General features: G+C 36.9%; 4 protein-coding genes across 6 annotated transcripts; 1 reads left to right on the plus strand and 3 right to left on the minus strand.

Moving 5' to 3' along the window:
* Nucleotides 1-1872: 1872 nt before the first annotated feature.
* gli2a (GLI family zinc finger 2a) lies at nt 1873-57006 on the minus strand. The gene is made up of 14 exons (XM_060876284.1): nt 56738-57006; nt 46301-46432; nt 24558-24660; nt 18800-18996; nt 17130-17318; nt 11487-11688; nt 11176-11374; nt 10234-10341; nt 9302-9430; nt 6966-7115; nt 6296-6460; nt 5889-6170; nt 4725-5061; nt 1873-4610 (listed from the first exon to the last, which is right to left on the minus strand). Exons 2-14 carry the CDS (start codon nt 46413-46415, stop codon nt 2446-2448), a joined length of 4341 nt encoding a protein of 1446 aa, XP_060732267.1. The 5' UTR covers nt 46416-46432; nt 56738-57006; the 3' UTR covers nt 1873-2445.
* Nucleotides 57007-110411: 53405 nt separating this feature from the next.
* On the minus strand, nt 110412-117865 carry inhbb (inhibin subunit beta B). Its single transcript, XM_060876288.1, has 2 exons — nt 116902-117865; nt 110412-112675 (listed from the first exon to the last, which is right to left on the minus strand). Exons 1-2 carry the CDS (start codon nt 117278-117280, stop codon nt 111903-111905), a joined length of 1152 nt encoding a protein of 383 aa, XP_060732271.1. The 5' UTR covers nt 117281-117865; the 3' UTR covers nt 110412-111902.
* Nucleotides 117866-118993: 1128 nt separating this feature from the next.
* si:dkey-3d4.3 (actin-fragmin kinase) lies at nt 118994-124623 on the minus strand. 3 transcript variants are annotated; one of them, XM_060876285.1, is made up of 8 exons: nt 124481-124623; nt 123059-123228; nt 122880-122962; nt 122654-122732; nt 122404-122450; nt 121867-121987; nt 120890-121070; nt 118994-119826 (listed from the first exon to the last, which is right to left on the minus strand). In XM_060876285.1, the coding sequence occupies exons 1-8, from the start codon at nt 124600-124602 to the stop codon at nt 119259-119261; spliced, it is 1371 nt and encodes a 456-aa protein (XP_060732268.1). In that variant the 5' UTR covers nt 124603-124623; the 3' UTR covers nt 118994-119258. The 3 variants fall into 3 exon arrangements, with proteins under 3 accessions (XP_060732268.1, XP_060732269.1, XP_060732270.1); XM_060876286.1 differs by having other exon boundaries at nt 123059-123265; nt 124481-124566; XM_060876287.1 differs by lacking the exon at nt 124481-124623 and having other exon boundaries at nt 123063-123263.
* Nucleotides 124624-128104: 3481 nt separating this feature from the next.
* On the plus strand, nt 128105-142405 carry ralba (v-ral simian leukemia viral oncogene homolog Ba (ras related)). Its single transcript, XM_060876289.1, has 5 exons — nt 128105-128243; nt 139087-139249; nt 140349-140557; nt 140944-141121; nt 141206-142405. The coding sequence occupies exons 2-5, from the start codon at nt 139136-139138 to the stop codon at nt 141326-141328; spliced, it is 624 nt and encodes a 207-aa protein (XP_060732272.1). The 5' UTR covers nt 128105-128243; nt 139087-139135; the 3' UTR covers nt 141329-142405.
* Nucleotides 142406-144179: the final 1774 nt, after the last annotated feature.

Here is a 144179-nt window from a genome sequence, read left to right on the forward strand (position 1 = left end):
TTTTCTTGCCCTCCAGGTGTAGAATTTTCACTCTGTACGTGAGTCATGCCACTGTTAATAAGCTATTTATGCGTACTATAGAAATTACTCTATATGTATTTTTGATTTTTTTTAATGTACCCTGGGTTTTCAGAGGGTTCACAGCATTGACAATGATTTGAATACAAACATATGATATACAGCAACTTATTTATACATTCATCTAAAACACTATACAAATCATACTTCCTTATGGTATATAACATTCTTTATCTATTGTTTTGATGGAAATCTAAAGTGCATATTTAAAATGGATGTACATAAATATTGTAAGTTGTATTCTGTCGTACATAGTACTGGTTTAGCCTATATAATAAGGTTTAAGATTCCATGCCACTGACTATAAAACTGACTTCAGAGTCCATTTTATGCCCATCCTTCAATTCTGTTCTTAGTTATTAGGGCCAAACATGCTGTCCTCACCAACTTCTGTAATAATTTACTTCTATAAAAAGAAACTACAATGTACTTCAATTCTAAGTTATCAGTTTGTGTTGTTATGCCTGATTCTTTTTGAAAAGACCCTTCCATGAGATCTATACTAATCCAGCCTTTTTCTTATAGTGCTGTCATTAACATAACTTATTATATTCAGATAACCTATAGCATAAGATATAGATGCCTGAAGGTAACAACATAGCTTTTGTGTTTATCTTTAATGTCTTAGCGCATATATATATATATATATATATATATATATATATATATATATATATACACACACACACACACACACACACACACACACACACACACACACATATATATATATATATATATATATATATATATATATATATATATATATATATATATATATGTATGTTTGTGTGTGTGTGTGTGTGTGGTTTTGCTTATTTCTATACACAAAATATATTAAGTACAAAAATGAAAGGCTAAATATGAGACAATAAATCAGAATTTTGCAAAGACAAGGACATTTCTCTTACCTGTGGAGATGCCTGTATGAAATTTTTCTCATTTATAGAGCTGAGAAATCAAGGGTTACAGATTTGCTAAGGGGCCCAGGAGTGACAGCTTGGTGGCCCTGGGTTTTGAACTCTGATCAGTAGGCTAATACCTTAAACACCAAGATACCACCTTCCCAACATTACAGTTTAGCAGCGTCATGGTGTAATATCAATAAAATCAACATAACAATATCCTCGTTCGATATCCTCGTACTCCATGATAAACCACTGGATGGACTACGACTATACCAGGGGTCAACAGGCCTGCCGCCATTTTTGACATAAAGTTAATTTAAGAAATTCTTAGTTTGAACACTGGGAGTCGCTATAACGTAGATACAAATCTAAAACAGAGGTCACTGGTTAGTTTATCCTTCCTCCTTACTTTTAATCTTTTAGTAATCGGTTACTGTAATAAAGTCATGCTTAATAACAAGCCACAAAAGGGAGTCACTTCCTGTATTATTATAAAGGGTTGAATTGACATCCATGGATTACTGAGTCTCTGGTGTAATTTGTGTCAATCTCCATAACAAGACTTGATTTGACTGGATTTTTTCATTCCAACTTCACTGATCCTGGTAGAACCATTAACTGCTGAAAGCTAAAAACTATTTACTTACACAATGCTGCCAAGCATTCAAAAGGAAATGCTTAAAATCCAGCTACTGAATTAGTCACTTAGGCAGTGTTAGTGGTGGAAATCAAGTATGCCTATTATTTATTTGTTTATTTAGATTATTACAGAGTGTAGCTGCATCTATTTATTTATTTATTTATTTATTTTGTCTAACATGACATTTTTAGATACCCTTGCCCAATATTGTCATTCAAAAAAAAAAAAGTTACTTTGTGATGCTAGTGAGTAATTAACAAAATTTAATGTACATAACATACATTAACTATTTAAAAAAAGTAAAAAAGAAATAAAACACAAATATGTAACACTGTAACTCAATACAAGATTACATACAATTGGATAGGACATTAATACTTGTTGAATGTGTTTCTTTTTGTGTGAAGGCACTTAGTGAACCCCTAAGTGCACTGTTAAGGAAGGGGAATATTGATATATCCAAAGCTGGCTTGAGACCACATTACCCTGGACAGCTTATAAATGATTCATTATAAGTGAAACATATGGCTTTGTGACTTTGATATATGCCATGTTAAGATCTTTGCATTTCATTCCAATTGTACTGCAGGCTTTTTGTTATGCCGACCTAAACTTCTTTAAATTTCACTGTAATATATCAGTGCTTTTATCTCATTAAAAATATATGTACATATTTTGTTCGGCATTGGACTTAAGTGTCTGCTGTGTCACATATATCTATAGTGTCATTCATACAATGTATACAAAAGGCAGAAATATCACTTAACACAGTCTGTTAAATGTCTTTCTCAGTGTTCAAGAGCTGTAACGCATTAATCCTCAAGCCATCAGGTTTAGGAATTTACTTTCTTCTGCAAGGGCAGTTAACATAGAGCTCATATCACCGATGGCCATGTTGCTGATACCTGCTGGCACAGAGGCCAGTGTGACGGAGTTGCGTGGAGTAGTGAGTCGTGAGGAATTCTGTGAAAGACTCTGCAAGAGTCCAGGGCTCAGTGTGCCAGACATCAGGCTGGAATGATCTCCATCATCCAACATGGTATCAAAGTCTATCTGAGTATGTTCAGTAGATTGAGTAGAGTCCACTGTGCTGGTAACTTGGTTGATTCCAGGAGATGTCATCGAAGCCACTGAAGTATAATCAGCTTGACTGGCAGAAGGAGACATTGGGGAGTTATAGTCTCCATTTCTGTCTAACATTTTGACCTCACACGAATAGTACACAGTGCTATCTCCACTGGATATATGAGTACTTCCAGAAGGTCTCTTTGGGCTGGCCTCAGAGGAGTTGAAATCAGAGGTCGTACTGGACATAGAATAACCAGCACGATGGGGCAAACCTGAACCTGTGTGAAGCCTGTTTGAAAGTTTTGGTTCAGGTAGAGGCCTAGGCTGAAAAACTCTGCTGACATTTTGATTAGTTGTTTGGGGCAATGGCATATAATTCCGCTGGTTTTCCTGGCGTGAGTAGCCAGACTTGTAATTCTGCATTTCTTGATTTTGCAGAGCCATGCTATTGTGTACTGGACCCTGGTAGGTGTTACCTAATGAGAGATTGCGGTTAATTTCCTGTTTATAACCAGGGCGTGGCTTGGTTTGCTCATTAAGGTTCTGACAGGGGTTGATGTATGACTGCCTATAGTGCTGAATGGGATTTGTCCTCTGAGTGTTCCTCTGTGAGTAACCCTGCTGTGGAACAGCCAAATTCTGGTTGAGTGGTGCAGACTGCTGATTTGACCCAAAGCCTTGGTAAGGGCCAGTGTTCTGCTTTTGCTGGACCACTGCCAAGTTGCCCCTGAGAACCTGCTGCTTTGGAAATCTTGCTGCATTGTCCACTGTACCTGAGCTGACTTCATTCCACTGTACAGGCATGTGATTCTTATTTACACTATCAGAGGCTGGAAAAGACTGTTGGGAACCTGGGCTGATTTGGCAGGAGGGCATTATTTGATCTATGTGATTCATGTTACCATCAACCAAGGCCATGCGTCGTTGCCCACAGAGTTGCTGGTATTGTTGGGAGGTAAGATTGCTTTTGAAAACCTGTGGCTGACCACCATTGTAGGCCATACCAGTATCCTGAGATGAGGCAGCATGCTGGGACCTGAGGTATTGCACTACATCATCTGGAAGCACCATATCCTCTTCTGTTTGGTCAGCTTCATCCATAGCCATGTTTTCCATGACAACATTTTCTGAGATGCTTGGGGGCCTTGGGTTAAAGGCATGACGATGCAGGCTGCCATCAGAAAATGTGTTGTTTTGCAGGTTAACGCCATAAAGATCACCCTGAGGCACACGAGAAGGGTTCATGCTGCTCATGCTGTTGTAGCGCTGAACACGTGGCAAAGAGAGAGGATCCACAGCTGTCCGATGAACAGGGTCACTAGCTCTTCTAGGCATATTACTTGGGATTTCATGAGGCATCATACCAGGAACTCCGTAACTCATATCGCTGCAGCGCCTTGAGGTAGCTACAGTCCGGGCTTGGAATAAATGAGCTGTATTATCCTGAGAGTCATTGTACAAGGCCATCCTAGTTCTAAGACTCATGCGATCCATATTGGGCAGGGGTGTAGGCGGCGCACCCCCAGTGGCTGCTGCATATTTTGCTTTTAAGCGATAATGCTGGGCTGGGGTGAGGCTGAGAAGGCTTGGCAAAGTACCTCCACCACACTGGCTGGCTTCACTAGATCGGCGTGAGAGGTCAGTAGAGATAGGATCGTAAGAGTCTGCTGAGCTGATGTTGTGGTTGCGTCCCCCAAATTGTGAGGCTTCACTGGAGCGCCTGCTGGAGTAGCAAGGTGAGATGCCTGAGGATCTGCGGCTAAGTGTGTAGGCTGAGCTCACAGTGCTTGTGGTGCTATCTCTACGTTCCTTCATCTGATTCAGTACTGTCATTTCACACAAGGGTAAATCTCCAATGTGTTGCAATGGTGTGCCAACACTTTGAGAGCCTGTACTTGAACTTTCCAGCAGAGAACCTGAAAGGGGGGAAAGCAGAGTAATGAGAGCTTCTCTTAAGCCTTCACAGTCTTCAGTCTTTTCAGTCTTTACCTGTGTCACATTTCAAATGTAATGTATTCTATCATACTCACCGAGAGATGGTATAGGAGGCAGCTTGGTGTTTCGGACTTGAGGAGTTGAATTTGTCCAGGAGCAGGAGTCTCTCATCGTCTTTAATTTCTCCTTTTTTATATGATCAAGATGTAAAAGAACTCCCCTGTTCTTGCGCATCTGGAGACCTACTCCTGATGAAGTTCCTGGAGAACCCGTGGAATCTACCACAGGGGGATCATCCAGAGCGTACAGGTCCCCCAAACTGCCTCCACTATGCATGGCCATATCTACTCCACTGTCATTGTTGGTGGTGCTACCTAGCGGTGACCGGTCACTGCTACACGATGACTGACCACCAGGGCTGGTCTGATACATCTAAAATGGGTGGAATATTAATCATTTTATATCTGTTAAAAATTGTAATAATTTTAACCTGTAAATAATTACACTAACAACATTTAAAAGGGAAAAAGAAAAAAATCTCTTCTGACAAAATGGTAATATAACATGCATGAATAACTTTAAGCTTCAATGATGTAAATGAGTTCTGACCAAGTCTAAACTAGAAAGTGCTTCTTGATCACAGTGTGATGCTTTTTGTTCAGTAAACATACAGCAGTCCTAGTCTCTGAATATTAATTAGATCACTTTTATCATTGCACTACAGAGGAAACTGGCAGCGCCCTGGGCAATGATGGAACAGAAAAGAATATGGTGAGATGAGATGAATGGTTCTATGTAAGAAACAGAAATGTGGGTTGTGGAAAACAGTGTTAAAATACAGTCTGTAACATATATCTGCAGCATATAAGGTGGTATATAGAAAATACATGCAGGAACATAAAAATAACTTATGCGTAAAATGAATGAATTAAAATGAATGTTTCACATTGAAAAACACACACACACACATATATATATATATATATATATATATATATATATATATATATATATATATATATATATATATATTACACTCACCTGAGGAAAGTCTGTCCATATGATTTAAAGCATGGCAGATATTCAAGAGTCAACCAAGTAAGTGTTAATAAAGCAAAAATAATATTAAAAGGAAAATCATTAGTATGTATAATAATACTGTATCGGGTGTTAATTGAGTGTGCTGCTAAATACTCTACCATTGTTAAATATGTATTCAGATTAGTACAGTAATTTATTAGAACAAATTACTTTCTTACCATTGTGTTCTCAGTCTTAATGGACTTGACTTGTAGGCCATCCTCCACACCTTTGCTGGTACTGCTGGCTTCAGCTAACTCCTCTGATCCTCTTCCAGTATGCTTACTGGTGGCCTCATTTTCCCCACTTCCTTTAGGTGGTAAGGGTTTTGTAGGAGCATCACCACGTTGCTTCTTTGTGACATGTGCTTCAGGACCATGAACCGTCTTCACATGCTTTCGGAGCGAGCTAGGGTCTGTGTAACGCTTAGTGCAACCAGGGATCTTGCAAACATATGGTTTCTTGGGGAACATAAGATAAAAAATTTTGTATTAATTTTCAATATTTTTGATGAATAAAGCAATCAATCTTGCTTGTTTTTCTTGTCCTAGGAGGAAATATAGAGTACAAATTTCAGTAGCACTACCTCATTTGAGTGTGTGCGGTTTTGGTGCTTGGCTCGGTCTGAAGCATTAGAGAAAGCCTTGTTGCAGCCTTCATGTTCACATACATAAGGCTTCTCTCCTGTATGTGACCTCAGATGTGTTTTCAGGTTCTCTAGACGAGAATATGCTTTGGAGCATCCTTCAAACTGGAAAGAGGATAGTGAATTTGTATCAGTATCATCATCAAAACAGATCTGACTGTTTTTTCACTGTGTATATACTGCTCTGTGTAAGTAATTGATGGGCAAATCATAAAGGAACCCCTGCAACTAGGTCAAAAAATTGTCTGATTCCTAGACTCTAGGCCTTAGTAGTATCATTGTTAAACTAATCTCAAACTTAATTTCTTAAGCTTAGATTCAAACAAGATCTTTGCCCATTTAAATGTGCATGGAGATTGGAAACTAATATATAATTCAAGATTTTCAAGCAAATACATGATCAAGCAAATACAATCAAGTCATACATGTTGCACTGTATTACATTATTATTGCACTCATTGTACTGTATTGTGTTATTTTATTTGAAATAACATTATTACATTATAATAATTTTTACTTAATAATTATGACTAATTTCTAGAATTGCATGTATTGACATACTGTTGGAGTTTGCACAGAGAATCACTGAACCTGATTCTTTCTTACTTACTGTGCATTTGTGAGGTTTCTCTCCTGTATGCCGCCGCATATGGACTACCAGCATGTACTGGGCTTTAAAAGGCTTCTGCTCTCTTGAACATTCCACCCAGCGACACACAAACTCCTTCTTCTCCCCATGGATATGGTCATTATTGATGTGCTGTAAGGAGAGAAGTGTGTTAGAGATATAGTTCACTCTTAATACACTCTGTTTCACTGCAGTGACAATGGTGATTCAACTTGTAATTCATCTTATGCTTTGAAAAAAATTCCAGCTATCAAGAGGGTCACAGGACTTTCATTTCATCACATTCAAACATGTGTGATGGAAACTGTACTTATTCATGGAAAAGAGAGCTGAAATCCTTTATGGTGGCAGAACTGGTCATGAAAAGCATTCTACACACCAGAGGGCACAGAAATCCCCAGTTTCATATTACAAATAATACTGAACTCTTCCAAAAAGATTCAACCTTTTAAAAACAGTTTTCACTCAAATGAACTATACTAATATGATTAAGTTTCATGCTGGATATGTCAAACTAATGGATTGTAATTCTCTGTATTCTCTTTGAAACTATTTTTATACAATAGCTGAAAATCAGTACAATACATTCTTTCTGTTTTTTTTTAATCAGGGTAATGTGCATGTGGCTAGAAATACACATCCATTTTCAGGCTTATGCTCTTCATGCTGAACATAAACCATAATTTAGAGCTATGAAGAATGAATACTTGCAACAAATAAAACTAAACACCATGCCATATTTTTCTTTCTCAAGGTGTGTAATTTGTTTATATGGAAACCACATATTAAAGCCTTAAGGGTCAAAGGGGACAAGTAGTGTGGGAAGAGTTGAATGACTTCTTTCTCTTGTCTCTTAACACAATGTTCAAAAATAAGACTCCTTCTTGCTCCTCTTTTTTTTCTAATAATAATAATCTTTTAATTTGCATTACCAACTTTTCTTACACTATGTGAAACATTATCACAATATGCCTTCATTTCTGTAGAAATGAGTTCTTTTGAAGTTTTGATATATGCTAAAATACAAACATTTAGACTGGTTCAGACCTGTTCTATATAGGTAGCCTGAAATGGGAGGACCACCAGAGGCCACCACCATTGACCCCTGAAACCCTGCTGAGCCACCACTCTTTGTGAGGATCTACCCAGGCTCAGAGGGTTTAGTCCTGGTGAGTCTGATTGGTTGTGAGTGTTTCTGTCATGGTGTTGAGAACAAGTTGTTAATTACAGGGTGGCTTGTCTGAGGTGCCATGTCTGGGGGAGCCGCATCAGAGCTGCCGGCATGTCGACAGATTTAGTGCTGGGCCCCAAGCAAGGTCAACGTCCAGGGGGGATAACAGAGACTGAGACCCTGAGTGTGTTTCAGTGGGTGTGTTTAAGTATCTTGTGCCCCTTTTCCACCAAGGCAGTTTGACTGCTTGTTCGGAGCCAGAGCCTAATTTAGAACCAGTTCTTTCTTTTTCGACTCAAAGCACCGGCTCTGAACCAGGAAAAGTGGTTCTTAAGTAGCACCAAAACGTTGCTGGTCTAGACTAAAGAACCGCTTGCGTCAGGGGCTGGGGGTGGGGCTACTGTTAGCGCATTTGATAAAGTACCTTAAGTGCACTAATGTTTAATACACTTTTACTTTACCCCAATATAATCAATTATCAGCACACATGATAGTAGGCAGCTATATATTACATGGAGCTGCATGTACACGTTGGATTTGCTGCGTTTGGGTGTTAATGTAGGTTCACAAAGCCATGAGCATTAACAGTAAAGCAACATCCGCCATTGTTGATGTTGTGTATATGTTTGCTGCTGCTGCACTAACTGCTGGGAAAAATGACACGTATACAGTGACGTAACAATTGGCTCTGTGATGCTCTCTAGTCCATGGAAAGGCAAACTGGTTATTAGAAGGATCGCCAGTGGAACCAACTTTGAACCAGCACTAGCTCTGAACCAGCACCCGGTTCTTTTTGGTGGAAAAGGGGCATTGGTGAGACGAGAAGATTCCAGCACAACTGGTTGCACCTCTGTGTGCATTTGGATGCTCGTTAACTCCACTTGTGAGAACGACAGGAAGTGAACAATAACAGGAGCATGAATTGGCTTCTTATAAAAAACAGGCTGGCCTATTAAGCTATTTCAGTTCTAATTGTTAACTATTATTTCTTCTTGCAATAGTTTTTTTCAGTTTTCTAATTATACACACAGACCCTGCACTGAGTTGTAACTAAACATCTGCTAATATTAAATTATCATTTTGGGTAATTTTGACTCATAAAGTCATACCATTTTGACATATGCTTGAGAACAGCAGTGTTACTTACATGCACCAACTGCTCCTGTGTGTCATATTCTTTAGAGCAGCCCTCCCAATGGCAGTTGGTTTCATACACTGCCTCAGGCTCTTGCTTGCACTCATCCTTATCCAGTTCCTCTCTCAGTTCCACATGATCCTGTAAAAAAGGTCATATACATAGTCAGACTGTAGGAAAACAAAGTGCTGATGTGCTAACTGTTTTATAACATTATCTTTTTGTTCATAGTTGTACTATAAATGTTGTACTTGTGTTGATACACTAGTTGTTTAGTAAAAACTATTTTGACTCTCTACCATCTTTCTGGAGTTGTTTTGCAGGGTACTTTCCTCTCATAGTCTGGGAATGTTTAGAATGGTTCTGAGATCTAATGATTCTGGTATTAAACTTAAATGGGCCAAGCCTTCTCTAATGTGGTGAGCGGGTAGAATGCTTTACAGCCACATCCAATATTCCTGTCTGCTCACTCATTTTGTCTGATAGGGAGTCAAAACCCAAAGGGTTTATTTAGTAGCAAATGACGGAAAGTAAAGGGTAGCCATGTGTGAGGTTAAAAGTAACCCAAACAAGTTCTTAAGGGTAGATGCTGCTATGATGGCACCAAAATCTCTCCTACTATATTTGTCAGCATCAGTAAACATCATACCACCACAGCACAACAATGGGGTTAAAATGAAACACAAAAAGGAGCATAAAAAGAGTATATGAACTGTGTCAGATTAGGAATATTTAGCAGATTTGCCAGTATGAACTCTTTCTTGCACAGTTTACAGCCTAGATATAATGGATAAAATAGGTAAGCGATTGTTGTGTCACAGGTGGAATTTATCATCCACATAAATGCTGTGAGAATAAATAGATTGATAAGTAAATAAAATGCCAGACAGGTTACCCCCCTACCAAAAAAAAGACTAACCAACTTGAATGTTTGACCTTTATACCTGAGAACAAGGGGAGATAGGGCATGTCCCATCCACTTCTGTCTTCATCTTTGACCTCTTGGTTATGGGATTGACTGTACTGCTGACTGCTGGGTCTCCTCCTGCATTCTGGTAGTACAAACATTAGAGAAATGAAGAGAACGGACCATAAAAAACAAATGTAAACCGAATGTCGGTATCATGATGGCAGTGCAGTTACTGCCAATAACATAAATATTTTAGGTCTGCAGACACGCCATGTTAAACATCCCATGTTTCAAAAACAACTCAATTAGATTCTAAACCATTTAGAGCACCCTCGTAAGATTGAAGTGTATTCATGAGATTATAAATTCTCTTATAACCTACAGAGGGTGAGGCTGCAGAGTTTTATCTCCTGATGAATTTCTTAACATGACACACAGTGCTCTCAGAGCACAAAGTTCCTTCATGGGGAAAGAAGAAAAAGAGTGGGGGTTGGGGAATATCTTCCAAATCCCACCCAACCACTAGAGTAAAGTGTAGGCCAATGTTTTCCATAACTCAATAACTGACAGGGTTTTGTTGAAAAGCAAGGGAAATGTGTTTTTCATCACTGTGTGTGTGTGTGTGTGTGTGTGTGTGTGTGTGTGTGTGCATGTGTGTGTGCACGCAAGAATTTTATAGTTTTGAAAATGAAATGGAATAAAAATGGATTTAGTGGGTGTCTGGATATGAGAGTGGGTCAGAGAGTTGGAGGAAGTTTACATTCTAGGCAGTCTTAATGTTTACATGGGATTGATAGAGGAGGTGGAAGCAACACTTAGGATTTTGTCATCATAAGGAAAGATGACAGTGCATACAAGTATTTGTAGAATAACAAGAAAATGTATATAAGCAGTTTATTAAATTGCTCCATGCACATGTACATGCCTGAATAACAGAAGTTCATAGATTTCCTGGTGTGTTCAGAAGCTTACTCACTTGGCTGGTGTCTGTGCTGGGGTTGCTGCAGCTGGTGCTGTGGGCTGTGGCAGTTCCGATGGGTTGTTGCCGGTTGATGAAGGAGGGAGAGGGTTGGATTAAGGGAGGTGTGTGTCCAAATGCACTAAGCCCTCTGTGCTGGGACAACAACTGCTGGTATGCCACAGGAGCGATAGGGTGATGGAATGTAAATGATGGACTAATCAGATTGTAAAGGAAAAGAGAAACTGGAATTAAGATTTGTACATGGCAGTGATCAGACCTACATGTGAAAGATCTACAACCAAACATAACAGTAGGCCTTTCTGTACCTGATAGCCCCGACTGAGAGGTGCCCATAAGAGCTACTGGCATTGGAGCTGGACCGGGAGTTATTGATGTAGGCCACTAGAGAGTTGGGCGAGGTGCGGATCATGGTCTGCAGGTCGATGCTGGCGTCTGACATAGGGGAGATAGACAGCGCTCTCTTTCGGCTCAGCCTCGGTGTCAGTCTGGGGCTTGGAAATCGGGTCACTGGGGAGAAAAAGTGTACATGTGAACTCTTTTGAGAGCTCTCAATTCTTTTTTCTCCTTTCTTCTCTGTTTCACCCCCCTTTATCATGTGCATCGCTCTCACACTACTGCACTGAATAATTAATCAGCCCAATCAGTTGCAGTAATTACACTGATACTAATCTTCCAATAAAGCTGACTTGGCTTTATGTTTTCCATTGGTGTTAATAGCAGAATGCTATAATTAATAGCAAAACCTCCTGAGAATTTTTTCAATTTCTTATAACAATGCCATGTCTGATTCTAATGATATAAGGACCTATTACTTTTTGAATCTATTACTTTTGAATCTACTTTCTGAAACAAAGCAAAACTGATATTGCCAAGCATAGCATGTCTGTTTTGTAGCTCCAGTTCTTTGGTGCTCAACAGGTGTTGCGCATTAGCCACGGAGAAAGTGGATATTGAGTAGTAACAATGCAACAAGCTATTAAACCCTTCAGGACTAATCACCATAGGTGATGCCTATAGGAAGATAATTACTCCACATATTTTCGGTTATTAACACACAGAAAACACATCCAGTGAGATTTCAGTGAGATGGCTTTGAACACCTGGCCTCTGATGTTAATTGCTGCTCTCTATCCAGAATTTAGATACTGAGTCCTCTGGTATATTTTGCAGCATTGACATAAATTTTTATTTTCATTTCCACAGAAAAATATGTAAGGACAGTAAATAGTGTGCTACTATTAGAAAATTAAACAAAAAATATAACACACAAAAACAGAATCAATGTTGTGAGTTGTGATTTCATTTTATTTATTTATTTATTTATTTTTAAACAAAGTTTTGCTTCCAAACTGTAGATTTAGCAAAGACAACAAATGAACCACTCAGAATGCCTCCCTGTAGGTCTTTTAAATAAACATGTCAGGCATCATTTGAGTTGCATAAGGCTGGTAAGAAACAATCATGGTTGTAAAGACTGTTCAGGCCACCAGAAGAGTCATGCTAACTGGAATTTGCATCCATTTTTATTTTATAATGCATAAGAACTTTGCTTATATAACATTAGACAGACCTTTATATTGGTCTGAACTGAATGATATAGAAGTGTTTAATGCAAGTTCACCTTCAGTCACATTCTTGTCTTAGAGTCTAGCTGTACTGGAAGGTGGTTGCTCTTTGCTTTGTGTGAAGTAGGAGCTATGAGCAGATCTGTGACTTTCCTGCCTAAGGTCATAGCGGTCCACATCTTCTGTGATGTGCTGTTTTTTTATGAGTGGTGTGGCTCTAATTTAGGGGTGTGCAGGTTCCTATGAAAGTTTATTCCTAAAGCAGATGTGCAGTGCTGTGTGGCTTTTTGGTGCCTAGTGTGACTGAGGGCGCCCCATAGGCCCTGGGGGAACTGGGAGGGTTTTTTTTCTAATTGGGGAGCTGGTCAAATATATGGCTGTAAAATTACAGCCACTCTCTACACATTTAAAAAAGAGGCGGCAATTATAATAGGCATCTGCTGCACTACTTTAATTGGGATGCCTTTGTGAAGATATAGAATAAAGTGGGTGTTAATCCTCCGTCTGGTTGTAGACTTTCATTTGTGTGACTCTGGTCTCCTGCAGCTGAGCTGTGACTGGCATTGGTCAAGCACAGTGTCCTGGGGCAGTTGTTGTTTTTTTTTAAACTTTTTTTTTGGAAGTAAAAACCTTTTCATATTTGACTCTGAATTGACATTAGTATTAAAAGCTGCATGAATGTATGTGCTGAATGCTTTTCAAGTTTGAGCATTTCACCCCAGCCAGGACCTACATTGTTTGTGTATGTTCTGCATGTATGCTATGTGAACGGTTGTACCATAGTGTGTGTGTGTTCGTGTGCACACAAGTACTATGTGTAAGTATAACACCCACCTACACCCCACCCCATTTAGTGTTCAAATAAAAAAAAACGTTATCCTCCATCAGGTTCAGCTTGCAGCCGGACACCAGACGTTGGATTTGGCAGCTGCTATTGTTATGGGAGCTCAGTTCCCTGTTGGCTCCACTGCACAAATGAGTTCACCGCAAGACCCACTTCTTGCCTATCAGTCTCTTCAAGTGTTCTTCTCAAAGCATCTCAATTAGAGACCCAGTTTGAGAGTGGTTTTACTAGGGCCGGGTGAGGTATTCTGAAAAGGCATATGGGTCAGTAGATACGCTCAGCCTTTCATTCATTCATTCATTCATTCATTCATTCATTCATTCATAGGGATTGTAATCCAGCATCACTGAGTGACGTATAACACTACATGTGCACTGGATTCAGTGGCGCTACACAAATAAGAGTTGAGGAACTTGGCGGAAAAATGGAGCTCTGTTGTTTTTTGTCATTTTGTGCTTTCTCTCTGCATCTCTGCATGTTTTTTAGGCTTAGTTATAATTAACATGTTATGCACATGCTACTGGCACAAGCAACACTTGGCACTAACATGGTACTTTTGTCTCTTTTTTTGCAAGGCCTATCTGAGCAAATTTCCATGGGCCCAAATATTGCATAAGCTTATTTATTTGTGACTATGAGTGAAAATGAGTGTATCCACACAACATTATGAGTGTATACACACTACACTGAGTACTAAACATTGTCCTTATAATGCATTTATTATATTATTAAGTACAAACAAAAATTAACCCATAGCACCATGATATATATTTTGAGCTTTTTTCTCTACTGCATCTAACTCCACATAGGTATATAAATTTAAGAGGAAATTACGAAAACATGGCAAGAAATATCACAAAATATTTTTTGTTTTGTTAAGAGTTACTGCTGTTCCGCAGATGCCTTGCGCATTTTCTGGTCATGGCGTCTACCTTGATTGTTCATGGCATTTTAACACTATTTTTACTCTATTTCAGCTCAGTTTGTATGGTTCAAGACTGTTGTGATCTTATACTTAGGATAGATATGGAGTCTGTCTGTATGAAAATAAACAAACAATATTGAAAATACCAGTATTAGCATCAGCATTAGCATAGTGGTGCAGAGAAAATATTGGTTTAAACAAATAAAATCATTTTTCTTAGTTAACACTGAGCTATACTTCTATTCTACTTGCTGCTTCAGTTCACCAATTAATGTCCCATTCTAACCCAAATGTCCAGTGGAAAAGGTTGTGTGGAGAATTTACAGTGCAGATCATTTTGGCTCTAATGACAGTGTACAGAAATTTCCATGTGTGCATTTCTCATTTTTACAACAACGGTAACCATTTACAGTGAAACTCAAACCTAATCCCTCTCCTCCTGTTGGCTAATAGTCAAATACGAGTCATCTTGAAAACAGGCACAGCACTTTGAGGTCACCAAGGCTTCGCTCTTCTGGTGGGTCTGTTGAATTTATTATTGCATGAATTGATTTTTAAATATGCATATGAATTTTAACAGCTCTCCGTTCCAAGACAGATGACAAGTTGTGCAATACATATTTATCAGCTTCTCGAGCTGCTGAACAAGCTCCTTTATTTGGCTCTCTGGCCTCCATGCCATTAGCTGGCACTCAAGTTCAATGAGTGCCCTGTGTCTGTGGCCCAGCATCGAGAGCCCTGGGCCTGTGAGTGCTAAAAGGGAGACCACATCAATCCAGTTCGTGGAGAAGGCCAAAGACATGGGTGTAGAAGGAAAAAGCCCTGCACTGTGTTGGTGTTTGCGGGTGTTTTTGTGCAAACAGTTTCACTCCACAAACCGTGGCCAGACCGCTTGGTGGAGGCCCGGGCTTGTGGCTGCAGATGCAGCTGGTCTTATGACCATCTTATAATGGTTCTGTTTGATTAGTGGACCAAGAAGTAATTGCAACTTGCAATTTGAGAATGCTGGCATGCCATCTTGATGGAGAAGCATGATGTTTTGTGCAGTACAAGCATGGCGCCAACAAGGCACAATATAGAGAGAAAACCCACTTCCTCTGGGTGGCTATGCAGAGCAGAGCCAGTGAAAGCAGCTATAAATTTGCTTAACAGTCACTCTAATCCTGACTTTAACAGATTTCCCCATCATTCACTTCTCTGCACAATATTAACCATTCATAAGGCTACATTTCATTGGAACCATTCACATAGACCCTTTGGTTTGTATCAGAGCCAAAGCCCTGCTTGGTTCCCGGACAGCCCTGATTCACCTGAAAACCTAGTCTACAGCCCAGATCACTGCTGTAAGCAGTAAGCAGTAAGAGTGAACCCTGTTCTGAGGTCAGCAGGTCTGGGCCTCTTGTTAATAAATGACACGTTAAGTAATACTGTGCCAAGAAAAAATTGGCATCTTAAAAGCACAAAAGATCTCACAACTACATAACATGACTAATTGGCTCACATTACAAAACACCAGAAGGGTGCTACATGCTTGCCATAACACTGCTTTAGAAACAAAGTGCAGAGATGAAAGCTCTGCCATAGGCGGTCCTTCAGCTCACGCTAAGCCTTTGAGACACTCCATTTAAGGTTATGGTAGATGTGTAAGGATGTTACTTGTAATAACAAAGCACACCTGTTACATGGTCTGGATTAGAGGCACTAAGAGAAACACCTCATAAATTGCTGAGTATACTCGTGTTTATAGTCCATTTTGACTGTGAGTAATGTTTTATACACTTATAACAAAGCATCCTCCTTATCTTGAAATGGGAACATCATGGAGCATCCTGTAACTCAAATCTTAAGTCATCTTTCTGGACTTTTTAATCATAGCACAGAACGTGTTTTGACTGTATGAATGGCTTGTCACTGGGTAACTATGACTTTAACACACAGACATATTCATTCATTTTTTTTAACTACAGGTGCTAATTTTAACAGTTGTTAAAGTTGACTTCAACAAACACTCAAGAAACATAATGAGACTTGGAAACTTTATAGATGTAGAGTAGGCTAAAGTTAATTACATGCAGCAATGTATTATGGAGGTTAATCACAAAAGTTGGCAGCACGTCAAAAATAAGCAGATTAGAGCAGATTTCTGTTACTTCACTCTCAAATATATGATCTAATAATGTAAAAATGCAAAAATGTAAAAAACCCTTTCCCATAATTAAATCAAATTAACACATGCCTTTTAAAAAATGATGACAAAAGTTAAAGTTATTATTATTAATATCCAAAAACCATTCTTCTAATACAATTATTTTGCTTGCTAAGACAGATAATTAAAGAATATTAGGGTATCCCATGGATAGAATAATAGCTTAAGTTTAACAGAATTATTTGAATAAAGTCTGGCACATTAATACAGATTTCAATTATCGCTATGCACCAAAATATACATGTGCCTGTAGATCTCAACCAGATTTCTCGTTCAGATTAGAACTGAATCTGTCTGTTTGATAATGTGGAGTTTAACAACAGCTTAAAATCCAGTTCTGATTCCTGCTTTGACCATTATATAATTTCTATACAGTGATACATTAAGGAATCATAAGAGGATACTCACTGTCCACAGGACTGATGTAGTCTGGTAGATGCACAGCAGCAGCAGCAGCAGCTGCTGCCCCAGTCTGCATAAGCAGCTCTCCATATGGGCTGCGGTGACTAGCCATTAAATGATAGCAGTCAGCTGGGTTAGTCCCATGAGGATGAGGAAGGCCAAAAAGACCTCGTTCTTTCAGATGCTCATGTGTCACTGCAAAGAGAAAAGCAAGACTGAGCACTTGAAGGTTGAAGTGCACTCTGTGACCCAAAAACATTAGCTGTAAAAATACACATATATTATTTTTTTTACACAAGTATACACCTACAGTTGTTACCCATAACACATAAGGAATTCTGTGATTTTGATGTAATACCCATGTTAATGCTCAAACCTAGAAAACCACAATCTAAAAGTTTTTAAGGCACTCCTCATAAGATTTTACTTGCTGACTGGCTCAGATAATCATTATTGCCACCCCCACCATTTCCTCTTATTCCCGAATGAACAGTCAATATATGTCCATACTGGTTAATATGGAGGAGGGAGTTCTGGTTTATTCCTTTCTTCTTGCCTTCAAGGTCATTAGGGCCACATTTGATCTATCAGAGACAATTAGGCCACGGAATGGTAAAAAAGAACAAACATGTTTTTGTGCTGGATTCATGGTAGAACAAGGGCGTTTATTTTCTCCACAGTTGTCGTATCATGGAGCACCCTCTCTAGAGGGGACCAAAGTCAAAGAGCTGAGGATTGTGCCCGAGTCTGGCCTCCTCAAGCCCTCAGGGGAGTCTGATCAGTGGTCAGATCACAGCACTGGACTTCCCCACTGCAAATTAACAGTTTGATCTAAACCTGTTACTCATGAAAGCTGATATTTGAGGGATCATGGCTGTATAAAGCAGCTGGCTTACTGAATGTGTTTTTTTTTCACCAGTGCATGATAATCTATTTAATATTGCTTGGAACACATGAAAATGTAGTATAGCAAGATTATGATCACACTTTTTAATTGAAAGGGAAGGGGGCTTATACTCTTTAGATTGTGCTCACTCAAGCTTAATTTCCTCCATTCACATTGCTCACTTGCCATTTAATCAGTTATACAATCTTTTCTACATTGCTTATTTAACTGTAAAAGCAGAAAGCCATTACTGCCTACAGACTGTAGAAGGTGATTTATCTTTGATTCTACCTCCTTGTCCCAACCTCTTAACAGGGTTGTGAGAACAAAGCTGACATGATGGGAGGTTAAATTTGGGGGAAATTCTTTTTTTGGCTGTTTTCTTAAAAGATTTCCATTGTTTCTTACGATTCCCCTCATTCATGAGGAACAGGTCTTGAGAATGTTTTAAGTTTCAAAGAGTATTTGACAGGACTAATTCCAAAAACAGGAGAGATAAGCCTTTATGTAAACTTACATGTGGCAAAGTGCTGTGGTCTTTGCAGTTTCTTTGCCACTGTGGAGAAAAAGAACCATTAGCTCTCCCTCCTTCTTAAGTACACAGTTTCTTTTATTTTATGCACTTAATGCATGGCTTTATACTATAAACTCAGACACCATTAGTGCATCACCCCATAATCATGACAGAAAGAGGTAAAATGTGCTAACCATTCATAAACCAGAATGCTTTCCATTTTAATGTGAATAAGCTCTTTATGGTTATGTAATGCGCTTTTCAATGCACACTTACCATCAGCCGGGCTGAGGCCTCGTGCCGCTGAGATGACAGACAGTGTGGGGCTGTTGTGAACTGAGCGTAGGTACTGCTCCATGTGAGGGTTGACATATGGATGTGGTGGGCTGAATGGTGACTCACTCGTGGCATGAGTGGACAACCGGATCAGAGAGATATCAGAGATAATTGGGCTTCCAGCTAATCCAGCAGTTCTAGAAAATGTAGAGACAGTGGAAGAAGGCAGTTGAAGTTTTGGACCTCAAGCAAATCCATGCATTGACAGTGAATTTACAACTACACAGCTAGACACTTTGGTTCCCCCAAAACCAATTAGTATTATATATATTAATTTCGGTGATAAAATATTAGTCCAATATAAGTCCAAATGTGACAAAATGTTCTCTAGGATGAATCAGTGGTGTAAAATTGGTGAAGTCTTTTCTTTACTACTCACATACTCTAACTATTATGCTGAAACATTGCTATGTGCTTTCTTTTGGCCGTGGGCAGTGAGCAAGTTGAGACTTAAATGAACTTAATACATCAGTGTTCATGCTGATGTCTGGAAGGGATGTATCTCCCCTAGTTAGACATGCCTATTTAACATTTTCAGCCTGGCTAATTACTGCCCTTTGACTGAGCCCATTTGTAGAACACAATTCCAGAGTGGAACTTTGGTGATAGCTCACAGATTGAGGTGGAGATATAAATGTGTCATCTCTTGACAGGTAGCTGAGCTCTCTGCCCACCCAGGGAAAGCCAGCCAGGAAGGAGACAGTAATTGTAACACCTCTTAAAGGTAGATTTCTGCCTCCATTTGATCTCATCCTGTACAGGTCCTGAAAAAATACTTAATATATGGATCTGACAATGGCTCTTCTAATTTAATTGCAATAGTGTATTTCAGGGTGGAAGGACAAAGACAAATCAGACTGTCTGCCTGGAGGTTTGGGTGAACCAGCATGCTCCTGTAATGCAGGTCTGACAGTTCTCTGCTCAGACATCCTTACTTAAAGGCACAGATTCTTTAACTAGCTTTTTAAGCCATATTCTAAGCCATAATCTGTAATCATTACAATTGACCGGTTATAATGTGTTTAGGATTACAACTGCAAAAGCTTTTGCATCCTAAAAAGAAGGGCCAATAGAATGGAGTTTCCTCTAAGCACTGGTCATCCGTGGTTCTTGATTGGGTCTTTAACAGATTAGACAAGCACACAAACAAAGTAGGCCAGTCTGTGTTAACATTTGTTCCTCATTAACATTCACAAAGAAAGAAAATGACCATGGTAACAAATCAGAGCTTGAGTTCTTTAAATGTTTGTTTGGGATATAGACTAGGGTGATGGAGAAGGCGCTTAGGGATTTTCCTGCCAATGCGGACTTGTCAGCATTTGTGCAACAAAAAAAGGCCTTTGTTAACTGATTTTTAATTTGTGTGTGTGTGTGTATGTGTGTGTGTGTGTGTGTGTGTGTGTGTGTATTTTACTGATGTCTTGTTTTTACAGTTTATACCACAGTTCAGAAAACAGGATCTAGTCCTTAAATTATATTTGAATATATTTGAATATATTTGGTTATGTCCAGTTCAATATCTATTCTGCAATACAACTGTATTAAAAAAGCACTTAATTTTCATCCATGCTTACAGCTTAACTATCTAAAAGGAGCATCTAAGATACATTATGCTTGTACATCCTGGCTTCATTTCAGTCCCTCATTTATACCTCCTCTGTATGAAGGCCAACTTGCATGCATCTTGGGCTGAGTACAGTTTCCAGTAAATGGCTGCAGACTACCAAGCTTGTGCAGTGGCCAACATTCTGCCATCAGTCCCCTTGCAATGATAGCCATAAAGGCAGCTCTGTTCTGGTGGAGCTGAGAGAAAACAGACGCCCATACACAAAACACCCAGCACTCCTCTCCATTCAGCAATAGGGGAGAGCTCTCAACATTAATAAGCTTACATTGTGATTTTATAAACTGTAACTCTTCCCCCTTTTGACAAGGAAACACTCAAATACTCAGACTGTGCAATAAGCAGTATATTATTTACACTATATATTTGTATTAGTATTTTAATGTCTGCAAGTCAGTAATGGCTTAATTCATGCCCTAAAGGTTTTGTCTGTGTGGATGAATCGTGCTTTAGCTTGGTCTATCTGCTAATTAAAACAATTTCACCTGCACCAGCATTTATTGGCCCTTTACCTTTCCCAGTACATTCAGCAGTGTATCACTACTGACTGGAAAACAACATGTCTTCATTACTGCATTTCTGAGTAAATTATATGAATTGCCATAGCACTGCTGAAATCATTCAGTATTTATATAAGGGTCTCTATAATATCTCTATAAGGTCTGTAACCTAATTGTGAAGGTTAAATTAATTTCAAAATTCAAATGTATTTCACTGGCAGTAGAACGGCCATGTGACATGACAGTTCCTGATCTGAAACAAGCCACGAGACTTTATCTCTTACAAATGTATAATTCAGAGCTTTGAAGTTTCTTGACGTTGAAGTTACTTCACATATTTCAAATGAATTGAGATCCAGTCAAAAATGACAATACAGCAGACTAATACAGAAACAAATCTGGAAAACTACCAATTGCCTGTTTGAGTCATGGATAATAAGCCATAATTTAAAGCTTTACCCATTGGGGACTAGAAAAGGGAGGCCCTTGTGACAGGCATCATTACTGAAATCATGTTGTTCCACCCTCTTTCATACAAGATCTGACTTAACCATCTTAAAGAGACAGACAGTCACAGACAGTCTATGCCATGAGATTTCTGAAGGTTGACACATAAAGATCCTAGAAAGATTTAATCATAACACCATGGGTGGCTCCTGTCCATGTAACCCATCTGAATGTGAGTTTTGTTTTACAATCACATAACCTGTAGTTTGGGGAGGAGGTAAGGAACATTCTTCTGAAATTACAGCACTGCTTTGAGCTTTACTGCATTATGGTACACAGTTGTTCTGACTGACTTATACTATATTTATTGGCTTAAGGCCTTAGCAGTTTTGCATTACTAAATACCTAACTGCACTAAAATGAACAAAGCCTAACTGTTAAAGCTTATACACTAAATATTTTATAAACAGTCATTCAAGTAGATTTTAAACATATCCTGACTTTAGTTTGGAAGACATGGTTTTACACATTGGCAGCCTGATAAACTTTTCAGTAGTCAAAGAATCATTTGGATATTGGTATCTTGTCAGAGTAAGTTCATTTCTTGCATTACTCTTTAAGTCAGACAGATACAATGCTTCTAATGAGGTGGCCAGAGGTTTTAATGGCTTTTATTTACTCGTAAATCATTCTTCACACACCAGAAATAGTGAAATTCCACTTATATATAGTTCTCTATATTTTTACTTTCTATATGTTCTGCCACACATCATGCTTATTTTAATCTTAACCGACTGCTCATTTTACTGTATATGAAGTGATATTAAACCAATAGACCGACCTAAAAATAAACAGAATGCCTTCCAGAGTTAATGCATTAATTACTCTTATACTTGTAATGCTGTGTATAGTTACATTTCTGTGGTTTATTTGTAAGTACACAAAGGTAATTATGGAAATGATGGCCTCATTTGTGGTGTATTTACACGTATGACACACTGACCAAGGACAAAATCAAATGTGTGTCAATAATATCAGGTACAATTTCCAATAGGAGTTGAGTTGAAAAGTGCCAAAACAACATTAATAAATCAGGATAATGTGCTGAGGTTTTCTGTTCAGACCTACTGTGGTCAGTAACCTCACCACAGAAAAACTTGGGCATGATCCATACTACAGTGTCAAAAAGTAGAAACGTGGTCAATAAGAGGAAGGGAACACTTGCTAAGGAAAGGTACATATGCTCAAACAGTGCTCCCTCCTTTTAGAGTAGATAAACCATTTAAAATGCTGTAACATTATATGTAATATAAATATTTGTAATACAGTTCTGTCCAAATGTGAATCATGTTATATATTGGAAAAGTTTTATTATTCCCCATCTGGTTTCTGAATGCCAGTTTACTTTTGGAGAAAAATGACTACATGTTGAAGTTTGTTGTGCTTTTTTGTTTGTTTGTTTTTAAGAATGAAGAAGGTGTACTTTTTTCCATTGACCCAAAGCACTCTTTTTTTGTAATTTTTGTAAAAATGGCATTACATAAGAGGCTGTCTAACAATGATATTGCTAAGCTGCCAGGATTTAGTCACAGTGTGAGGACAATTCTTCATTAACAACTAAATCCTTCTGCAGAATCTCTTTGTGGCAACTGTGCCAATTGTGTATGGACGGACAGCAGTTATATTCTGCACTCAGAACCCAGACCCATGACACTTGTGTTTGTATGGATAAGCTCAACTTGTTGACCAATGTTTTGGAATTAGATGAAGCACAGGCAGAAATAAATGAATTGGGGCGACTGTAAAGGCCAAGTCTCAATAATCAAAGCAGACAGATTTCAAAGAGAGAGAGTGTCTTCTCTTTTGAACACTACACATAATCTGTGAATTACTTGTGTGAATTTTACTTGCTACATCATTATTGTAAACACAAAAATGAAGTAGGAAAGAATGTTGAAAATCAGTTAGTTGAATATTTTAATATAGCTACATAACATTTACACACACGTTAAGAAAAACTTATCATGCATAAATTTCACAGCTCCAAACTGGTCTTTGCATGTGTAGGTATATATGTAGTTCCCAGGTACAGTAAATAGTAGAAGGATTTTTACATGGCTCAGTCTAATAACATTATATTTATATGTGTTTCCTTGTCCATAGTTTCAGGTTATGTACTGAGCTGGTGTGCAGCAGACCCTCTCCCACAAATGGAAAAATTATGTCAGTTGGCGGAGATTTCCTGGATTCAGTACATGTAATGCCAGTAGCACAAAACTGTCCAGGACAATAAAATATAGCTTGAACGATCGTGTATGGGTGGAAATTAGATTTTCTCTATCACTTTTCACTCCATCTTTCATTCTCCTTTGCACGTATCTTTATATGGAAGTTTTTGATCAAATATAACATCATTCAGGAATCAGGAAGAGCTCCTGTCCTGAGGGTGTTCTAATGTTTTTGATTAACCTATCCCTAAGTTCTTCCACACTGCCCAATTACCACACTCCCTCAACCTGCTTCCTGTAGCTGCCCCATCAAATTTAAAACACTGATGCATGCCCCATCATGTCTCACAGTACAAAGAAGACATGGTGCATTAAGACTCTTCTCTATTCTGGCACATAGAAAATGGAATGAACTTCCAATAGCTGTCTGAAAAGCTGAGTCTGGCAATCTTTAAATGCTGATCAAAGCCTTACCTATTCATAAAAAAGCCTTACCTATTCAAAACTTTAATTAGCACTTTATTTAAAATAAAAATTTAGTTGTGTGTCTGCTTTTCTTACTATTTTGAGTTTTTGAGCTGATGGTATTCGCTGTCCATGACCTAGTTAACCAGTAGCAGGATGTATTTATTGATAGAGCACTTCTGTAAGTTGCTCTGGATAAGGCTGTCTGCTAAATGACATAAATGTAAATTTATCATTCTTTTTTTTTTCAGTAATTTAGCTTTGCACATTTTTTAAAGGATTTTATATTGTTATACTATACAATCCCATATGATGTAACATGAAATATTACACTGTGCATGATATTCATGTTATATATTAGATTTTAAGCTCATTTTCATTAAGGGTGCTATTAATTCTAGATTTGCCTGTATTCTAGCACTTAATAGACTTACCCATGCATGGCATGAAGAGGGTGTGGCTCATAATGGTATCTACCCTCATGATGGCGCATGTCGATTGGGATCGGTGTGTGGAAGGTCGGGAATAAAGGGGGAGCTGTGGAGTTAAGGATAGGCAAAGAGAAAGAGAGAGAGTAAAAAGGAAAACAAATTCAAGTAAGTGTTAGGCTTCCAGATGAAACATTTTTAAAGACTGGAAAAAAGGCTGTAATGCTGCTCACATTAATTTCCATGGGTATCAAGACAGTAGCATATTGGCAGTAGCACATAGTAGAAATGGAATAAATTAATAATCATAGCAAGTCTCAAACATCATCATCTTTAAAACAGAACAGTTTGAACTGGGCTTTTGGGAAAATGCAAGCCTATCTTTGAACTGAGGGATAAGGGGACACAAAATAACAGAGAAATGTTGACATGCTGGACACATTACCACACATGATCTGGAAAAGTACATGCCCCACATACATGCAATGGCTAATATAGGAAACAAAACAATTAGATGTACATATTCACATTACACAGCAATATAAGAAGCAGATAATGTGTCCTGAGGTGCTTATTTAGGGTTCCAGTAATTAATGAGTAGTTTGCTCCTTTTTAACAAGGTGTATGTTATGCAATAAAACATTTTAATAGCATGAATAGAATGTTTTTTTTCCTTCTGCTTTATTAGTGCAAGCTACAAATTGAGAATTAAGATGTAAATGTGTCATAAATGTCAGTTTTTTTCCCCATTTCTTCATTCCTTCACCATCAGTAAGCATTTTATTCTGGTCATTGTTGTGTATAGGGAGACTATCGTGGGTATAGTATGCAAAAAGTGAAAATACACACAGGATGACAACAGTCCATCATAGGGTACCATGTACAAACACCTATTAACCGTTTACAGCCACCAATGTTTTTGCAAGGTATGAGAGAACCCGGACAACTGTCCACACAGGAAATAACACAAGCTTGGGAATGAACCAGAAACCCTGTGAGGTGGCAGCACTACCTGCTGTGCCATTATGCTGCCCCTCCATTATTTTAGAAATGAGAAAGCCAGACTACACACATTCCATCCTGAAGGGAGGGAGGGCAAATTCAAGCCTGTGTTCCAGGTAAGCCGTACTCATTTCCATTTGCTGTGAATATGAGCAGCCATACTCCTCGTCCCAACATTTAACATCTATACCTTTCTCCTTCAGTGGCAATATCTCCTATGCACTAGCATACATCCATGTGCAAGAAGGGGCCATTTTGCTAGGCTGAATTCCAGTCTACAACAAAATACCTAAGGTGTCACCAATGTCAGTGAACCTGAGAGCTAAGAACATGGGGGGAAGGATTGCAATGACTATCTCATGGGGGTAGAGCAGTAAGGAAGAGGACTCTTTCAGCAGCCTATATGTGCATTTCAGAACTAGCACCCTCAATCAAGTTATACGAATGACTCTTGCATTACTTTTAGATGTCTCTTGCAAAAACTTTTGACTTTTAAAGGTTTAAAGCCCTTTAGGAGATCTGCTTTGTTTCTTAAAGGAATAAAGCCTTTTAACTCATATCTTGTGGTTTCTTGGACATGTGTTGACGTATATAATTTACATAACTTATTAATCATTAACTTTCTTAGAAATACACAATACAGCTGAACTACATAAAGAATAAGCTTCTGTACTCTTTATAAAACCTGCTCTGGATCAGTTGTACATTTTTAAGGCAACAGTAATTGAATACTACTGATATAACATGATAGGCAAAATAACAAAGTTATTGCATAGAACTTATAAAAATGTATTAAAAACCTTCCTAATACAGATGAGAAACATCCAATCTTTAGGTTCTGTTTGGATATTTTTTTTATCTCTTTACTTTTAAGTCTGTCCTTGGTGAGTTGGAAGTAAGACAGACATTCTTATGCCTAGTACAGAGACCAGGATAATGAGCCTCTCAGCAATGACTTTTGGGAGAAAGAGTATGTGCATGCATAACATCTTCATTCATGCTCTGGATCATGTGTGGCACTTAGTGTGTGAGTTAGTCATGTACAGCACATGGGAGGTGGTCTTCAGGGAAGTCCGTGTCATTAATAATAATGGAAACTGGCACTGGAGAGTGTGTATGTCTTGTTCTTGCTTTCTCTCAAAATATTGCAGCTTGTCTGACTGTTACAGAGCACTGACTGCTGGGATCCAACCAAAAAATAAATGTTTTCAGAACAAAAACCTCACCACATTACTAATTATATATTTTTTCTTCATTAAACAATGCATCCTTTATAAACTCATTTTTATTAGCCTAAGATGTCTGCAGAACAATTGAAAAACTATAGGAGCAATAATGTATTAGAATAATACATAACCTTTAATAATAATACAAATCTTTTGTTAATGTTCCTGTTAGAGTTGGATCTATGAAAAATCTCACAAACTGCATATGATCACAGTGGAAGTGCATGCTTACAATAATCTCAAGTTAGCACATATTTACTAAAGTAGTAAAGAAACACAGACATGAATGCTACAATGCATCATGCAGTTTTGATCATGGACTTAATCTGCTTAAATCTGAGAAGGTCATATTGGACTGGTGTCTGAATAATAAGCTGCAGAATAGTTATATGTGTCTGGTTATTTGAGTCTGGTTCCTCTCAAGGTTTCTTCCTTGACCATTCAAGGGAGTTTTTCCTTGCCACAGTCTCCTGAATCACCTCAGACTTGCTCATTGGGTATAAATACAAACACATTTAAATATATCTAATATTAATCTTGAATTTATATTGATGTCTGTTTAAACCAGATGCTGTCAATTTAACAGTAAATATTGCTTATGAAATAAAATTTATGAAGTTATTTTGTCAAACATGTCACCAGAGGATTAACCAGAGGTTGTTTCGCCTTAACCTCAGGATGGAAGATTACAATACCATTGCTGGGAAGTTTTGGGAAAATGCTACTTCTGAAAATTTGGGATTTTTTTCAGAAAAAAAAACTAGTTTCCTTGTGTATCTTTACACTATTATTGCTGTCATATTTTATTGTAATATATTAGAATGATCAGTTCTCCATATCAATGGCAAAAATGTGCAAAACATCCTGTCAGGGCATCGTGAGAACCAGACAGTTTTTGTAACAGGATTATGTTGGGATCTGATCTCCTTTTAAAGACAATTCCAGGTGGCAGACATTAACATAGGCTGCTCTGAAACTCAAAGCACAGGAAAAACATTCACTTTTCATGTCCAAACGAAGCTAAGAGCAGCTTTGTGGTGAGAGAAGCTCATCCTCAGAGGAAGCACTCAAGAACAATAATAATATCCTGAGAGGCCAGGCAGCGGCAGTGTAATTAAAAAAGCTTTTCTGTCTTGCTCTAGGAACAAGGAGGGAGTAAGTAAGGGGGAGTTAACTTCGACAGGAAATTCCAGCAGAATAAACTGGCAAGTAGCCTAACGATACAGCCCTATGCCAACTACTATACAGTACGTTTCCAAGCTGCCCTGAGTGCTGGGAAGCCACAGGCCAAATGTAGCCTCAGGCATTCCTAGTAGCTACTTGCTTCCCTCTTCTTTTAAAAAATATATGTTTATTTCTTCCTCAATGTCCTGTGTCTGCTAACAAAAGCCTCCAATTTGTAAAAGGTTGGAGGTGTTTTTTTCCAGTTTATGTGCACCCAGAAATTGTGTACCTTGTACAATGCCACTCTTTTTCTTGTATTGATATTTTTTTTTGCCTAAGGTATTATCTGAAGCAGCAGAAGAATCATATGGTTAAGGGGAGTGCTTCAAGGAATAAAAGGACGTATCAAGTAAATTACTGACATGGGTAAATTACCCATGGAGCCTCGTAAAAAAATTTTTGTGGATTTGTTTATAGTACACTAAGCATAAAGGCATCTGTGTTTTAGGTGCCTGATGTCTATTTAAACCAGATCCTGTCAGTTCTACAAGTAAACACTGGCCATTAAATAAAATCTCAGTTGCAGGTGTTAGGGTTAGTAGGCATGTAGAACATGCAGAACAAGGCCTCCGAGGTCACAGGCTATAGTTTTTGAGAAATTTGTAAGAAGCAACAAAATCTTTACTGCTTATGGTATATTATAAGGCACTAATGTAAATAAGGCCTGTTTCACACTGTCGGTAAGCAACACAATGCACAAAGTGATTTAGCGATTGTCAATAAGCAGTGACTAGTTTAGCTCCAGTCCTAGCTTTGTTTATGGGACCTTGTCATACATACAGTAGCCCCAGATGTGGAGGATCCTCTGCAGACCTGTAAACCTTTCCTGTTAATGTTTACAAAACTGGGCCCTGCTGGCTTTTCTCTGGCAGTCTGAATCCATGTCGAACAACTAGCCAGATTCCTACAATTGCTTACACAATTTCCAGCAAGCTGCTGGCTCCCATAATGTCATGCAGATCTGTATGAATTTTAATAGCTCTCTTAATTATTGCTAGGCAACATAAGTTATTAGTAATAAGCAGCTGCTCAACAGTGTGGCTTTCTAATAAGCCAATGTATCCTAGCAAATAACAAGGCCTTATTGTCTAGCATTTCACGTATAATCAAGTTGAACTAGCTTCTGGTTAACAATGAAATGTGTTATTTACCTGATCATTTGTTTAAAACTATTTTTTTCAACTATTTCAACTATATCTCAAAAGCCATTAATCTTTACTGTAAGAGAATTCATCAAAAAACAATTAATTGTGGAATAATGTTCAAGAGTTTTTTAACTTTATATTTACAGCTAGCATAAAATATGTCCCTGGACACAATGGATGTCCAAACATCCTTGTATCCTTGTCTTGGTTACTGCTGTCTCAGCGCTAGTGAACTATTGTACTAGGTAAAGCTTTTATAATGGGAATAATAGCAGTAGAGGAAGTGCTCTTTCAGATTTACAAAGCATACTGATTCCTCTAAAGGAATCCCAGCTGGTGTTCACACTGTGTTGAAATTCTCATGTCCCAGGACTTTGAGTAGATAAAATAATGCATGAATATTGAAAAAAGTGCTCGGTAGGCTATATTCTCTGATAAGATATGGCCAGAACATTATCCATTTACATAAAACAGCATACAACCTTATAAACTAACCTGGATCTGGCTCCAACTTCAGTGAGTTTTCAGGGAAGAGCACAAACTTAAAAAACAGCTGTATATGTACAAGGTAACTTACCCTGTGGGTGCCATACCTTTAACAATTTAAACAGACTTTCTTGATGTGGTACCTAACCTTATTTTTTCTGTACAGGGAGTGCTCTTATTTTTGCTTAAATATTTATTTCTAATATCTCCATAAGGTTTGCAGTTATGTGTTCTTAATAAAAGGCCTAGGCAACTCTTTTTTTTTCATCCAGCAACATACTAATATCGATTATGAAGGTCCCCAGGCTAGTATGGCCAGTGACAAGACGATCCCTTATTAAAATGCTTTGATGATGAGTCATCAGTGGATGTCTCTTTAGTACTTACTATATTGTTGTCTTTGTGTAATCCCAACTGCCGATTGCAGAAATTATTTGCTGAACTAATAGGATGATTTACTAAAACATTTACAGCCTAGTGTGGTGCGGCCATTCTCAGCACGACTGGACACACAGATAAGGTCAAAGGAAACTCAATGTGAATGTTACCCCTCAGCTCTTGTTTTTCCAAAGGAAGAGAAGATTATGCTCTTAATTAGTGCTTCCAAAGGGAAGGCTCAATTTACGGGATAGCAACAAAGAGAAGGGGGATGGGGAAGGAAGATGTCCAACAGTCTGGTATGGGGCCCCCTATTACAGAAGGGAAAAGGGGGTAGGAGGCTGAGAAGACCTTTCTTTCCAACAATAGGGGAACGATCCTCCTTTATGCTGATTCAGAGTACACTGGAGGAGGCTCTAATTCTCAGCATGACCCATGAGTAAGGGGTCATAGAGGTAATGCCTACATCAAACGTATTCTTCCCCTGCATAGCAGTGTTGGCCCTATTGAACAAAAAAGATAAACAGCTTCAGTCAGCAGTGTAGAGGGGGACAAGTTAAAACTAAAGGCTAAAGAGGAAAGCAAGTGGGGCAGAGTCAACAGTGGCATGAATTTAAATGCCAGAAACTGGCAAGCAAACAAGCACTGTGACTGGTTTTCTCTAGAGTGGAGTGGAATTGCAACAGTGCAAGTCCTTCAGCTGAGGGTCTTAGAACAAGAGACTGTTTTTCCACGTGCCATTCAAACAACTTGTAAAAAAGGATTCATGAGTAAAATGTGACAGATCATCCCCCACTACTTCAACCCTGGATCCCTTCATGTCTAATGGTGGAGGATGTTCATGTTTGCCAGCTGTCTACGAAACCAAGTAACAACAAAACTTTCCTCATACTTCAAACGTGATCTGTCCTAGAACACAATGGTTAAATAGCCTTTCAGTGGGCCAAATCTACAGCTTAAATGAGTGCTGAAGAGTATTTCCACTTTGAGAACCTTGAACATTATCAGGCACTCAGAAATTTTTGTTTTTTGTTTCTGCTCTAAAAAAGATAGAAAATATTGGAGTTTTTTGAACCATTCTGAACATCACTGATGTGCCAAATTCAAGCTTTAAAGAATAAAGAACCCTACTGCAGGCCAATGACCTGTGTTTTGGAAAAAAATGTTGCAAAAACTTATATCACAGGTGACATGGCACACCTAACAAAGTGGAAAGTTTCTGTAATGCTTTTACAACATAATGGAAATCTATTCTGTAGATGTTTATAGTGGCAAGTCTGAGACTGGTCTAAGTGAGAGCAAGCCAACTGCCACATGCACATAGTTTAATAAGCTACATTAATGTTAAAAACACATTAATGTGACAAAGTCAAAGTTTATAGAACCTTTTTTCTGCATGACATGAAGGTTTTTCAAACCAGCTGTGTTCAGCCATGAGAACAAAGCACAATTTCATGCATCAAGTTTACTTTTGCTGCTTTGCAGTAAGCCACAAGAACCATACACAAAAAAATTGCATTTGGCAATTGAGGCTAAGTATATAATTTTCTTTGCACTTCAGAATTGTGTTCCAAAATGTCCTACAGCATCTTTATGGTTGCTGACTTGTCACAGCAAATGGAGGCATTACAACAGACCTGCCCCCGGAATCAGGAACTGTATTCCTTGTGCTTTACCTGAGTGAAGAATCATTACTGAAAAGACTAATGTTGTTTCTGAATAAGTTGCTGAGTAAGCCCTGAGGAATATTTGACAGATCTTTTTGATTTGCAATAAATCATTACTGGAAGGTGTGGTAGACATGTCCTCTCTAGTCCCAATGTTGAAAAAATATTTTGCTATGTCATCACACTTCCGCCACTGGTCCTATTTTAAGAACCATCCTGTTTACTTTGTTTTGCCCTCTGTGTTGGTGTATGGGTACATCCTGAAAAGATTCTTTTTAGTTAGCTTTCACCTCTGACCCAGCTTCCTTTGGCCCTTTTGGTCTCTTGGATTCAGAGTGCAATGGATACAGGCACATGTAAATAGATTTTTCTCTATAATATTACAACTTGTTTTCTTTAAATTCTGATCTGGTTTCTTTACTTCTGTCAGAATGAATTTCATATGTTTAAAAGTGATCAAAATAATTATTTTGGGTAAATATATAATAACAAATTTAAAACATTATTGCCTATAACAAATTACTAGCTAATTACTATTTTCATTAATTTCACTAAATCTGAATAATTCATATATTTTCAAATTCATTCAACATTTAATATTGTCAATGCAGCTACAGAAAATGTACAGCTGTAATTTTCAATGCTTATTTATTAAAAGCTATTTAAATTCTTAATAAAACTGGAATCATTTCCCTGAGTCCATTTTTGCCCATTCCCATATGTTGCATCAACCCAAAATTTTTATTTAATATTGCATTTTAAATGATTCTAACTGGTATTCTGACACAAAATATTATTATGGTAACTACGGTGAACCCAGGTAACATTACATTCAGTAAAATTGCCAGAATTTCACGTACCACACTCCTCTGAAACCACACTCTTTTTCAGGGCCTTTCAGACAGTATGCAACTTCAGAATTTACCTGGCTGTGATGCAGGTATGAAAGTAAATAAACAGGGAACTATGAGTAACACATACCTTTTTTTCAGCTTCATACCAGTGAAGAGGTCAGAAGCTAGAGGTCTATTAAAGTCTTTACATGGCATCAGTATCAAGGTCTAAACAGCCTTAGAGTTTTCTATGCTCAGGCATTTACACATGTCAGTATCTGCTTTTTAGTCACTGAAAGCCAAAGAAAACTGAAAGCAGAAATAACAGTGTAGATAAAATGTTTAACTGTGTAAGCCACATACTATAGATGAGTTGCAAATTAAAAGAAAATACAAATTGAGGTGTCTTAGAAGGCATATTATCTATATTATTAAGATACCCATCGAACCAATTAATGAGACCTTATAAATATTTAATCTTATAGGTGATAACCATCTTTCAATTGGTTTGCATTGACTCCAACCTAAGAAGATGACTGGATACAAAGCATATACCGACTTCCCCAATAACAGAGCTATAGGCTTTACCTTTAATTTATCATCTGTACATGCTCATTTTCTTCTGTACATAGGTTTCAACCTAGAAACACACTGCAACAACATTATGTACTTAGACTGAACCTAAATAAACTATTTTTTGTTCACACACTTGTTTCATTCCTCTTGTAAATATTGTCTGACGAGCAGAGGCATGCTTCTGTCTGGCCCTTAGAGTGCACTCTGGATAGGGCAATATTTATCTAAGCACAAGCTGCTAGAGAAGACTGAAAAGGAGCACAAGAGGGTCTATGTAAACACTTCAGAGGGATCTAAAATGACCCTAAAACACTTTACTGAAAAGTACCAGATCAGCAAGTCACCTCAGATTCAACAGAATTATGCTAACTGCAGATCAGACCAAAGCAGGCAAACATCGTATTTGCTTTCTAGTAATTCACAAGTGATTGACTATAGAAGTAGGGGCTAAGGGGGAAATCTGTATTATACTTTTATGCTGTATTACACCTTTTGACCAGTAGGGTAAAACAATTGCCATCGAATTCATCTTAAATGGTGAATGGCTGCATGTTTTTTCCTTATCTGTTATGCTGCAGTCAGCAATGTCCTTGTAAGTCAATAATCATCGCTACAAATTTGATGATTCATGATATGGAGGATTTTAACAGTATGAAGTTTTTTGTATTGTACAGAACAGCATTTCGTTCTCTTACTTTTAATTTATAATACAACTATTAATAGTTGTGAACTGTGTGAAGACTGTCATCTTAATGTCATTGTGTCTAACCTCCATTTAGCTGTCAAAAAGAAGAACCTACCTTAGCGTGTCCATCTGTCAGTTTCCATTATATCTGCTCATTGCAATGACAATGAAACAAAATTAGTATTGAAAATTGGCATCAATTATGAGAGCAACTAGAGTGAAGGTGAGAAACATAAAAGCTGTGTGATGAGAATGTCTGAAACAGGTGGAGACTGAGAGCTCCTCTGGTTCAATAGTTGCAGGCTGACAGTGAGGAAGAATTCTACAATGATCTGTCTCAGTTAAGAGGAGGGTCATTAGCACAAATTATACAGACATCACTTTAGACACTTTAATTTGGTAATTAGGCCATTAATGGCAGCAACACTTATTCTAAAGCAGAATGACTGTCACAGGGAAGTATGTACCCTTAGCTTTCAGAATGGAACATATATCTCGGCCTGGCGAGCATCTACTGTAGAAGTTGAATCAGATAACGACAGTTTGTCTGCCACTTCCACATGCTCAGATAAAGTCTTTTACTGGATGTTCTGTAGTTATAAAAGGGTCACTGATAACTGATAACTCAGTAAAAGGAAATATGTGAGATTACAGAAAAGTAGATTATTTCCATACCAATCCTGTAGAGTCTGATATGTTCTGTTGATAAATGCATCCAAGACCCATCTACTTTCACAGAAAGAGGTACAAGTAATTGCCATGGCTAATGACCAACCACAGACATTTTCATGCAGTCAATACATTAACTCCTTTTTAAGTCCGGTGACCATGTCTTGCTCAGAAACGAATCTCTGAATCGTGGTGTTTTTGAAATGGCCACAAAAGTGAGTATACATAGATGTGTGGAGAGCCTGATTAGACTTTCAAGAGACAGAAAAGTGTACAGTTAAGGTTATCAGACATTCCAGATCCGGTGGCTGGAGTGTCTGAGGCTGATTTTAAAATTATAGAATTGTTAGTTCCCAGAAAAACAGCTAATATTTCTACAGCTCCTGAAAACCTTTTATTAGTGCTTGTGATATATCCAGAAAAAAATTCAAGCATTACGGCACAATTCAAGCACAATAATAAAAAATTGCCTGCAGGCCTATGTGTAAATAACTATTAGTGTTCTGAGGTTCCTCTTAATGAGATGTTTTAATGGATATCCAACAGGGTTATAAGTTTTATGTTTCTTATAATGACGTCTGAAAAATTATCTTTTATTTACTATTCAGCATTCATTTAGTTGTGTTATTAAAGTGTATGTGCTAATGTAGCAACATTAGAATTGAGATATATGCTAATAGATACTTAGCTATAATAATAATATGCTGTAGGATAGTCTATCAAATGTAAATTAGAGTTGATACACATAGAAAGATAAACAACCATCTGGTCTTTTTACCTTCCTGATAGGAACAACATAGGGTTATGCAGGGCAAGATGTAGCTGCAATCTGATAAAAAAGCAATTGTAGTTTCCTTGAAAATAATCTTAAAGCTCAGTGAAATTTAACTCAGTGGAATTTATTTATCGCCATTTCCAGGATGAAGATACACATGTGCCACAGATGTGCCCGGGTTCAGCTTATTCTCCTTGATGGTAATTGGTATCATGTGGTGCCATTTGTTGAACTACTTTGCTTCCCGAAATTGAACAAGGAGCTGCAATAATGATGGCAGCGTGTGCCTATTTTAGTTTTACTTATGTGGTGAATTTGAGTTACTGCAAAGATAAACAGTCGATGAAAATGTATGTTGCTTGTCTTGTCTGTGAACAAATGATAATAAAATCTGGGATATTTAATGTTTGTAAATAATTCTGCATTCAAATTGACAGACAATTTAGTAATCTGGCAGTTCAGATTTTGACAGAACAACTTAAAATTACAATATGGTCTTATATGCACTCATGGTTGGAGTAAAGCATGAACATAATACAGGGGTCTTCATCATTATTACAACACATGGGATGTGGTGGTAATAAGGACATGTAATATTTTATCAAGGTCAAATTAAAGCCATGTAGGAAGTTTTTTTATGTAAAATACATTATAGGCTTCTCTCAGACTTTAATTATCTTATTCTACCAACCTCCACATTATGTAAAGTATGTATAAAAAGTATGTATAATTGTTTGTTTTGAAACCTTCTTCAGTGTAAGGTTTGGGGTAAACATTTCAAGGTTTGAACAGTCTGCTTCATTGCAGTCATAGTCATTGCTGTCACAAGATCTATTATGTATGCTGTGCCTAACATGAAGGTTGTCAAGCTCATATTATTTCTTCTGTCTAAGTACATTTTCATTAGGAATTACATGGCAATTTTACTGTCTCACTGCATTTGACAAGCTGTCATGTCACATTTGCCTGAAGTGTCAAACCTGAGCTGAACAAATGCAGACTAACACAAGAACTATTTATGATGAAATATGCATTTCCACAGCTAGGTTATGCCCACTGCAAAAACATTTCAATGTCTTACTCCTAGATCTGACATAAAGATTATCCATAAATGACAAATACATAAACTCATTGCTTTGCTTTGAATGCTTTGACCCTTTAAATCCTGACAATGTTGTGGATACTCAAAAGCATTTAGGATTCACAAAACTAAAAATTTGAACACATTTATATAGGATCTTCTTAGCAATACACCAGAAAATTAACTAAGGTGTCTGAAAGAATTTCCTTTGCTTGCAAAGTTATATTCCACTGGAATACACTGTGCCACTTTAAACCAATTGAGGCGCCTGCAAAAATCTACTTGTCAACAAAAAGTATGGCAAAATCAAAACAGTGGAAGTAGATCTCTGTTTGGCAACCACACCAAAGCCTGTGGAATACTATATACAGCATTAGGGCTACCAAATCAAATAAGACAGAGCATATTTGCTTTCAGATTCAACATGACAATTCAGTTGATCAATGATAACTTCTCAGTCAATGTCCCTCCTTTCTGTCTAGTCATTTGGTAGCTGAGCAGAGTATAAGTCTAACAGGTTTTTATTTTATTTATTTATTTATTTATTTATTTATTTATTTATTTATATTGGGGGGGGGGGGGATTGAAAGATATTGTAAGTGCACAAGCCCTAAGAGCAGTAAGTTAAAATCTACTGGCTTGTTAGGTGTTGTTTCGTGTGGGTGAAAATATGCACTTTTTTTCACTTTGCCTGCTTTTGGCAGGCCTGGGATGACTCCCTCTGGGCCCAGACGCCTCTGTGTCTCTAACAGCAGGGTGAGGCCCGCCCTGATGGAAGAAAATCTTACCTGAAGCAGAACGTTTTTTGGCTGTTGCCCAGGCATCTTTAGCTAATGAATACAGAGAGTACTCCAACCAAACAGCAGGAAAACAGAGGGAAAAGCCTGGGGAAAAATTAGTTCCGGTGGGGGTGGGGAGGACAAAGTTGGAAGTTGACTAAATGGCACGAAATGTACTATTTTTGATTAGCAACAAGACTCTAGACATATGAGAAGATTCAATTTGCCTCAACAAATATAGAAAAAAGAATTATTAGACGATATTGAACAAAGATCTTATTAAGGTATTCCCTTACCTCATTTAGCTGCCTGCATGAATCTGCTTCAACCTCATTTTTTCAAGGTTGTTTTTATACCCGAAGCTACTCAAGCTTGAGGCTTCAGATGGATAACTCTGACCTCTTTCAATGCGTGGGTGTGGTAGAAGAATACAGATGTTCTACTTGTTTCCACCCAATGACTCTAAAACCCAGTGTTGCCTCAGCTGCTGAGCATTAGCAGCTGGATGAGTTAATGGCTGGCTTCAGCCTGGCTGCTAACGACAGAGGGCAAGCTATATTTCCATAATAATCAACAATAGAGACTACTTTATTATACACATGTAAAAATGTGTAAAAATCCAATTTTGAAGTACATAATGAATTACATCTAGTTAATAATCAGTTTGATTAAGTTTACATGGATGGCAATTGTTTAGAGATATTAAATAATACTTTAAACTATACTATAAAATGTTGCTACTAAACAACTAAGCTCACCACATTAGCCAGTTAATTTTTTTCTCCAAAGCTAAAAGAAGTCTTTGAGTGTAATATGTACATCTGCTTCCCCCATCTCCTTTGAAATATCCCCTAGTGTGTCGTGGGAATTTTAGAGCAAGCATGATCCTTTCATATAACACAACTGTCTTGAATAAGAAGGATTAGTAGGGGATTTCTCCCCAGAGACTTGACCTGTTTTGTGCCAGAACCAACATTTTGTATAGATGTACAGTATGATGTCAAATATGCACGTGTTCATAAAACAGAGCCAATTAACTCTAAAGAGCTGTCTAAAGAGATCGTCCTGTCACTAAGATTGTCAGCAGACCTGATTCAGGCCTAGTATCAGTGAAGGACATGAGACTTACAGCAGTTTTCTTGTGCTTATGATGATGGGTATGTCACTCCATGCCACAGCATGTCACAAGTAAGGCTTGTTTATTTCATTGGTTTCATACCATCGTCTGAGTCTGGGATAAGATAAGATCCTCCCTAGATCCTCACCATACTGAAAGGTGCAGGCCTGGGATGAACATGAGAGCTAGGAACAAGTCTGTATCTGCTGGTGTGGTGTGCTGACCTTGCTACTCTTTGAAGCCTAAGCCAAGAATGCAAAGTTTACATTATGGAAAATTACCTGGGATACAACTGTACATTTGCATAGATTTGCACCCTGTCATGACGAAAGTGCTTGAAAGAATAAAAGAAACAGAATAAACATTATTTTAATAATTTCCTTAAGGCCAAATCTTATTTAGAATAATATTATAATATTATTAGAAAGATTTCTAATTCTACTGGACATTGCTTGTCATTGCAGACTCCAGGGATGTCAGTGCCTGGCCACCTCACACATTCACTGACCAAACAAGAGTAAAGACAAGAGTAATGAGGACTTGTGACACTACACTACACAAAGACACACACAGAATGTAGTATTATTAACATCTTTCATTTATGCTATTTTTAGTAGCTATTTTGCTGTCCACAGCTGAATGTTGTATATTCATAGCAAACCACAGCCTGTACCTGCGAGGTTATATGTGCTGCTGTCAGGGGCAATGTATGAGTAAATGCTCATGCTTTCCTTTCTGAAAAGCCACGGTGGCCATACTGCACACTTCCACTGGGCATAAAATTAGAGGGTGTATCAGCATAAATGCAGACATGAGTTCTAAAAGAGACATGCGTCTCTGCACACAGAATGCCAAAATACACCAACTCTCTTCTGTCCAAACAAATCTCAGTTTCTCTTGGGCTTTGACCTCATCCCCATGAAAAACAAGCCTTAATTTTCAGAAACCACAATGCACTACTAAGCACAACACACGCATCTTGCGAGGTCACTTTACCACATTGTAAAATACACAGTGGAAGGCCATGCGTGGCCTAGTGCAATAACAGAACCATTCACTTACACTCGTTATTTGGCTAAATGACTAAACCTCCTCGTGTTCCAAGGTGACTGTCTTTCCTCCATTAGTTGGGGGATTCCTCTGTTTACACAGTCATCCCTTGCTGTTTATTTTGCTAGTCACACACTTTTCTATAAACCATTGGGGCTTTGGAGCATGTACATTAATGACCAGTGCTTTCAGACTGTCCTGTAATTGTCTTTAACACATGACATCACACATGTTCCAAAGTCTTGTGGGACTCATTAAAAGTGGTATTTTCTTTCATCAAATCAAATATTTTTAGAAAATCTAAGAATTGATATGTTTACTACAATACAGCTAGATTCCATTTTGTGAAATTAATGTAACTAAAAGTGAAAAATCCAGGAATACATGCTGTAACATTTTTTGTCATCAGTCTTTAAAAACGCCCTTAAACTGAACTTATGTGAACCACTCATGCCATTCTGGTGGCAGTGGAAGCTAAATGGTTAAGGTTCTTGCTTATTAATCAGAATGTCAGTGGTTCAAGGCCCAAAGACCCAACACTGACAAGCTGCCACCGCTGGGCCCTTGAGCATAGCCCTTAACTGTATCTGCTTCAAATGTCATGGCTGATCTTGTGTCCCCAACTTCCATATAAGCTGTGATATGTACAGACAAGAACTTCACTGTGGTACAATGTATAAATGACAAACAGTGTCTTCTTCTTCATTTTGTTGTAGCTAAAACCTTTCAAAATGCAGGACTGTTTTTCAAGCATTGTTTGACCTGCAGGTGTCTTTTTTGGAATGTGCAACTGTGTCTAATTTGGCTTATGGGTGTGTTCATTGGTTATGGCTTATAATATGAGATTGAATTTCCAAAAGATAAACTAATGACACAAAGAGACAAAATTCCATCTAAATTCTCATATATAACATTTTGCGCAATTTGTTGTGGTCAACCATTTTATATGTATATAAAAAAAAGCTCAGTAGTATGTATTTTCTTTCCACTTAGATGATTTCAGACATGTTTTTCATGTCACGCTTAACTGATCTGCTGGCCTGGCTCAGAGCAGAGATGTGGGTACTGGCTGACAGCATGTTTTCATTATGGTGAGCACAGATGTGCCTTTACATTGAAGACAACACATCTTTCAGTGCCTTACCTGTACACTAGCCTGGTGGAAGTAGTCTATTGACACATTTACAGCATTTGGCAGACAGCCTTATCCAGACGTACAGAAGTGCTTAAGTCTCTATCATTGGATACATTAACTCTGGTTCACTAGGTTACATACTTAAGATATCATAAGTTTAAAACATTTTTTTAATGCAACAAACAGGGAAAGAAGTGCTAGTTGAAGTGTTTCATGAATAAGTAGGTCTTCAATCGTCGTTTGAAAATAGCCAGTGACTCAGCTGTCCGGAACTCTAGGGGAAGTTCATTCCACCACCTTGGTGCCAAAACAGAAAAGAGACTTGTAGTATACTTGCCTCTTACCCTGAGAGATGGTGGAACCAGTCGAGCAGTGCTGATAGATCGGAGGGTGCGGGGTACAGTGCGAGGAGTGATAAGGGCTTTGAGGTAAGAGGGAGCTGGTCCATTTTTGGCTTTGTAGGCCAGCATCAGTGTTTTGAATCTGATGTGTGCAGCTACCGGAAGCCAGTGGAGGGATCACAGCAGTGGGGTGGTATGTTCATGTTTACAACTCACACACATTCTTCTTTTCTTTTTGACTCTTCAGTTGTTTATTATGCCCCATTCCCAACAAAACTGCCATCAGATTGTAATACTGAATTATAAGGCAAGCAGAAGTCACGCTGTGTGCAGAAGACTGCCATCAGTACACCTGGTACAAGAGAACATGAGGATGGTGAATCCATACAGAAACGAGAAAACAGGAAGGGACTATCAGTGAGTCTGATGGTTGGATTAAACCATGCATGCTGGGAATGGCATGCCTTTAAAAATGAGCGGAAGAAAAAAGGAGTGGGAGAAATGAAGCAGGAATGAAAGGGGGGAGCTGTCTAATCCCCTAAAGCATCCATATATTGCTCCCAACTCCTCTCCCACTGCTTGTAAATGGCTTGGAATGTAACATGTTGTCTTTGGACCCTGTGTGTGTGGACTTCTCCAGTATGGAGAGATTTATGCGTGCAGACATTGCCTAAAGCGCCCTCATTTTGACTTTTAACTAGAGGCTTTGAAGCAGCAGCAGAGCCTTCTGGCATTAAAATAATATCACAGAGATATACTTTCATTTCAAAGTAATTTATGTATTATATCTTCCTGGGAGTTTAGTTGTATCTCTGTAAGCACTCAAACTTGTGTGAATATTATTACAACAAAGTGTCTCAAATCAGAGTGGGTTCTTCTATTCTGTAATCTGTAAACTTTTTTTTTTCCACAAGCTTTTTAGTAGTATGTTTTAAAGCATTATTCTTTAGAAGTTAAAAGTTAGCTGTACAAATATATTATTCATTATTTCCACTTATTTTAATCTTGGATATCTGCCACACGAGTTTAAGTTCCAACATCAAAATGTTGGAAAAAAATCCCCCAAAACCCATGAGACCTGATTCAAGAAAACTCTAAGGGAAAATGATGAGGACTTCCCAAACCCACCCCATTCTCTATATAGGCCACAACTACATTCGAACTTTCCTCTAGTTTTAAAGAAAGTAACAGAATAATCCCAAACCTCTTGTTCAAATTCTTTTGACTAGCAAGTAAACTCTATATCCTTCCTCATCAAAAGAAAGAAAGAAACATATAAACAAAAAATAACCAGGCAAACAAAAAAGACATAATTTATTTTCCATATCTAATCTTTAAATCCTTTTTAAGTGCTAGCCAGTCACCCAAATGAAATTTAAGATGAGGAGAGGAGGGGCAACTTGGAAGGAAATCAAGTTTATGTATAAAAGCCACATGAATTCATATCTATGCAAATCCCCTTCGCTGAGTTGTTTACTGGGCCACTGTTCACCGAAAAGCAAAGTGAACAGAGGGCACAAGTAAAATTCAATCACTGGTTTCTTTGATAACAAAGGTTCGGCTGACACACTAACCCAGCACCCCGTGCATTTATTACAGTCACAAAGGCTTTACGGCAAAAATGGATGAAAGCCACTGCTATAAATAATGTATATTCTTGTGTCACCTTACACTTTAGGAGAAAAATACAGCTAGTGCCTTTAAAATAAGAGTATTTCAGACTCTGAAAATGTATCTGTCCTGTCGAAGAAAACAGTCAGTTCCAGATAGCGGGCAGCTGTACCCCTGACAGGAAGAGGAAAGTGGCCTGAGTCAATAGGCCTTCCTGTAATTTCCCACCAAGTCTTCTCAGATATCGGCCATTAGGAGAGACAGTATTGATACACACAGACCACTGTATATGATTTGTTATTTCTGACTCTTTCAAGCCAATACCAAGATGAAACAATTAATTTTTTGTGTATGTCATGGTTCTCAATTCGGGTGTTATTATGGACAATAGGATTGTATTCAAGTATTCATTTCTTCAGCAACAAAAATCAGATACCTGATATTAGTCATCTAAATATCTATTTATTTTAATGTTGATTCTAATTCACACAAATTTATAAAATGTAGAAATAAGAATACGACAAAGATAGATTAACATTAAATGTCATTATTTGTATAACATTTTTGTTTCAGACCAACCATCAGATTGCATTTTAATGACTGAGGTGCAAAATTGAAGAGCCATGATTTTAATGGCTAACACATCACATCGCTTTAATGAGTGGAAAAAATATAAAATGTTGTTAAAGCAGCAATGTGTAAATGTTGTCTTTTCATACTGATGACAAACATGAGCCTCAAAACCTGAAGGGTAGAATCGATCTTGATTTAAATGGCTAAACCTGTAAAAGACTGCTTTTCACAGAGCTAAGGAATCACAGTTGTGGAAGGGCCTCATTTAAAGAAAGAGAAGAACGGAAAAAAACAGAGCATAAATCCCTTTCTCAGGAAGATTAGTGGCTGTCCCTTTAGAGTGGGCTACGGATGGAGCAGCTTTTTTAAGCCACATTTTTCTTTACCAGTGGCCTGACCCTTAGTGCATTCCCCCATCCCCGGGGCCACTTGCCGCATGGCTGAACAGAGTGCCCTCTGCCCCTGCCATCCCCCAATAACCTCTCAGACACTCACCAGGATGCCCTCGTATATCAAAGCACTAGAAGGCAGCAAATGCCACAACCAATACACATAGCCGTTCTACTGAACACCAGCATAGATCTCCATGCCAGCTCAGAATTATTTATATTTGTATATTACTCTTTGGATATTATGCCATCCTACAGCAAAACCAATCAAATATGTGAGAGGTTACACATTGGAACACTAATATTACATCACTGAAATTTGATTTAATCTAGTGTCAGGGAATGTGGCGTGATGTAAAACAATCCTTCTAGACTACCTCTGCAACTACCACTTTGACTTCACCTGTACCCTTCTAACGTCTGCCTTTGAGAGCATACTGGCTTTAGTCATAAACTGTGTGGAGCATCAGAAGAAATGCAGTTACTGATTTATTAAAAACACACATGCCCTGACACCTAAAAGTCTGGAAAAGAGCTAAATTTTGAGCTAAATGTAACTTAAAACCTAAGTACCTCTGCCAAAGAATATAGTCTGTGAGACTGAAGCATGGGGAGTGCACAGCTGAAGATCCAATAGATGTCTATGGGAGAAAATCAAGCCATTTTTAAGCTGGAAAAAACGGGAAGATTAATCAAAGCTATTGTACAAGTACTGGGCACAGAGAATGTAACAATTATAAATGTCCTGAAAATGAAAGACACTGCTGTACCAACAGCCAGACAACAAACAGGTCAGTCAAGGAAAACAACAGCAGTTGATGACAGAAACATTGTCAAAAAGACTAGTCTGTGACATCTCCAACAACCTCCACAGGGCAGGGGTGAATGTGTCAACCAATTTATCTTTTCAAAGAAGAAATATAGAGGCCATACCACAAGATGTAATCTACTCATCATCAGTAAGGATCTGAAAGCCAAAATGGAATTTGGAAAGAAATACAGTAATGAGCCACAAAAGTTCTGGAACCAAGATTAACCGCTACCAAAGCATCTGAAAGGCCAAAGTGTGGAGAAAGAAAGAATCTGTTCATGATCCAAAACTTACGAGCTCATCGGTCAAGCACAGTGGAGGTATTGTCATGGCTTGGGCTTGCATGGCTGCTTCTGGAACAGACCCACTAATCTTTATTGATGATGTAACTCATGATGGTAACAGAAGAATGAATTCAGAAGTCTAAAGAATCATTCTGTCTATCAATTTACAGAGAAATGCATCAATGTAATTGGGAGGAACTTCATTATGCAGCAAGACAGTGACCCAAAATACACTGCCATTACAACACAGGAGTTCATCTGGGGAAGAAAATGGAAGGTTTTAGACTGGCCAAGTCAATCACCAGACCCAACTGAACAGCATATCCCACCCTGAAGAGGAGACTGAAGGGAGAAACCCACTAAAACTAACAACATCTGGAAGAAGTTGTGGTACAAGTCTAAAAAAGCATCACAAAAGAATGCAACAGTTTGGTGAAGTCAGTGGGTCACTGTTTTGATGCAGTTTTTGAAAACAAGTGATATTCATGCAAATATTAAGATTTATTATTATTTATATGTATATTTAATATATCATTATATTTTTCTGATTAAATAAATAAAAATGCAGATGGTGAGCATTTTCAGTTTTATTTTGCTTTTTTTTTTTATTAATTTCTTATGACTTACCGTATTGTTGTAATACTAACGGCACCAAGGTAGATATTTTGTTATTCATTGTAACACTTGCCAACCAATTGCTATTGCATACATCTTACAGGGGTGGCATTCTGGTTGTTTATAAAAGTTAATGCCAGAAAAAACAACGATAAAACTATTTAAAATTTAATTTCTTTTATACTATTTCTTATGCTGCTTTTCTGGAATAATTCAAAAATATATATTTATGAAACAGAAACAAACAGGTTTAGGTTAATAAAATAATATTATCATTATTATTCCAGTGTTCTTTGGCAGGTCATCAACTACCCATTAAACTGTATTAATTTGTATTATCAGTGTTACCTCTCTGTGAATTGGCAAAATAAACCAAATCCAAGTACCAATATTGCATCAGTAGTGCATTAACTTATCTAAACTCCAGAATCCATTCCTTCAATTTCCAACTGGTGCAGTTTTCCATTATCATTTAAAATTGCTCAACTCTGCTTCTTGCACTACATCATTCAAATTTTCCATCAACGGTTTAGCAATTCAAAGTCAATGATTCAACAATCCAGTTAAAAGTGTTTACAATATTCATGCGCGTCTTTGTTGGCTATGACGAGCTTGTAAAGCAATGTCCTATTTTCATCAGCTTCCTTAACAATTAATGATCATTGCCTTCCTATGGCAGGCCACCAAACCCTTCATTAAACAGTAAAATACAAAAATATGAAAAGGCCATTAGCATATCAAAGGTCTTTTGCCATTCTCATGTTTGTCAGAGCACTCTGATGGACAGTGTGGACCCGTCTTTCACCAGATGCTTAAGTAATTTATAAGATTTATCCTCTGGGGGCAAGAACAAGGTTTTTCAAACTCGTTAGTCTGGTTTTTCATCACACATTCACTGACATCTTTTAAACATGTGCTACTTTTTCCCTAATGCTTTATTCTCTCTTTTTGACCATTGAGTCAAGTGTTAAATTGACAAAACTTTTGGAATGCGTCATGAGTCAGTATCTGCTTACTGCTACATTAAAACAGTTTCCTCCAGCATACCAAGCTAATAGTGAGAGGATGTTTTAGACCAGCTTTGTTGGGCTGGCTTCATTAAAATTGATATCTATCCTTGAAGTAACCTTTAAAACATTTGATCATCTCCTACTTACAATTTCATGCAAGGGTCTGGCCCAGCTGAAGGTGAACATCATCTGAGCATATCATTTAAGACAGTTCTCTTACTTAATATTGATAACGAGTAGTTAAGGTTTTCTGGTGAAATATAGTATTTTTCAATAAGCTTTCACACCTCGTGGCATTGTGGTAGGTGAGGGCTTCTTGGGAAGGTCAGAGAAGCTGCTAGCATCCAGGCCTGAACTCTTGCATTCCTTCTTCTCTGGGGCAGTCCTGGTTGTAGAGTCCATGATGGGAATAAAGGAGTCTGAGGATGATAAGGATGTAAAACAAATTATATTGTATAGAGTCAGTGCCATGCTGCTGCCTACACACTGAATATTTGTATGCTCATAATGAACCAAAAGCCTTATATTATATAAAAAATTATTATAAGAAGAAAACAAAAAGAATGGAATGACTAACAAATGTGTTGTGCAGTAGGATTTAAGATATAAGTACACATAATAGGCCAAGCAAATAAAAAGAAATGCATCATTATTTCATCACTACCTGCGTCCTCATTAATCACGATTAATGTCTATAGTTTAAAGAGATTAAATAGTCTACTGTAAATTCTTTATAACCAAATAAAAAAGATACAGCATAGTGATTATAAAAAACCTAAACAAAAGGCTTTGCCCCGGATCTCTGTCAATGCTGCACTCATACGGCATGCTGAGAGCAGATGACTTGGCAGTGTGCCGCTTGTTTAACTTCGCGAAACCTACAAGATTATCCGTGGTGCAGAGCAAACATGTGGCGGTCAGGGACTGAAAAGAAGTCCCTCTTTGGAAGCTTTCAAGCACTGATTGAGACTATCCATGGTGTTTACTCTTTAGCTAATATCTAAATAACAGATGTTTTCAATGATTTAATTGGTCGAACAATCATGTGGTGTGTTAATATGTGCTGTACTGAACATCCATAAATAAATAAGAACATTACATGCATAATACTTTCTAAAAACTCTTGGTACTTTATTAGAATTAAGTGGGAAAAATGAAGTCATACTACTTTATATTCTTTTGATCCTCAAGTTTACAAGATGAGGTATGAAGACTAACAAAGAAGGTCCTACTGCAGATGGTAAGCCAATAATTAAATTACACCTAAAAGTGTGAAGAATTTACACTTGCTGGCAAAATTCAAAACTTAGCTGTCCAAATTGTATGGTATACGAGAATAGTTGTTCACTTTTATGGTGGACTTCATTGCCCTGAACTGTTTAAATAGCATAATATGTCACATAAGTTCAAAAAAAGTTTTTTTTTATTGCTATATAAGTTCCAACTGACTCAGTTCTGTTCACTAAATGAATTAGTGCAACCAGAATGGAAATCATATTGAGTGAGCTTTATCTAAAATTATGCTGCATTTGGATTACAGTTTACAGCCATGATTCTTACATATAGTCTGTGTTGTTATAAAATTGAAAATGCAAAAACAAACTTTCATATGATCAGCAGAACATAGACCATATTCTTCACCTCTCTATAACGCCAGCTAAAGATTTTCCTGCCAAGCAAAGCCGATTCGAGGTGGGTTGTTGGCCCTGGATGACATCTGTTTCACTTCTTCTAAGCCAAAAATACAGTTTGCCATCTTCTGTCACTGACACCTCTTTGAAAGTGTTTTTGGGGCTTTTAGGGAGTTTATAATAGTAAGGGACCTATATAAATGCTAATCTCATGATTTCTCTGACATCAATGAGTGACTGATGGTCAGTTTTTATAGACTCTACATATGGTGCAAAACACATTCTCTTCAAGAATAAGGCTGAATCTCTCAACAGCAGAATCACTGGACAAGACACAAATTAATCTATGAAAACTCCCGTTCCCGTCTGAAATCCATATTCAGTCCCAAAGCAACAGTCACCAGAAATGACATATATGAACTATTTAAACTGATCTGGAATAGACACATAGCACACTAGGAATCTTTGCATTTGTTTCTAAATGCCAACAACACATGCCCATGTCATGCTGTAAAGAACCAGACTGAGACTGACCCTTTGACATAGCTGCTGAAATTTGATAGAACACTACATGTGTCAGAAACTGATGTGACAGGTGGTAGTTAGGGTGAAAAACATAAAGAGAGTACATTCTGAATGGCTGCTATAACAAGTGCAGTGTGGGAAAAAGATCAGGCCCAAGTGTCTCAGTGCTATAGAAGTCTGCAGAGTTGGAGGCTAATCCTCATGTGTCCATGATCTGAGTCCCATTATGCTACTGAGCCACATGGTTCAGCCACAAGTGCCTGATCAATAACCTCTTTCAGGGTACCTGTATATAATCCAATCTTTGCAGTGACACAAATACTTATCAGAACAGATTATAAAGGGTCAGCTTTCACAAAGGAAATGTAAACTATTTGATTAGAATATTTTGCTTTTTCATTAATGTATCTAAGTGTATCTAAATCAATAAGATTAATAAATAATTACAATGAACTAAATTCATTCATATTCATTCATTAAATTTATTTATTTATTTATTCATTAAGATTTGTGAAACATATTTAGCAGTTTCCTTTTATGGCCATAATCAAAAGGCATGCCAAGGACTTTTAGTTTTGAAAAATTGAAAAATTACTGGAGCCAAAAAGCACAGAATATATAACTAACAAATGCAAAGAATTTACAGTGTTATTATAACTTGGGGCAGTGCTGGAACATTATATAGACTAATGCAGTACTTCTATCGGTAAATAAAAACAGGGATGGTAAATAAATGCAAAGTACATTTTCTGACTATTCCAGCACATAGAACTCTAGCAATGAGCAGTCAGGTTTGCTCTGCAGCTTCATTCGAGCTTAACTTCTCACAGGCTCTCAGTGAAATGCACACATTAGAGCAAATTCATAACTTGAACTGTTTCATCTTTTAATGTCCTGGTATCTTTTCTACACGATAGTAACACTGGTGCATCATATTTCTTCTAAAAAGTCAATGACCCTAAAAGCAGGTCAAGCTAACTGAAGTTTCCTGTCATTAAACCATTTTCAGACAAAGACTATTCTTTGTTGAGGTCTTAACATGGAATCCTACAGTATGGAATGCCTAAAGAAAATGTGGTTAATATTGTCTGCAACTATGTGTTACAATTCTTTTCAATAAACTTTTCTTCCAGTTGTTTCCAAACCAGTGGTCAGAAAAAAAATAAACCTTTCCATTTTGGTTTTGTTCTGAACAGAACAGATATTTTCACATTCTTGTGTTGAAGCTCCATGGCCACTATTTAGCTGGAAACTGATTATAATATATGGTTAATAACATCAAAATAAAGGGTTAATAACTTTATTTATATATGATAGCCTACTCTGATAGTGTACTTAAGTGTACTTATTTTTAACATCTTCAGAGCATCTTTCTACTTTACATCTTTTTGATTTGTTGCTTTCATATTAAAAATTCTTTTAACATGGATTTTACCGCCGTCTCCTGCTCCTCAACCTGTAGCCAGGCATGCAGAAAGTGATGAATACGGAAAAGGAATTTAAGCTTATTGACCCTAAAATGTTCAGATTTTAAGTAATTTACTAAATTGATTTAGAGCTTAGAAGACAATTTAGTATCTTTTCAGTTAAAGTGAAAATTGAAGTTTATTTAAATTTTCTATTGCTTAAAATATTAAACCAAACTAGGCTTGGTTTTAAAAGACTTGCAAGCGTTCTATACAGACATTACTTACAAATCATTCAAAAATACCACACGAGATAATTTGACTTATATAAGTATTAAAGAGAACTGTTTTTAATGTATTGTCACTTATTCTTCATCTTATACAGCACTGAGTCGGATGAGTCAGTCTACAGATTCACAGTTATTTCCTTTGCAACAAAAAGGAGATCCTTTCTGTTTATTTGAGGCCAGTCCTAACCACTATGGATGGTCTATCAATATGGTCTTCCTCTTGTCAGTAACAGCATGAAAACCTATAATTTAATCCACTTTTTACTAGCTATCATTTTCCCTGCCGTATATTAGTGGTTGGTATTGTACATTATGTCAACATAATGATTTTAAAGAGTTATATTTTATGCCATTCCAGAAGACACAACCAAACTATTCTTGAAAAAAGATACTAAATATACTGCCAAATTAGAGATTTCAGTTTAGCTTTTTCCTTTCATTCCACTTCAGTTTAGCAGCTGAGAAGCAATATTAACATTCAACTGTGTAGATCTGCTTAGAAATGTTCAACATTGTTCTGCAGTAACAATCCAGCAATGCATTTCAAAGACAGTAGACCAGCTACTTGAGCTCACATAACCAAAAAAAAAAAAAAAAAAATTTCATCAAATAGAGCTAGACAAAGGTAGATATGAAGGCTTATTAAATACAGATGTGCTACATGCTAACAGAACATGCATAAATCCTTTTTGCACAAGCAAGCTTTGATGAGTTAGCATTTGCAATCCATCTGTAATATTACTGACCTCTGAGGGGGAAAAAACTAAACAAATAATAAAAAAAGAAGGTCAAAAGACAACCAGTGTCGAAAGGATGATTCTGCCCTTCCCCCACTAGACCCACATAAAATGCAATATCCTGTGGTTGAGCTCTATGTGCCCCTTCAATCTAAAACAGATGTTAGCTTCACAGCCTACACGTAAGCATGAGCAGGAATACTTCGCTGCAGTGGCTGCAGGAGAAACAAAGATATGTGTTTAAGGTGTTAATGAAATCATCATGACTTATCTTTATGCTATGAACATAAAGTTTCAAAATAAAGTAAAGCTCACTGATGATAATGCTGTGTGAAACTCTGAGGTCACAGCTGTCGATTGTCAGATTACAAAGCTCATGAAGGAATTTGTTTCCTCTCAGCACCATTTGCTTGGATCACTAAAACCAAGTGGTGTTGTTAGCACTTTCCTGTCACAACCTCAGCTGTCATTCCTGTCACCCTCAACCACTCTTATTAAGATAATTGTGTACCACCATAAATAGGGGTAAATATAGGCTTAAAATTATGAATCCCAAACATGAAACCAAAATACAGTCAGGAATATAGTGTCAGACAAGGTTTAGTATTCTTCAATCAATTTCATAAAAGTCACAGCCACTCATTCTGACATTTATAGTGGCCTATGCTGTGGAATAGGAAAGAAAATAAACCTGGAAATTGCAACTGTTTTTGTCTTTTCTCAAACCTTTTCCATCAATTAAAACAATTCCTTTATTTATAACAAGTCTTCAGGTGTTTTTGGCTTGTCTTTGGAAATACAGTCAATGTTACAGTTAGCTAATAAATAATCAAAGTTGAAAATAAGTGTGAAAAACATCCCTTCCAAAACCTGACAGGATAAGATGGACTGGTGCGCTAACATGGCCTATATGATTGTTATGCTGACATAAGCTCTACTTTCCACCATGAATTTGGGATAAAATAACAAGTGAATTAACAATTTGCAAAGCTTTAGTGGAATAGTTAACAAAGCAGATTACATGCAAAACTATGTAAACTGATTATTTATCTCAAAAGGACTTAAAGCTCATCTTTCACTAACACTAGTCAATTAACCTAGCTCAGGATGTCAGATTGCATTCTGAAGATTTATCAACACTGTCACCATGGGTGAGTGTAATTTACCACTCAGAGTGAGACATCCATCTGTCTGAGTTTTGAGTCAGCGGCGTGTCAGCTGGGAATAGGAAAAGAGGGGCTATGCAGTCTAATGCCATATGTGTGGGGCTAGCAATATACCAGTTGTTTGACACCCCTATGCCAGGATAGTCTTTGATCAGATCACCTACAAGCCAGCTGCTCTATAAAGGTGTCCAGTTCAGTACCCTGAAGCATGAAAACCATAATGAAAGTGTGGTAACTTCACCATGTGGCTCTTTTCCTAATCCCTAAACCCTTGACAGAGATACTTCTCAGAAAGGATTGCTGTACACACTGTAAAAAGCGACATAATTTAGTTACACTAGGTGTTGACAAATGATGACAGGATAGCAGAAGATCTTGATATTACTGGGCATAATGAATGATTCCTTAGTGAATCCTTAGCTCGGCAAGAGTTCAGCACAGCGTTCAGTGAAAGGCCATAAGAGGGAGTGGATGTGTGTCAAGGAGTGGGATGGTCTGATTGCTGAAGACTACCACATGGCTTCTCCTTGCTCAACACGTACAACTCATCTTCTGTGGCTGAAGAGGAGTCTGTGGCCTGGCAGGAGTCCAACACTCCTCTTAGATGCTCCTGCTCATCTTTTGGAATATAATGGGGAGATCCATCCTCCCACTTCATTCCTGGTGAGTCAGGTTTGGGCTATAGGAGGCCACCCGTTAAATCACAACTGGCTTACGTTGTCTGCTGCACTTCCAATAATCCTGTCTTGGAAGCAAAATCAGAAGATTTCCCTTAAGAAGGTTTTACCAATCTGCCTAAGGGCTCTGTGCATTTCAGAATAGGCTTCTGCATCAGATTAACACTGGCAACAATCATGTGGAACAGTGTGCCATTGTTTGAGTCCATTTTCGTGAGAGGAGAAAAAAATCAGCAAAGCAACATGTAGGCCATTAAGGTGTCACCATGACCATTATGATGATCCTCTCACCCCAGAATGCTGTTTAGTCTAGTCCAGGTGAAAAAGAGCATCATGTGGTTATACTTAGCCTTGGAATAAGTATATAGGAATAAATGATTCTGTACATATGACATGGTCCATATGTATGGTACTTTACAATACACTCCCAGCCTTTAAGGAATCAAAATACATATTTTTCACACACCACAAATTATGCCACACAATTATATATGGTGCTAAAAGTTCACTGGACCTTCACCTATATCCTCATCACTCTCCTTAGTGAGTCAGAAGTTGAGCAAATGCAGTGCTCATGCATTACCTCATTCAAAAAGTTTGTCAACCCAAGATTAACTGTATGAATGACTGTTCTCATAGTTTAAAAATAAGCTACTCTTCAAAGCATTTCTCTCAATTATTCAAAAAGACATATTATTTTGGTAAAATATAGTGTTTACTCTTGGTCATGTAATGAAATCAATCCATCCTCCACACACACTGCCTGGACTTCGTATGAATCACAGGTGGATGTGTGGTTTGGGACCAGAGCTTTGCGTAGAGAGCATTCTTAGATATGCCAGATTATATAAAAAAATGTTAAGTGTGATTTCATTTGTGGATTTCAAGTATGCTGTTTTATACTGTGGGGGACCAGAGTATTAAAAAATTCAAGGAAGAGAGAAAGAAATATGTACGTCAAAAGAAAATCTTTTTTCAGACAGATTTAGGATTTATTCAATTAACTACAAAAATGCTAAATGTATTTATTCTTTACTAATTTTTAATATTCTGACTAATGTAAACGTGTCTCCACCTACATTTATATTATATTTTTACAACAAGCTTTAGACGCATATACTATGCTTCTGTTACCATATGATAAATTCATTTATACCTCAGTAATATTTAATTCTCAAATGTGATAGGTCACAAAATTATATTTTTTTAGTAACGTCGGCTGCAGCTGTAAATTGTTTCTTGCACATACCACATAATATCAGACTAAATTGAATCTAACAAGTTAAACAATAAAAAGAAAAATATATAACCATATATATGGTGGGCTGGTTTTTAAGGTGTCCTTATTTAACAATGATGGAAGGAGCCTCCAGTATCAGAACACTTTTTAACAGTCAGAGTTGTTCCTCTTTTTCTACCATGAGAAAAAAGAGATCGGATAAAACGGTAGAAAATGAGTGTGTGAGTGAGAAAAAAGAGATGCTGGTGAGGAGATGACAATTTATAGCAATTATTGTTATAAGTAAAGGAACTGTAACTTCTATCATGCATATTTCACAATATTTAATGTAACAATAAAAACATTTATATTAAATAACACTTTTTGTTAAAATATTGAAGGAAGAAGAAAACAAGATTGGGTTAAAAAGTATGAAGAATCATTCACAGCACTGAAAACTGGAGATGATGTAGTCTGAATTAACCCCATCTACTCATGTGAGAATGCAGCAGATGTCTAGAAGGGCCTCTGAGCGGTCACTAAAATGCTGGAATTGTCCTGTGGCCTAATGGTCGGTGCTAAGGAGCTAAAAAGTCTACTCTTTGAGAGCATAAAGAAATGTAAGGGGTTAACGCTCTTCACACTCCTCAGTTTCCTTAACACGCCAGCATCCCCAGCTGAACTCTCCACTAAGAACATTGCAGATTTGAATGAAACACTGCTGTTTTGCTGATCACTTGAGGTCCCATCAATTCACGTGGAGATACAAGTGTACTTCAGCTACTCCTCAGTTTCAGCTAACAGATTTGAGATCTGACACTAACATTGTCCTAGACACAAGGACTCTGTGAGCTCATGGACACCCCTCCTTAAAATGTGATTGGACAGTGATAGAAACTCATAATAGGCAGAGATTACACTTCTAGCTAGGTTTGAAAAGGACATGGGGCTGATGGTTGATCAGAATCCAATATGTTACAGGAACAGAAACTTGACACCATTTCTCAGAAACAAGCAAGCTGTTTTTTTGTCTGATTAATCCATTTTTAAATACTCATATTATTTACATGCAATTACACTCCAATACCTCTGCATTTTCATTTTCACCTTTGCATTATAAAATCCTTTATAGACACAAACAGGAAATGAAAACAAAGTTTATTTCTCTTTGTTAAGCTTTGCAGGCAAAGTACCCAAATTCTGTAGCATGCTTAAGCAACAGACATGACAGAGAAAATGTTGGTGATGAACAAACTTAAATTCTAATTAGCTTTCAGTTTCAAAGCTTTTAAATCTGTGTTGATATTTAAATAAAAATACTATTTTAAATTGTAGTACACATTAAATTTTTAATGTTTTTTTATGTTCATTATATTACACCTTATTTAGTAATTATATTTAAAATATCCTTTCTTGTTTAACACTAAAAGTATAAGCAAAATCTGCAGGCAAACACATAATAAAATGCATTTATACGTCTGCTTTATATATCTTACTGGTTTCATTTAACAATACCTAGAAGCCTTGCTTTTTTTTTTCTTTTCAAATTTGTATGAGCCCATCATAAATGTATAACCTCATCTGTCCCATTATGTTAATACATTTGTACCCTTTGTGGCCCTTTGAAAAAAATCCTAGAACCTCTACTATGACAGTAATATTACACTCACATGATGACCTGGTCTAGCTTATTTAACGCACATTTTTTAAAATATATTTAGTAAACATCGGATTATGTCATTACTGTTTTAAATTTCAGCTGAACAATGCTAACTGCTTGTGTTCTTTATACTGGTGACCTGTGGTAAAACTAAGGTCACTTTAAATAGATCTTTGAAAGTCACCTTTTTCAAAGTATTTCTATTAATGCAATCCAAAATAAATGTACATTAATAGAGGACTACTAGGAAAAACACCAACAAAAAAAACTAGAAAACTAGGATAGCACCAAATAAAAAATATCAGGTTTAAAAACAACATGACTCAAATATTTTTTCCTCTGTTTTTTGTAATCAAATGTATCCCAACATTTTTAGCAAGTGAGGTTAGTTAGAGGAGAACATTGTCAGGCTACACAAAACGGCAAAAGAAGTTCACTACTTACACTTAAAAACTATTGGATGAAATAAGTTAGTGCAATATACATGATCTAAAGACATTACCTTTTCTTGTTTGCTTTGTGCACATAAAGTGAAGTTCTGCACTTCAGTAGCGAGACTTTTCACTAAGCTGTCACTTGCATTTTCTACACCTCCTCTCATACTGCCTAGTGGATCGCATTCATGTTTGTTTTCTAAGGTTCCCTTTTACTGTGTTCATTAAATTTTACACACCAAAGAGAGAAGGAGCGAGAGAGTCTTAAAGTAATGCACAGAAAAGCAGGCCTAAGACATGAAAGTGATGCAGCCGTCCCACGTCTCAGAGGCTCATGACCAGAGACCAAGCGGGGCTGAATAATCTGAATAGCCCATCATTTCTTTACACCCTTTCATTCGCTCTGTCTCTGACTGTTGGAACTCCTCATTCCACACAATAGCAAATTCACTAAGACCTTTCTTCTTATGCTAATGGTCTCAACTTGGCATCACATTAAATTTAACACACGCAACACACCACCAAACACACATACCCACATTCAGTGTATTGCTTTCACTTAAAAGTTGGGAATTTTATCTCAAATAAAGATCCATTTTACAGAGATAGATTTCTTTTGCATAGTAATAATGCAACTACAATTGCAAGCTCAAGAACAAACTTGGTGCATGTAGAAGCCATGTGTCTATAATAACAGGGTGTTCATTTTTATTTTAGATTTATAATGCTATGGAATGTATCTACCATGGTGTTGCACAGTAATATTAAATAAATCAACAACCACTGACAAGGACAAAGAGACACAGCATTCCAGCAGGTCCCATAACGTACAGATGTGTTATTCATAGATCTGAACAACATCTGCATGTTTTACAAAGTGGCCTAAAAGAAGGTTGCGCAAGAAAACCAACTTCACTGTGTTACTTTTCTAGACGTGTTAAGTGCAATCGAGTTAGAGAAGAAAAGAGTTGAGCCTCACCTCGCTTCGCGGACGAAGTTTGCTTGAACTTAAATCGGATCAGAAGCAAATCGCAGGTTCAAATGAAATGAAAATCCACCTCATCTTGTTAAATGTTGAAGGCAGAGAACAGAGCGCTTCTTCAGCTCGATCCTCATGCGTCTCCACGCAGCGGTAAACTTCTGCAGTCCTTTACGCACATCGCGCAAGTTTTAAACAGCTTGCCTGTAAAAAGATGCTCTCTCTCTCTCTCTCTCTCTCTCTCTCTCTGTGTGTGTGTGTGTGTGTGTGTGCTTCGTCCTCCTAAACTTGCTACGTTAAAAACTTTTCTGCTCCTCTGCGCTGCTCCAAGATGTTGGAGTTGTTTCCAGACTTGCCCTCCCCTTTCTTTCTCCCCCATCCATCAGCCCCTTTTAGCCACTCGCGCTTTCACGCTCCAGACACATATTACTATCAAACACTTTATAATGCGACTCTTTGCAGTACAAAGTAGTCTTATACGCCTTTTTACACGTTTCCAAAGTCGAAAAAAGTACCGAAATGGAACATTTATGCGGTTTTCTGAGCTAAAATATAGCCGAAACGCGTCACTTACAGTGGCTAACGGGCTAATAGTCTCTTTATTTACAGTTTCGGGTTTGATTCTATTAGTTTCATCACACTGCAGTGCAATCTGAGCACAACTGTAAAAGAAAACACTGCATGCTGTTTGCACTCCCGGCCTGTTCTTTTTTAAACTTATTATGAAAAATGAGCTTCTAAAGTAAGTTATGACGTAACCATTACCTCCTACCACAACTTGTACGGCTAAATTGGGTTTAAAAAAAACTCCAATCTTGCTATTACACATTATTATTTCCATTATAGTATCACACCTTATAAAGAACAGTGTGTAATATATAAATTGCCTTAGGATATTTACTGCCTTAAGCTTTCTCTGGATAATGTGCACCGACCGTCTGATCTTCACTTAAATATTTCCCAGAAGTGTATATTGTGTATAATCTGTACATTTCTGGAGCTTTTCTTCTATACCTATGGACGACTGAAAACATAGGCATGTAGCAGAAACGTAAACTAAGATTTTATATGTTAATTGGTTCAGCAAACATGTTAAAGAACTGATAATTCATTAATTCATTCATTCATCTTCAGTAACCAATCTGGTTAGGGTTCTGGTTTGTACTTGGTTGCACAGATGCACTTTACATATGTGGCTCAAACAGACTAATTTCCTTAAGTTCTTAGCTCTGCATTGTTCTATGTAGCTCTGTGTTGTTCTATGTAGCACCATGGTCCTGGAGAAATGTATATATAGTTGAAATGACAATAAAAGCTCCTTGACTCTTGACTTGAATCCCATCCAACTCATGCCCAATGTTTGATCAGTAGGTCACTAGTCCAGTACACCATAGCACATACTGTTTTTTACAGTCTTCACAATGTACATATGTAGTTATATAAATATTCTGTAAGTCTCCAACAGTGAGGATTTTGCTTTATTTATATTAGAGCAGAATTTGAGATTGTTATTATAGCTAACCTAAAGGTTGCTCACATCAACACATTAGCAAATAGTTCTAAGCCTGAATGATGTAAAACACATACACACACACACATACAAACATGCAATGCATACTATGAGCTAATCACTGTCGTGCAAAGATGGGGCATCTTCCTGTTATAAAGCACTCTTTAAAGTGAAAAAGTTCTTTAGAAGCTGGCTGGAAAGTGTCTGCCCTTTATTCTTCCTCACTGCTGTGTGTATGTCCGCTTGAGTGCCTTGTCATAACAGGAATGACTACTGATCCCCACACTGTTGCCAAGGCAGCAGCAATCCTAATTTCCCAAACTTCTGCAACATCTGATTTAGCTCCAAATTACTTCAAGGATGTTTTTGTCAGCAAAACATTAAACTCAACATTGTTGTGTCATTCTGATTATGAGTGCACACGGCCTGGTCAAGCTTTAGGGAATATAGCGAGTCACTTGTTTGGTGAATTATGCTTGAGTGATCTTGAGCAAGTTGAGCCCATGAGTCTGTTGGACTGCCTGGGTTGTGAATGACGGATTCTTACACCCAGACCGCCTTGTTCCTGTGCCAGCATGCCCTAAGGCAGGAATGTTAATGAGCATGTTGGTCTTCTCCATGGATAGAAGGAAAGGAGACAAAATGTCACTCTCACTCGAAAGGCAATGGGATTGTATAGGTGTGGTTTGGAAACAAGTCTACTTTAGTATATTTTTCCGTATGATCTCATGATTTTTTAAGTACTTTATATTCATTGGCAAATGAGACACTGTTGGAATATTTTATATAAGGTGCATGCTGTGCATGTTTCTTTTTTATTATCCACAGTCTTACATTCCTTCTGTGCTCATGCATCATATAATTATTTCACTCCATATTTTTGTAACTGCTGCTAAAACACTGAAGTTATAGCTAACACAAAACATCTTTTTTTTTTTTGCCAGTGTGTGCACACATACATACTCTTTGCAGTTATTTTTGTGAAAGGACTCTTTATTTTTTCCCATATGCCTGGTAATTGCGGTTTCTTAACTCAGATACCTCCTTTGGAGACAGGGCTTGCATTGTCTTTATCTTCATATGATCTTTAAGCTTACACAGCACATTGGATTACTCTGGCCTTCTTTCGTCATGTCTTATTTCATGAAAGTCAATACACACACACACACACTTATAATGCATTTACTATAGGCTTATTTTATTTTTTATATTTGATAATGGCTCTTGATAATTTAAAGATTTGAAGTAGCACTCCATGTCAGTAACTCCATTTAAGCATTTCTATCATGTGACAAAAGGAAAACTAGGTTAATATATTTTACTTTCATTACTTTTCATTCATATCTAGCATAATAACAATAACAATATTCTTATTTTTTTGAGTTATTATTATTATTATTATTATTAAACACAGTAATTGGCTTCAAGAAAATAAAAAAAACAAGAAAAATAACAGGATTATGATAAAATCCGAGATAAGTAAGTTTTCTAGATAAACAGATTTTCAAAGAAAAGGCAATACAGAGAGCACTTGCTTGAAACACTGAGAGATGAATCAGCAAATACGGTAAAATATCTCCATCTAGTGGTTTTTTCTTGATCTCCCACAGCTCTACACAGCAATATTACCAAACAGATTATGCATTGATTTTATTTAAGCCTAATAAATTTCATCAACCCCCTGGAATTATGAAATCAATGGCCAGATTTTTGGTGAATCAGTCAATCAGATATGGCAGTAATGCCTAATGCCAGTGGCAACCAGTGGATAGAAAGCCACCTTGATACACCTTTGTCAAATCAAATCAAGAAGCTTTTATTGTCATTCCAACCATACATATAGCTCATGCAGTACATAGTGTAATGGTTCAACATTTCTCCAGGACCATGGTGCTGCATACAACAAGACAGAGATAAGAACTTTGTAAGTTGTCCTAGCCACATAAAGTGTATCTGTGCAAACAGTGCGAGACAAAAGACAGTGCAAACAAACAACACAAAACACTACAAAAACAATACACACAAAAAAACAACAACGCCGGTCAGAGTGTAGACTGTACATTATACAGTACATTGTGCCAAAATATAGGAGTCTGAACAAGAGAGTTCTATTTAAACAAATCTACAATTGAAGTTGAAATGAGGTGTTGAAACGTGGTGTGCAAAACAGCAATTGACTGAATGTGCAAGACAGCATGTGCAAAGAAAGCAAAAATCGTGTTCAAAACAGCATGATGATAGTTTGATATGGGCATAGTTTGATAAACAGCATGGTGATAGTTTGATATGGGCATAGTTTGATAAACAGCATGATGATAGTTTGATAGTCTGCATATCAGTGCAGTCCACACAGTTTGTGTGTGTGTGTGTGTGTGTGTGTGTGCTCGTACAGTTCTGTTCAGTTTACCTTTAGAACATACATTTTTAAAAACTAAGGGAGTAAAACTAATTCAAGGGCAATGGATGCTCCAGCTCACTTTAGCTTTTTGCAATAATGTTAGGTAGCACACTCACCGGGGTTCTTTGTCATTCTCAACCTCTGTTCTGGGAATGGTTACATAATATTGTTTTTTGTTATGAATAATTCTTGTGATTAGAAGCTGTGAAAAACAACACAGTGATGCAGTTGGGTAATATTGTTATAGACAGGCTATCATAAACCTAGATTTAGTGGTAGGGCTGCAATTCATAAACCTTTTATATTATTCGGTATAAGATACACAGTATGTGGATACATATGAAACAGAAGAATGTGTTACTGTCTGATTAGTCATCTTTCATCATATTTCCTACATCTGTATGGATTTATGTTTAGGAAGATGCTAAAACATACCTTCAACTTACAATGTTTGCTATCTACTGTTGGTGTGGCAGGGGATCTCTAATTATTTGGGGATCCCTAATTATTTGTAAATCATTACATACAGTGATTGCAGGGTTTCCCGCAGCACTTTGCAGTTCGGGCGGCCCGACTAAGCTGGGAAACCCTACCTCCTTAACTAGGTTGTCCAAAAAATAAAAAATTCCGCTGCACAAAAGGCCGTCAAGTGCATCTCGGAGAATAGCGCGGACGCGCTTCACACCACGAGCGGGCACGCGCGCCACACGGCCGAAATGAGAGAAAGACTTGGTCCCTCACTGTCTGGAGGATAACTAGCCAGTTGATAAAACGTGTGTCCGTGAGAACTGCAAGTGAACTTATGTTTTGGGTTTATTTAAGCCTGTTATTGTATTAGTCTATAGATCTTGCTAATTTAAAGTAAGTTAGCTGGTGATTTTGTTGTTTGAGTTCTTCACCTGGTAGTTAGGTTGCACGTGCCTGTTTTTAATAATTGTTAAACGTAGTACAGAGTCTGTGGTCTATCTCACATAGAAGCCCCGCCCCAGGCCCCGCCCTACCGCACCGCCCACAGGCCCCGCCCAACCCTACCGCACCGCCCCCAGGCCCCGCCCAACCCTGCCGCACCGCCTTAACTAACAAATTTTCTGCGGGAAACCCTGGATTGTATGGTAAATTGTTGCTTTGGTGTGATGATTGAATAACAGCCTAAAGATGAAGCAGTTCTATAGTAATCAAGGATATTCTAGGACAAATACCTCTACTTATACTGTTAAACTAATTCAACAGTGTACGTAAGGATAAAGGACCTTCCAAGATCTTTCAGTTAGCATCGACATAGACTGCAAAATGCATATCAGTCTTTTCCCCAACTTCCAAAAGTTGGATTGGATAAAAGTGTTCCTAGTTTGAATGAGTATGTGTATAATGCTCTGTGATGATTTGGCTCTGGATCCACCACAAACACAGACCAGAATAAAGCGGTGACGGAAAGTGTATGAATGAGCGTCCAGCATCCCAAAACAAATCATTCAGTACTTGTCAACATTCCAAGGATGACTAAAGCTGTTCTGGAGTGAAAAGGGGAGCTACTATTACAGTATATAGGCTGTCAATATTTATCCAGTGTTATTTTTTTATTTTGTCCATCTCCTTTATATTTATACATTTTTCATATATCTACATCTAAAATACATCTATTTTTTGTCGATACTTTGGAAGTGCAAGTCATGAATTGTAAATTTAGTTATGAATTTACTGTTTTTATTTATATTTATTTACGAGGGTTGGTTGCTCTCTTACTCATCCAAGCAAGTACAATTCAAGGTTAAGCTAAACTGTATATTATGTAGCTTAGTGTGGAAGCACTGTATACGGAATTATTACCCACAGTGTATTTTATTTACACTGCTCTGTGTGTAATAATATGGTTAACTATCCATATAAAATTGTCATTGAGAATTTTTACCAACCTACAAAATGGCTGAAGCCAAACTGACTACTAAATGGTGAACAGGGAGCAAAGTCAGACAAGTGATTTGTTACCTGTCATGTCGCTCCAAAACATGCACCCAACTCAGTCAGAGTAACATTTACCTTCCTACTGATCAAACACACGTGAACTCAATAATTAACCATGCTAAACCTGTAAAATTAGACATCGTCTGGGTATCAAACTAAATGAAATCAAAATAAAATTTTTAAAACGGCTCCCTATCTTCTTCATTTTACCAACACATTATTGAAGCTAATTCTGTAGACCTACATTAAAATTTCCATATTTCTGTGTAGGTGGGTTTCACAAGTGACCATGTGAAGCGAACACAATGTAGTTAAAAAAAGCTTTAAGCACTACAATTTGTAGCCTACAATTTTTAATTTCCACCCATAGAACCAATTGTATTAAAATTGTAATAACATTCAAATCGACATTATTATAGTTATAACAACTATAATAAAGGTTTCCAGCACAGAAATACGATGAGAATATTATGTCCCTTATCATGCTTCATGGAAGCCTTAGTGTCCCTGGCTGTTAGAAAGGTGTATAGATCCTGCCCTATACCCACTGGAGTATCATATGTTTCCTGCATCTGTATTTATGAATCTGTGTTATATATCCAACCATTGGCATTTCATAAAATACTAGTCAAGATATAACATAAACTGTATTTATAATAAAGAAAAACTTTATTGCAATTACACTACATTTAGAGTAGCTTAAATGTGCTTACAAAAGTAGATCAAGTTATACTAATAAAACAATAAAAGTCAAATATATAAAATAGTACATGTGCAAAAGAGATCATTTAAATGTCTATATAAAGTGTAATTAAAACAGATAGAAATATTGTATACAATTTAATTGGAAATAAAAACTAAAATGGCAACGTTCTTGCATATGGATATGTGCAAACGTACTGGCTTAAGAATGAGTAGCATTTAAGTTGTAGAGAACCCCTCAATGCAAAATGGGGAGTAGTTATTAGGTTTGACTGCCACAGGGAGAGAAGAGCTTTTTCTGAGTACTGTGTGATGAAATGGTGAGTGTTGTTGTTCATGATTAGTTTCTGCATCATTCTCCACTTGGTTACTTCCGCCAGGGTTAGGCTTAGTCTAATTGCTCAGCCGATATGGATTCAGTCTTTTAGTTTGTTAATCCTGTTAGTATCAGCTGCCCTGATCTTACTGCCCCAGGACACTACTGTGTAGAAGAGCACAATCTTCCATCAGAGATGATCACCACCTTTTAAGGCCAATGAGTCCACCCTTATTCATTTTGATGGTGATTTCCAGAGTGTTCAGTCTCTCACAATAACTCTACTATACTCTTTTCTCCCTCCAACAATACAACACAAAATGTCAGAGTCATCCAAGAAATTCTGTATGTGGACTTTCTAAAGGGTTGTATCTGAAGTCTGAAATATAGGGGCGAATAAGTAGGGGGACAGGACAGTCCACTTTTGTGCCCTTTGCTATCATCATGGTATCTGACACACGGCTTTAGTCTTACATACCATGACCAAGTAGCGCATTAGTCCACAATCCTGTCCACTAATGGAGTGTCCACCCTTATCATAGTGAGCTGATCCTACAAGGCAGGGCATATGGCTTCAAAAAGGCAAGCTGCGAGAGGTCTGTTGTTGGAACTGAGGTGTGTCAAGACTAGTCTTTACATTGCCTTTATAATTTGAGGGGTCAGTGTCAATATGTGAACTGAGACATAGCTTCCAAGGATTCCAAGTCCATGCTAAGTTTAAAGATGTGACACACCTTAAGCACCTGAAGGTTAAAGCTATCCACAATTACAGCCTTTCCTCAGGCAGTTAGTTAAAACAATCAGCATTTACAGCATAGTTGATGATGCACAGTGTATAATGATGTGAATGTTAGGTCTACATCAAAAAGACTTGAATAATGTATTAAAACTTAATTGCTGCATCAGAACTTGTATATGAATATGCCGAAAATATAGTGTATTGTATTGTACGTTATAGTAGTGGCATCAGGAAACAGTGCTGTTTTTGTGTCTTTATGGGTGTGGTATAGAAACACATAGTCAGACTTCCCCAATTTTGTTTTTGATGGGAAATGCATACTTAAATGCATGTTGAGGTTAAGACAGGATGGTGCATTTTTCTGCATGAGAGAGTATCATTGTGTCTAGACTCTTTGAAAATTAATGAGTCCCCATCTTTTTACAGTACAGATGGTATCACAAAGGGTGGTTTGATTTGTCATGCTAAAGTTTCCATGAAACCACTGGAAGTGTATTTGGTCATTTAGGAGGTGGTTAAATAGCTGGGTTTGTCATGGGAAATGTTTAAGTTGTTTTACGAAATGCCACCACAAAATAGAAAATTGAAAGGAGACAATCTGCAAGGATTACGGATTTGGAACAGCAGAAATACAATACCTAGTGATGCTGAATATTAGCCACATATTTAGCTCACAGAACTTAAATTGTAGTAACAATATGGCCATTTTTGTAGCACATTTAGAGGGTAAGAAATAGCAGAAACAAATGTTGAAAAAGATTTTGTGCAGGCTGTCAGTGACTGTGGTCGAATGTGCACACTGGGAACGTGCTTGCATGTCTGCTGTCTGAACCCAGATTGCATCAGGAAGTTTACAGCAGTCAGACCATCATCTGTGACTCATAAACCACTTTATTCCTTTACCCTGACATGCCGTGCTAGTGGTGGCTGTGCCAGAGACCAAGACCTGACCATAAAGTGTCTCTCTGGTAATGACAAACTTGCACTCTTTGAGAAAAAGACCAGAGGTCTCTGAAGTGGGGCAGTGACCTGGAAAATGCCTCCGGTTTTCCCGTAAAGTGTGGTTGTGCTTGGTTTGAGGTTTTGGCTCATTTTGGGTAATGATAGGGATGTGTTTTTGTTGTTACTCTGGGCTGAGTGAAGTCCACACAAAGAAAAGGATGTGGTATGTTAAGAGTGCTGATTACTGAGATGCATGCTGAAGTTTCAGTGAGACACTAGATGGTAGCAGTTCACCACTATGCATGCTAAAATGTGCTTCGGGCCTTTTTGTAGTCGAAAAGATTATTTTAAGGAAATAATTCAGCAGTTTCAACATTTGTTATATATCACATGGGAATAAAGTCACTCTTTTTATGCTGCTGGAGCTGAATTCCCTTACATAAACCTCAGTGGACAATGACAAGTTAAGTAATTCCTGATTCATTCATTCATTCATTCATTCATCTTCTACCGCTTATCCGAACTACCTCGGGTCACGGGGAGCCTGTGCCTATCTCAGGCGTCATCGGGCATCAAGGCAGGATACACCCTGGACGGAGTGCCAACCCATCGCAGGGCACACACACACACTCTCATTCACTCACGCAATCACACACTAGGGACAATTTTCCAGATGCCAATCAACCTACCATGCATGTCTTTGGACCGGGGGAGGAAACCGGAGTACCCGGAGGAAACCCCCAAGGCACGGGGAGAACATGCAAACTCCACACACACAAGGTGGAGGCGGGAATCGAACCCCGACCCTGGAGGTGTGAGGCGAACGTGCTAACCACTAAGCCACCGTGCCCCCCTAATTCCTGATTATAATAATTAAATAATTTAAATTATACAATTTAAATCTTTTAACAAATTATATGCAGACAGTGTTTTATACAATACTTGTATCGTCTTTACGAAATACTTAATTCCATAATGTCAATTAATTACATGTTTAATTCCATCCAGTTTTATTTGTATATGCTTTTAACGATAGACATAGCTTTGCAGGAGCATAACAATTCAGAATAAAAACGATAAAGTTTAAAGTTTATATTTATCCCATTTATTTCATCTGTGATTATCTTTTACAACTTTTAAATCTATCCACCATATTTATGGTATTATACACTCACCGTCCACTTTAATAGGAAAACCTGTACATCAGTTCCAATCCAGATCCAATCATGTGGCAGCAGCACAATGCATAAAATCATGCAAATACAGGCCAAGTGCTTGTATGAAGATAAAGTGTGATTTCTGTGATGTTAACAGAGGCATGGATGCTGGTACCAGAATGGCTGGTTTGAGTAGTTCAGAAACTGCTGATCTCCTGGGATTAACAGTCTGTAGTATTTACACAGAAAAAAATCCTTTGAGTGAAGGATCTGCAGGCTGAAACCTTGTTGATGAAAGAGATCAGAGGAGAATGACCAGACTGGTTTGAGCTGACAGGAAGTCTATAGTAATGGGCTCTATAAGCACTCGTTCACCACTCAGGTGAGCAGAAACACATCTTAGAATGCACAACACATCAAACCTTGAGGTGAAGAGCAGAAGACCTCGTCAGGTTCCTGTCAGCTAAGAACAAGAATCTGAGGTGCTCATGAGCACAGACTCACACATTGAATGGACAGTTGAAGAAGGTGGAATCTTCATCTCTCCAGTTTCAGTGAGTCTGTGCTCATGACTGCCCCAAGAGATCAGCAGTTTGTGAAATACTCAAAGCAGCCCATCTGGTACCAAAAACCATGCCACAGTTAAAGTCACAGAGATCACAATTGTTTTCTTTCTGATGTTTGATGTAAACATTAACTGAAGACCTGTATCTGCGTGAGTTTATGCATTGTGCTGCTGCCACATGATCGGCTGATTAGATACCTGCAAAAATGAGCAGGTGTACAGGTGTTGCTATTAGAGCTACATAGCAGGACGCTATGTAGCTTAACTGTTTAATCACAGCTTACAAAGTACCTATATTTTTATTGGAACATTCAGCCACAACTCTTATACATGTGGCTTATTGTGAGATCATGACACTCAGATGATGTCAGATGATGTCATTCCAGTTTCAGTGTGTAATACCTGAGTCACACTGTTGATGTAATTTAAGGTGACTATATTCTGTGCGACTATGTCCCATTAAAAAAAGCAACAACAACTAACCAACAAAAAATCATTTGTCTAAGCAATAGCATGCAAAAGCCAGATGTTCACAGGACATTTTGGAAACTCCAATGACTAATTATGTTTCATCGTGACATTTTTACTCCTCCCAGTGTCCATGTTAGACAGATGTAGAATTTGTAGCAGTTTCGTCTGTGCTCCAAATGATATGCACCTTTCCTCATTTTGTGTGAAACTCTGCCCTGAAACATTATGTCTGACCTTTGTGAGTAGAGCCAGACACATATTTTGCAACATGTAAAGGTGCTTTGAATATTTCTATAGAAGAAAGGATATTGGTTTGACTTCTATTGTTGTTTAATTACGCAATATCACAAGATTGTGGTTCTACTGAGTAACAGCATGGCTGTGATTCAGCTGTAGGCATGAGACCACCTGGCAGAGTGCCGTAGATAATAACAGCTGTGCTGATATTCAGTATAAGAGCACAAATTAAAGCGTGATATTGCTTTTATGCAACAGTTCTATTAAGAAGAAATGAATATTGAAATTTCAGACAGCCACAGAACCATATGGCAAAATGTTTATATTAGGCTCCGTTGAACTGTATCCCAAAACTGCAGCAAGGTGCACTCACTTAGCCTGTCTGCTACCTAGCTCACAATAATTTCTACATTCCTGTTAAAAGTAAAGCTGGTGAAATTTACTTCAGTCTTTCCTTTGCATCATTATAAAATGGAATTTTATCTATAACTTTCATATTTCAGGTCAAAAATATTAAAATATTGAAATATACTCATATAAAATGTATTGTTTGCCATTTCTGCTGATGTCACTAACACTACCATGGTAATTATTTACTATACATTGTAATTAATCACTAATGCTAAAAGTAAAATTTTATGTGGAATTTATTTACCGAACAATTTCAAGTAGAGTGATAGGAACAGTGAACCCAGTAATCCTTGTAATCTTATATAATAACTATAAGAACACTTTGAATGCTGTGCAGCTAATCAAATTATGTAATAAACTAATGTAAAACTAGAATTATGGAAGTAGATAAACATTAAAAGTTCTTGGCTTGAAGTGAAACACACTTATCAGTTTTCTTGCATCAACTTATCACATTAACAGTTCTCCCTTTGTTTTTTTTGTTGGTTTTTTTTATCCTCAGTGTTTGTAATGTTTCTTGCTCTGGTTTTGGAAAACGCCCAAAGAACTCTTTGTGTCTTTGATTATAGTTCATGGTGGGCCTTTTGGAAACAAGACTGCAATTTTTCTGCATATTTACCAAAAGTAATGAGAATAAACAAGTCTTCTGTGGCATTCCGACAGTGTTGTGGTTGTTAACAGGTGGTTTGACCAGCTGCATGTCCTCAAAGCTACCACAAAAATACCCCTCGGTGAGATTCCTTTTGTGGATGCATCCTGTTTTCTGATAGAAATCTGTTTAGAGTTAAACTCTTTTATCTCGTAATTTGTATCTTACTTGATAAAAGACTCTAGGGTACAAACTTCTTGACAGTCTGATGCAGATTTACTACATATTTGTCAAATTTGTTGTTTGTTTGCATAAAGGTGATATCTGAATGTTTTTCGGAATGTGTGAGGACACTGTTTAGAATCAGATCCTGGGCAAATTTAAAAACAATTTGCATATAGTGTGGAAATAAATGCTTACAACCTTAATAGAACTGAAATAATCGTTGGAGCTTTGTTTGTTTGTTTGTTTGTTTGTTCGCATTGTTCTCTTTTTCATAATATCATTTCATGTGGTCTTATATCACCATTATTTCATCATTCCATTATGCGTCAATACCGTGTTTGATGTATTTTGAAATCTATTTTTTCTGAATTATACTTTGTTGTTATGTGAAAAGCTGAGCAGGACGGTATGTGTTTGAGCTACAGATGCACTGATAGCGCGATATGACTTCATGCATCACTGTCTATACATGACTCTTTAAATACTATCTACCATCTTTTACAAGTATTCCAGAGTAGAGCTTTGCCATGTCATGCAACTGTGAGAAGACAACGTCCATGTGTACTATAAAGACAAGACACTCTCGCTGTTTAGGTCTGACATGAGAAGCAATAAATCAATAGTTTAGAAGTAATCAGTAATGTTGTTCAGCAATATGTTGTATTGTTTTTTTGATTGTTGAATAAAGACAGACACGTAACATTCATACCTGTTTGCACCTGTGTTTATGGAAACCTATTATATAAACATAAATATTTTGCCTTTGGTCTTATAGCTATGCAGTGGCTCACCGGCAAACTTTGGTATGAGTTTTTTAACACTGGTTCTAACACCCACTAGATTAAAAAGGTGTGTGGATGCCTTTTAAAAGATTATGTAAGATTCTGCACAGAGTCCCAATTCGTCTCAGAAGCACTTCAGAAAGGCTGAAGTCAAAGGTCAGTGGTTTGTCCTTTTGTTATCATCTATAGCTTTACCACAAGATGAAGAAGTTAGCCTTCCACTACTTTCCTCAGTACTCGTGCATTTTAGGTCCTTTGATAATAGGTTGTTGTCAAATGGTTGAATAGGTGTGTGTTGTGTTGTGTGTGGGGGGTATTTTCTTCTTTGACAGGAGAGTTTGATAAAAAAAAAAAAAAAAAAAGTTCAAAGTCTCTGAAGCGTGTTCAAAGTACTTTTTTTTGGTCTGTCCAAAACACCAAGAAAGTAGAGCTCAAAAGATTTTGTGCTGACGTAGTCTATCTCATCATCTCATCTGTACATGACATAACAGCAAGGATATTGAACCACATTTAAAGCAGTCTTAGATTGTTTCTCAATGGTGCTCTGAACAAATCATCTTGCATTAATAACTGCCTTGTCAGTAAGTGTAGATGTCATCTTGTGTTACCATCCTTCGTGCACGGTGGTGTAGAAAGAACTGGTCATTTAACTGATACGTCATACAAAAGCTATACTGTGCACCTGGGGTGACTGAATGATAAAGCGTGTCAGTGATTGCTTAAGAGACAAAAAAAATGTGAGCATTGTTCAGAGTTATTGAAAACATTCCGAACGGATTCCAAGGTCATGAATTCTAATATTTATGAATTCTAGTATATTCATTTGGAAGGGATTTTTTTTAACTTATAAAACTGAAACAAATAAAATTTTAAGCAGGATGTCTTCAGGTGAAACTCTTGTTTAAGATTCAGATGGAGGGGGAGAATTTCAGGAATGCATTATAAACAGTAGCCGTAAACCCGGATGGTCCGTCTTAAAATGACCCGAGGCCTTCCCTTTACCAGCTGCAGTCATTTCTGTCATCACTAAAGCTCATTTAATGTTTCTTAAATCTCACCTGTTCACCTGGGTCCACAAAAGTGTGTGACAAAGGAACAAACCTATCCTAATACCCATTACTATTTTCAAATAACATTTCTACTGACAACATGTAAATATTGCTTTTATTGAGTAGTTTTCTGCTTATAGAATTGTTGTAATAGAATTTATAGAATTAATAGTAATAGAAAATATGTAAATATTGACGTTGACAATGACAGAGAAATGTAATTCAAACTAGGAACTGTGCTAAAGTGCTAAAGGCCTACTTTGAAATAGGTTGTGTAATAGTAAACAGTAAGTAGGTTGTGTTGTCGGCCAGAGCTCTACTATGTGCTACTTTACTTAAGTCCAATTTAAATGCTACCTAGAGTCTAGACTGGGTGATTTGTGAGGACAGCTACCATGGCATTAGCGTAGTTTCAATGACACAGTGAGTAAATCAACCTCCCATCGATACATCCATAATTTATGTATGTCAGAATGCAACAAAACTTATATTTTCAACCAGATAACAAAATGTAAGGTAGAGAAAAGAATACTCCTCTGTCCATGGTGAAAAGCCATTCATTGTGCACATGGTTGGTTGTGGATTCATGAAAAAGACAAAATAGTCAGATTTAAAAAGAAGTAAACTAGGTGAAGGTGTAATGCCTACGCACTGGATATGTTTTCATTACTAAGAAAGGCAGGCATTTCTCTTACTTCATACGAAAATGTATTTTTAACACAGAAAAGTATGTCTTTTGGTCAAGAATTGCACATGGTAAGTTCACTGGAAAGTGCAGCAGTTTGATTTCGAAGTCTGCTCTTTGTGCTATTAAATTCCTTAAAGCAGCTTAAAGTTATTTTCAGTACTCAAAATAAACTTCTTTTCAAAGCCTATATACTGGATTAAAGTCTGATAGCATGTCTTAATTTGCATTGTAATATTTAAACAAACTTCATGTAACACATTTCCCACGGTTTAAAGGATGTCGGCAAACCCCACCTGACAACATTTCAATCTACATGAACACCAAATTCTTTTTTGCACATACTGCATGATTAGACGAGATTCTGTTTCCTTTCATTTCATTATGTATGAAGAACAGGACCAGCTTTATTTTCCGTCTTAAAGACAATAAATTATTTCACCACAGTATACTTTGTCTTTGATGCAATTGCTGGTTGATAACAGTATGACATTGTTTTTAATACTTTAAGACTTGCTTGTTGGCATGGTGACTGAGAAAATCCTACTTTCTGGTTTAAAACAGACATTACCTAAACATTTCCTGTTTTCAAAGGCAAAACATGCTCACATTTTTCTTTAAGAGCCTATGATTTTCTGTCACATGCTCCTTATCTAATTGATGTGTCCAAGTCAAATGGTGTTATTTCAGTGGTTTTAAACTTTATCGCCTTGCATTTCTGAGTACTGAAGTAAGCTTTGCCAAGTGGAGAATGTTTTAGAGAATGTTGCATTGTTAACATTGTTCTGTTTCACCCCTTACAGTGCTTGAGACTAAGGTATTTTTAACTGTTGGAAATGATTGCAGTTTATTTCCTCTTCAATGGAAAGATGGCACAAAAGAGCTTTATGTTACACAGCAGTGCACTGCCACCACCCCACCCCAACTCCTGCAATAAGTGATATGGAGAGATATGAAACTGAAAACAATGCAGACGCTTTTTTTTTCTGAGCATTTTTAGGCTTAGATTAAACATGAGTATCTGCGAAGACATAAAACAGATTATTATGAGAAAAAAAGGCACCTGGAATACATAATCCAAAATGTTCATGTACATTACATTTAACATGTCACTAGCCTTGTAAAGCCGTTTATTTGCTGTTTGGAAGGACACTGTACTGGCGAGAACTAATTGATATTACTTTGCATGCATTGCATTTTTTCTCAGTTATATATAAAGTAACTCATTTAACAGCAGATCATTTGTAGCATGGTATAGGTCTTCTTTTGAAATATTCATTTGATACTTGCATGATATCTTCTGCTTTATGAGTTCAGCGTCAAAGTCATATCTTCCTTTTTTCTTATAACTGCCTTGATTTAGATTTGGATCATTTCGGAAGGTCCGGAAATGCACTTATTGCACTTAAATGTATTTCATGGTGGTTATTGTTAGCTCTACATAAAAATGTTACCTGTAAAAACATACCTGGATTCTATATAAAAAGTTTGTAAAATAAAATTAAAATGTAAAAAAAAAAAATAATAATAATCAATAATCAGCTACACAAATGTTACACACAAAATATTAAAACACAAATCTTTACTGTGTTGGATATTATTCATTTAATTTTGGTATTCCTCTTTTTTTCTTCTCCTTCTTCTTCTTGTTTTTTTCATGCTTGTTTTTGATCAAGTATATTTTGTATGTTGGGAAATGTAGTAATCTGCAAAACTGTGTATTGTTTTTCTGTTTGTACTGTAACACTAGTGATTTCTAAATTATATATACATAATATAAATATTAAAATCATTTTTAATATTTTTCTGGCTTAACAGGATTAATAAGCTTGTTAACAGTATAACAAATAAGTGTAGCACCTATAAGAACGATCATTGCAACATAATACTGTATATTATATTCTTAATATAAAATAATATAATTAATTATAAATAATTAATATACAATGATTTGGCTTTATACAAAACATTGGGTATGGATTGCATTGTGAAGGAGAGAAACCCAATGTTTATATATATATATATATATATATATATATATATATATATATATATATATATATATATATATATATATATATATATATATATATTTGTGTATATATATAGTTTGTTTTATATATTTATATATATATATATATATATATATATATATATATATATATATATATATATATATATATATATATATATATATATATATATATTTTTTTTTTTTTTTTTCTTTTTTTTCTGCAGATTGCCACAATGGTCACATTGGACATGTTATCTAATGCCTTTCTTTTCACAATTCCTGTTTCCCACAGGTCTCTCTAGAGTTCCCATATGGTGTTAATTTACCGAGCCAAGTGAAGGATACTGGAAAAGGTGGAGTGATACTGGAACTTTGACACAAGTGCCTGCAGCGTGTGGAATTTAGTTTTAGAAAATGCTTCTTTAAATGCTGAATAAGAGCCACGCTGTAGTGTTTCCAGCATGCTATTTATGAACTTTTAATTATTTGCTTATTCAGCAAGATTTTTAGTCATTGTCATTGTCATTGAAGATGCTGCAATTGCCTGATGAAAACTGACCTTTTGATCTGCTGTCTTTATTCATACAGTATGTATTAGGCTGTTGACTGTGGACTTACATATTTATTTTGGTCAGGATGGTTTGTGGTATATTTACACACGATTCCCCTGTGTAAAATGCTCTAGGTTAGATGAAGAGGTAAAATTATTAAACGCTTATTTCAGTATTATTGCATAATAATATGTCCTAATTATTCTTCCTTTCAATTATTTTGGACTTTCTGTTGATTATCGTGTACCTCATGTTGGTAAATCAGAAGAGTCACTGCTATGGATCATAACTAGCAAGTTTAAGATGTACTAATTTGGACACAACAGTGTGTACATGTGGAAATTGATGTGTATCCTCTCATGATTTTATATGATTTCTAAGAGTGCAAGTACAGACTAATACTGAGAATGGCATGCAAGAGCACAGCCTACAAAACACCACACACTTTGTAAATCAGTGAAGCAATCTTGATCCACTGAAGTGCATATCTTGACATAAAAGTATGTCAGGGGTCTGTAACGTTTACATAATCCAGTCTGAGGGATTTGACTTGGTCAGCAGACTTGGATGGCTACAGCTGTTGCATACCAGATGTCGTCTTGCCAAGTCAGTAGCTGGCCCAATTCAGCCAGGCATAGCTCTTTGCCATTAGTCCTATAACAGTAGACAGCATTAGCAGCAATAGGAGCTATAAAGAACTGCAACAGTATGAATAAACCAGTAAAGTAAACTCTAAGTGCGGATATACCAATCAACATTCTATGGATTTTAGTTCATTGTTAAGTTGGAAGCCTCCTGGATTTAAGACAGAAATGTTTGTGGAGTAATCTTGTATTTAGGAATCAAGAGCAGTTTGTTCCCAGATGACAAGGTAAGAGGCTATTGTACCTTTTGTTTCTGTGAAACGTTATTAAACGCACGTGATTGTGCTTCTCATGTTACATTAGGTAACGTGAAATGTTTATAACTACACTGGCTCTTTCTTTTACCTCTGTGAGGTGAAAGGGAGTGTTCAGGCAGGGTGTGAAAATAGTCCTAATGTTCTGCAATCAGCATGTCATGCCCCAGAAATAAAAGAAAACACTGTACAAACATGCTCAGTGTCAGAAACTCATTACAGGCACGGGGCTGTTTCTGGTGCCACTGAGAGGAGTAGTAAATCACTCTATACCCTGAAGCCCCGTTTGCAGCCCAGCCCAGAAGTCATGTTTGCCTTTTACATGTGTTGATGTGCCACTCCTCTAATGTTGCACTTTCAAGCTTGGTGCCTCATAACTATGGAAAGTAATCCTAAAAAAGGGGAAAACAGAGGGGCACATTCAGCTCGTACACAAACGTGCATACACATAGACCTATGTAGTAACATGTCTTAGTTGGAAACAACATTCTTTTACATCTTATAAAAAATCTTGTAAATGCTTATTTTAGTAAACCCCCTTTTCTCATTTACTGGTATGTGTTATCCCAGACAAGGGGTCAGAATCATATATGAGCTACCACCAGCCAGGAGGTTAAGCATCATAGATGGTGTGTGTTCATCAATGGCAGTTTTGATCTTTGAAAGAGTATGTGGCCTGAAAGTCCATTTTCATGGCTGTTGATACAACCCCAAGGGGATAACAGAACAAGAATCATAGCATTGTGTACCGGTGATAATTTCTTGCTTAGTTGTGTACATTAAATGGTGCTCTGGATGACCCCTGAGATCATGTATGCCTGTTTTTGCATGAGATAAATGCTTCTCATTCAGACTTGCTCAAGCAACCCAGTTAGGGTTTGAGTTTATTTAAACAACCATTAAACAGTGGATTAACTTGCATTAGGCCCCAATCATGAGCTCTGTTTTCCTTCTGAGCATACTTACACAAATGAAGTCTGGCACACTGTACAGAAGCTGTAGACACAGCTTAGAGAGTCATGGGTCAGGATGCTCAATCAGCTCACCCAAACACTTCCTGGCAAGCTAACAGTGTTGTATGCTAAGTCAGCCTACGTAGAGTGATGGATTAGTAAAAGAATGTCACATGGCAACCTGAGTACAAACTGCAGTGTCACCTAACCGCAAAAGACAATAAATGTCAGAAATGCTCACAGTATCTTAAATTACTCTAAACCAGTTTTGTTCTTTTCTAGGATAATTCGTTTTTTTTTACTGAATTTTTTTACTGAGTAAAATGAATAAAATACATTTAGGTTCATCTGTTCCGTTTCCAATAATTACACACTGAAATAATGAAATAATAATGAAACTGATTCTAAAATACTGTATGAATTGTATAGGTTAATATAATTACATAATACTATTGACATGCTCAAATTTGTTTTTGATCTTAAAGAATTATAAATAAGAAGTAATGCTAAATTATTAATAAACTGTTTTTTGTAAACACACGTTTTGCCCTTTATGACAAATAAATCATACAGTAACATTTATATTTCTAAAATGAAGTCATTCCACTAAACTGTTGTCATAATGTATATGCCAGGAAGTCATGGCAGGACTGCTGCTTAATCAGTTTTAATCAGTTACAGTAATCACTTGAGCGAATAATCACTTGTGTGAATTTGTAATTGAAACCTTTCAGAGTATATAGTACAATAAAAACTACAGTATACAGGATCCACTGTCGTTTCTATAGTAAGGTCTTCTATATAATGAGACCAACAGTAATTCTGACAGTAGATAAGCTCATGCCAAGCCTCCAGGACCTTATTGCCATTAGCACTGTGTGAATAAAACACAACTCAAATGGATCTTCTTTCTCAAGAACATTGCACCATTTGGACTGGGAGAAAATCCAGAGATCTTTAGCAGCATGTTTCAGATCATTGCTCTGCTGTAAGGAAAAGTATGCACTGTCCAGTGAATTCAAGACATTTGGCTGAAGTCGTTTAGCTTTTTCTTTTCACTTTTCATTCTGCTGTTTTCAGTGAAATGTTACAGTTTTTAGCTGAAGCCTTAAGATGCACTTGATGAGAGAGAATTATTTAGGTGTTATTGCTGCTGCTTAAGAGAAATTCCTTCATGGAACACAGTAGTGTTGTGTACATGGTTGAACATGAAAATAATAAATATACAGAATCTTTAAGATTCCTTGATAATGTATGCTAGTACAAATTGAGGGTCTGTCCAGTAGGATGTTCAGTTTTTTTTGCATAACACTCCATCTACAAGTGATCTCCTCCCAGGCTGAGAGGGTTGAAAGGCCTTGAGGTGCATTTTGCAGTTTATGAATTTTAAAGGTTCTGTAGTAAATGATATTGTTTCTGGGGCAAAATGCCTTAACATTATTGTCTACATATTATTGCTGCAGTTTTTTCCTCTCATTTATGTCTTTTTTGTCAAAATTTTTTATTGAGTTTTAAAACACGTTCTTATTTATGCAGTTTTGCTTATCTGCAGAGCTCTCATCTGCTTCCTTGCTAATAGCCTAGAAAAATCCAGTGGACTGTTCTCTGATATTCAGTGATTAACTATGTTAAATTTTGCCCATCTAAATTATATAACCTATCTGCTTACTTATTTAATGCAAACCTACAATATTCTTATTCAAGTTGCTCTCTGTAATTCTTGTCAATAGCTTCTTTACTCAAGCAACACTCCAGCTAAGGAAAAAAAATAATACAAGCCACAACAAATTGAAGAACCAGAAAGCACCAACTGCTCCCAAAGCACTAATTAATCAATTAGGCACTGGCATGGTGAGTCATGGGTTATTTACAAAAGTCTTTTTTGTTCATTTATCACTGCAGTATTTCTAGCTGTGTGTTACATATAGATTTAACTATATATTCCATTTATTCATAATCCCCGGTACAACATTTTTTTTTTATCACTTGCTTCTTTCAGACAGTATAATGCATGATCAGTGTTGTGTCAGTATTAAGAGTACCTCCTCCTGGTGATGATTTAATCACTACATGTATTAAGCTGATACAGCTCAGCTTTCTTTCATTCAGAATTTCATCCCTGATTAATAAACTTGATCTAATATTTTGAGGTGTTGTTATTGCCAGTAACAGCACTGACAACAGCTAGTTGTCTATTATACCAATTATATACTCAAACAAAAGCTCAAGCTAAAAAGCAAAATATTTATAACTTGCATTATAATCAAAAATGAGCCATTGTTTTCTCAGTTACCAAACAAGCTCCAATCAGAGACTACTGTGTGCACATTGTGCTAATGTTTTAATGCTACTTGACTTGTGTTGAATTCATGTAGTTTGATTAACAGGATTTTCATTGAGAAACTAAAAGTCCCAAAAGTCAGAAAAATAGATGAAATTAAATACCAGGAAGTCTGAGTTGCTGGATAACCTTGAAATACATCCTTATGTTGAGATTTTGTGATCTCTCTGGAAAACTCTCAGCTTACACCAATTGACATTTCACCTTTACAACTGGACATTTCTATCCACACAGGTCACTCAGATACTTGTTCATTCCTGCATTATCTGAAGACTAGTTGAAGCTAAAGCTAAAGCTAACTCCTGGCAAGTGTGCCCCTGTGTACAACTATGTTTAAAAAACAGAGTTCCTTTTCACACTATAATAATATAATTTTCTGGCACTAACAGACACCAGATGTCATAAGACATTTATGTAACTCTGCTAAGCCTTTTGACAGCTCTATTGTGCTCTTTTTTTGGACTATGTATCAAAAGAGTTAGCTGTGATGTAAATATTGTAGATTATTTTCTAACTAGGTCTTTGTCTCATGATTTATAACAGAAATAAAAGATGTTTTAACATGTCTATCTAAAGACAAATGCAAATAAAGATTTGACAGATTATGTAGAAGATATCTGAATATTTATCCAGCCCCATATTATGCATTTTATTTCTCTCATGAAATGGAGAGCAAATCGGGACTTTAGGAACAAAATCATAAAAGCAGTTCGACTTTGTAGCATGACCATCTTAGCATTATGTTCTCAACAGAGTACTACAGTGAGATGTTAAAATGTAATCTCTCTTGCAGACTGGAAAGTGATTTAATTTAGACTAAGTTCTGTCTGGGTCAGCACTTCACTAGACTCCTTGACACTCGGCTTCACTAAGACAAGGCTGGCCTCATTCCGTGACCTCCTCTCTTTGCTTATATCTCTTTAGGAAACACTTCAGATTCATGTAAACTGGTGGGTTGTTACCTGTACTACCTTCCATGCTACCATTAATGAAGCATGTATTGAATATGAAGTTTTCTCTCTGGCTATCTTTGTCTTTGACCTGAAAGTTTGTTCAAAGTATAATGGAGAATAATACCACCAGGCTACTTATAAAACCCTTAGAATTCAATACATACTGTATCTTTTTTTTTCAATGACAAATAGAAACAAAAATTATAATTTATATAAGATATTATATAATATAAGATATAAGAAAAGGAATGACTCTAAAAATGAGGCCTCTTTGACAGTCAATCCTTTTAAATACTTTTTATCCTCTAATTAAATATGCATATACATATTAAAACCAAAGTAAAGTATTTGGTTTGATCAAATTAAATTTTTGATTTTCATGAGAAAAACATTTACAGAATTGTTTAGATATCATACAAATAAAAAAGGTAATTAAAAAAAATTAAACAATTATGGTATTATGCCATGTTTAAGTATACAATCTAACTTACTGCAATTCCAATAATTATCAACATTGTGAGAAATTACTATGTAGGGAGAGGAATAAGCACATAATTCCAGAAACTAAGATATAAGGAATTTGTTTTGTTTTTTATTCACTATATTTTATCATGATTCAATTGTATTGTGGTTTTTGAGGTTTATAAAGGAAATTGTAATGCAAAGTTTTCTATATCATATCACATGATGGGTATTAAAGTTGCTAACTCCTGTATAAGGCATTTTGATTACAGTTTGGTTTTTATATAATTCTTTTAAATTATAAGATAAGGCATTTATGTATGCACTTTATCCAATAATATAAACACAAGCAAAAATGAAAATTCTACCTGTAGTGGCTAACCTTCAAATAACATGTTTGCACATCAGTGTACATCAATTTACATACATTATTTCTAAATAATAATGAAAAAAATACATAATGTTAACCTTTAGAGAATAAGTAACACTTTGTAGCTATAAAGTTTTACCACACAAATCAGGAAGACACTGTTTTGTATGTGTGGCCAGAATTGTGTTGCTTGTGGATGATGTTTAATTCAATTATGCTACCTGTACTGAGGGGTGGGTTGATCCTGTGGTGGTGCTGAATGAAAAGAAATAGGGTGCTGATGAGAAGTAGGTAGGGGTGCTGTGGACAGCTGGCCTGTCTGATCCCCTAAGTCTGCTCCTAAATTGGTTTTAGCAGTGCTAATAAAGCTGATTATCTCTCGGCTTCCAAGTCCAACTAACCCTAACACCAGGGCAGCTGGGGCCCTTGGATGCTAACCCAACCTGCCCGTACCTTGCAGTTTCCCTCCCTCTCTCCTTTCCTTTTATCTCTACTTGATTTAGGCAGCTGCTAAGCTTTGTACAGAGGCCTGAAGTGCTCTGTTGTAACATACCATGATTTCACAATGTGTGTGTACATGGATGTCTATCTAAATGTGTCTAAAATAATTGCAATTGCAGTATTATGATGATGATGATAATAATGTACAGAATAGTAAGCCATATTTTGGATCATTATAGAGTGTAGTATAGTTTAAGGGTTTGAGACACAAAAATTGATAATCTGGATTATTCTTTCATCTAAAACTGTAAAATTGTAAAAACTGTAATTTTAGAATTTCTAAATATTTAAAACAAAGAAAGTAAATGTTCTCATTCTTGAATAGTTCATATTCAAGGTTCTGCAGTATATATCTAAGTCCCTTTTAAAACGTAAGCAAATGTCAAATGTATTGACCATTTTATCTGCTTTATACAAAAAGCCAGATTTACCTTGTATCTAATATCTTCTACTGAAGCATGAGTTCAGACAGCACTCAGATGGATTGAACTAAAATGGAACCATAAGATTTGCACAAACCTGTTGAGTCTGTGCAAGCCTGAGTGCACAGTGTCGTTAAAGCAAAAAGGGGGACATACCAAATACTAATAAACAAAACAAAAACAAAATATAAGCATTGTCACTTTCAGCCATTAGGACCCCACCATGTTTATTTTAAAATGTTACGTTTAAATAAAGACCTCTTTAATAATTTTACTAATTTTCCATATTTACTGTTAGTTGAGCTAATTTGTGCTCTTCACCATCTTGAAATAAATGTGAAATGAAAGCAAAAATTTTCAAAGAAAAGTCCTGCCCTTAAGCCACTGTGTCAATAATTTAAATTACAAGTTATGACACCACTAACTGCTATAAATTAGATGTAGTAATTCTTATAATAATGTTAGAGAAGATAAATCTGCTTGAGTGAATGAATGAACAGGACAAAACAGGAGGGGGCACAGGGAGAAGATCTGGCATCAGCTGGACTGTCTTAAAAATTTCCCCTAAAAGAAGGGGAACTGCCTAAGAGCAGGAAACAACATCAAAGCCTTGGATATGTCTCCACCATTTGTAGACTACACCGCAATTGAGATATTCCTCCATGGTCTTTAAATTGGAATGTGGGGAAATGTGTGGTCCTGGGTAGCAAGCTGTGGCTAAAGAGATTACAAATAAATGTGAGCATTTTAATCAGATTTTTTTTGGCCACTTTAGGGTATTAGTTAAAGCTGTTGTGTAGAGAAATGGTAAACTTAATTTTATTGTAACAATGTCCTGCAGGACTCTTCAATTGTGCTTACTAAGTTTAAATGAATGCAAGAAGGTTCTTTCTGATGTTTAATGATTCTATTAACAGACACATCCTTTTCCTTAACTGGCATAAGTGCTTGTTGATTACCTCTTCCAGTATCTCTATTCATGTATGTCTGAATCTTTCATAGCATAATATTAGTACTAGTACTGACAAAAAAAAAAAATACAAATTAAATCTTGTATATTTGGATCAAAATACCTTTAATGATGAATTATATATATTATTTTATATTATATATATTTAATTATATATATATATATATATATATATATATATATATATATATATATATATATATATATATATATATATATATATATCAAATTTTATTGTTACATTTTTGTATACGTCAAATGCATTTTGGTGCAAAATAGACTCAACACACCATTGACTGTTGTTTATTCTAGACTTTTGGAGATATAGGACTAGTCTTTTCACCTTTGGGCTAGAGTGGGGTTAAGCCAGAACCATTTAAGAGAGATGATCATGGGTCAAAAGAAAACAAAACAGCATTAGTCAAGATAATCATGCAGCATGCTAGTCCCTGAGGCCCAAGGCATGTCAGCTGTGGTGTAGCAGCCTGAAGCATGTCAGGAGCACAAGCATGCTGTTGTGCCTATGACAATTGTTCACAAGCACACTGAGTGTAAACGTTCCAAGAACTGTTAGATGTGCACCAGTGTTCATCAAATTACAGTTGAAATGAGTGTGTGCTGTTTTTTTTTTTTTACAGATTTACTTATCTTAATCTTATCAAGTATAGATATGTACATCTGAATTGATCATTTCTGGAAAGGTAAAACAATGTATTGACATTTACATTGAGAATAAGCATCTATTGTTTGAGGTTCTACAGGGAAATAAGAGAGAATTGTATTCCGCTCAAATGACTTTGAAAAGCAGGAGTTTCAGACCAGTCCCCATCCCTATAAGAAGTTAAAGCTAATGCTGGTTTCATTCAAAAGCAACAGAAAAGCTATTTACTAAGCTCAAGTAATTGTATTATGAATGTACAAAACAATTATTGTTCAATACTTCAAAGCAGAAAAGTTTGGCTTTGGAAAACTAATTGCATGGCAATAAATGTCAGCCTGTAGTCTATTATAGCAAATAAAGCAGGTTTCCTAATGCTTCCATTAATGAGCTATAATGTATAAATATATACATTATATAAAAGTGTAGAAAAGTAGGCTTCTTAAATTCCTAAGCCTTTTAAAATCAGACACAGTTAATTATTTTTATATATGTTTATATATACAAAATTGTGTACATTTTTTGTTGTGATGTTTCAAGTGTTTCAAAATCAGACTTGCCTTGCATGTAAAAAGACATCAGCACTCACTATATGTTCAACATTCATACTTGGATATTAATGCGATGTCTACACTGCCTTTAGTCATTAGTGGACTCCATATCCTAACACTAGTATATATTTATATAATCCCATAACATCTTTTCTAGTCATTATACAGTATATGGAAATATTTGTAGAAATGTCATTTCAAGACCACAGTCTTAGATCATGTGAATTCCCACCTTAGGTGGTTTGCTTTGATACTATTACTAAATATTAGTACTAAAATGTGTGAACTGATGACTAAAAGCCTCAGTGTTCTCAATTTGGTCCATATCAGGTTTCATGACTCCTCTCTTAGCAGAGACATGTTTCTCAAGAAAGGTCACAAACTACAGCATAGAGCATGACGTATAGTGTGTGTGTGTGTGTGTGTGTGTGTGTGTGTGTGTGTGTGTGTGTGTATGGTGTGTGTGTATTAACACAAGGACAGCAAGACACGTTTATGTAATGCCTTTGCATTTGCATGCAAGCAGGTACCAGATCTGCACTGAAAATGTAACATTGTTGAGTTATTAACCAGAAATATCAATGTGACTATCATTTAATGCTTATCTCTGCTGAAGGTGACTAAATTTGTACTAAAATTCCTAGCAACTATTCTATGTTCATTACTTTTTACACCAGGGTTGCTGAAAATCATTTATTATGTTATTTCCTCCTATGTGTCATATCACTTATTTCCCTCCTCACATGAATGTACACAGGCTGTAAACACAGTGAAAGGAATATAATGAAGTTACTTTTTGTCTCATGGTTTCAAAATTTCCCCTGATTAAAATTTACATTTTTGCCTTATCTTTAATTATGTCATAACAAAGCCTCTGTCACAGAAACTGCTTTGTTTTTCTTTCCAGGGCATATGAACATAATCTTCCTGCCATAACCAGCCCACACTTTGAAAAAAAAAAAACTATGTTAAAGCTTCTAATGTTTCACAAAACACATTCATGATGAAAGCAATGTTTCATACTTTAACAAGGAAGAGTCAGGTAAGGTAGAATATGTGCCCATATCAGAGTACAAAGCAATTACATCACTGTCACATCCAAAAATACCCCACAACAGGTACAAGGGAACGAAACGTGTTTGATTGACTGGAACTATGCTGCAATGTTTGTAGTTGCTCTGGTTAACTTGCCAATCCCCCCCCAAAAAATAAATAAAAATGACAGCATGTCAATGCTGGCAGACACTGTGCAAAAAATAAGCCTCTTAAAGATAATCTGCTTTTGTATTCAAGTTCTTGAGCTAATTAATACCTAAAACCTATAAATTACTGTTAATGACTATATATCTGGCTTGCTGAATTTTTAAGCCTAAGCTAAATTGGTGTGGAAAATGTTGGATTTTACACATAATTTCTTAATTTTAAATATACAGTTTGTCTTCAACCATTTTCTGTTTACTAGAAACAGTTGACTATAATGGGCAGTACACATTAAAAAACTAAACAAAGTCAATATTTGGTGTGACAACCCCTTTCTTTTTGAAAATACAAACTTGTCTCAGGTATTTTCAATCTGTTTTTTTTTTTTTTTATCTGATGCAGCTATATAAAGAAACTGAATATAAAACTTTTATTGAGGAGCTTGGGGAATTTGTCATAGCTTTTTGATTAGTAACAGATAATCCTAGACTTTCATCAAATTTTATTTGCCATTGTTTTTGTTTTGCGGGTAAAACCAGACATTCTTCAAGTTTTTTTGTTTTGTCTAAAAATTTGTCTTTGTGTAATGTTATTTTCTTTAATTATATATTAGCATTTTGTTTGAAATGTAATGTTATGATTAGGGTTAGATTAATAACCATCCTTCACCAGGCTTCTCATTCAGCCAAAATGTCTCCATCTAGCTGGATCCATCAATAGAAGCCACTGTGTGTAATTTAACCTTTTATTGGCTCACAACGTGCACATCTTTTGCACATAATTTTTTTTTTAGATTTTTATTTTTATTTTTTTTTTTATCTCTGACAAAGCTCAGCAGATGCTTTTTACAAATTACAGCGGGACATATCTAATTAAAACAGGCCTGCAAATGATCAACTAATCAGAGAACTTCTGAAAAAGGAAGTAAGCCTATCATTATGAATTAAGACAGGAGATCATGTTCTCTAATTTTGTTTTACTGTTAAGAATCCTAAATGAGCTAATGAGTGCTGAAGTGTTCCATGTGGTTCAGATGAAGATATGTTTATCCCATGCACTAGTGAATTTTAAATATTAAACTTTAATGTCTCTAATTGGAGACAGAGATTCAGACCTAACTTTCGTAAACTGGTATATCATCATTAACAAATTTACATCTCTCTTTATAGAAACATGCTATGGTAAAACAAACAAACAAACAAACAATAAAGGATTGTGTGCAACCTAGCCAGGGTTTGTGATTCTGTTATTTAGTGACAGAGCTCTGGTGTACTAAAAAGCAACAGGATGTCCTTCAGCTTCAGGAAGAACACAGCTAATCAGGAAAACCACAGGCTCTTAAGTGGGTCATTCTGCACACACTGCTCTTTCATACCAGATTGATCCCTATCTGATGAAGGCAAAGACTAATTAGGAGTAAGCATGCTGATTAATAAATTCTAAGACTCCCTGCAATGATTTATCTGAGATAAGATTTTAATAGCTTAATGTTATAGCATTTAATCTTCTAAAAATGTCCCCTTGCTCTCCACCTCTTAAGCTTGGTGGTCTGCACCGCTTAGGGTCCTGCACTTAATTAATCCTTTGAACATTTGTATTCCAAGCATACAGCAAGATTTGGCTTTCAATTAAATGACTTATATGATTAGCATTAGGTTAGGAGAAGCAGGTTCTCTTTTTTTTGTGTCCAGCATTGAGCCATATAGTATGAAAATGTCTATGAGAATTTCTAATGATATCATTATTATTTTTAATAGCATTTTAGTAATTTAATGATCAGCTTTGCTTTTACTGCATACTGTATTCCTGAAGCAGAAGGTTAAGCATCCAGGAATTGTTCTCATCCCTGAAACTCCCTGAAAGGTCTGTATGGGCAATCATGTATGAATACTGTGATTGAAACTAAATCCACATGCAGTGCTTTCTGGATGAGGGCTGGCTAAGGATGTATAGCTAGACAACAGCCCCTTTTGTTGCTTTAGAGCCCTGTCCCAATCGTGTTAAACGTTTCTCTACACTCTGCCAGGTCAATAAACCTGCAGCAATCTGTCCCCTGATGATTTGTTTTCCTAAAATGAAATTGCTCATGCCTGGAGAGGGGGGGTGAGGGGTCATCAGAAAGGGATTAGCTGCAGAGTGTAATTTACCAAGAACCAGAAACAAGCCACAGTTCCAAAAGTCCCAATGTCATCTGTACTCATCATCTTAAATTCAGAATGATTTTAGTAGAACCAGACATATGTAAAAAAAATAACATTGAATTAATAATTTTCCTATATAACTGATAAACGTCATTTTTGCTACAATTGTAATTATTTTACCATTGTTAAAAAAAAAAAAAAAAAAAACATTATCACATAATACCTGAAAAGAAAAGGTAATTTAATATGTGCAGGAAATGATGTCTTGACACATAAATCTCCTCTGCTTTTACTGGTCCAATGTTGTACATCCCCTACCTGACACTGAGCCTTACATCATTTGTGATGTGTAGTAATCTGCCATTTTAGCCAAGAGCAGGATGATTTTCATCTCTGTATATTTCTAAATTTATCACAAAGCACACCATCACTGCCGCTAAAAGGATTTAAGATGAACCAAAACTAGAATCCTCATGACAGTATGTCATTTTTAAGCTCTGGGCCACCTGGAAAATATGAATGGAAAAAAAGGATAAACGTTTTATTGTCTAAAACCTTTGTTTGAGTCCTCCTGTTCAGCCTTGTACTGCTCCTTGCAGTGCAACCTTTGCCATACTCACCTGTTGTGAAAGTGATATTCTAAGTCTATATTACTGTTCTCTGCAAAGCCCTTGGCTAACAAATAGCTCTGGAAATCTCTTGTTTGCTTCAGATCACAGATATATGTTTGCAAGGCTTGTCATTATAAAAGCAACATATATCCTGCCATTGTGCTTCAAATGCACACTTCAAATCCCTGAATCTGTTCAACCTCTACTCAAATTGTAAAGGCAGTAGTTTATGTTTCTATATTATAGTATCTTGCCTAAGGAAAAAATTAAACCTGTTCTACACTGCCAGTCAACAGTCTTTGAACACCTGGAGTTTCTTATGTTATTACAGTTTAATCGCTGTTATAGCCACAAAGCAAACAAAGTGATGTTAAAAAAAGTGGTTAAAAAGGAAGCTTGAACTTACAACCTTGTCACTCTCTGAATCCTAATGAGTCTATAAAAAGATTTTTTTAAAGGCAGGAACAATTGCAGGATAAGGCAGTTAAGCCACTAAATATAAGACATACATGGTGGTATACATTTTACACTGGTAAAGATTTTGTCCTTCAATATAACATACTGATTTTTCACATTTCTCAAATCACTGAACATTTAACAATAAACCACTTTGTATGTAAAAACAAAACAAAACAAAAACAAAAAAAAAACCCTCTGTAATATTGGTTATTCAAACACTTGAGTCTGGCAATTCTTAATCTGCTGTGGTCAGAAAAGAGTCCACACTTTTCCACTGCTGTGAGGTTCCTCTATGTGAAGTTCACTCAGTGGTGTTCAGAAGAAGAAGTACTTTATGGAGGCTGGCTTAGAACAAAAAATGCATTGTAATGTATGTTGAGCTCATGTTCAGATTTGGCTCCTGTGACCTATTCTCAAATGTAATGGTAGGCAGAATCCTACATGCCTTCTTGCATAAAATGCTTTTGAGTTTGTTACAGGGACATGTATTTAGAAATATCATGGGAATGTACTTCCAGGATTGCATGGTCTCCCTCATAGATGCCTGATACTTATATATGGATGATTATATTAGTAGATCAAACACTGCAAACTGAGCACTTAATTGTAGTATGACACATACCTGTATTTAACTAAATACATACTATTTGTTAAAACATGTCTAAGGAATGCTGCCTTGTTTTATACTCTTGTTTCTAAATCGGACTGTCTCCCATTTGTAGTTATTAGTGGAATGCACGGAATGACATTGCAACATATCATATGTGACAGTGCAGTAAATGAGAAAACAAGTAACATGCTGAGACTCAGAGTTTTGGCATTTTCAGGATTTACGTAAAACATTCATTTAGGTAAAGGAATAGCTGTGCTGTTGGTTTTATATATCCTCTGTATCTAAGCAGCCACAACTTCTCACACTGTATAGAGTGCCGCTTTAAAGGAGGTGTTTTTTGTGTGTAGTGTTTTGTGTTGTGCATGCAGAAGAAATGATCTCCAAATGCATTCATGTACATTGTAGTGAAATGAAACCAGACTCTTGTACTCTGAATCTCTCACATGTCTGTCACAGTGGCACGCAATATAATGAGATCCAACATGGAGGACCTGCAGGTGCTTTCTGCCCCCTAATTCCCACACCTGGAAGCGCACCAAAGGGCATGGACACCCTACACGCCTATTGAGCGGCACAACTCGTTGGCCCAGCCCTCTCTATAGGATCCCTTGCCCCACTGGCAGCTTGACAATACGCATCACTATCACTGTGCATCTATTCAACGCTGGGTGGGACGCACAAGCCATAAAAGCACCTGTCACTTTGATGGCAGTTATCATAAAAACACCTTTATGAAACTAGGAAAAAAGACACGACAAGCCTTCCACTCTTTGGAAGTGCTCAAATCCTGTTCTTTAAGAGGAGTTGGAGCAACAGAAACTGAAGCCACTTTTTATGTCATTATTTAACTCTATAGAAACTGCATAGCATTAGAGATTACATAAATAGAACTAGATTATTTAACTGCATTCATTACTGTGACAAATCATGCATCTGGTAATACTTCAAAAACAATCTTCTGCTTGAGCTTCTTAAAACCTGTTTCTGTTTTTTTTATAGATTCTATATCTTTTTTAGATTCTATTATATTCAAATATAAATATTCATATATAGATCCTTTTAAAATCAAGAAATGTGTACAATGGTAAATACTTTTTTTTTAAAAAGGTGACTCCTTTTGTGTGTAATTGAACAGGGTGATGACATGTAGTCATTATGTACGAATCACATGCTCAGTGGACTGGCCTTGTGACTTGAGCTGCTTCGACAAGCCCCACTGCATCCACTGTCCTCTTCTTCGTGTTCACTGATCAAGAACATTGCTCTCGCTCTATGAAAGTCACAAGGTAATTAATTTGCTTCATTCATTGCCATCTACAACATAATGCCCTCCGTTCAGAAGTCCAGTTGCCCCATGTTGGTTTGAGATGCAGTACAAACCATAAATTTGGGCCATCACATTTTAATAATAGTATATATATAGTTTATAATATATTGCAATCATAAGTATGTTACTTTGAACATAGAGATTAACTTTAGAACAGTTACATCAATTAGTAACAAAGATGTTTTTGTACTCTCAACAATAAAGTCATTCAGTCTTACATAAGGTAATATGCTTTGGCACTATAACATGATGTATATGGTCTTTCATTGAACACTCCAAAATTAGTTTTTGTATAGTAAATTTGTTCCACTCTAAGCTTGCAAAGAGTTTTGGAGCAGGAAATATATATGTCATCATTCATTTTAGTAGTGTAATAAATTTCAGTAAGGTAGAATTCATAAAAATGTAACGATCATCCTAAAATAACAACCCTCTAATATCCCAAATGAAACCACAATGTCCTATTTTAGAAACTTCTCTTTAGTCATAGTTCATAGATTTCTAGTATATGTCAGAGCCATTCACTTGATTATGGACAAAAAAAATACCCATGAATGGAACCCATAGTGTTTTTTTTCTTCATTGTACTTAGCATTTAGCTTTTAAACTCACAGTGAAATAAACTGTTATATCATAGGCTAGCTCATAACATAAAATGTGCATAAGTGAAGGAAAATGTTTTTAATCATGTTTGTAATGTTTCCAAACAAGGTATTTGAATGTTTTATTTTCCTGCTATTAAATTTTTATAGGGTGTACATTCAGAGCTCTGAATCTCATAATTAATTTAATTGCAAAAATAAACATATTTAATGGAATTATATGTATAATATAAATAATATGTAATGGAAGATTGTGGAAGAGAAGCCAAGGTCACAGACATAAGCAGAAAGAAATCATTCATTTATTAAAAACATAATGCCTAAAACATGATGAACCAGTGAGTTATACATGATTAAAACTTTATTAAAACTCTGTAACAGATAAACTTGTTGGTTTTGTTTTCCATTTGGCTTACTGACATCATTTTCAAGAACAATCTCAATGAAAATGTAAACAGTTTAAAACTCTTACATGCATGATTTGAACTGGTTAGCTATTGCTGTTTATTTAAAAAGACATTTCAGAAACATTGACTTGACTTTAACAAACGTGAGCTTTTATTGGATCTCTGTGAATGACTCATGTGTCATATGAAAAGAAGCCAGTCCCTCATCATCTGAACCACAGGAAGCCTGGGGTCAGCTCCTCACTCATTGGTCCAAAACGGTAGATTGTGTGCTTGAAATGTTAGGGGTCTTAACCTTGTTGACCTTTCTGGCCCTGGCCCCTAATAAGTGTTGCCTCAATAGCAGTAACAGAATGGTTAAACATATGTCAAGGGTAATCAAGGTTCACATGCACCTGACCTGATATAATCCTCTTTGAAAAGGCTATCCAACTGTTTACCATTGTTCGCAATGGCTATACCAGTAAAGGAGCTTCACATGGTGAAAATGGTTTATTGCCCCTATAACCACCACATAAAATGCACCATGAACTTCATATAATGCAAACAAATCAGCATAAGCCAAACGCAGTCACTTAACTTCACTAAAGATAAAAAAAACCTCTTCAGCTCCATTCTTGAATTAATAGAAGAGAGCGAGAGAGAGAGAGAGAGAGAGAGAGAGAGAGAGAGAGAGAGAGAATCTATTAGCACTATCATTTAGAGCTTTAAGTAGTATCCAGCACAATACAGTATGTTTGTCATCAACACTGCTGTATCAGACTTTTAGCCTCTTTAACCCTTGCAAACTCCCTTAAAACTAAACCCTTAGCTCCAGTATACATTTTGTGTGTAGAGAATGTTGGGGGAATGACAGAGCAGCTTTGCATGTCCACTAACGGTCATTTTAATGCACTGAAGGTCAAGGGATTAGTGCTGCACAGGTCACCTAACTTGCACCACACTGATAATATGAATTGTATAACGAGGTCAATGTGGAAGAGCTGGCAGTGCCTCAGTGTGAGGCAATTTCATTCATCTCTTAGGGCAGCAGTAATCATGCAGAACTCACAAGTGTGAGCTCATGGATTTAAGCTTTAACTTAAGGATATGATATATCAGTGACAATAACAAACCGGACACCAAATATTTTTTTTTTAGTAATATTCTTAAGCTTTTTTTTTTTTCAGTACCACCATACTGTATGTGGCCAACAATAGAAGTTCTGATAAGTTTTTGTAAATGAAAATAAAAAAATCTATGCTCCGGGTTGCAAAGTCAAGATTAAAATCCTAGATATTTTAGGCATTTTTTCTGCAATGTACTCTATAACTCTACAATAAGTGAATATAACAATAACTAATATAATATACAAGAGCAAGATTTTATTTTTGTCATGTGCCAAAAATACAATTGCACTGAGAGCAGTAGGACTGCATATACATTAGTACATTAATGTTTACCTCTATTCCATCTTCCTAGCTTTCCATGCACCTTCTAGGCTTTTAAAAACATGCTTTCAGTAGCTTCTCCAGATGTACTTTGTTTTTGATACATGCACTTATGTCCACTGAGAAAGCCACTATGCGTTTAACTACTAGTAGGCATAGCCTTGGAGATATGCATGATATGCTTATCTAACCAAGTGGGCTAATGGCTGAACACAGCTGCCTGAGCAGAGAGTCAGTTCATTATCTAAGCAAGCTAGATAAGCAATTAAGGTTATCCTGAATCAGCATTTAACATCACTATGGACCTTATGGACAGCTCTAAATGTTCTAGACCAAGCATAGTGTATTTAATAAATAAAATTTTTTACAGTAATAAAATATATCAGTATTCATGCAATAAAGTGTTGCCAAAAAGTACTTTTAGAAATTATTTGTAATTTTGTTGTTAGAAGTAGTGTATTGTAATGTTTCTAAACACAAACGGTTTATAAGGACCTTTTACAAATGCTTTGCCAGTGGTGCTTGGTCTACTTCCAGCACATTTTCAAGGAAGACTTTTGCTTTGAAGTTGCACCTGTCCTTAATCCCTGATATAAACATTTGACATTGCTGTTTTGCTGGAGAAGGGATATGATGTCACTGGTATGAAGCTCTGTTTGCGCATCATAAAAATGATCTTAATGGACCTCAAAGTCTCTGGGTGCTAAAGAGGAAAAAAGTCAGAGTGGTATTTAAATAGGGTGCAGACCTGATTTTGTGTCTTTTGAATTGTGACCTTTGTTCTTTTCAGAAGGACTTGTGTTCTCTTTCTTCCTTACTACAACCACCCTGGGAATAGCCCTGCACAAAAATGGGCTCAATCCTTATACCCTCTTCCCTCTGAGAATCCTCTGGGGTTAAACCAATCCCTGCAAGTCTTGTTTATTCCTTGCCTACTAATATTTCTGCTGAAGAATAAAGGGGTTAAACATAACTTAAGACACTAATCAACCATACCTGCATTACTGATTTTATTTTATTCAGGCTGCAACCCAAGACAAGTCCTTACAAACTACTCAAGGTTAAACAGAAGGGGCATCTAAGGACATTGTGCTTCAAGGTTCGCCAAATCTTCTCTTTTGCAAGCTTCAGTGTAAACTCATTGCCAGGCCTTTGAGCTAAAGCTAATGTGCATATTCTGTGCTATTTGATCCGCTTTAAAAGAAAATAGATCGGGTTGCAGTATGAAACGATTTGTAAATGAATAAGCCGTATACAATTTCATGAGTTTAACCTGTGCTCAATTTGAAAGGATTCTAAGAAATTCCATCTCAATGGAGTTCTCCATTCATTTTAAACTCAGTTTTTTGTAAACGTTAACGCTTAAAGAAATACAACAGCTCTCACTGGATTGTAGATATAAACTAATTAAAACAAGATGCTCTGTCAGGTAAGCTGTTTAAAATAAGAAAGTTGTATAATTGAACAGTAAATTATGATCAATCTACTAAACTAACAATACTATACACCTCTTTGTACTTTCTTTATATGCAAAAAAAACTAATCAAACAAAACAGTAACCACATAACTGGGCATCAGACTAAACTAATATTTTGTTGCAAAGTTTAATAAAAATGATTGCTTGTTATATTTTTCTAACTTTTTAACACACATTTTTTACAATCATTTTTATTGATCATTGACTATACATTAAAACATAATGTAAGCTTTATTATTTCCTTAGGCTAGAATATCATTAGATTCTTATGTAAGAGTACAATGTTTTGTGCCCCAAATTATTTTCATTACATGAAGATTGTAATATTCTTCACATACAACTTATCAAATACACAATACAACTTAAAAATGCAAAATATTGGCAAACCATCAATTAAGCCTTTCTTGAGGTCAATTAACAAAATCATTATGGTTTGTATTGTATATCAAAGGTAAGACATTCAATGGGATCATTTTGAAGGGATTATTTAAGTGAGTTAAGTGAAAGTTAAAGTTCTGTAAAATATTAGACAAAATTTCAAAACAGCCCATGATTTTTTTGTGTGTCCATGATTTATTTCTTGATCTGGGATCAAGGTAAAGTGATGATAAAAGAGGGGTTCAAGATGTCCACTACCACACCCCAAACAGTCTACAAGATAGAACTTGACAAAACTTGGAATCCACCAGGATTTGGATCAGGTATCCCAGGTTACGCATCCAATACACATCCATTAAGGGATCTCAACCTTAGTCTCAGTATACTTTATAAGAATGAAAACCACAAGCAGTATACAAGATTAACCTGTCACAAAAAATTCAATGAACCAATAAATTGTGGCCATACTGTAGGTGTCTTGAGGATAATTTCAGACAAAGATCTCTGATTGTTTACCACCTGGACTCATCTCAGTTGAGGATGCTGACAAATAGCATGCAGTTTCTGCCATTTGACTTTGCACTGTGAACTAAAATGTGCTTCCTCCCAAGTTTATTCACTGTGGCATATGCATTTATCTACGGCTGATAAACTAAGTGGTTCTTTAGACCAGGGAAACAAGATGTAGGTGGGGAATAATTTAAAAATTGATGGTTTCCATGCTCATGTGAGGCTTGAATAATAGGGCTTCTCTATATTATGGCAAGAACTCTGATATGAACGAAGAGTCTGATGATTTCATCCAGTTAAAAAATATAATTTTGCTCTACTTTGCTTATTGTAATAATTAAGGTAAATAATAAAAGGGTCAAAATTAAGCTTTAATCAAAGATTATCTTAAAATTAAATTATTTAAACGTTAAATAAACTAGAAGTTGGCAATATATAATTTTTTAACAAGGTGTTTTAGAGTTGCTTGTAAAGCGGAGACAATGGCTTAATACAAACTATGGTGTCTTCTTTTCAGGATTAAAAACAAGTTTGGAGAAGATATTAAGAAGAAAATATTAAAGGGAGAACTGACAAGTGTTCAGACTAACACTTTAGAGCTAATCCCAAAATGTTTGTTTACATAGTGAGATCAAAGAGTCAAGGATATAAATCCTGTTATTGATCTCTTTTGAAAAGAAAATGTGAGCCCCAGGTCTAGCTATCTTCTGATGTGAGAATAGCAATGAAACGGGACTGTTATAGCTTAACAGCTTAAACTAAAAGTTAGAGAGTAGCAGAATTGTATTTTTATATCCATACAATGCTTAACATTGATCTCAATGATCTCAAAGTACAAATATCTGTCCGAACAACTGATATGTAAAATGGGGTGTGTTAGAGAAATAGTGCATTAATGATGTTAAAGTCATATACAGTAAAGTGAGTAGTTCTGATGATATCTGCAATATGCTCAGATGAGATCAGTTACAATGAAACACAATCATTTAAACTTCAAAATAAAAATTCCAAAAGTAATATAGAATTAGAATAAGCTACCATTCTTTTAAGAGGTCCTGGTGACATACAACATACAGTATGCACTGTGGTAGACCTCACCTTTGCATCACTCAGTGTTGTTTGAGCACTAAGGGAGTTTCTATTGCTTGCTTGTCTCCTTTATTGTATATTTATATGTCACTTGGGTGAGAGAGAGGTTTTGCAAGCACAGGCACATTTTCAGCCACAAGGACTTTGCAGGTGTTGGCGCAGCCTGGCATGTTCCACTGTGGCTTCACCAATTAGCCATGCTTCAGTACCATCTTGGTCAAAGGCCACTGAGGCTGTTTTATTCACCCTCTATTATCCCATTTCAGGGTGTAATAAAGGAGGTCATTCAGTTGCCAAGACATTAATCTGCCTCCTAATAAATATGTCATGCTCCTATTATTCCCCACATAAGGAATTGGTTACAATACCACATCATAGGGGATATGTAAGAACAGGAACTTAGCATGCCGTGCTCAGAAAATAAACTCCATTTGAAGTCAGAATGTTGAACCATGGGGCCATCAGTGGAGACAGCAGCTACCATTTGTAAACAAGTTGGAGATTAGTGGAACTCATCAGTCCTGGGGTTCAAAGCTGGAGTCAAAGAGCAAAGTCCATGAAAGAGGGATGAAAGAAGTGCAGGATGCCGGTGAAAAGAAGTAAAGTCACCTGCCTCTAAGCTAACCTGCTGTTAAATGAGGGCCATGCGGGCTAATTTGTGTCCTCCTGCATCCACTGAGTCAGTCCCACATTATCACGCCTGAGAATGTCAGCATCCCGAAAGTAGGGAAGGTACAGGTGGGACATTATAGTCGGGAGTGTGAAGTTGGGGTGACTTTCCTGCTTGGCTTTCAGAAAGCAGCTTTGCAGCTTTTACATTTTTAGAAGTTTCCTCCTTGTCAGTGTATGATTAAAATAAAACACAATCTAGTTGACTTGAAAAAAATATATTGAGCACAAAAGCAAAGCTCAAGCAACAGTGCCTACCTTCATTCAAGAAGGAATAACAAAAGTTAATGCATCATATATAATAATAAGAAAAAAATTGTTTCCTTGTTGACTTGTCATGAAAGACTGGAACGCTCCATGGTTTAGATGTCACAGATCTGCCCTGGGCTGCACGCCCGCAACGCTTCATCTCCGCTGAGTACTAAACACCTGGTGCTCGTTAACCATGGAAAATTTAAACATGCCTCAAACTCACCTCAGTGCAAAACCTTGCTTCTGCTATAAGCTTTTACCACTCTGTTGCTTTGCATGGTCTCTTTTGCTGTATCATTAATATTTGCTCTTTGCTTATATGTTTTATGTTAACATAAGATTGAACGATCTTGCATTAGTGTCTATCAGTGTGTCTTGCAATTCATCAAAGGTGTGTTTTGAAGCAATCCCCTGAATAGCACGGCTCTCTTAGGTCAGTCTCCCTTAAATATTCTCATCTCTCATGTAGGTGTTGAAAACCTAAGCAAATACAACTGCAGTGTTTGACTAATGGCCCTTTTATTGGCATGCTTCCTTGCATGTGGTTTGGTTGTTATATTACATGTGGTTAACCAAAATGGATCTTAGATACAGCAGACTATGGCTTCTGTTGTAACCTTATTTGTTCCAAGTTTAATTTTTCCAGTTATAAAATTACAAAACGATGTAGACAACCTTCGGGCTGTAAGGTTTGTGTTTATCTTTACTTTGAACATTTTATACCATTTGTCTATTAAATGCAACATTTTAATCTATTCTTTACTAAGAAAAAAAATATATACAGACCTTTATATAATACATTTGTGTAAAGAGATCCCACTGCACAGCTCAGAGCTAATGTGACCTTATCAAGAAGGGAAATTCAGGACAATGCAATCAAAGCCTGCCAGTTTATTTACAGGGATGTTGTTCATTCACAGCTTAACAAAGAATTACCTGTCAGTCTCCCAACACATGTCACATAATAAGTATGTCAGTAACTCTCTGAGCTAACACTGATAACACACACCAGTTCATGTTCCCCAGTGCAAACTCATTCACTTGCTGAGTGTTTTCACTGACCCGTGCTGATGTGAGCGTGTCCAGGGAACAGACCTCTGGAGCCTGTGAGTGGTCAAGGCTGTGTCAGAGAGCACTTTGCTCACACCCAACTGGAGGGAAAATGCATTGGTGCTGACATGGCTTTGACAGATGAGTTTCCTCCAGCCATAAAGTCAGCTGCCTTTAGCCATGAGCCTGCACTATGAGGTGATCAATTAAAGCGAGTGTTTCATGCTGCTCACTGTGGCTTCCTGCTGTTGCTTTGCCATTAAGTCAAATGAAGCACAGTAGCATGAAATTGCCCCATAAAGCGTGTTGGCTTAGAGACTTGGAAAGTGACAACATTGTGTCATCAGCACGGAGACAGCTGATTATTATGTGTTCTGTCATCCCAGAAAAGACCTTATATTTACTCCTCAGTTAACAGTGTAGAGGTTATTGAGTTTTAAAGAGATCAAAAGACATGATTTATGATGTATTTATTTTAATTGCCAAGGAAATAATCAGATTTATAATTGCAAAACAATTATAGTAATTATGATCAAACCTTACAATCCTTGGATCTCTGCAAGGACTTGACATATTTTGATATATATATAAAAAACACAGGTTTATGATAAAGAATTTGAAAGGCCATTTCTTGGCAATAAAGTAAATGGTGGACTCAAGTACCCCTTGTTCTAAGGGTCTCCTGCAACATTAAAGTTGTAACTAGGCCTCTAAGGTATGTTTTTTACACAAAAAAGTGACAGAGCAGCATCTTGGGAAACAATTCCTGAACTGTTTTATAAGTATAGACCAAGGGTCTTCAGTGTTTAAGCAATGGCCCTTTTATTGGCATGCTTTCTTGCAAGTGGTTTGGTTGTTATATTACATGTGGTTAACCAAAATGGATCTTAGATACAGCAGACTATGGCTTCTGTTTTTCCTTTTTTGAGTTGTATCACAGTTTTATATAGTTTTATACCTTACTTATGGTCACTAAATGATATTCAGACACAGCAAAAATATAAATGGTATATAAAATGTAACATTGTAAATGTGTATATTTTTCTTTATGTACGATTGAAACATGATTCTGAATAAAATTAATTTATTTGTTAAAAAATCAAGTATTTCAGATGTGTCAAACAGCAGATTTTCAGTGTCAGCTCTTCATCACTTCATTTAATTAAATTTAATTTCATTTCATTTCATGTAACAATTTAAGTAGTCTGCAGTCGTCTGAATGTTATAACAACAAAAGAGGCACAAAATCTATAAAGGGCTTTTATAAAGGGCTTCAACAAGCACATAAGGGTGTTATTGGTCGTGTCCACATGTTTTTGTCAGTATATTGTATGATTTTATCTGAAACAACAGGATTTTATCACTCTAACCCTAATCCTTATAAATAAGAATGTTTTCACTGCATTACTTAAGTAAAAAAAAAATAAATGTGGCCTGGAGAACCATTGTGGGTCTTAGAATTACAAACTTAGTAAAGTAGCGCTTTTCACACGAGTACAGAGAAAATATGCTGGAGGAATAATACATTCCGCCTTAGCTTTGAGGTGTAGACTTACATTTATATATAGGCTTGTTGTATTATCTAGATTGTTGTGAAAATATGTAGGACGTTATATTAAATGCTATATTCACAAGGCCAGCTAATGTGTGGTGAAACCCAAATTCTTTAATTTAGAAAACTGGCAGTGAATACAAATAAACATGATTATCAGAACTAGGATCCTTTCTGTTGTCTGTTCTTGATAATCAGCCTTAATTCATTTACATTCATTTACATAAATTTTGGTATGCAAAACAAGAAATATGTGTATGTATGTATATATATATATATATATATATATATATATATATATATATATATATATATATATATATATATATATATATATATACATATAGTTTTAGTTTTAATCATGTAGTGTATCATTATTAAGGTGACATCTTAATAAACACCACATTATGTAATATTTCAAAATAAAATAAATAATTTTAAATATCACATTACAATCATAAGAAATAATCACATTATAACCTACTGTACCTGTAACATTAAAAGTCACTAACTCCCCAGTGGAATACATCCTCAGATTTGGCGGGCTCTATGTTCCTCTTCTCCAGCATGGACTCTTCTGAAAGCCTAGCTGTGCTGACCCTGGACCCTGGGCATTGTTCACACAGCTTGGTATTCCTTTCGCAGCATGCTCTAGCCACTGAAGGATGTGCTTTTAGGACTGTGTCCCACTGCTTGTCTGATTCAGGTCCTGCTATTTCTCTGCTCTCCACTTCATTCAACTCTATCCTAGTTCTAACCTTTAGACAAGAGCAATAATTCTTAAAATAACGGTCTTTCTTAGCCTAAGGCTCTTGTACTTTTTTACACTAACTGTTCTCTCTCCTCTTAACTTGCCTACACCTTTTGCACTCTTTAGCTGAAATAAGCACCATACATGTCAAGGATCATCATTTAAGAAAGGCGGTTTAAATGGGAAGTCCTCTGTGGCTAAAATGTCCCCTCTTTATTTGAGGAAAACAATCAGAAGCTGTCAATCAAAGTGAAGTCTAATTCTGGTGGAGAGAAGGAGAGTATGTTTTCATACTGGTTGTTAGGGTAATAATCAAGCAGTACATAGTGGCACACATTGTTTTGTGGTTTGTTTTCCATGTTCTGTTGATGTAAGAGTCTGAAAATTGTAATATATACTGCTGTAGACATTATAATTTTGACATGACTATTTAAACAGTGTCAGTTTTTTGTACCCGCTTACTCCTCAGCTGTTACTGAGACAGGTATGTGCTTTGTCAGTGTTAGGCCAAATTCCAAAGTGTTTTACTGACAGCACTGCAGGCTATGAAAAACTTTATTTTCCTTCAACATCGTAAAAGAAAATGTACAAATTTTTTTTACCCTGGAACAACAAACATCAATATTAAATCAAACAAACTGATGATTTATCCAATCTTGAATATATTTAGTGTATTTCCATGAACTTGTATATTATTGTAGTTAGTTTGTAGCTAAATAACTCTAACCACAATCCACTCAAACTTTTTGCCTCCATTAAATAAAAGTTTTGTTTTAATGGTTTATAAAGTTAATAAAAGGTTTTTTAACAATTTTTTTTAATTTAACAAATATAGAAACATTTAACTGCTAAATGTCCTTGTAATATCAGTATTGTAATGTTATCTTCAGATACATCAGATAACATTTGTCTTCCACAAAGACATAAATACATGGCTGACGCCAATCCTCCAAAACACACACACACACACACACACACACACACACACACACAATTTGATCATATTTTCTTTCATACATTTTTTGAGCCTAGTGGGTTCCAAGTGACGCGATGCATGTATTCACAGGCAATGAACCCTTGGATACTGCAAAGCTCACTCAGAATGTTCATGGCCAAACCTCTGCTATGGAATGTATGTGTACACAGTTTTCCTAGCTGTGTGTGTTGTTAAAGCATGTATGCCGACTGTTGGATCTTATCAGAAATCCCACCTACATAGTGTTCTCAGATTCTCAAATTCTCAGATCTTATTTATTTGAGGCAAACTTTTTCAGTAAACAGTCTTACTAGTAAAGAGCTAAATTGAAAATGTCAATAATATAAGACAGAAAAAAAACAGTTTTATACATAATTTAGTAGCATGGATGCTGTGTAGTCAAATATACATTTTATTTATCTATATTTTTTTTGTTGCTCTGAATGATGACAATTATGGTCTAATTATTGGAAAAAATGTAAAATTAAGAAAGGTTTTGAGCGTGAGGGTTATTTTTACTCTCTGAAGTGACTGGCTAGGAGAACCACATAGTGCTGTGCATGCAGAGAGTCACAAGCACAAAGGAGGTCCTCTGTCCACCATCAACTGTGCAGGGCCTCGCCAATGTTTGTTGATTTGACTCTCTGAGATCTGGGCCCTCGCCTGGTTTGTGTCAACATAAGCTGCTGCTGCTGCTATTGATTCTAGTCTTGAATGGGACAGATACAAATAGATACCTGTCACAATGGCTATAGTGTAATCTCTGCAAAGTATTTTGTATTATGTGTGACTGCAAATAAAGAAAATAAAGACTTTTAATTATTATTTAATTACACAAACCCCAAGCGTATGATAGTGAGTGAACATACTGTAATTCCACCAATCAATTACTAAATTTGACTGACTTTAATGTTTCTTCTCTGGGATTTTTTTCTTCTAGGTGTGCACACAATAGCACCATTTCAAGTGGGCAAATGAATACCCCAGGTATCTTGTGCAAGCTCTTCTTGTTCCCAGGCCATTTATTGTATATTTGCAGTTACCTGACCAAAAAAGGAAAATAAACTGTACTACCTAATGACGTTTGCAAAACAAACATGTTCATGAGTGTTACAGTTTATATATATACAGTTAAATATTACAGTTTACAGTGATGAAACACACCTCATTGTTATAGCTGCTATGTGGAAAGCCTGACAAACTGTTTACTGCTTGCCTTCAATTTATGTACTTTGCAGAGAGTTTCAGAACATCAAGCTTTTATGTTTGACCCTATTAATTCTATAGCCCACTGACCCTGAAAATATATTTTTGTTCACCTAGGCATTACAATAAAAGATATAAAGTAGCATCAGTGGGAAAAAGAACTGCTTCAGACTATATAGATAATAAACCTAGGCTAAATTTTCCAAAATTCCAAAATAGTAATAGTAATAATCTAAAATGAATAAACCTAGTCATGCTTTCCAAAGACAATGTCTAATCATTTCATCATATACCCATCACATCTGGATTTCACATGCTAGTCCACCACATTACAGTGGTCCCTCCTCTGTGTCTCAGTTGGGTATCTGTGACTCATGAATGATTATCAGCCACTCCCAAGGCCTGAGCATTGACACAGCCAGAGGAAAAAGCCTGTCTGCCTCTTTTCATTGCCCTCAGAATGCATGCATTTCCCTCCACTCACAAATCTAATCTTGCCTCTGGCATGGTACTTAACATCATGGCCAGTTGCCCTTAACTCAAATAATACAGATGTGGTCAATATCAGAAAGTAGCTGATATAACTTATTTCTGTTATTTCCCCATCATGGAACATTAGGTAATTGAAATGGAATCCACTGCTATTGCCTCAGTCATCCTCAGCTTAGCAACTCACACCCAACAATTACATTACTTGGACAATTGGCTATGTCTTAAATGATTATTGAAATATATGCTATTGAACTTTGACATATGGTTTCTAATTCCCAAGTGGGAGTGAGGCTTGGCAGTGGTTTAGAGGTTCGAGTACAATGGAATGATAGATAAACTTGTTGGATCACAGGAATGTCACCTACTCATTAACGTCTGAAACAGGTCATATGAAGCTTCTGGATTTCTAAGGAAATTCAGAAATATTTGGGAGATGTTTATATAATAACAAGATGTTTGTTCAAAAACAAGAAGAATGCTCCAGGTAAATGCAGATATGATATTGACTTTGGTTCAAGCAAACCTCCAAACAAGCTCTTGTTTATAGTACATGAATGACTTTGTGTTTCTCTCTGCTTTGCTCCATTGCTAATCCACAGGGTAATCCTGTGTCAAGTCACTCCTCCTAAATTACTGTATGCTGTAATACCTGGCCCAGCCCTTAGGAATGTTCAGTATGTACCTGAAAATGTCAACAATGTATTTATGGGACAATAAATACACACACACAATGAACTCTCTGATATAACAGTCTTTTGTTGTCTGCCTGGTAGATAAGTGGTAGATCATTTCCAGTTCTTCATACCACTGTATGAAGCCTGCCTTTGACTATGGAAAAACTTAAGATGCTATCACAGCCAGGGCATCATCGTCATCAGTCATCAGAGAATCACATAAACTGTGTGATTCTAGTCCCCTGTTTGACTCTCTGCCCAGTAAAATTCATTTGAATGAAGTGATAACCGCAGACTTTGACTCATGTTGTACCTTTCGGCTGTAGGGTTAGATTAGGGGAAAGCCTGAAGTCTGACAATTGCCCTATTCTTTAAATCTCTTAAATCTTTAATTTCTAGGATTCCAGGGGTTGGTATTAACTAATAAAAAATTTGCAGGTACAGTAAGCATGGTCTATCAAGGTCTTGCTAAATCATTTCTTGGATTTCAAATGTGTGGCCATTAATTCTTTGCATGTTAGATCACATCTTTGTGATTGTGACAGACAGATTAAACTAATGCTCTCAAAACACACTGGCGAGAGGCCATAAAACCATCTTTAAGTATATTTTATTTGTAACCGGTCTAAAATAATGTAAGGTACATATTTGGAACACAAGGATTGTTACTCTCAAAGTTAAGTTACACTGCATTGACTTTTCTAAACAAAAGATATATATTAAAAATACAAAGCATGCATGATTGATTATTCACCTCACTCCCATCCACAGTGGCAGGTAAAGATATCTAGTGCAGGGAATTGAGAGAATATGCTTTAAGGTTTATATTCTGTTCAGACCAATCGACATACCATTTATTATTCACAACTCAGGCCTTTGTAAGAGAGGGACATTAGAATAATTGAAAAGCCATTAATTGTACTATAAGCTGACTTAATCTTAAAACATGTTTCATAGGAAAATCAGTACATTTCAATAGTTCACATAAAAACTCTCTCTCTCTTTCTCTCTCTCTACAAGCCTACATATTTGGATCTATTCTGCGTAATAGATCCAGCCATTCTCTCAGTGTTAAAGAACATGACAGCCTTTTCCAATCATGTGGTCAGGTTGACTTTTTCTATGTGCCATTGTACTGTATATGGATTCCTTTTAATCATCCTAAAGCAAAATTTATAGTCTTTTCTTTACCTTTTACCTGTCTTTTCTAACAATAAAGACATCATTTCTATATTCTTTGATGCAGTCATCAGTATCTTGAGACACTCTAAAAGCCCCTCAATGACAGAACAATAAGAACAATGAAGTACCTGAAAATAAAGAGACTCCAGTCAGCCCTGATGAAGCACAAACACATGCTGAAGGAATTCTTTAATGTACTCTAAGGTGAATCTGCAACCACACCTGAAATCCCCCTGAATGGAATTTCCCCACCTACACATACGCATACACTGCTAATTCATAAGCTCTTATTTCCACGGTTCTTTCTTGGTCCTGGAAGATCAGAGAGACAACTGGCTTTGTTAGTGAACTTGAGTCCAGAGCAGAAGGGTTGCTTCATTCACTCTCGTCATTGTCACTGCCTCCATCAGCGGTTTCAGCCTCTACATGCACCACGTCACATGAATGTGTGTAGAAACTCTGCCAGGCAAACAAAAGGCCAGCTGTTTACTATCTTCTACATTTACCTCCAATGAACACACTACAAATTACTCACCAGAGTTTCAGTTTAAAGGTTAAACCTGCCTTATCATTCAGTCTGCTGCCATGAAGCTACCTTGCTTCACCAAGCCATTTGCCAGGCGAAGTCCAGCCACAACAAGATAGTCAGATGAATATATACTGACACAGGACACAGAGGATATTGACTATGGCTGAGAGGATAGGCAGACCTAAGGAGGTGGGGGACTAACTGTAGGCTTTCAGTTGTAACAAATCAGTCGCCCTTTCATGGCACACTATCAGTTCTTTCAGAGCAGCAACTCCCTCATCGACTCCCTGTGGAGGTGGCCTCTGTCGATCCCTGGGCCCTAGCCTGCACTAGTTAAAGTGGGACACAAATAGAGTCTTTGTGGCCCTCAGTATACTCTAGTGGTCTAAGAGTCAAGGGGTCACCTCAAAGGCAGGGGGGGTGTGCTGGGGGGCATTCTGGGGTGAAGGTTTAGGAAGCAAAGAAGTGAGAGACATGATTTTTTTTTTTTTTTTCTCATTTGCAAGTGAAAAATTCTAGGTCTCTAAGTCTTTTTTAGATGTGTAATTCTGCTTATTTTTATATATTATATATATTCTATAGATATATAAATTTTCACAATTTTATGATAGTGAGCGATGAGTTCCATGATATAGGGCTAGCAGGGCTGTTAATAATCCAAGGGTCATTTTCCTTTGGCCTTGGTGATTTGAATCCTTTTGACCTTTCTGCAAAGGTTCCTAACACAAACCAAATGGTGAAGTTGGTCAAGTCAAACAAATCTGGGCAATGTTGCCTGTATTGCAGCATATTTGTTTGAAGTAGTTGAAGTAGAACATATCTAAATAATGGTTTTAATGTCTAATACACAAAATGTGAGCTTCTCATTTCATTTAAAATGGTTTGATCAACCCACTGATTCTATTTGCAGTCACATTTAGTCTTTTTATGATCCTGGCAAGAGCTGGATTATGGACCTTTAAAAATCCATTTTAGAAGCACCAACCACACCTAGGCTAGTTTTTGATGTATTGTCAATGTATTGTTTGCAACTACTTGATAATCTTTTAGGTCCTTTAACAGATCTCTAACTCTAATCAAGAACTTGTTTGTAAGTACATTGTATTGTTTACATTTCTTTAATTGTTATACAGAGTGGGATGTTTGCGCAAACTTTTAGAATGATCTTGGGATAATGGTTTTGGAAACACACCCAGAAATATTTTAGTTATTCCTTTATAGATCATATATAATTGCATAATATTTGCATAATGACATTGTTGAAAATGAAGGATTTATTAAAAAATACAATCAGATCAATATTTATTTTATAAGATTACAACAATTATAAATGCCAACTTTTTACAGATATTAGCCCCTCATGCTGATCACTGCGTGCAGAGGCACTCAGCGTGCGTAGCAGCCGCAGTGCTATGCCATGCTTTTCCATCTTGTCATATGTTTGTTTATGTTGCCACGTGTATTTTGTTTTGGTTCATGTCCTGTCTCCTCCCCTGTATTGTCATTGGTCTCTCTTCCTCATGTCTCCTGATTACTCTCACCTGTTTTCAGTTTGCCCCTTGATTAGTTTGGACATTTATACACTTTTGTTCTTTGCTCAGTGTTTACCTGCCTGTCTATACCGATCCTCTCTGTTAAATGTTATCATTCTCCAGTTATCAATCTCATTCACTTTCCTACTAGTTCCATTGATTGACTAAACCCTGCCTGTCAATTGAGTTTGATTGATGTCTTGCATTTGTCTGTAATTAAAAAAAAATTGCAGCAGGCATGGTGACAGTGGTGTAATGCGCGAATGACAATGCCAGCTTTCAACTTGGCAAATTTCCTCTAGTGTATGCATCTAGTAACTCCTTCCGCTTTCAATGGCACTCTTAAGACCGAGTTGGCCTACAATGCAGCGCTCCCCTCCAAAAGCAGAGCTACTTCCAGAGACAGACAAGGAAACCTCCCCTGCAGAGCTCCCTCCAGAGACTGATGAGCAGGCCTACCCCACAGATTTCCCTCCAGAGGTCGACAAGATGGCAGAAGAGGTGGCCAACATTTCTGAGTTCTCTCCAGAGGCAGACGAAGCAGTCATCTCCGCAGAGCTCCCTTCAGAGGCTGACAAGCCTGTCTTCCCTGCAGAGATCCTTCCTGATGCAAACGAGTTGGCCTCTCCAGTAAAGTTCTAGTCAGAGGCTGAGAGGGCAGTTTAATTTGCAGACCTTATGCCTCCTCAAGTCCTGCTTATGTCAGAGGCCAAAGACATGACCTCTCACATCCTGCTTATGCCTATGGCTAAAGGCACATCGTTCTACAACTTGCTAATGCCTGTGATCTGCTCCCTGGCTCCTCTGGAGCTATCAGGCTAAACAATTAGCAGACAACAAAGCAGACAACAAAGCAGACAAAGCAGACAGCCTTGGGAAATGCCAGTGTTCAGTATGATGGAGGAGGTGATTTTATGAAGTGAGGTGATGAAATCAGCAAACAACATTCTTTTACACATGTTCTTGTTATCCAGGTGAGTTAGTATGGTAGGTAAAGATATGTAGAAATGCCAGTGTTCAGTATGATGGTTGAGGAGGTGATGTTATTTCACTTAACATGCTGCGGTCTAAGCCAGGAAGTCCAGTATCTAATTGCAAAGAAATGCCCAGTTCACCAAGTTTAGTGATCAGCTTGGAGTGATCACCCAATGGGAGTGGGCAAATTGGAGTGGGCCCAAATGGGTGGAAGGCTGGTTTTAAGATGTGCTAGTACAAACCTCTTAAAGCACGTCATGTTCATGGGTGTAATTGCAACAGGGCCTAAGTCCTTCAGGTAGATTGGCTTAGAATGCTTAGGCACTAGCACAATTGAGGTGGTATTGAAGCAAGTTGGCACAAATGCTTGAGATAGAGACGTATTGAAAATGTCAGTCAAAACCTCAGACAGCTGTCCAGCATAGATCCTGAGCACACATCCAGGTATTCCATCGGGGCCAGCAGCTTTATGTAAGTCAGTTCAGCTAAGAGCAGCAAAAAATACAGTGGTTAAGAGTGTGAGGGGATGGTGGCTTGCAGTTGCTTTGGTCTTAGTGGCTGTCTCCTACTTGTCTAATTCAAAGTGAGCATAAAAGTAATTTGGCTCATTGAGGAACATCAATGGATACATCAATGGATGAGGGGGGCAGGGTAGGCAGGCCACTTAGGGTCTGGATGCTCTGCCACATACAACCGGGGGTCGGAGCTGGAGAAATGATCTTCAATCTTGTATGGCCCTCTTGATGTTCCTTCTCAGGTCAGCCCTGGATGCACAATAGGCCAGTGTGTCTCTCAATCTAAAAGCAGCATTCTGGGCCTTGAGCAAGAGATGGACTTCCCAATTCATCCATGGCTTCTAATTAGGGTATAGGGTGATTTGTTTCTGTGTGGTAACACTGTTCATGGTGGCATTAATATGAACAGAGGAGGTGTATTCAATTAAAATCACAACACAAATGAAGGCAGGCTTAGGATCTGTTGTTATTATTGTTGAAGTGAATTTCCTCGGTAGATAAAAAGGTCTACACTTTTACACTTAATCATAAGAGATACAAAATTTGCAGAGCAGTGTCTCTCAATAATAGCAGAGTTTGTGCACCAAGTTTTGTTTACATAAATGAATAAACCTCTGACCTATCATGTTTCACCAATTAGGTATCAGTAAAGATTAAGATGTTGCAGTACATTAATTTTATTTTTTTTCTTTTATTGTTGGCAATATGAAGTCGAAGTTCATTCAACTTGTTCGACAAAGACCGCACATTGCAAGGAAAATGATGGGCCAGGACAGCCGGTGTGATGTTATCCTTAGCTTAGTTCTCAACCCTCCGCGCTTTCCCCATCTTTGTTTACGGTCTCGATGCTGTCTGCAAGCACTTCTGCCTGGCCAGGAAGAGTGTGTAGCCTCCGGTGCTTTGGAGATCTCAGCAGAGATGAGTCGAACGTCAAAAATGCCACTTTTGGTGTGTTTTAATCCAATAACTAAAAGTTTCTGTAAGCTACACATTGTTAAACTGAGGATATTCTGTATGAACATTCCAATTACAACCAGGTAAATAACTGCTAATTCGCAAATTCTGAGTAGATGCCATCTTTGTTATCTTGTATAGCTCTTCACAGTGCAGATGGACAAAGACTTGAAGCATAATTCAAAATCAACCTAAGATTTTTTTAAATGCAAAGATGTGGAATGTTCTGCAAGTTACCTGATCTGAATCAAACTAAATCCAAAAACTGAACAAATGCTGAAGAGAGCTGCAGTAAAGGCCTAGCTGAGCATCACCAGAGAAGAAACCCAGTGTCAAATTAAAGCCAAATGCCTCCACATTGGCACAAATTTTCTAATAGCTAAAATATAAGTGGCCTAAGTTATTATATTCCTATATTTTGGAAACACTAAATATATATCATAGACAACAACATTATCACTTCTCACACTGCACCACGCTCCCTCCTATCTACTAGCACACCTTGACTGGTCCCAACATCTATCAGGGAAAGAGGTAGGTATACATCAAGACTATTTTGCGTTCTGGCAACAATGAACTGGTGGAATGAACTTCCCCTAGATGTCTAAACAACATCACTGGCTAGCTTCAAACCCCGGGTGAATAGCTACTGTACAGTACCTCTTCCTGAAACAAAGGTTTTATTACTAACAGGTCAATTTATTCTGTCTTTATCAACTATCTAATGTTTACTTTTGAGTAGAGCATTGATGGTTTTGGACAGTCTTTGGTTTTGTTCCCAATAAAATGTTTGAGAACAGAATTTTTAAAATGCTTTAAAAAATTTAAAAAACATATAGATGTAAATTTCACATTATTATTATGTGAGCCTGTATGTAGGAGTATGTTGCTGCTGATGAAAATCGGACTAAGAAACTCTCTGCTCATTACAGTTGTTTAAAAAAAAACACTTCAACTCTAATACTTCCATCCATGGTGAGATTGAGGTGTGTGTCTGTGTGTGTGTGTGTTCACAAGGTAGCCAGGGGGCATAACTATAGTGTCATTAACATTCCAACAGCCATTCCGACACCGCTAGCTCTGCACTACATGATGAGACAGCTCAGATTCAGTCTCTATATGATCACTCTTTCTCTCTCTCTCTATTATTGAACCCCCCCACCACACACACATACACACACACACACACACACACACCTACACACACACACACACACACCCACACACATACACACAAATATTGTCACCATCCACCAGTGGTGACTCATCCCCTTTTCAGATTTAGGCAATTATTCCACCTTGTGCTTGAGTTTTGAAACATGTTTTAGAAGTCTTTCACTTTCATACCAGCTTGTTTTTGTAGCTCTGTCTTAAAGGCCTAACAAAAGGTAACAGATGCAGATAGAGTTGGGAACCTACTCTGATGTAATCATGCCGTGTGGCTACATGTCGACATGTAGAAAACCTTTTGCCTCACAGCTGAGAGGACACTGAGAATGACAAATATTATCATCACTTTTTGTTCAGACATGTACACAAAGTATTTATACCTTCACTAGAAAAATAATATTTGAAACAGTATCAGCATGCATTATGAGATAACCAAGAGAAGAAAAACTCATGGATTAAATTTTCCTTTGTTTTGACATCAGTTAAAATTTCTTATATTACAATGGCTTAAAATGCAAAAATAAAATTGTCTTAAATAAAAATAATGACTTCAAAACTCCACACAAATCACTATAATGCAGAGTAAGAATTTATTTTAAAGTTACAAAATATTTACGAAAGCTTATTTTATTTTGACATAAACTGTACAGAAATGACATGTTTTACTGGTTGACTTGTGACCAAGAGTTAAAAATAAGTTTCATTACATAGAAAATGAGAGAATTAAATATGAATGGTTTGCTGTACACAATAAAAAAAGAGCTGAATTGCAATCTGTGATGTTGTACCCTGACACAGTGATTAGGCTTCTTAAAAAGGATAAACAAATATTGTACAAATATTGTAATAGCCTTGCCACCATATTATAATAACTAAAATATTGGCCTCTTTGGTTCCATTATATGATACACACATATTTTCACAAAAAAAAAAGATTCAGTTATAAAAAATATTTTTTCCATAGCATTTTGTTGTTATTGTTTTTTTGTCTTTTAATTATTTCTGCGACTTTTCAGTGCAAACAGATGAACAATCATCCGCTTCGGAGAGAAAGCGAAAGATCATGTTTCAAGTATTTGATAGAGTTAAAGATTAGCAGAACAGAATACTCAGTCTGGACCAGGATTACTGTACATTGCATAGGTTATGCGGCACTTTATATCAATAGGACTGAGTGAGCATTGGGGTAGGTGCACCTCTTGACAATCCTTTTGAAGGTATTTCAAAAGGCAAGTGCTTTAAATTGTGCATTTAGAGCATTTTTGCAAGTGCTGTACTGCCAGCTGGTCAGTAATAATGCCTCCACAGAGCACATGGTGCTGACAGCATTTATGAGCCACTGAAGTTCACAGCCAAAGAGCTATAACATCACACTTCACCTGTTGGACCTCACATCTTGGTTCAGCGGTCTGCCACATGGACTATGCATGCACAGGGTGAAGGAAAGCCACTTTGTTACAGTGTTTTCTAAGAGGCCACTAGCAGTTTCATTTAGCCTACCCATTTGGTATGGTAAAATGCCGCATAGAATTTCAGACATGGTAGTGGGAATGCCTTGAGAAACATACAAAGTGATGTTATATATAGTTATTGAAAACTCCACCTCTATGGAATAATTTATCACTGTCTTTGAAGTGCTAATGTTCTGATGTGTGAACGACATTGTAATGTCAGTGCTTTCACTAGACTTGGAAGGGTTGTTGCCAAAGCACTCAAAGCAGTGGGCAATACCAGCTTGTCACTGGTAAATGTCCATTTCTGTCCTGTTGGAGTAAAAAGGCCAACATCATGCTTTCAACTTGAAAATAACCAAAAGGTTTAGTGATTTCCATTCCCTCCTCATTTCAATGCCTTTGTGTTTTAAGATTTTAACAGAATAACTCCTGTTATATATTTGATGAGCCACTGCTCCACGCACATACACTAGTGTGTGATTTTGTGCATAAGTGTACATATAATAACATGTATTTATATGCCTGTGGTACAGACCCATAAATATGTCACTGCAGTTGTAATGTCCTTTGATTTCATTCAAAGTCTGTAATACCCTAACCAGCCTCAGGCACATCCACATTCCTCCACAATCATGTTAGGGACATCGCGTTTGACAATGTTGTACTCGTCATCAAAGTAGAGCATGGACATGGTGCTGAGCTTTGTAGGGATGCAGCAGGAGTTCACTGAGCCTGGGCTTATGCCTCGCATTCGGTACTGATTGACCACAGCTGTGTGAAATGAAGAGGCCGAACCTGGCACCCCTGCCATATATGCAGGGCAGCTGCCCTCGCAATAGTTACCGAAGTAACCAGCAGGTGCGATGATCCAGTCATTCCAGCCTATGAGCCTAAAGTCGATGTAGAACTGCTGCCTGCAGCACAGACCATCATGATTTCCATCGCACTCCAGGCCCCGCTTGTGGATACGATGTTTCCCCTCAGCCTGGCGTGCCCGCACCACCAGGAAAGGCCGGTGAGAGGGATCGCCTATGTCCACCAGCACAGGTGCCACATTGGCTACCTCACAGCCCTCACAGTGCACATCCAAGTCCTGCCGTCGACCACCTTTCCCTAAAGCCACTCTGACTGCCTCTGACATTGGGAATGTGTGCCAACCACTGCGCTTCAGCTCCAGGCGTTTCTCAACCCATTTTTCCTGACCCCCAGGCTCCTGGTAGCGCACCCTCACTGTCACCTTCCGACGCACACCTTTCTCAAGTCCTCCAGGTAGAAGTTTGAAGTACAGCCATAAATTGGCTTGCAGTACATACAGGTTCTGATTGCCCTCATTGGAGATCACAAAATAGAGGCTGGACTTTGCTGAAGTCAGGTCATCTATAGGAAATGGAGGGAAAAATATGTTTACTGAAACACATGCATTTGTTGTATTAAAAAAACATTTTAGTAATATTTAGTTTGGAAAATGTTTTGAAACTGGCAAAAAAAATCATATATAGCAATTTATGTGAGATAGATTGTAATATCTTATAATATGCCTGACAGGTTCATTAGTTTTTGTTCTCCCTTTCATATATCATCCTGATTGACAGAGAGGCTGCAGCAGCACAAAACTGGGCTTGGGCCCAGTTGGCCTAGCATTGAAGGCTGCTGATGCAGGAAAGTAGGGGTGGATTGTGAGTTCTGCCCTGGGGGGTTCATTGAGTTCACAGTGAGCATAGTGAAAACTCACAGCTCCTGGAGCCTTGGAGACTGACAGCACAATGCAGTCTGTGAGGTATTATTGGACAGCTATGGCACAGCCTAGTATTGTGCATGTGGCCTCTGAATAAAAAGGATGATCAGGAAAATACAAACCATTTGCATGACATAGCACAGTATTCAAAATTCAGTTGTATTCAGCATGTAACCAGTGTTTGGTTCAGTTAAGGATGCTTGCCTTTTCTTTTCAATTTTTGAAAAGTTCCATTGAACCAGCAAACACTTATAGCACCAACGAGTGATGGATGGTATAATTAATCATATTTCATTTGATCTTTTGGTTCAAGTTGCAGAGCTGCTTACAGCTGGCATTTGCTGAATTGGTGGAATTACCTTGTTTGCAAACTGATTAGCAGAGGTCAGTGTCAACAGCTTGCCTCAGAAGATGGCTTGTTTCTCTGACAGCCTGTCTGGCCCCATGTAGCAGTGGCTTTATGTGCACTCAGCCCTGTCCAGACTCGTTTGCCTGCCCCTGCTCTGGCAAGAACCCAGTTACTCGGCAGTCCCAAAGTGGAACACAGTTAAAGCTCAGTAGGTACAGAAAATAAAGTGCTGGGGACATGGTGTCAGCTTTTAAAAGCTGTGTAGCAAAATCTGAATAAAACAGATTAGCAAACAATTCTCTGAAATTTTCTACTTCATTAACTGCCGGCATGCCCTCAGGTTATAAATATTCTGGCATTACCTGTTCAGAAACGTGCTCTACTACCTGCCTCAACAGCTCCTTCTCAAAATGAATGACATGCACAGTGCATATTGGTCTGAAAGATGGAACAACAATGCCCACTAGTTTATAAAGTTCCTCTTTACAGAAAAGCAGGAAGGGAGATGAGGTCTGGAAAGTAGCCACATGATCCATTGCCCACATGCTGATTGGGCGTGCCTACTTTCAGCTGAGCTGAACCACAGATGGGCAATCAGCACTGTCTGGCCAACTTTACAGGAGGCAGAGGGAAGAAGGGTTGATTACTGGCTCTCATTAACACTTTACTCCCCTCTGGAGCTCTGTGTGACATTCCTTTCCGGTTCCCTTTCCGTTTCCTGTGATCATAGGAGGTGGTGTACAGCTGAAATAGGTGAAATACTCATTTAACTATTCATTTTAGGTGAATATCCTTAGTTTAGCAAAGACAACTGTAAGCCAAGATCTAACATTACTCATAACATTAAACTTTTTCCAGGTTAAACTAATTTGACATTAAAGTGATTTGTCATTATTCTGGTGTTGTGTAAAATTGATTTTGATTTGTTTACATAAATTTGGCAACCTTGAAGACTCCCAAGTATGTGCTGTTTCTCCCGAAGCAGATCAACGCATCTAAACCACTTATTACAATTTATACACCACAAGCTTCCCCCACCACCGAAAACATGGGTACGGAACAGTAAATTGGCAATGCTATCAAAGTACCCTAGCTATCTTCCAAAAATCCCCAAAAAGAATGTTAAACAGTAAATGGATAAGTGGACATATAAATAGCAAGTTCATTCTAACGCTTCACTAGAGATTGCTCTCATGTTCGAAATGCTTCATATGAACTGCTTAGTACAAGAATATGGGCTGCTGTCTGATTAGCTTCTAACATCCTGCCAATCTACTGACACTGTAGAATCTAATTTCCAAGACAGTATCCAATGTCAATAAAACAATGATTTGCCAAGGGGATCAATTCAAATAGGGTATGACTGGCATGATGAAATTGCAGGTCCTGTTGCAAACCCTCTGAATACTGCTACACTGAATGATGTCAAATAATAAAGCCTAATTTCCCATGCTCGCCTGAATGTTAAGAGTTCAGCGAGTCCGAATAGCTATGGACAAATGAGAAGCACACATCTCTCGATTCGCTCCCGTGGCTACGGGACACCAAATCCTTCTGAAACGGACCACAGGACAGAGTTAACAGAGACATGATGCTGGCAGCTGTTCTCACCTGCATGTTGGCAGCATTCTCCATTCTGCCCTCCTAGAGTAGGGTGTAAGATTCAAGTAAACATTCTGACCAAATCACTAAAACTACAAAAACTGCTGCCCCATGTTGAGTCAAGAAAGGGACATGTCAAGCGCTCTATAAAGAGGCCATCTTTCCGCCTGCAATAGCAGTGATTTGCTGACTTATCTCCTAGGTGTCAGATAGATCCAGGGAACTACACTGGATAAGCGCATCTAAAAGCTCACTGGATGAGTGTGCCACTCATTGCAGAATACCTTGGGAGCTTGTCCCAAAGCCATGCCCCGGCTGGCAACCTTCGCGCTGGGGGTTAGCGCCAGCTGGCCCTGAGGCAGAAGGGGTCCAGAGAGCAGGGACCAAAGCCAGTTTCGTGACACAATGCAGCTCAAAGGTTCAAAGGTGTCCTGAATAATGGGTGAAAATGCAAAGAGGCCTAGCTTTGCTTTGATATTTTAAAAGCATTCTTTCATTCTTTGCAAAACTACGATATGAGTAGACCATCCCCCACAACAGCCTCTATCCCCCACCACAACTCAAATGTGTCATGGATTATCCCACTTATTATTTTTTCGTTTCTAATGTTAACATTTTCGGTTTAACCTGAACACACAAACACACACTGCCCTACCAACAATTGCTAAACCCCTTGTTTACTTGTCATATGTGTGTTTCATTCATTCTTGGTGGAGAAAAGAAGTTGTCCAAGCTTACGTGTTGTGCAGGTATATAAAATAGGAGATATGGGAGACAGGCTGAGAAGCACCATGCTTCATCTTTCATACTACAACCATCAAAAAAAAAATACAAATATTTAGGCATATTTTAGATTCATGTATATGTATATGTATATATTTTAAAATCTCTCTCTCTCTCTCTCTCTCTCTCTCTCTCTCTCTCTCTATATATATATATATATATATATATATATATATATATATATATATATATATATATATATGTATATTTTTTTACCCTAGATCTAAATAGACATGTATAACTACATTTAATTTAATTTAATAAGTACTTTTGACACTGCAGATTTTTACTTTTCAAAAGGAAAAATAGCTATTGTTACCGAGGTTCCTTCAAATGTAAGTTGTTATTATTATTATTATTATTATTATTATTATTATTATTATTATACTATACAGTTATTGAAAATATCTAATTTGTCACAGCAGAATATACCTCAGACTATACCTCATTTGCTACATGTATATATAAAATAAGTTTGATAAAGAAATTCTGCTAGCTATTCTGTAGCTGATGGCACTCAGATCATACAATATTTCTAACCATTTTCAGGCTGTAATTAGCGAAACATGTTATACAAACATTTTTATAACATTTTATAAACAAAATATCCCACAATCTTTATAATATTAAGCTTTTACCTCCCATGTACAGACACATGTTATTTGTAAATCAGTGCTGTTGCTATAAACTATTACTTAGGGTTGAATAATATAGTTTATATTTCTGAGACAATAAGTTAGAATTGAATCTAATGTGATTCATAATTTATTTGTGCTTTCATTTGTGCTTTTTTTTCTGTGGGGCTTCTGAATAACCCTAGTTCTTGTAATATTGTTAAAAGTAACACAATAAGTCACATATCGTTATCAAAATGGGTTGCAATATTTTAGGACATAGTGTCTATGTAACTAATAATGTGTTCGTTTTTCTGCTGTTTTGTTAGAACTTTAAAAATTAATAAAATCATTAAAAAGTCAGTCCACGTGGACTTTTTTCCAGTGGTTTTTGGTAACTATAACAAATAAACACAGCATCATTTCTGCACATGTCATTCGCCTGTTTACGTTGTCAAAAAATTCTGGAAACAAACGGATTAGACCCATTATGTTATAGAGTAGGACATTTCCTACACACCTGACTCGGCAAAGCTGATGATTTCTGATGTTTCCTCTTGCGCCTCGTTGCTGTATGCGGCTTGGCCATCTAAGCTGGGAATCTCGAACCTGCCGTCCTCTCTTACTTTGCCGGCGTGGAGCTTCCTTAGTGCTGTGACCATAGCAGCTTTCGGGATCGGGTGCGTGATGTTAGGTCTCTGTCTCATCTGCAGTCTGCTCAGTATGTGCCTCTTCACCGCCTCCAGAAAGTCAGTGTCCATAGCGTCTGGAACGTCGGGACGGCCGAGGCCGCATGACGTGCACGAGTCCTGGGGCAGCGTGTGGGTGTCGCTCCCGGCGCCTCTCACTGACAGCACGCAAGCCAGTAAACAAAACACCACCCGCACTATTACCTTCATCTTGAATCCACCGCGTCCACTCGCGATCGCCGTTAATTACACAGACTAAAAGGTCAGACGAGTTTACTTTGCATTCACGGTAAATCGACACCGTGCAGCCACACGAGATATTTAAACAACGTGTTCATAAAAAAAATAAAAAAATAAATAAATAATTTTTTTTTTTACAAAAGTTCTATTTCGTGAGATCGCACTTAAGAACGATCTGGATATTAGGAACAGTCCAGGCTTCTTCCAGCAGTCGTCTCAGAGAAAGCTCTATGCGTCATGGTTTTTTGTGAAGGATGGAGCTTGACTTCGAGCATCCAAACTCAACCTCAGGCTACATCAGTGCACTTAGCCACATGTCGTCCTTATGTTTGACATCTCGTCCTCCTAATGACGGCATGAGAAAAGTCATCCCCGTACAAAATAATGCTATCAGAGTCCGAGCGATCGCTTGCAGAGATTTGTCACTGAAAGGACTAACATCTGAAATATTGTCCACTATATCAGATCGCACCTCGTCTTCGTCCAGGTCGGAATTATTTCAGTGCACAGACTGCGCGTAATACGGAGACGATGTTGTGCTTTCCGTCCTTTCCCCAGTGCAATCAAGCTTCTAAAACCGCCTCGCGAGGAAACTTTTTTATAGTTGAAACCACGTGGGTCGAGAGGAGATTAACGTGTGTGGAGGCGAGAACAGTATCTACAGCTGAGCCATTCACTTCATCCTCAGATCAACAGAGATGTCCAGCCAAAGTTAAATACTGAATGAAGTGTAAACCTCATTGTAATTTTTTTTCCTCCAAAGTATTAGATGACACTTACAATATACACCTTATTGTGTTTAACATCCATCAAAAGTTTCTTATTAATGGTTTAATGTATGTTTTTTTTGGTATAGTATCACAACATTTGTCTATGTCAAATCATTATTAATGAATTTTTGACCTTGAAATATTTATCAAGATTTTTTATTTTCCACAGTAGTGTGGCTTTTAAACGTATGTACATGTATCTTTATTTATATAAGACATTATAAGATGATTTGTGCTTTGGCGCCATCTCTTGTTCAGACTGTATAATGTATAGATTATAAGCTTAATTCTGAATTTATAGTGCCTGGTATATCTGTCACATGGTGCTAAGATCACTGACACAATCAGCAATAAATAAATGAAAAAATAAATAAATAAAAGTTATGTTTGTAAAAAAAATGTCAATAAGTACAAGAGAATTTTGATCTGTCTAAAATGTTCAGTAATATGGCATGCATAACTGTGGATGTTCTTAAATCTGGTTAAGTCGCATCACACTATGAATTTAGAAAAATTGAGAGTTTGTCACTACTGCGAAGAAAAAAGGAACTAACATCAGGAACTAACAGGAAATGTGCAAATATGTTGATCTGAAAGATCCACAAAAGCACAAAACATGATTGCCGATGCATATGGACTTTCCTCTGGGCTCTCCATTTCCTCTCATCTTCCCCAAAATTATGCTAGTAAATGTGTTATTAGAATGAGTATTAGAATGTGTGTGCAGATGCCCTTTGCACTGGCATTCAATCCAGAGATATTCTGTCACCATTTCATTCACGTTCTACTGTGACCCTGACCAGGATAATGTGGTTACTGAAAATAAGTAAATGAATCAATGAATATGACGATGCTACACTTGCTCAATAAAAAAAGTGTAATGCACATCGCAGACAAACGTTGAACAAGGAAGTAAAAGGTGTAATTACATTTATTTACATATACACATTACATTTACATACGCACATATATACATGCATTTCTGAAATAATTCTTTTGGACAAATATACAAGACAACACTACTTAAATCAGAGTAATAAATCAGAATGTCACTAATGCACCAGCGGATGCTCCAAGAAATAAATAATGTATATCCTCATAAAGGATGATTAAGGCTATTCATTTTTCTCTCTGAGAAGGCAGCATTTGCATGTATAGAACTTTTCACCATATCTCTGCTAGTCTCCCAGAGTCATTTGCCACACTGAAATGGCAGCTTGGTCTTTTAGAGGTTTACCTCCCACTATAAGGAGCAAGTCAGGCATTGGGACCTGTATAGTGTCCTCTGTTTCATTTTCCGAGTGCTCACTGTACCTGTTCCCTTGAGCAACTTGGTTTTCAAAGGTGAGGCAGCTCTCGTATGTCTGAGTACTTTTTAAGCTGACAGACAGGCTCTGTAGCTCTATGTCCTCCTCAGGCTTCCAGTTTAAGGGACTAGAAGGGAAACATTTGTTCTTAAAGGGTCTGAATGTGTTGTCCTTACTTTTTGAGATGGAGATATCTTTACTACTAGTATTATTTGGTGGTCTGGGCAGGAATTTAGGCCCAAGACCCACACTGCAGTGGTGAATCCGGCATGGGGCAGTGGATGCAGGCAATGAAGGCAGCCTCTCCCACATACGTGTTGTAAGATTGAGACTCCACAAGCAGTTAGTGGGAGCAGTCTGGGTCTCTCCTCCACCAAAAAGCAGCATGCTGTCTTTGTACACCACAGCTGAGTGTCCCATAAGTTTAGAGGGTCCTGAGCTGCACATTGAAGTAGGGAGGCAAAAAAATAAATGTTAAATATATTTATGCAATAAATGGGCAATTTAGCCACTGTTCTTTTAGGTGTATTCCAGCAGAACCTGGTTTGATACAGTATTAATAAACATGTATATGAGAATGAATTGGAGTCACCATACTGTAAAAATCTCTCACTAGAGACCTTGGAGCCAGTGCATGCACAGTACATATAATAATATACAAAATGCTAACAGTAGTATAATTTACAGATATATTGATTTTACTGTTGTTGAGTTTTATCTATCTCTGACACCTGCTGTTAGATACTTTCATATCTTTTATCAGTATCAATGCAGTGAGTGACTAAACTTACCAAGATATTCTGTGTTTGCTAAGGTCTTACAGTCAATAATTTGTTATGAAATTTAGCTGGTGTTAACCTCTTTGTTTGTGCCATCACTTCGTTACTCATGTTGGTTAGATGGTTTTAGTTAGCTTAGACATCAACATTAGCAACTCGTTTACTGTACGCAAAAAAATTGAAGAGACATAAAAGTCAACTGAACTTGTTAAAAAAACACATCTATACACTAATTTGCAGATATTTAACGTTAATTTAAACGTTTGCCTTGGGTTCAATTTACTAACAAAGGAATAGGCAGGGTTGAACGTTGCTCTGCAGCCAGCCACTAGAGGGCTTCAGAGACAATTTATGAAGTCAACTTGTACAGTATACATAATAATTTGGCCAAATATAAAAGCAATTACAGGATGTTATGCGTTGGAAAATAACTGTGACAACACAGAATACAACATGACTGCCAACTAAAAGAAACATGTTTTAAGTGACATGCTAATGAAAACCTCTCTATATAAAAGTGTCAATTTTACATCTAAATAATCTTGAGATACTAAGGAATGATATTGGTAAACCTTCTGATTTTTAAACACCTATTCAATGGTATAATTTTCTCTTTAACTGTTAAAAGACTTCTGCAAATGTACCTGCTTTTCAGTTGTAATAATTTGCATACAAAATCTTTTCAGTAATCATTTCAACTGATATTTAGACTGATTTTCTCACAAGGTTCTGATGCAGGTCCAAGTATGGTCATAGGAACTCCATCTCCACAGGTCTCTCTGCTCCTTCAAACCTTGCAGACCACCGTACAGGTACATGCAGTCCTCATGGGTTATAGCAGAGTGGCTATGCCGAGGTCCAGGACCCACTTGTGCAATACTCAAGAGTGACCATAACCTGGAGTCTAATATAGAGACACCTGGCCACATCAGTGACATTATTTGCAAAAGCTACAAGCTTTTGAGCAACTTTGATGTACAGTAATACTAGATTTTGAGATTAGATCACCAATAGTGTGATTATATATATATATACATACACACACATTATATATATATATATATATATATATATATATATATATATTTGTGTGTGTGTGTGTGTGTGTGTGTGTGTGTGTGTGTGTGTGTATTGATGTGAGATCTTTTTAATTATTGAAACATTTATTATTTACACAACCATTTAAAATCCACTGTTCACAATACTTTTAATACTTTATAATTTGAATAGCGTTTTCTCTACTGGGTGTTTATCTCATCTGTTGGGTGTGAAATTGTTGTTATTGCGGATAAAGGCACAACAGAGAACAGTTGACTCACATTTCACAGTTACGAATGACTAAATCTTTTGGGAGTTAATATCTGGCTCAGTGTCTGTGTGCTAAATTGTCCCTGGGTTATGAAACCAAGAATACTATAAATTTTTTTTATCTTTTTTAATTACTAAAATGATAGAGTGAAAGGTATATATTTCAATAAGCATTCAAAATAAATTGTAGGCATGTGCAGGCATGTATCTGGGCCAGCTTCTGCATGCACATATTTTAAGATCACTTGACAGGAAAAGAGAATTATTACTGATTCCTGTGTGGGAAAATCTGGCTAATAAACAACATTCAAGCATGTCAACTGTCACCTGAAAACCATTTGTCTCACAGTTTAACATGTTTACTTTTCTTCTTATAACCTAATATTACTGACCTAAGTTAAATTTCCAGAACTCCTGTGAGGTCCCTCGCATGTCAATGTATCCTCCATAAATAAACATTGAAGATCCCAACACAACAGCACTGTGTCCCTTTCTGTTGGCTGGTGCCACATTCTAGAAAAAAAGGACGGAGATGGTGGAGCAGAGGAGTCTAAAATACCTGTTTGCTAATGCATTCAAAATCCTAAAACCATTAGCAGTCTGGGAAAACCCTTCAAATTTGCTGCATGTGTTTTTAACAAAGCTAAAAAATTATGAAAATCACAGTCTGGCCAAAATATGGATTTCTGACAGTAACAATACACCTCAACTTTAAAGAACCATAAATATACCTCTAATGCTAGATCTTGGCATGTATTTTTAACACATGCAAAAGAAAAGCATGTTTCAGTTTAGGAAAGCATGTAGTTATCACAACATCATTTAAAAAAATGTCAGATGTTTATTGTATGAAGGATTTTCTCAGGTTGCACATGAGTTTTTATGAACTACACATGAGTTTTTATGAACTTTTTATGATTATCTTTTACCTGAGCAAGTGGACTTTGCTCTTCTATGAAGAACCAGTGTTCTTTAGCTACAAAGAATAGAAATTGGGAATAAAAATAAGAATATACAAAACAGTAAGTATAGTGAAAAATAATTAAACATATGACTGGAAAACATTGTTCTACGGGTTGTTTAGACAAAATCATGTTAGCAGAAATATTTACCATTCATCTATTACATTTTAAATGATTATAGGGAATTTATTTAGATAATTAATGCATTTTGCATTACCTGTGTCAAACAACCATAGAGGGGTTTTTGTGTCAGAATATGCTGAATCCCTTAAGCCTCCAAATATGTAGAGGACACCCTAAAACAGAATAAAAGCATAATATGGGTAATATAATAGGTAATGCATTGTTCTACCATATTATTTCTGCAGTTTCTGATCATTTACATCATAGGGATGCATTATATATTGAGACAACAATAAACACCAAATTAATATTAAAATCACCTGATGAGACACCATGCTGTGTTCCTCCAGTTCATCAGGTGCATTGTCACTGTCACAGTCCAACTTGATCCACTTGTTACACACTAATATTAAACAAAATGTATTCAATTTCAACAACCATTTTATCTCACTAATCTAAAGACGCAACTTCCAGTGACACACAGAACAATATGACTTACCCACATTGTATTTCCAGAAATCTTTTAATGAGTGCTTCCATCTACCTCCAAGTAGGTAAACATTCCCATTATAAGCACAAATAGCATGCTTATAGCGGTCACATGGTGCAGGAGAACTCTGAGGCACAGAAGTCCACAGACAGGAATCAATCTTCTTGCTCATACTAGGCCTGTGAGGGTGTCATAAGTACACTTACACTTCTCTTCCTGGAAACAAAATATTTCTTTTACAGACTAAGTATGGAATAAGATAGAGGAAACTTTGCCAAAAAAAAAAAAAAGCAGAATAAAAATAATAATAATAAAAAAAACAACCAACCAAACAAAAAAAAAACGGAAAACGACAAAAACTGAACACAAGAGTTGAATTATACAGTAGCTCACATTCATTGCTCAAATGGCAGTAATAAGAATTCTTCATTGCAGGTTATATAATCTGTTACACTGGCAGGTGATATGCAGTCATGTGATTATAGAACACGTCCATTGTGTTGCTATATATAAACAGGACTATACTGATACCTTTTACTACATGTAAAATGATTCAAAAACAAGAAATAATGCCCATAACATTATCAAAAGTACTGAATTACTTAATAATTAATATTATTAGGTAGCTCCAAGTTAACATCATTTATAGACCAACTTCATTCATTTTATATTATTTTAAAGGGAAAAGAAGAAACTATTCTACACAAAATTCCTGTCAGTGCTCATCATAGTGTAGATTTGTCAGCTATTTATATCCCTTCGGTTGTAGCCAAGGACCCTTCTGTAGAGACTCATAAACATTACTTAAATGTGTACAATAAATACAACTGAGTTTTCTGTTCAGGAATGTTTAAGTTATTTATAAAGCTGTTTTTTTTGTGTGCTGTCGAACTGATTAATAACTACTAGACCTCTGGAAGAAATATAACAGCTTTGATAATGGTGGTTTTTGCTTTTCACAATGAACTTATCTTAGTTTAACTTATTCACTATCTAACTTAAGAACTACGAACAAACATGGACTGAAAACGCAAACAAATTCTCACGGATCCACTTAACTTGACGGAAAGGGTTTGTGGTGACTGTGTCTACAACACTCAAGTCATATGAAAGTACCTTCTTAGTTATATTAACTTGTTTTAAGACAGTAAATTGCTTGTTTGTGTAGTTGTAGATGTCGTCTAATCCATAATCGGACTAAACCTGCTTCCCATAGGATCCGAGTTTAGCAGAAAGTAAACGGTAACCAACAGAAAGAAATGGCGCTGTAGTTTAAACCAGAAGCCAGGCGTGACCGTTAGCTATCTTTCGCGTCAACGACATTCCCCAAAGCTAGTAGCTAACTTTTAACGTTACTAAACAGAAAACTTTCTTTTCTGAACCGGTCATGTTTGTTTTCATAAAGTTCAGCTATTGCTTTAGTTTGCTTACCGTTTTAACTCTTCCCTGTTATAGTGAGGTATGGTTCGCGAACGAGTCGGCTCATTTACACGGCTCTTCAAACTGACACTGAGAACACTAAGAGTCGACTCGCTCATATGAGCCGTATGCATTTTGCCTTCACTTCTCTATCTCTTGTAGCTGAGGGCGATGCCGTTAGTCTGGTTGTGAACTTTAATTCATGCGTTTCATTTAAAATATGTTTCCCAACTGTTATTTCGCGTGAGCGTTCGTTACGCAAACTTTGCCCCTTTTAGAGAACAAATAATGAGCCGTATGGGAGTCGGCTCTTATTGGCAGGCTGAGTCAAATGATCTGACTCCCTGAAATCAGAAAAACATTACCATAGCTACCTGTTGTGCCTTGGCTACTTACAGTGAACAAGTCTGAGTGGGCGGGTCAAAGTAAAGGCGATGTTATATATGTAAAATTGCAGAAACATTGGCGTAATAACCGGCGTTTTTAGCCACCGATACGGCATGGAAATAGTTATATTAAGTAACTTAATAATGTTACTGAATGTACAGGTGTGTACATTTAATTTCAAATCACTTCAGCAGTATCACATGAGCTTGAGTATGGAAATATTGAGTTTTGACATTAGGCCCAAGGTAATCACTGCCAATGTTCAGTATAAACGCACAATTGTGAGTGCGATATTATTTTTAAACAGTGGGGGCCCCACGACTGCCCATTGACAGTAGGGGCCCCACCACTGCCCATTGACAATGGGGGCCCCACGTCTGCCCATTGACAGTAGGGGCCCCACCATTGCCCATTGACAGTAGGGGCCCCACCACTGCCCATTGACAGTATGGGCCCCACCACTGCCCATTTTCATTTTGGTGTGGAATAAAGGACCTCTTACTGTCTTCATCTTTCCACATGTTTGTTTAAATTCTATTGAATGTGTTTAATGGCAGTCCTCTTGTTTTTTTTTCCATATGATTTTTAAATTAATGCACATTCCATAGATGGCTGTCTCAACTATGAAGTAAATAAAATATTAATTTAAAGAAGTCAGTCAAAACTGACTGTCGCAGATATAAATTAATCCCATTACAAGGTACAAGTACCAGTATACTACTGACAGACAAGTGTCACTTCTTTCTGATATGCTATAGTCTCCAGCAGGTGGCCCTATAATTTCATTTAGACTTAGACTGAGCACTTTATCAGGAATACCTGTACACCTACTCATACATACAATTATCTAATCAATAAATCAGCAAAAGATGCACAATGCATAAAACAGTGCAGATACAAACCAGCAACTTCGGGAAATGGTCAGATCAACCATTAGAAAAAATGACATCCAGTAAGTGGCAGTTCTGTGGACACAAACACCTTGCTGGCCTTGAATAGGCACTGGTTTGAGCTGACTGAAAGGCTACAGTAATAGATAATCAGTTTGTTCAACTGGGGTGAGCAGAAAAGCATCTTAAAATGCACAACATGTCAAACCTTGAGTCCTCAGTCAGGAACAGAAAGCTGAGGCTGCAGTGGACACAGGCTCAGCAAGACTGGAAAAACAAAACAAATTTTAGTTTCTACTGAGGCACACAGATGGTAGGGTCAGACTTTGGCACCAAAAGCAGGAAGATTTGACACAACCTACCTTGTGTTGGTTTCATATACATGACGAGTTCAGTGATCTTCCCAGTCACAGGATTGGGATCCAGTAGAACACATGATTATGTGGTACGATGGGAGAGTTGCATCATAAAAGTACACCTGAGAAAGCTGCAGAAATAGTGTGATGTCACAATCATGTCAGTCATGTCAACAAAGACCACAATCTCTTTTAAGGATTATTCCCAACATCTTGTGGAATCCAAGACGTCTATTTTGAGCCCTATTCTAATTCTAATAATAGCAGTACACAGTGATATGAATGCAACTAGGTTTGCAAAGGGGCAGAAAGTTTCTGGTAAATTTCCGGTAAATTTCCGGAAACTTTCCACGGGAACTTAATCTGGGGAATTTTGGGAATATTCAAAATTGGAAACTTTACAGGAATTTGTGGAAATTTATGGGAATTTACAGTAATTTATGGGAATTATTTGGAAATATAGGGAAATGTATATAAACTATAAACTATATCATATACAAACATAAATAAACATTTTGTTTGGTCATAAGCAGACATGCACGCAAGGCAATACAAATTTTAAAAATGATGTCTTGACTGATTTAATTGTAAGTAGAGCTTTAACTGATTCTTTCATTGAGTAACACAAAAGCATAATAAACATTATTATGCTTGTAATAAACATAATAAACTTAATAATTGTAATAAACATATTTCCCTATGATTGCTGTAAAATGAAAGCATCCCCCACCCTTGCCCTTCTAAAAAAGTCCCAATCAAAATGTAAAATGAAGCATTTTTTCTCAAGCTTATTAGGTCTCTGCTTCTGTGGTAGTGAAGGCCTGGAAAATGGAGATGAATCCCCCCTTAAGTGATATATGGAGGATTTATTTTTTATTAAAAGTGTGTGTGGAGGGTCATCAAATTATCTGTGAATGTGGTAACACTCCTAATTTACTGCTTAATAAGTGTTAGTAAGGTAGTTATTAAGTTTAGGTATTGGGCACAATTAAGAATGTAGAATAAGGTAATGCAGAATAAGGCATTAATATGTGCTTAATAAGTACTAATAAATAGCCAATATTCTATTAATATTCATGCTAATACGCAACTAGTTAAATGACCCTAAAATAAAGTGTTACTGTGCATGTTATAGAAGAATGCAAGTACATGCAGGGGGTTTGGCCTCAATGGCCTTCCAGTAAGCAGTGTGCTGTGTGCAAGTGACCGAGGAATACAGGGTACAAATTCAACTTAAATTGCATTAAATCTTGTTGTTTTAAACAAAATTATGCTGCAAAAATTTTTTAACTACATTTAAGTTCCTTGTTATAGGCAACTCTGCATTTTTTTAAATTCCCAGTTTATTTCCATATATTCCCGTTATTCATTCATTCATTCATTCATTCATTCATTCATTCTTCTTCTACCGCTTATCCAAACTATCTCGGGTCACGGGGAGCCTGTGCCTATCTCAGGCGTCATTGGGCATCAAGGCAGGATACACCCTGGACAGAGTGCCAACCCATCGCAGGGCACACACGCACACACACACACTCTCATTCACTCACGCAATCACAGACTACGGATAATTTTCCAGAGATGCCAATCAACCTACCATGCATGTCTTTGGACCGGGGGAGGAAACCGGAGTACCCGGAGGAAACCCCCGAGGCACGGGGAGAACATGCAAACTCCACACACACAAGGCAATATAAGATCACAATAAGATCACAAAGCACTGTTACTTTTAATTCCTAACATCTTGGCTGTATTTGTCACTGTTAACACAGACACATGGCATTTTTTTTCAACAGAAACAACCAAATCTTGTGTTGACACAAAAGTTAGTAGTCTTAATACAACTACTAATCACCACCCATTAGTAAGAACTCACACGTTACACGACTAAAAGTGCGAATTGTAATAACACGCCACCTACTGTATATGGTGGAATGTGATCGCGGATGTAGTCAGTCTGATGTTATGACGCAACATCCGGTGTAGTTTCAGCTTTTCCCCCAATCTGGAGGGTGGGGTCGTGCTATCAGGGGCAACAGCTTTCTCTCTGATACAGAACCCGAGCTTTGTGCCACTGAACACACGATTAATGCCTGTAAAAAGATAACATTACGACTGTTGAGCGGATCAAGACAGTGTGTGGTAAGGTTTCGGATGAAAAATACATTTCCTCTCAAAGCATTTCTGTTGTTTTTGTGCTCGTTTGTTTACAATTCGCGACACTATACACTGCTCTGGGGCACAGACTACTTAGCCTAATGGTGGTAAACCTGAATAAAAACTACAGCATGAACAAAAACAATAATGTGTCGAGATGCTGTTTATATTATAATTAATAGAGACTTTTTTTTTTTTTAATGATTGTGTTGTGTTATAAGGCTTAGTCCACTAAACTCATTCAAGCTCCTAAGTTATTTTTCACTGTAAAGATATGTATTTATTGATATGAAAGACACAATGTATAGTGAAGGACTGCGGGACTGAAAACTGTGTGACTTTAGAGACTGGTGTTGTGTCATGTTTCCTGTGTCATGTGTACACCGTATAGCAATGATGAATATATATTTGTCACACCTTGGTTAAAGGGTGTTTTAGATATATATGGCAACCTGTCATTTTTGCCATCTTTGCATGTTAAGAAAATCAGTGTTTAGCTCACTAACTTTTTCTGTCTACACCTAACTTTTGTCCTCTAATCTAAGGAAAGATTAATGAAACTGTGAAAGGAGAACAGGTTAACCCACATGTTACTTTATCAAAAAATCTGTTTAGTCACCAGATGCTGTGAACATTTAAATTCAAGCATATGGACACCTACATACCTACATACATACATACATACATACATACATACATACATACATACATACATATTTTACTTATAAATACAAACTCATCGTTCAGGCTACATTCAGTGATTACATTTGAAGATTACATTTAGATTGAAATCACACACACACACACACACACTCACACACACTGTCTCTTTTCTCTGTTTCAAGATGTGGTGTATTTACGTACTAGGAAAAGGATCCTCATGTGTTCCTGCACCATGTGTTCCAGTACTCCATAGTGAGGCTTTTATGGCTTGTTATTTTGGTTTAGATTTAACCTTTTTCCCCATATAATCTGTTTAACAATTAATCAGCATCATATAATTGAAGCTTGATGAAAACCACAGTGTTGAACTGAGCACTAGAAGCTTTTAACAAAATGATTTAAGGCACAGCTCTATTAAGACATGTAATATATCATGTATAACATCTCGTTACGCTTGTATTCTCTCAGAACTGCTGTTTCAAGATTTAAGATTTTTTTTTTGTCCTGGTCAAAGTTACATGCAGTTTATAAATTGCAGTGAAATATAAACCTGACCTGCTCCACCTTAGACCTTAGTTTTTAACTAAAAATGATCTTTACATGTAGTAACAATACAGAAACGTAATGTGGAGATGTCTTGCATGTAGTAACAGTAGAAGTACAGTTTGCAGAGTGTCAGTGGAGTGATGAAGTCCAAAGGGATATGTAAGCTGTTCATGTCCGTATTGAGGAGTCTCAATATGCTGTTTTGTTCTGTCAAAATAAATATTTAATTTGTAGAAAGATCTTTTCAAAGGTGTTTTCTATGGCTCAGAAAATCAGATCATTTGATATCATTTGTAGTGCTATAACAATGTCTTGTTCTTCCTTATGTACCCTGTCATCTGTCTAACGCATAAACTGTGACCAATTATGTAAACTATTGTTTTCCGTGACTCAAAAACATGTGAGAACCCATGTCATATAAAATTGCTTCTGACTCAAATATTCCACAACTCTTCCTTTCAAGAAAGAACTTTATCACCCTGAATTGCAGTCTGTCATATGACAGTTATATACTGAGTCCAGCAAACAATATACCAGGCATTTTTTTTATTGCTTTTTCAGATACCAGAAATGTTTCTCCTGATCTGGTTTGCTTCAGTTTAGACTTAAGACTGACTGGGACGAAAAACATTTCATTAGTTAGTGAGTGTCGTAAATGAACCTAGATGAAATTGCTGCACCACAGGAAATGGAGAGTAATAAAATCAGGATCTCATATATAGTTATTTAGTATTTTGTTCTTGCTGGCTCTGTAAATTTAATGCACTAAGGACTATAAATCTTCACAAGTCTTCAAATGTTATACTAATCAGTAATATTACATTCACCATTATGACTGTGATATTTGCAGTTCTTGCAATTAGAACATAACTGTGCATGCAGTTCTGACATTTGTAATATTTAATATTTTATAGTCAGTGGTGTAGCTTGGAAAGCACCTAAATTAGTGTTTAGTGTGTTTATGTACAGAGCACATACAAATACACACAACATTTTCAGCCTGACCGATAATGTACAACTTAAACAACTGCTTGACCTTCTAATATAATTAATAAAACACAATAAGTCTGTAGATGTTCCTGTGTGTCTCCATTATTAATAGAACATATTGTCTTGGGCTTCACTTGACATTTGTGGCTCACCTCTACATTAAATAATCACTTCACCTGCAAATTTATTTAAAAAATATCACGAAAAAAGTGAATATAACTGAGAAGTGATTTAAGGTTAAAGTAATTACTGCCATATTTTCTGCTTATTTTGCTTGTTAGAATTCTTAGAAAATGTGCTTAGCAACTCTCATTCACAGCAGCAACAAATACCATACATCCTCATGGAAACTACACATGGCCTGCCTTTGTTTAGTTTGTAGGTGGTGTTTTACTGGACATACGGCTGTATCCAGAAAACAAGCACTCCCAGGCTGGAACTCCCAATTGTTAAAGGGGAAAAAAAACATGTTCCTCATTTTTTTAGATGGAAGCTTTCTTTAAAGTTCTTCAGGAACCAGAGAGTTGAACTAAGCACCAGATATGTTTAATACATGCTCTAAATCATAGTTATGTTTCTTGTATCGCATCACAGTTAGTCTTCTGTCTGGCAGTCGTGGCCTAATGGTTAGAGAGTCTGACCCGAAGGTTGTGGGTTCGAGTCTCGGGTCGGCCACTACTGAGGTGCCCTTGAGCAAGGCACCGAATCCCCCCAACTGCTCCCCGGGCGCCGCAGCATAAATGGCTGCCCACTGCTCCGAGTGTGTGTTCACGGTGTGTGTGTTCACTGCCGTGTGTGTGCACTTTGGATGGGTTAAATGCAGAGAATGAATTCTGAGTATGGGTCACCATACTTAGCCGTATGTCCTTCACTTCACTTCACTTTTCATCAAGCCGCTGTTCTGTCCATGTATTTTGTAGCTTGCTTGTGCCATTGGTGCTTTTTACTTCTCAAGAAAACAAATCAGAAATATAGTGCCATAAGCTGGAATATACAATGTCTTGCTCTTCTTTAGTTACTCAGGGAAATACCCATAACATGTGAGGACCTATAAAATGACTTTTTTTTTTTTTTGTTACAGCATGCAAACTTTTTTTTTGTCTTTCAAAGCATACAATGTCTGACTCTTAAATTCAGGTGATAATTGCTTTTAATCCTAAATTCAGGATTATGTTCCTTTCCGCATTTTCGCCTGTTGCACAAAATAGTCATGTTCTTAGTACATACCTTTAGTACCGTGTTTATTAGCTTGTATAAGGATTGACAAGTAGCTTCTTGATGTTCATTCAGTTCACCTCCTGCTCACTTAAACTCTGGGAAATAAAGTTAAGAGGAATTTTCAGCTTCCTAAGGGGCACAAAGCACGATTATGATTATATAGGCTTGTTTCATGATGTGTTTACATATCAGATATTTTTTGTTATTCATTTATTGTCGTTTAATCACCTTCCTTGCTGACCCATTAATGCATGTCTAGTTTCAGGGCACAGTGATAAAGACAAGTGTTCTAGTGTGAGTTGTTCTTTGGAGAGCGATTCACAATCACAATTACCATTCACACGATTAAAAAGAATCCAATCCGTGTGGAACCTTCAGTGTTTAGATGTGACTGAAGCTGGAGTTATCTGCATGTCAAGGTTGCATAATCTGGCTCTTATCCCTTTAGAGATTATTTTCATATGTTTGGTCTGGAGAGACCTAAATGAATTACAGTTGTTTAGAGAAGTCCCACCCATTTCACCATCTAACCATGCTCGTGGTGCCCTTGCTTTCTGTCAGGGGAAATTAAGAATGATTTGAGTCCATTAATGTGAATGTACAGTTTAATGTACAGACGGTAACTTTAGACAAGTATGTTATTAACAAAAAATAACTGAATTTATTAGGGATGCCAATGAAATTATTTTGACCAAAAATCGTTGGTGGTTTTTAGGCCAAAAGAGGAAAAGAACGATGACAATTTTTACTTTTAAAGGTTAAAATTTGTTTCCAGTGAATTGACAAATCTAATACTTTGCAAGTAGTGTTAATGGTGTGATATATAATTGTAACGCTCGGTTGCACTAGTGATTCTTGTTGTATCTCATAAACGTATGTCGTAGTCATCTTTGTGTGGCATCTTCCTGTTTGGGTTTGCCAAGGCAGACCATCCGATCCGCATATTTTGATTTGCGCAGGTTTCCGCTGGTTGACCTTCATGACAAAACCCTCACAGTTTATCCGGGCTTGGGACAGTCACTAACGCCCCCTTTCCACCGAGGCAGTTTGAGTGCTGGTTTGGAGCCAGAGCCTAATTTAGAACCAGTTCTTTCTGTTTCGACAGCCAAAGCACCAGCTCTGAACCAGGAAAAGTGGTTCTTAAGTAGCACCAAAAAGTTGCTGGTCTACACTTAAGAACCGCTTGTGTCAGGGGCGGTGGGTGGGGCTACTGTTAGCACGTTTGATAATGTAGCTTAAGTATAATAATGTTTAATACTTTTTTACTTTAAGCACACATTATAGTAAGTATCTACATGCTAAGGCTACCTTTTTTCTGTGTTAATGATAAAATAACATAATGTACTTTCTCGATGACAACCTCAGTTTATACAAATTACATGGAGCTGCACAAACACGTTGGATTCGCTGCGTTTGGATGCTAATGTAGGTTCACAAAGCCATGAGTATTAACAGTAAAGCAACATCCGCCATTGTTGATGAGTTTGTGTTTGCCGCTGCTGCGCTAAAGTTGCTGGGACACGTGACGCGTATACAGTGACGTCAGACTTGGCTCTGTGATGCTCTCTAGCCGGTGGAAAGGCAAACCGGTTCTTAGAAGGATCGCCAGTGGAACCAACTTTGAACCAGCACCAGTGCTAGCTCTGAACCAGCACCCGGTTCTTTTTGGTGGAAAAGGGGCATAAGAGTTACTCCTCTTTTACATAACTCCTCTGTGGCTATGTTGGTTCCCTGCCTGGGAATCAGCGGTGAGAGCGTGGGATCCTGCCTCTAGGCCACCAGGGACTGTAGCATCTTTTATTATGTTACTATATCATATCGACCAGCCTTAAAACACATTTGTGAACCTTGTGAATTTATTAGGGTTTCTGCATTAATCATTTATAAAATGGGGTTTGATCTTCATCTGAGTTACAATAAACATTCTGTCAAAATTACATGAAAACTGTGTTGTTAAGAACGCTCTATCATCCTAATTCAGTGATAAAATCCCTTAATCTCTCAGTAAGCCATCTGCATCTAGCTCGAGATGATTAGTATTCAGTAAAGAGAGTCACCAGAGGCAGGCTTCCGGTGCTATGGGGAAACAGACCTAAGCATTTATTCTGTTCTTGCAAATTATCAAGACTCAAGAAATTTTAGTTCAGGGTTAATGTTTCCATTATTAACCAATTATAATTTGTAGGGTTATTTGTGCCCCGTATCTAGTATTTGTACTGATGTGAAACACTGTTCTATGTAATAGTTATGCATGGTAAAAATTTAAATCCAAGCGTTTAGCTCTATAACCAAAACATTGCTTGGGGAAAAGCTATTATGGAAATCAGGATTATGCTGACTTCCCTAAACTCTTTCTTTGTGCACTGATATTCTATAGCAGCGTGTCGGCCATAATTATCAGTGCTGTACACTAAATTGCCACACCGTTTTTAGCTATTTGAAAGATGGTCACTCAAGATTTAATAATCAGCTTTCCATGTTCATAGCAGTCCTCAGTGATACTTATCTAAAGGCCAAATGAATCTGGATTCAAACCCGAAACTGCTCTGTAACGCAGTTCCGTAGTAACATGACTACTTATCAGATTTGTAAAAAAAAAAAAAAAATAGTGGTATGGTGTTTTCATTGCTACTAGATTAATGGTAAGTGATTTCAGGCAAAGGGAATTTCATCCCTTAATACAGATTAGAAAGAGGACGTTAGTGTTGAGGGGCTTTGGCTCAGTTATGCTCCTGCTTTCTCAATCATTACCATCAGGAAGTTTCATACAAGCAACTCAATGAAGAGAAATCCGTCTGGTTCCCTAAGATATTTCCGCTCTACACGGCTTCAGAAGTATTGGCACCTTTCATGAAAATTGCTGTAGAAAATAAGACGTGCCTTAGGTAGTAATTTCCATCCTTTTTTTTGTATCATGATGATGCTGATAATGTGCATGAGCAAAATGTTTGACTCTGGTCCTACTTAACCACAACACACAATGCCAGTTCTGGTTCAGGAAGTTCAGGTGCTGCATTTTGTAATCTGCTAGAAAGAGCTTGCAACACTTCCAAATAACTTTGACAATTGATTATGAAACAAGAATAAACTTCTGCACTTCTAAATATTTGAACTGTTTCCCTTTTTCCTCACTGTGAGGGGGTATTGATTGCTCATGGATCTAATTCCTGGAAAAGTTTTAAACATAAACATCTTTTGTTGTGTCCTTAATTGTGTTAGACTTTTTTTTTTAACTGTTCATTGATTTTTTTTTTTATGTATAATCCTTTGTATACATTACATGATTTGTGAAGGTCAGCACCAATCAGTCTCTTTTTGTGTTGAAGTTCTCAAGGTAAGGGATGGCAACAGGATTTTACAACCGCATATTTAGCTTTACGCCAGGAAAACAGGACGTGGTTAAATGTAAAAACAGAGCACCAAGAAAAAAAAAAAAATGAAAGAAGTTAAAAAAGAAGTTTTTTGTAATTATTTATTTATTACTTTGGATTGTCTCTAGGGGGAACTCTACATGTTAAATTGAAATCATTCAAACAGAAATAACAGTGAATGTTTAAAAACATTTAATAGCAAATGTACATTTTTCCGTTTAACTGGATTCCCATTCATGGCAAGTTTGTTTTTATCAGGTTTAACATTCATCCTTGGAATAATTAGGTCAACATTGAACCAGTCTAGGCTTGAGAACAGGGAGCAAAGCCGGCTTTGATCCAACTCGGCTCACTTAAGTCCATCACTGCAATAATGTCAGGCATGGAAGAATGATGTCTTGTTTCACTACAAACTGAGTTTCCAATATTATATTTTATTCTCTTTGCACTGAACAGGTCAGTGGATGATGGCCACAGTCTTGAAACAGTCATATTGAAATAGACCCATACATACACCTCATCCAATTAATTACATCTCTACATTGATTCAGTTATCTAATCAGCCAATAGATACAGGCGAGGAGTTTCAGTTAATATTCGCATCAAACAAAACAAAGAAAAAGTGTCATCTCTCTGACTTTGACTGTGGCATGAAATTTGGTAGCAGAAGTGCTGGTTTGAATAGTTTAGAAACGCAATTTTCACATACAACAATCTTTAGAATTTACACAGAATGGCATGAAAAACAAAAAAATGAGTGAGTGAATGATGGTTATGTGGGTTTCTATAACAAGGTCAGTTTAAGCTGCCAAGAAGGATATAGTATCTCATAATAATCGCTCTTTACAACCATGGTGAGTGAAAAAGCATCTCCGATCCTAAAGGTGCATGTAATGCAACGGCAGTAGATCATATAGGGTTCACTCCAGTCAGCCAAGAACACTAATCTAAGGCTATCAATTACACTGACTTACTCTAACTGAATAGTTAGAATATTAGGGAAAAAACATTAAAACAATGTTTGGAAAAAGAAATTGTTTCTATGCTGTGACAAGTGCTTTAGTTCTCACAGTGTTAATAGTAATCTTAAGGAATTCTGGGAGTAATTATCAGTGTTTTACCCTTTAACCTGTAACATTCTTTTAGTCATTTATCATCGTAACTGCTTTATCTTGGTCAGGCTTACAGTAGATCAGTAGTAATAGTTTAAAAAATGTAAATATTAATTTCCTTCTGTTACGCATAGCCTTGAATTATGGTTTATGGTGTGGTACAGATGTATGCATGTGGTAACCTAGTGGTTAAGGTGTTGGGCTACTAATCGGAAGGTTGTGAGTTTGATCCCAGGTCCACCAAGCTGCCACTGTTGGGCCCCTGAGCAAGGCCCTTAACCCTCAATTACTCAGCTGTATTAAAAAAAATAAAAATAATGTAAGTCGCTCTGGATAAGGGCGTCTGCCAAATGCTGTAAATGTAACTGTGCATACTTTGTAGTCAGTCACCTGATTAGCTTTTAGATTAGTTTGTCCTTGCTATGGTATATCCGTTTAAGCTTTTGAAGTGTGATGTGATTTTATCCAGTGTCACTGCTATCTCCAGGTCGAGGAGAGGGTGTGAGTTTAAAGAGGGTATTTTGCCACGTACTTACATCAGAAGGAGGAAAACCGAATAAATGCCGTCACAAAAATAGTATCCACTATATTGGCAAAAATGCACTTAAATATATGCTTGTGGAAAGTGGACACTAAGCAGACAGTAAACATAAATGATTTTTAATGTCAGCAGACTCTTGACTTCTCACATAGACACAATGGTGTGTGAGAGGGAGCAAGGGACAAAGATGAATCATGGCTTACATGCTACATAGCCTCTGGCAATCTGGGAATCCTAACGAATTCATTTATCTGGGGGAAGGGCAGGGGCATTTATATTTCAGTGGATTGTAGCCATAGGAGTAGGTAATAAAGGACCATATGTAGGTCACAATTTAAATCCGGTTGCCCTCTGTTCATTCTTTACTTGAGTTTCCCCTGGTGGTGGCAGTCCTGAAGCCATGTCCTATTTTCTGCCATAATTTACCATTGAGTAGCAATACTCATTTTAATATCTATTAGGTTTATGTACAAAGTGGAGCGATATTAAACATAATAGTAATATTCTTCCAGTGGTTGGACTAGGTGGAGCTGGATCATGGTTCTAGTTCCTGTTAAATTACTGCTGACAACGTGTGTAAGGAAGTGTGAGCATGCACCAAAAATGCCATAGCCAGCAAATCCTGGCGCAAGCTTCCTGCATGCATGTTGTTGCAGCTTCCTAGTAAGGTCCTTCATGTCTTCAACACTGCCAAGAACAATAGCTGGAAGCAGTGCGTCAGGGTCTCATTTCCTGGGTAAAGATCAGCAGTGTGAATATGCACTGGACACCACATCCACTCTGTTTATCCCTCCAGCAGCATGGCAGATCCTCAAGGATCATTTGTTGGCCTGGGCTCAACAAGATTTTTTAAGCTTTAAGTACATGTTGGTGTTTCTGTACAAGTACTCTACTTAAACAACTTTTAAAAATATATACAGTAGGCTTATGTATTAATGGTGTATACCAGGGAGTTTGTTTGTTTGTTTTTGTTTGTTTGTTTTTTCATTCATTCATTCATTAAAGATCACACAGAAGTCAATTAAGTAAGATTCAAAACGAGTAATAAGTCAAGTTGTTATTATTATTATTAGTCTGACAGGGTAGAGTATCAGCTTAGGTTAAAGTAAATTTGTATTATCAAAAGCCAGGTTACTTTTGGGAGGAAAGCATATAGGGTAAGTGCCATATCTATTTCAGTAGCTGTAAAAAGTAAGAAATTAAAATGAGGCACAAAAAATAAAATAAAACGAGTAAGGGAAACCCTGAACAATCGACTTCAGTCCCCTGGGATTTTACACTTTTAAAAATTTCTTTTTATTTTTTTATGTAAAATTTTTTAACTGTATACTTCAAACAATTGAAGTATAGAAAAAAGCAAGGATTTGGGGTCGTTTTAGATCGATAATAACTAAACTGACAGTCGTTGGTCAATGTCTGGGGTTAGAAAATGATTTAAGTGACATGACAGTCTTCCTTTAACAGTCTTCTCTACTTTTTTTAGTAATCAATATCCACTAAGTGCATTCCTGAAGATTTTTGTATTAATTTAATCACTACAACACTGGGCCTCTTTTATCAGTGTTTTAGTGAAGTAAATCTTTGTGTAAGCCAAACCAATCAAAAAAAAAGCATTCACACATTTGCATGTAGTGACGGCCACAAAACTCCATAAAAGCGCACAGACGGCTAGAAAGAAGAGTGTGTTCGTCACCCGAGGCATTTGTTTACAGCATATGACTATATACAGACAGACTAACTTCCGTTAATATAGTAGCCTTTCTTTTGTCTTAAGTGAAAGATTATTTTTATTTATGGGTTTGTGTTGTCTCTCTTAATTTATTTTTCATATTCAAATGCATGAAATAATAATATAAAATATTAATATTTCTGAAATAATTTTTAGTACCTTTTAATAACAATATTTTCTCCATGATATTCTTTGAGGTAACATGAGGATGTGTTTTTGATAGAGACTAAAAAGCACTGTTATAAGTTGCTCTGGATAAGGGCATGTGCTTAATCTAGAAATGTAATTATATGAAAACAAAATAAACTTTAAAGTGTGTTCCATAGCAAAATGTGTTATAATCCAGGCAAATGATATGATTTGAAGTGATCAAGTCTATTCCTACATTAGTTAGTATTCTAACTAACGTAGGATATAGATGTTTTCCAAAAGTACATGATTTTCATAAATTACACGAGCGTGATAAATAAGGCTCAATGTTATTAAAAAACCCACAAACAACAACATTTCAGCCATTTAAGCAGCAAAGAGTTTAAAATGGCAAAAGTGTATTCAGCCTTGCATACCATAATACACTGATGAAAGTGTCTTGTCTTTCCTCATTGTTCACTCATAGTAGTAGGTTTTATACAACAAAACCATGTGTGTGTCTCTCCAGGTAGAATCAGATAAAGTGTGTGTGGAGCAGCTGTAAGAGGAATTCAGATATGGCAGCCAACAAGGGGAAAAATCAGAGCTCCTTAACATTGCACAAGGTCATCATGGTGGGCAGCGGTGGTGTAGGCAAGTCGGCACTTACTCTCCAGTTCATGTATGATGAGGTGAGCTGTCATGCTAAAACAATGTCACTACATGGGCAAAAATCTGTGGACAACTGGTCATCACCCCCATATGTGCTTGCTGAATATCCCATTCCAGATTAATTCTGTTGTTGTTATAACCTTCACTCCTCTGGGATGGCTTTCAAATAGATTGTGAAGTGTCGCTGTTGGAGGCCTGGGGTGCATTCAGTAAGGTTGAGTTCAGGGCTCTGTGCAGGCCACTTGAGTTCTTCCACTCCAAACTTAGCAAACCATGTGTTCATGGAGCTTGCTGTGAGCACAGAGACATTGTCATGCTGGAACATGTTTAGGCCCTGCAGTTCCATTGAAGAAAAATTGTAATGCTAAAGCATGCAATGACATTTATTTTCAAACTTTTTATTGCATAACACACTCCATTATGAAGAAAAAAGGACATCATTTACCCTTATCCCTCTTAATTTACTACTAGAATAACAACAGAAACATCACAACTAATGAAAACCCAAACTGGAGTTGAGGAGTAGATGAGCATACATACAATAAACTGATCAAACAAACTCTATACCCTAATTATTTATCCGAATATAATACATACTGGAAAAACCCACAAACCTAAACAGAAGGCAGGGTATAGGAGTTAAAGTACAAAAAAAAAAATGCAGTTAAAAAACGTTCCCAGAATAATCAAACAGAGTTGCAGGACTTTCGGGTTTACAGTGGTGTAGAATATCCAGTTGTTTAGAACTAAACCAAGACCAGGCTTTTGGAACCCCACAAATTTCTATATCGGGGCAAACAACTGTACTAAACCTCAGCACCTCAGACATAATTGTAAAATAATTAACCGAGTAATTTTGCAGCTTATGACAAAGAAACCAAAATATATAACTAAAATAACAGTGAGACTTTCAACATCTATCCAACCTCTCCTTTATGGTAGAAAATAGTTCAGATAGCTGGGTGCATGGAAGGACATTTAAGCCAAGATCTACCTATGAGTGTAATGATCAGGTGTCCACATACCTTTGGCCTTATAGTGTGTAACTAACTACATGTTGCAGACATGTTCATTTCCTAGATTGATCCTTGACATAAATATCTTTGTTTTGATCATCAGTTTGTTGAAGATTATGAGCCTACAAAAGCAGACAGTTACAGAAAAAAGGTTGTGCTGGACGGGGAGGAGGTGCAGATCGATATTTTGGACACAGCTGGACAGGAAGATTATGCAGCCATCAGAGACAACTATTTTCGCAGTGGAGAGGGTTTTCTGCTTGTGTTCTCCATAACTGAGCAAGAGTCTTTCACAGCCACAGCAGAGTTCAGGTGGGTATTAACTCGTGACCTTCACACCCTTGTGATTTGAAAATAATGTTCTATATTTATATATTTCACTTTACAGGATTTAGACCCTTTTTTCCCCTTGGTGAGTTTTGTACACTTGGCCTAATGTCTGTCCAGGGAACTGAACTCTGCAGTGGCGTGTCCAGATTCCTTGTAATTTAGAGAGGCATGTTAATTATTGCACATTTCATTACAGATGTGACATTTACAATTACACGATCGATCTCTTTTGGAACTTGGATGGAATCTGATGATGACGCCCTTCTCCAAACAAACCCAGATTAAATCCTGGCTACAGATGTGTGTTATTTGGGAGCAGTGTAAAAATACTCTGCTAAATATCTCACACGTGTGCGTCTTTTGTACAGGGAGCAGATCCTACGTGTTAAAGCTGAGGAGGATAAGATTCCACTGCTACTAGTAGGGAATAAATCTGATCTGGAGGATCGCAGGCAGGTCTCTGTGGATGATGCAAGAGCAAAAGCAGAGGAGTGGAATGTACAGTATGTGGAGACTTCTGCTAAAACACGAGCCAACGTAGATAAGGTTCGATACATATTGCTCACATTATGCTTTACTCTTACATGAAAGCTGAAGTATTTATTAATATAATGTCGTTTAATTCCAAAGGTATTTTTTGACCTCATGAGAGAAGTGCGATCCAAAAAGATGTCAGAAAATAAGGACAAAAATGGAAAAGGAAAGAACAAGAAGAACAAGAAGAGCTTCAAGGAACGGTGCTGTTTACTTTGAGCTCCACATTGACTTTCTATAAGCTAATCTAATTCTACTCTAAGAAACATTTCAAGTTTTCTTTTGCAATCAAAACATAATTAGTGGCAAGTCATCACTGACCAGGCTTTTCATATTTCCTTTCTCCATGCAAACTCATCTCTTGGTCAGTGGCTACTTTCTGTAGCACTTTATGACTAACGTGGAGGGGAGCAATCTGTGGCCAACACTAAGCTTTTTCTTTTTTATTTTTATCTTGTGTAATTTAGCTTAATTTCACATCTTATTTTCAGTCTCATTTGTGGCTATACATTAATAGTAATGTTTCTTGTATTCAGAAATATATTTTTTATCCCTGTGCCACTACGTGGTGGAGACATTATGTTTTTGGGTTCTTCCTTCTGTCCATCTATGATTCTTGTTAGAAGTATATTTTAAGAGTACTTCAGGTATGCAAATTAGTAACAAGAAGGACTAGCCTTGTGGTCGGTGGACGTTTCCGCATTGATATTTTTTCTCAGCTTAAAGGAAATTTTTTTTTAACACCCAAATGTTTATATTTTTTTGCTCTTGTTTTGAAAATGTACATCTAATGACAATGTTAGAGATTGTAAATATCTGTACTAAACTTGCTATACACAGCTGAGACTACTGATGTTTGGTAGAAAAACCATGACGTCTGGCCGGCTAGGAGATGATATGGGGTTAATGTACCAAAGTGCTGTGTATTCCTAATGCCTGATTCATTCTAAAATCTCAGATCTCCACTGACACACTGAGTTTGTGGAGGTGTGTATACAAGATCGTTAAATGATGTCACACTCAGCAGCACTATTTTGTGCCGCTTAAAACCTTTCTGGGACTTAACAAGTCCACTTTTGGCATAGGAGAATCTACACTGCCTCCCAATGGTTGACATAAATACAGGTACATTACATGGATAGATACTGCTTAGGAACATGTTGCCTTGATGTTTCTTAAGTTTTATTGTGCTATTTTTGTAGAATGTATGCTGCCTTTTCCACCATCAGACCCTTCTGATAAATGTGCCATAAGTACCTGTGCCAACCTGATATTAAATGTATAGCAATGACTGAATGCTGATTGGGTTTTTTTTTTTTTTTTGGTTCATTTTCTTTAGTATTCTGATACACACTCCGAGTGCTACAGATCCACCAACGATATTGCTGAGATTGTTGTTTTATATCATTTTATAGGTTTTGGCCTTTCAGAAATTTTTATAATTGTTTCCACTGGACAGTAAATCAAGATAATTCAAAATATGTTGCCAAATAAACATTTGTTGTATTTCTCAACATGGTCTTTACATGCTCTGAACTTCATGCTAATGTTAATAGTTTGTTGTATGTTCTTCCTTTTTTGCTTTAAATTGAAATGCATACAGAAGATGTTTTGACAGAAGATGTTTTGACAGGATATATTGATGCATCATGCATACATTTTCTCCAGCTGTAAAAATCTCTCCCTATACAGCGACCCATTGCTTCCTGCCCAAGGCCATTTATACATATGTCTACAAGAGCTAACTATCTTGGCATCCCATAGCAACAGCATTCTTGTATCCATATTGTGCCTAATAGAGAGCCTTCAAAGTACAACTCTTGACTTGAATCTATGTGAATAGGGAAGAAAAAAGATTTATACAAATAATAGTATACATGATATATTTTAATCTAAAATTCACCTATATGCTGCTCTATTATTGCTTACTCCCACTTGCTCTCTCTAACAACAAACTGAGAGAAAAATAAAGTTCAGCAGTGATACTTCATTAAGCAGAATTGGAGCGACAGTTACTCGTGTGCAGTGGACAGATACGTCCAAAATGGATCCTTTTGCCCTTGGAAACCTTTGATAATTTTGGTAAAAAAAATACAACAATCTGATTTGTGGTTAATGATCAAAAAGGCTTTTTTTGCAAACTTGTTTTGATTGCATAAACCTTTTAATATAAAGTGTTGAATGCATGAAGGAGTGTCCATATTAATTCTCTTCACCATTAATTGTTTAGCATTTTGCAAAAATAAATAGCTGCACTACTATGAAGGTAAAACCTTACATACCGTGTACATGCTCAAAATATCATCTCGCTGCCTGTTACTCAGTTGGTACTATATTTCTTTTTGCCTGTTTTTATGACGTGTGCCAATAATTCTTTTTTTTTCTATAATTAATAAAAACTGGTCAAACAGGCGGTATTGTCTTGACATATTGGATGTTTGCTGAACATTTGCTGGAATCTTTTGTAAATTCTTCTATAGATAATGGAACATAAATACAGATTTCAGATATTTACAAATAATCAGTAATTTCAGCATCATTGTTGGATCGTTAAAATCTTTAGATAACTTTATGTCCACTGGTGTTTATTTAGATACAATTGAGGTAAAAAAAATTAACGTTCTGCTTTAGGAAGACCCCAAATGTAATGACAATCTCAGAAAGTATAAAACAAATCTGTCTATCTATCTAGAAGTCTGGTTTCTGAGGTGTCTGGTTATTGTTCACCGTACGTGATTCTGTTTGGTTAGAAATGTGTACAAAATAACATGAACATTCCTCATTAAGGAAAGTCAGAAGCTTTATATGTTATGTTCAATTAACACATGTCTCATGTACTTGTTGATACAAGTACACATGTATCAACAAGTATCAAAAAGTTAAGGTGGGACTGGTAACAGCAGCATGGTGAAAGCCTGTAACAGATAGTTTTGACCACCAGGGGGCGGTCATGTCATTCACACTCAGTCCTGCTGGCTGTTTTGAATTATATTTGTGGTGAGTTTTCAGTCTTATCTGAAGTGAATGCATTTTCTCATGCTGCAGCAAATCGTTATATTCACTTGAGCTG

The sequence above is a fragment of the Tachysurus vachellii genome, chromosome 8, assembly GCF_030014155.1.
Source record: "Tachysurus vachellii isolate PV-2020 chromosome 8, HZAU_Pvac_v1, whole genome shotgun sequence".
In the NCBI taxonomy this organism is placed as follows: domain Eukaryota; kingdom Metazoa; phylum Chordata; class Actinopteri; order Siluriformes; family Bagridae; genus Tachysurus; species Tachysurus vachellii.

Excerpts from the sequence above, each read along its gene's own strand:
- gli2a (XM_060876284.1), bottom strand. The coding sequence starts at position 46,415 with ATGGACTCTACAACCAGGACTGCCCCAGAGAAGAAGGAATGCAAGAGT. Across the intron at positions 5,062-5,888 it reads TTAAGACTGAGAACACAATG|ATGTATCAGACCAGCCCTGG; the intron begins GTAAGAAAGTAA and ends CACCCATTTTAG. Across the intron at positions 4,611-4,724 it reads GCCTCCTATACCATCTCTCG|GTTCTCTGCTGGAAAGTTCA; the intron begins GTGAGTATGATA and ends CCCCCCTTTCAG.
- inhbb (XM_060876288.1), bottom strand. The coding sequence starts at position 117,280 with ATGAAGGTAATAGTGCGGGTGGTGTTTTGTTTACTGGCTTGCGTGCTG. Across the intron at positions 112,676-116,901 it reads CATCAGCTTTGCCGAGTCAG|ATGACCTGACTTCAGCAAAG; the intron begins GTGTGTAGGAAA and ends CATTTCCTATAG.
- si:dkey-3d4.3 (XM_060876285.1), bottom strand. The coding sequence starts at position 124,602 with ATGCATACGGCTCATATGAGCGAGTCGACTCTTAGTGTTCTCAGTGTC. Across the intron at positions 122,451-122,653 it reads TCTATGGTTGTTTGACACAG|CTAAAGAACACTGGTTCTTC; the intron begins GTAATGCAAAAT and ends TATTCTTTGTAG. Across the intron at positions 119,827-120,889 it reads TGGACCTGCATCAGAACCTT|CTCAGGACCCTCTAAACTTA; the intron begins GTGAGAAAATCA and ends TTCAATGTGCAG.
- ralba (XM_060876289.1), top strand. The coding sequence starts at position 139,136 with ATGGCAGCCAACAAGGGGAAAAATCAGAGCTCCTTAACATTGCACAAG. Across the intron at positions 139,250-140,348 it reads TCCAGTTCATGTATGATGAG|TTTGTTGAAGATTATGAGCC; the intron begins GTGAGCTGTCAT and ends TTTGATCATCAG. Across the intron at positions 140,558-140,943 it reads ACAGCCACAGCAGAGTTCAG|GGAGCAGATCCTACGTGTTA; the intron begins GTGGGTATTAAC and ends TCTTTTGTACAG.